The sequence below is a fragment of the Mytilus edulis genome, chromosome 2 (assembly GCF_963676685.1).
Source record: "Mytilus edulis chromosome 2, xbMytEdul2.2, whole genome shotgun sequence".
In the NCBI taxonomy this organism is placed as follows: domain Eukaryota; kingdom Metazoa; phylum Mollusca; class Bivalvia; order Mytilida; family Mytilidae; genus Mytilus; species Mytilus edulis.
In genome coordinates, this window is record NC_092345.1 from 102,157,784 (window position 1) to 102,301,962 (window position 144,179).

The 144,179-nt window shown below is 32.1% G+C and overlaps 7 protein-coding genes across 31 annotated transcripts in view; 5 read left to right on the forward strand and 2 right to left on the reverse strand.

Annotated features, from left to right (window-relative positions):
* Positions 1 to 365: 365 nt before the first annotated feature.
* Positions 366 to 36,370, reverse strand: LOC139513699 (dnaJ homolog subfamily B member 6-like). 23 transcript variants are annotated; one of them, XM_071302417.1, is made up of 8 exons: positions 36,241 to 36,364; positions 21,540 to 21,657; positions 11,913 to 12,022; positions 10,989 to 11,162; positions 9,984 to 10,077; positions 7,753 to 7,932; positions 3,252 to 3,365; positions 366 to 2,823 (listed from the first exon to the last, which is right to left on the reverse strand). In XM_071302417.1, the coding sequence occupies exons 2-8, from the start codon at positions 21,602 to 21,604 to the stop codon at positions 2,727 to 2,729; spliced, it is 834 nt and encodes a 277-aa protein (XP_071158518.1). In that variant the 5' UTR covers positions 21,605 to 21,657; positions 36,241 to 36,364; the 3' UTR covers positions 366 to 2,726. The 23 variants fall into 23 exon arrangements, with proteins under 23 accessions (XP_071158518.1, XP_071158524.1, XP_071158525.1 ...); XM_071302423.1 differs by having other exon boundaries at positions 9,984 to 10,038; positions 36,241 to 36,360; XM_071302424.1 differs by lacking the exon at positions 36,241 to 36,364 and adding an exon at positions 30,720 to 30,857 and having other exon boundaries at positions 9,984 to 10,038.
* A 125-nt stretch (positions 36,371 to 36,495) lies between these two features.
* Positions 36,496 to 51,750, forward strand: LOC139513698 (polyribonucleotide 5'-hydroxyl-kinase Clp1-like). Of its 2 annotated transcripts, none has more exons than XM_071302415.1 (13): positions 36,496 to 36,643; positions 41,052 to 41,123; positions 42,030 to 42,143; positions 42,915 to 43,040; positions 43,434 to 43,547; positions 44,306 to 44,333; positions 45,337 to 45,507; positions 46,848 to 46,937; positions 47,509 to 47,609; positions 48,030 to 48,180; positions 48,800 to 48,880; positions 49,333 to 49,426; positions 50,499 to 51,750. In XM_071302415.1, exons 1-13 carry the CDS (start codon positions 36,623 to 36,625, stop codon positions 50,611 to 50,613), a joined length of 1,278 nt encoding a protein of 425 aa, XP_071158516.1. In that variant the 5' UTR covers positions 36,496 to 36,622; the 3' UTR covers positions 50,614 to 51,750. The 2 variants fall into 2 exon arrangements, with proteins under 2 accessions (XP_071158516.1, XP_071158517.1); XM_071302416.1 differs by having other exon boundaries at positions 36,512 to 36,643; positions 42,030 to 42,152; positions 42,919 to 43,040.
* A 10,795-nt stretch (positions 51,751 to 62,545) lies between these two features.
* On the reverse strand, positions 62,546 to 67,798 carry LOC139513700 (trace amine-associated receptor 1-like). Of its 2 annotated transcripts, none has more exons than XM_071302442.1 (4): positions 67,344 to 67,798; positions 63,746 to 64,669; positions 63,335 to 63,458; positions 62,546 to 62,867 (listed from the first exon to the last, which is right to left on the reverse strand). In XM_071302442.1, exons 2-4 carry the CDS (start codon positions 64,640 to 64,642, stop codon positions 62,764 to 62,766), a joined length of 1,125 nt encoding a protein of 374 aa, XP_071158543.1. In that variant the 5' UTR covers positions 64,643 to 64,669; positions 67,344 to 67,798; the 3' UTR covers positions 62,546 to 62,763. The 2 variants fall into 2 exon arrangements, with proteins under 2 accessions (XP_071158543.1, XP_071158544.1); XM_071302443.1 differs by lacking the exon at positions 67,344 to 67,798 and adding an exon at positions 67,173 to 67,300.
* A 37,772-nt stretch (positions 67,799 to 105,570) lies between these two features.
* On the forward strand, positions 105,571 to 108,372 carry LOC139513701 (uncharacterized). Its single transcript, XM_071302444.1, has 3 exons — positions 105,571 to 106,018; positions 106,819 to 106,980; positions 107,959 to 108,372. Exons 1-3 carry the CDS (start codon positions 105,835 to 105,837, stop codon positions 108,096 to 108,098), a joined length of 486 nt encoding a protein of 161 aa, XP_071158545.1. The 5' UTR covers positions 105,571 to 105,834; the 3' UTR covers positions 108,099 to 108,372.
* An 8,857-nt stretch (positions 108,373 to 117,229) lies between these two features.
* LOC139510726 (uncharacterized) lies at positions 117,230 to 119,721 on the forward strand. Its single transcript, XM_071297252.1, has 3 exons — positions 117,230 to 117,489; positions 118,608 to 118,766; positions 119,395 to 119,721. Exons 1-3 carry the CDS (start codon positions 117,288 to 117,290, stop codon positions 119,532 to 119,534), a joined length of 501 nt encoding a protein of 166 aa, XP_071153353.1. The 5' UTR covers positions 117,230 to 117,287; the 3' UTR covers positions 119,535 to 119,721.
* A 13,217-nt stretch (positions 119,722 to 132,938) lies between these two features.
* On the forward strand, positions 132,939 to 135,606 carry LOC139513702 (uncharacterized). The gene is made up of 3 exons (XM_071302446.1): positions 132,939 to 133,224; positions 133,756 to 133,914; positions 135,348 to 135,606. Exons 1-3 carry the CDS (start codon positions 133,023 to 133,025, stop codon positions 135,485 to 135,487), a joined length of 501 nt encoding a protein of 166 aa, XP_071158547.1. The 5' UTR covers positions 132,939 to 133,022; the 3' UTR covers positions 135,488 to 135,606.
* Positions 135,607 to 142,236: 6,630 nt separating this feature from the next.
* LOC139513703 (monocarboxylate transporter 14-like) overlaps positions 142,237 to 144,179 on the forward strand; it is a 15,290-nt gene continuing 13,347 nt past the window's right edge. The window contains exon 1 of the mRNA XM_071302447.1: positions 142,237 to 142,327. The gene's annotated coding sequence lies outside the window, so the exon portion shown is untranslated. The remainder of the gene's footprint in view (positions 142,328 to 144,179) is intronic.

Consider the following 144,179-nt stretch of genomic DNA (forward strand, 5'->3'; position numbering starts at 1 on the left):
TACATAGTATGTCCTTATTATCTAATAGGTTTCATGAAATTCTGTTGTGTGGTTTGAGAGTAGTTGCGATGACAAGAAACAGGACTGACGGACAGACGGATGGACGGGTCAAAAACATTATACCCTCCCCAACTTCGTTGTGTGGGGTATAATAATGTTTTATTGTATGAAAGTTGAATCAAAAAAGAAGTTAGATGAAAAACAGCACTACATGTATATAAAATATTCTGTAAAAAATCAGTGATTCCCTCACGGTCTCTTTTACCTAGTGTGTGTGTGCTTTTTGGGGGGTATTTGGTATTCCTTTCCGTTTTTAAATGTAATACTATGCATTGTAGATTCTGTCAAAAAACAATATGAAAATATTTCTGAGAAAATTTTTATTACATGAAGTTTCCATAGAAACTCCAGCAATAAGATATAAGAATAATGCCAGCATTAGCGGCAAACATATAATGATCCAAAATATACATACAAACAAACAACATCTTCATACAAATAACATTTACAAAAATATCTTTTTTTCTCTCATTCATACACAATGCAAAATTAGTTTAAACCTTCTGGAATATTCAAATTCACCAAATTTTTTTACATAAATAAAATGCTAGTTTATAGACTGAACTTTGGTTTGTTTCTTGCTTCTCTATGGGACGAGAAGTAATAATAAAACAAAGCACACTTCTCACCATAGCACACTTCTCACCATAGCTCACATGATGGTTTTTAAAAGCGTATTCAGATGTCTCTTGTTCAAAGGGGGAACTATTCACTGAAAAACTGATTTTACTCCTGTTTTCTAGTGCTGAATCTGACAAAATGCCAAGAATCATAATTTTAATTTTAAGACTAAATAAAACTTTTAAAATGGTAGGTGCTTTGATGAACAAAAAATGCTTGGATGTATTCATACAAATAAATTAATAAGTAACAAAGGTTTCAATACAAAACAAAACCAAGTCTTCTTCACACATAAAGCAATTTAACAAACTTGGCATCATACATATATAATGCAAGACTTCAATATGGGATAAATGAAAAGACAGGATAAACAATAATTGAATCATCTTAGTAAGGGGGGACAACAAACAACTAAACAAAAATGTATTCAATAAAAGGCTTATAGTATATTTACTATATTTCTACATGAACTATTCATGTTCTATAATACCCATTAGAAATGATTCGGGTAAGAATATACACCAATGCCTGTCATAGTGTATTATATTTCCAGCAATTTTTAATGAAAAATATTATTTTACATCTGAATAAAATGAGATTTAGGGAAAAGTTCAATGAGACAGCAACCAAGCCAATATCACAAAGAGAACAAAGGACATCCACAGGTTAACTAACAATCTACAACAATACACAGTTGTCTATGCAAGATAAGTTCTAACAAATTGTCAAAATATCATTCTTCAATATTGTTTTTAGACAAGACATTTATAAAACTAAACACCACTCTCTCACTCTACAAATTCTGCAATGACTTAGAACATTTGTTTATGTTTGACCTTGCTTTACACATGTAGCAAGTGTTGTCATCTAATCTATGTATGATTATGCAGATTTTTATTGGACAACAGAGTGACATTTTTATTTACTGTACTTTCAAGAAAGTTCAGTTAAATTATGTCATGGTAAATAGAGATATAATAAACATAAAGTATTATTGATGGCCCATTGTTAAAGCAATAACAAGTTTCTAAGCAAAAACAGACTTTTTATTTCCATGGTTCTTTTACTAACACATATTTATGTGTCTTTTAAAATCTAATCTGATTACAAACTAATCCTTGCTGAGGACTAGACCTTTAAAACATTACTTCAGCAAATGAAATTGAGATCAGCTCAAAGAATTGTTTTTTTGAAATTTCACTCATAAAAGTCTACAAACAAATTTAAATGCCACTTTTATGTGTATTTGTGACTTTCCTAGAAAATGAAGTAATGTTTCAATAGAAAAGTCCCACGAAGTAATTTCTATACAAATATTTCCAAATATTTCAACACATTCCCTGAGTTTTGTATTTAGCGAATCTTTTTTTGTAAGATTAAATTTCTATAATTAAAAAAAAAAGAAACTTTGTTCATGTGAATTACCAACAAACACATGATTCTATAAAAATAATCTAAATAATTAGGTTCTTTAGTCAAGGCATGCTGCTTTTGTTTTTAGTTAATTTTCTAATGTAACCTTCCTGATATGTTACAATCTACAGAACAAAATCACTGTTAGATTTATCATTCTTGTCTGACTCAGTAAAATTACATCAAAATCTATCCTATATCCCAGTGGATTACAATACCTTCCACTTATTATATAGCTGATTTACTCTTCATTATTTCTGTATTCTTTATAAAAACTTAATTAAACAGTTGTTACTTGACCTTTATTTTTTTGTGGGTTGCCTTCTTTTCAAAATCTATTGCATATAAAAACTCTCTAACCATAATTAACTTTCCTTCTAATGGAATGATCTCACTGGTGAAATAAACTCGTTAATTGGCCAATGAAAACTATTTTTCATACTGTAGTCAGTTTCTGTGAAATGTAGTTAATTTACCCAGCATGCTACAGAAACGTTATAGAATCCAATTTTTCCAAGTGTGAAGATTCTGAGCCATCAACATAACAAATGAATCTTAGTCAATGATGTGTTTCAAAATACATGAGTTATATACAAGTTAACACAGAATCGCTTTGAATAAGAGTGGTCCCATTATTTACATATTGCCGGAGACTTGCCATCCACAAGATGTGATTTAACTACACCGTCTTCTTCTACTGTTACTGTTTCTTTACCATTCTCTACAACTCTGAAATAATACAATAGAATTATATAATTCTTCTGTTAGACAAACTCTGAAATATTACAATGGAATTATACAATTCTTCTGTTAGCCAAACTCTAAAATAATACAATGGAATTATACAATTCTTTATGTTCCTGTTCCAAGCATAGAGCCTGTAATCCATTAATTTTATTTGCACATTAAAGCAATTAAACATTGGTTGTTTCTGTATATATGTCCTGTACCTCTGATATATTGATATTGATCAAATTATTAGCTGGTTAACATTATGTTTGTCACATGGTGAACTTCTTAGTATGTTTCCATGATGAAAAACAAGCAGTAAATTCTACTGTCATATTTAGAAGATCAATCTGTTCTTTTGTATACTGGTGATAAAATAAGAACAAGATCAAACATTAGTTTTCTGTAAATAAGTGGTATATTCTTACTTTTTTGTTACAATTCTTTTGCCGTTGACAATTTTCGTTGACGTAGAAGTTGAGCGGAAGTTTCCTCCTGCATTTGTGGGTCCACCAAATGATGTACTTGTAAACGATGACATTCTGGAAATAAATGGCACATATTTAACAATCATCTTATTCTTTATACAATTTTAAATCTTTTTCAAGTCTGGAGTCAGTTTCACAAAAAAAACTTCAATTGACATTGATTGTAAGTATACTGAATTGTTCATGACTTACAATCAATCTTAGTCATAAGTTTTTTTGTAAAACCATCTCCTGCATTTTCAAAAAAACAAATTCACCATAAGACGCTATCTATGCAAAAATTGTCCTCTACAGTAATCTTTTGAATGTCATTTGTGCAAGATAACCATTACAACATAAACATCAGTTTAATATGACCTTACCTGATCACAGATATTTATGCACTTTTTAATCATATGTATATCCTTAAAACTGAAATACGTAATGTCTTAAATGTAGTAATTACAATTTGTCTAATTAACATATATAACACATCGTTTTTATTCTTAAAACTATATATTAAACTACCATATTTAAAAAAAAATCCCATATATCCTAAAAGCATTGATTAAAATCTTCTTTTTTTCAGAAAGATTACCATGTCCTAGCAAGACTAAAAATTAGTTGATATTGAGTTTGAACGAGCTTCTGTATCTGTTAGTACTATGATATCAGTGATTTCTGTCTATTGTTTTTATATCATTTTTTAACCCTCAGAAACAGGTTTAAACTACCACATTCTTTATGTGCATGTCCAAAGCAAGGAGCTTGTGGGTCAGCACTTGTCATTGATTAGTGTCTGTTATATTTGTTTTTCCCCTCTTAAATTGATTTGTTGAAATCAGGCCCTTAGTTTTCTTGTCTAAATTAGTTAACCTTTTTCTTGTCAGGCTTTTTATAGCTGACTATATATAAGTTTTTTTCATTATTAAAGGCTGGACAGTGACCTACTATAAGTTTTTTTCATTATTAAAGGCTGGACAGTGACCTACAATTGCTAACTTCCATGTCATTTGAACACTAGTTGTCTCAAAAGAAGTCAAACTTTTTATATTAACCATACATGTATTTTTAACCCAAGTATGTAAAAAATAACTGCAAACAAAAAGTGAATCTGTCTGTACAATACAAAACAAGTAAAAATGCAAGCTACTGCTCACTGATGATACCCCCGCCACAAGTGGATAATATTAATAGTGTAAAAATATGCAAGTGTTCGGTAAACAGGAAGTTGTCGAGTGATGAATCTGAAAACGCATCACACAGTATAGCTGACTTATATAAATCCTGAAACCAAATTTCAGAAATCCTTGTATTGTAGTTCCTGAGAAAAATGTGATGAAAATTTTCAACTTGGCTATCATGTGTAAAATCATACAAGTGTTCGGTAAACAGGAAGTTGTCGAGTGATGAATCTGAAAACGCATCACACAGTATAGCTGACTTATATAAATCCTGAAACCAAATTTCAGAAATCCTTGTATTGTAGTTCCTGAGAAAAATGTGACGAAAATTTTCAACTTGGCTATCATGTGTAAAATCATACAAGTGTTCGGTAAACAGGAAGTTGTCGAGTGATGAATCTGAAAACGCATCACACGGTATAGCTGACTTATATAAATCCTGAAACCAAATTTCAGAAATCCTTGTATTGTAGTTCCTGAGAAAAATGTGATGAAAATTTTCAACTTGGCTATCATGTGTAAAATCAGACAAGTGTTCGGTAAACAGGAAGTTGTCAAGTGATGAATCTGAAAACGCATCACACGGTATGGCTGACATATATAAATGTTGATACCAAATTATAGAAAGGGTGGATGTGTAGTTCCTGAGAAAAATGTGACGAAAGTTTCATGGGACGGACTGACTGACGGACGGACTGATGGACGGACTGACGGACGGACTGACAGACAGAGGTAAAACAGTATACCCCCCCTTTTTTAAAGCGGGGGTATAAAAACAAAATACCGGTAGATATCTTTTTCAATTATTCTACAATTGTTATCTATAAAATAGCTTCTTACTATATGTAATAAAAAATAATGAAGGTTTGACAGTTACTGATGTTTAAAACATTTGACCGCAGACTATCAAAACTATATCTAAAACCTTAACTGCAAAAAAAAAGTACTTACATTTATCATAGAAATGAAATTTTCCACAATGAAGGAGATATTTATGACTTCCTTTTCTATCTTTAAGTATGAATTAATAATGGAACCACATTTGACGAAAGACTTAACGTAAACCAACTAATTTTTTCGCAACTTTTGCGAGTAGAAAAATATCGCAAATATAAATCGTCACGAATATGTAAAACTTTGATTTTTCCTTATTTAACTACATCAAGTAAATTTTAGCACTGCAAAATTAAATCCCCACAATATAGGATCGATATAGAAAGGATTAAACACAAAATAAAGAAACCACGAAAATAAGTTGGTTTCCAGTAACTTATGAAGATAATTTTTTCACACTGCAGTACATGGCAGGAAAGTTCACCAAACATGTATAGCATCATTCTTTTCCAAATTGTTGTTAAATCTAAAGGTGTTTTTGGGGGGTCAACCATATATATAAAGAACAATCTAGATATTATACATTTACTTCTGTGTTAGAGTGTTATAGATTAATATATACTTCTTTCCAGGATAATTAATATTAATTAGTAATTTTATTATACATGTATATCTATTTAATAAGACTTAGTCATCATTTGTACCATTTTCCATTATATTGTTGGTACGAATCATGGTATGTATTACAGCTAATTTAAAAATACTTTTGTGTAAAATACTGCTGATTCCTGTAGTTGAATTGAAAGGTAAATATTCTTAAAATTCTCCAACTATATGACCAAGCAAAACTTGCCATCATTTATTTAGAGAGTTTTGTAATTTTAAAAGAGGTTTTGGTTTAATGTTTGTCTATAAGGGTTAAATGTTATTAAAATTATGCTGCAAACCATTTTAGTCATTCTCAAATCATAAATAAAATAAATCTTTGATTATAATTTGTTGAAAACTCTTTTTTGAAATATTTTTTCAAATCTCAGAATATTATTCAATCTGTTTGCATTGATTATATCAAAGAACTTGTAAAATAATTTTCAGATTTAAGAATAAATCAACTAACAGCTTCGGCAAATAAAAAACATTGGATTAATTGCTTTGTTGGTGTTTAAGGCCACTCTCAGCACTATTGTGTTATTTGTGGCTGTCAGTTTTTATTCGGAGAAGTTGTTGGCATGCCCAGTGAGAACAAAACACTTGGTAGGAAAATTCCAAAAATTGGAATTGAGTGCACCTTCCATGTGCATGATTTGAACTCACATACCCATTAGTTAACAGGCTAGTGATACAGTAGTTTGACTACTCAGACTACTTGGCCACCGTGGCCATAAAAAACCGTGGATGGTATTACTCATACCACTTGGCCACCCTGGCCATCAAAAACCTTGGATGGTATTTAAATATTTCAGCAGAGCATATGAGTCTTTCATTGAATATGTTTAATATTATGTGAGTCTTCATTTGACAAATGGAAATGTGTAGGTCCTATGTTTATTTTTGAAAAATCAATACTTAAATGTATCCATCTACAAGTACTATTCTATGTATTGGATGACAAGCTGAATATTTTCTTGCAGTTCTGGAACAATAAACTAACTAATGCATTGTTTTATATTTCAATATAAAGTATCAATAACAATGTTGGTGTCTCTAAGACATTAAATGCCCTGTTTTATAATTAAGTTACATCAGTATTCATGTAGTACATTAGTAGTACATTTTTTTTACTTACAGTAAAAATAGCCATAGGGGAACTCGATATGGTTCAAGATTATAAATACAATTCATTCTTTGGCAACTTTGAGTAAGTTTAAATTTGAGAAAAAAAACCTATCAATTGATGAAAGGTATTAAGTGATGGTAAAAGCTCTCAGATAATCAAGATTTTTTTTTTTAATTTAAAATCTTTTTCAATGAAGTTCAAGAACTGTAAATTCAGAAACTATTTAGAGGTTTATATTGATGCAAATATAAATGTGATTGGGTGAGTATCACAGTTTATATTGATGCGAATATAAATGTGATTGGGCGAGTATCATAATTAAAAGAACTTGAATTCTAATATCTGAGACATATATATGTATCAAAATTTTCCTGAAATCACAAAATCAAATTAATATTGAATTTTGATTGGACATTTATAAATGAACTCAATAATTTCTGAATTTACAGTAGTTCTGTGAATGCTTTGATTGAAACTCATTTATCATGTTTTTTTTATATACTAGTAGATAATGATAAAACTGACTAATAACGTTAATTATACATTTTGGGAAACACTTCTATATACTTCCCATGCAATACACACTATATATAAATATGTATATACATAATGGATTACTAGAGACCCAGGTAATGCATGCTTTATAGAGCTGGCAGAAATGTATTACCCAGGTGACATCCCAATAGAAGGATGATGGTCAAATATAGATGATGAAAGTCCAAAGTGTACAGGAAATCCCAGCATCCCGACATGTTCTGCTGGGTGACCAAATGAATGAAATGCACCAATCCTGGGTCGTCTTGACTGTTGAGCTTCACCCCGCCTACTCCTACTACTTCTTCTTCGACTGAAAACAGCACTGGAGGTTGGTGATGATGTTGGTAATTAGACCCCCCAAAAAAACAAGCCATGCAGGCTAACATCCATAATAAGAGTATCACATGCAAAAAGTATCAAAACAATCTATGGCAAAATTAAAACAGGCAACATTGGGTAACTTAGTTCCAGTTAGAAATTTATTCCTGAAGTCAGCTTATTCATTACAATTTGATTAATTATGCAAAGTAACTTTTTAAGAACTTCATTTAAAGGGAAAATGATTAAGTATTTCCCAGGTGTATAATAATTTTCACTCATGAGAGGAAAAAAACCACATTAATATGTAATTGTCACTAAACTTTTATCTTATTCAATATCTTGTTTTAAGATAATAAACAAAAGTATAAATTCAAAAAATTGATAGAAGGAAACTAACACCATGAATGATAAAAATGCATGCATAGAACTAACACACATGAATATACCTTACAGACGAGATGTTTAGGTAGGCTGAATCCTGAACAGTTTTTGTTACAGAATATTTTTCACAAAACATTGGTGTTTACGGCAACTCTCATATTAGTCCCAAAAGTACACCTGAATTCCTCATTCATGACAGAAGGCGAAAACCCTATTGGCCAATACAGGTCTAGGGTCTATACAGAGTGTGATATCAAATGACAAGTTCATATTTTCGTCTATTGCTTAAAAGATAGTTGGCAATCCTTCCACATCTCTTTATTTATTTATGTTTATGAGTGAAAATGGTAAAAGGAATTGAAATTGAGGTTATATGTACATTGTATATGCATATATATGCGTGTTTAAAGTCATAAATAACTTGTTGAAACACAAAATTCCAAACAGTTCTCACCTCACCAAAAATACATGTACAAGCAACATATGATATTCAATTTCTTCATTACAAATATCCTATATGATTTTAATGATCTTCAATATTTAAAATTCCAAGCATCAATGTGAAATGTAGTTTCATTTTGAAGCTAGTTTTAAAGTGTATAGAAACTTATTTAACGCGCGTCTGCGTATATACTAAATTTAGTCCTGGTATCTATGATGAGTTTATTTATATAAGAAGAATTCTTTGTGCTTTATATTAATTACTAAATTGAGACTTTACAGGTTTAAATAATTTTCATATACATGTATCATAACGTGTTGAGAAATAAACTGTTGACATAGACATATTTACATGTAATACATTTAACAAAGTCAATCTTTTTCCCTTCAGATATTTTATTTTATTTTCACCATCTTATGCTGATACAAAATGTATATCATTTATAATCTTTGCCAACATTTCTGTTCCATCTGGTAATTTCGTAACATGTTTTGAATAAATAAGTGTAATATGTGCAAAGCTGATTAAAAAATCAAAACATACAATGGTAAAAATAAAACACATTCAATCAATATTCTCCAGACTATATATGTTACATCAAAGAAATCTAATGCTTTTTTTCAAAAATTATGAAAGTAAGATTTTTATCCCCTTCAAAGTATACCAATTTTAAACTAACATGTATGTATCTGCATATACCATATGACAGTGACTGAAATTTTTTTTACAAAATATTGAACTATTAACCCTTGTACAATAAAAAAATATAATGTATTTCAGTATTTCACTTCTGTTCATTATTTTTAAATTTTACATATATTCGTTAGAGAATATTCATTGATTATCAGAATGTATTAGTAATAACATCTTACCATGCTTTTAAATTTGCACAATATTAAATCTAAACGATAAAATTATAACTAAAACTAAAAGTACTCATTAAGAGCAAAATAATTTTGATAGTACTTACAGAAAAACAAATAAATCAACAGAGTTATCTCCCCTTTGCTGATAGTTTTGTGATGGATTTTGCCTGAAAAGTTCTTTAAAACAGGGGAAAAAAATATCATATAAAAGATTAAAATTATTGTGTGTGAGTGTATACTATCAAAATTATTTCAATTTTAAACTATAACTAAGGTATAATGTAACTAAAAACTAAACTAAAAATAGGGGGAAATAAGCAGCCAAATGTTTGGATTATGTCCCCTACTTACCCTGTTTCCCCTCCAAAAGCATTACCAAATAAACCTCCGCCCATTGACGGAAATCCTGGAAAAGAATTTGTGAAGAAGGAACCACTGTTTTCACCTAAAATCACAAAAACTTTCTGATTAAGTGCTCGTTAATACAGAATCTGTACACAAGTTAATACATGTGTTTTTGTCATCTGTGATAATTCTGCCTTACTGGTCAACACTAACTACTTAGTGGGTCATGTAGGCTCATATATTATTGTTGCTGTCCTTTACATAAAAATAACAGCATCAAACTTCTCCAAATCAACAAAATTAGTACTTATTCTTAAACAGGTTTGAACTGTTTTTCTTTCTTTAGAACAAGTTGGGTTGCTGTTTTATGGCAACACATACCGGTACTTCCTTAACAATTCAGATATTGTAGTTAATTTGCAAAACACATTCCCCTAACATGTAATATACAACTGTTATTTTGAAAAACATCTTGCCCTAAAAAAAAGTATAGTTCTTAAATCTGTTTCAAGAAAGTCCTTAAAGTATCTTGTTCATTGATTAAGTAAAACGTCCTGTTATAACTACTATGTGGCTGTCTCTTGTCCATTGATTAAGGAATGTAAAATGTCCTGTTATAACTACTATGTGGCTGTCTCTTGTCCATTGATTAAGGAATGCAAAATGTCCTGTTATAACTACTATGTGGCTGTCTGTTAAGGAATGTAAAATGTCCTCTTATAACTACTATGTGGCTGTCTCAATGATGTTTACCATTACTAGTAATATTTTTTTTCAATAATGTTTATGTAGGACGCTTGTATCATTTTAATTTGTTTCATGGTGTTTTCTATTTCTACAAAATTGACCACATTTAATTTGTAATTAAAAAAACACCTCTAGAAGCAGTATTTTTTATGAAGATTTCTTTATATTTAATGTATTAGTACTATCTCCTATTGATGAAGATTATTTACATATAATGTGTTAGTACAGTTCCTATTGATTTAAAATTTCCTGATCTGTAGCTACCTCCGAAAAAATCTTCAAAGGGATCTCTTCCACCAAAAAATTCTTTAAATACGTCTCTTGGATTGTGGAAATGGAAACCTCGGAAATGATCATAATTGTCTTGGAAATCGTAATCAGAACCACCATTTATTAATCCTTCCTTTCCATATTTGTCGTATAGTTCCCGCTTCTTTTCTGAAATATACAATCATCAAATTAGTCTGTACTATATTTTCAGGAACATTCAGACTAAACACAATATCTGATTTCCTATAAGCAGCTACTTGATTAAAATAAAGCTATTAATTACTAAAATTCTGAAAGTTTAGAGAATCATATACATCTGTCAAGTTTGTTAAAAAAATTGCGGTTTTCTGTACAAAGGGAAATAACTCCAATTGCTTTCTGATATGGCCCATCTGGAATTTTGTGTATAGATTTAGATTACTATAATTATCTGATAAATTACATCATATAAACATTCCAAAGACTGACAGGTGTGACTTATCATTCAGATGCAAGGATAAAAGCTTTTTAGAGTCTTACAAACCACTCTTTATGAAGAAGTGCATTCATTTAATTTCAATGATAAAATACTAATTGTCACAAGATAGCTCTTACCATAATGAGAAGATTAAAATATTGAGTTTGCCTATAAGTAATAAATAATGAAACCCCAGAAAGGTAAAGAGATACATTAGAAGAACAATGAAAAGTTTTGGAGCAGTAATATCATCAGATATTTGTAATTGACTAGTCATATATATTACACCTATATATATGCAATTGTCATTTCACACATAGACTATGTGACTATTTGAATTTGACCTCTTAACTGCAAGAATATCAATCTGTTTTAATAGTGTACCCAGATACTTATTTTAAACATCATTTGGTAAACAATAAACACTTAACTTACCATTATTTTGTAATATAAATACTTACTGTCTGATAGTACTTCATAAGCCTCAGATATTTCTTTGAATTTTTTTTCTGCCTCCTCTTTTTTGTCAGGGTTTTTGTCAGGGTGCCATTTAAGTGCTAGTTTTCTGTATCTGTAAAAACCAAATGTTTATGTAATTATTATATGATGTTTCCAACATGCTGTTTTTGTTGTCTATATCAGCATATCAATATATACAGTAAATTCATATCGGACACAGTCCTTGTAAAAGGTTCTTTTTTGTGACAGTCAAGACAGTGTCTTTGAACGTTGACTTGTCTTGAATATTCATGAACTTGAGAGAACTTACCCGGCCACCTCCACTTGTATTTTTGTCCATCTGATGAGTTAAGCCTTTTTCAACTGATTTTTATAGTTCGTTCTTATGTTGTACTGTTATACCACTGTCCCAGGTTAGGGGAGGGTTGGGATCCCGCTAACATGTTTAACCCCACCACATTATTTATGTATGTGCCTGTCCCAAGTCAGGAGCCTGTAATTCAGTGGTTGTCGTTTGTTTATGTGTTACATATTTGTTTTTCGTTCATTTATTTATATAAATAAGGCTGTTAGTTTTCTCGTTTGAATTGTTTTACATTGTCTTATCAGGGCCTTTTATAGCTGACTATGCGGTATGGGCTTTGCTCATTGTTGAAGGCCATACGGTGACCTATAGATGTTAATGTCTGTGTCATTTTTGTCTCTTGTGGACAGTTGTCTCTTTGGCAATCATACCAAATCTTCCTTTTTTTATATTGAAAATATCTAAAATATATTTAAACATTGATAACATCTTCTCACAGAAAATACTATCAGAAGAGAAAATTAACTTGAATGAAAATATATAAACATGTGTACTTATGCAAATATCTTTAGCATTGTTTACATGACAGGAGATTTCACTAATGTTAAAAGCATGGTTGTTGCCTTGAGAAACAACTGTTTAAAATTTCTCAACCATGTGACATACAAATGCTTTTATAAATCTTAGGCAACTAATCTGTGTATTGTGTATGAAATATTTTAACATTACTACAACTGTTGCTAAAGTGTGCTTCTTTGGAAGTGTAGCAGTTTTTCAGGATTTAATAAAAATTAATAAACAGCTGCGCCATGAGCGCATGATACGCCCGAAGTCTTGTGTGGAAGTTTTATGCAATAATCATAAATATTTTCTGAGAAAATTTTAAGCAATAACCGTATATTGTTTTTGAGACATGGCAGGACATGTTAAACCCCCAACCCTGTTTTTTTTTAACAATAAACTAAATATCACTCAAATAAAATTTTGAATCAAAACCAAAAAGTATACAGATCTTTAGATTAATATAACAAAGAAGTGTGTAAAGTTTTAAGCAATAATCATAAATTATTTTTGAGATACGGCGCGACATGATGTAAAAAAAACCCTCCCCTGTTTAACAAAATACTCAATAACTCCGAAATAAAGTTTTGAATCATCACCAAAAAGTATACAGATCTTTAGATTAATATAACAAAGAAGTGTGTAAAGTTTTAAGCAATAGTCATAAATTGTTTTTGAGATACAGCACAACATGTCAAAACAAGAGTGCACACGCTGAAATGTCTCGCCTTCTTTACTAATTATTGATATTATGTTGATAGTCCTAAGTATAAAGCTTTATTAAAAACTCACATAAACTTAGCATTAACCAAGATAACTAAACAAAGACCAATGAACCATGAAAATGAGGTCAAGGTCAGATGAACCATGCCAGGCAGACATGTACAGCTAACAATGATTCCATACAACAAATATAGTTGACCTATTACTTATAGTTTAAGAAAAATAGACCAAAACACAAAAACTTAACACTGATCAATGAACCGTGAAAATGAGGTCGAGGTTAAATAAAACCTGCGGGACTGACATATAGATCATAAAATATTTCCATACACCAAATATAGATGACCTATGGCATATAGTATTAGATAAAAAGACCAAAACTCAAAAACTTAACTTTGACCACTCAACCATGAAAATGAGGTCAAGGTCAGACGACATCTGCCCGCTAGACATGTACATCTTACAATCATTCCATACAACAAATATAGTAGATCTATTGCATAAAGTATGAGAAAAACAGACCAAAACACAAAAACTTAACTATAACCACTGAACCATGAAAATGAGGTCAAGGTCAGATGACACCTGCCAGTTGGACATGTACACCTTACAGTCCTTCCATACACCGAATATACTAGACCTATTGCTTATAGTATCTGGGATATGGACTTGACCACCAAAACTTAACCTTGTTCACTGATCCATGAAATGAGGTCGAGGTCAAGTGAAAACTGTCTGACGGGCATGAGGACCTTGCAAGGTACGCACATACCAAATATAATTATCCTATTACTAATAATAAAAGAGAATTCAACATTACAAAAAATCTGAACTTTTTTTTCAAGTGGTCACTGAACCATGAAAATGAGGTCAAGGACATTTGACATGTGACTGACGGAAACTTCGTAACATGAGGCATCTATATACAAAGTATGAAGCATCCAGGTCTTCCACCCTCTAAAATATAAAGCTTTTAAAAAGTTAGCTAACGCCGCCGCCGTAGCCGCCGCCACCGCCGGATCACTATCCCTATGTCGAGCTTTCTGCAACAAAAGTGGCAGGCTCGACAAAAACCTCCCCCTTTTTTTACAAAATACTCAATAACTCAAAAATGAAATTTTGAATCATCACCAAAAAGTATACAGATCTTTAGATTGATATAACAAAGACATGTGTAAAGTTTTAAGCAATAATCATAAATCGTTTTTGAGATATGGTGCGACATGTAAAAAAACCCTCCCCCTTTTTTACAAAATACTCAATAACTAAAAAATAAAATTTTGAATCATCACTAAAAAGTATACAGATATTAAGATTAATATATCTAAGAAGTGTTTAAAGTTTTAAGCCATAATCAAGAATCGTTTTTGAGATACGATGCGACATGTGAAAAAAACACACCCCTGTTTTAGTTACAAAGTGCCGTAACTCAAAAAGTTTTAATCTTATTTTCACCAAAAAGTATACAGATCATTTGACCATGATAAGAAACAACTATATTAAGTTTCATGAAATTTGGATAAGTCGTTCTCAAGTTACGGCGCGACATGTTTACGCCGGACAGACAGACGGACGGACGGACAGACAGACAGACAGACGGACGGACGGACACCGGACATTTGTATACCATAATACGTCCCGTCAAAATTTTGACGGGCGTATAAAAACTGTGTTTCCACAACTCTTGGTTAAATGACATTGTTAAACTAAGGTGGGTGTTTGAATATTCAGTCATGTCACAGTCTGTTTTGGGACAACTGAATACAGTTGTTGGCATGACACGGGTTATGTTCTTCTCATATATTTTATGATAGTATGATACTAAACCCCTAATGGGAGGGATTGTACCTGATATTCATATGATGAAGACATAATCTTTCAATCAGTTTAATTGAGGTCTGGAGCTGGCATGTCAGTTAACTGCTAGTAGTCTGTTGTTATTTATGTATTATTGTCATTTTATTTATTTTCTTTTGTTACATCTTTTGACATCGGACTCGGACTTCTCTTGAACTGAATTTTAATGTGCGTATTGTTATTCTTTTACTTTTCTACATTGGCTAGAGGTATAGGGGGAGGGTTGAGATCTCATAAACATGTTTAACCCCGCCGCAATTTTGCGCCTGTCCCAAGTCAGGAGCCTCTGGCCTTTGTTAGTCTTGTATGATTTTAAATTTTAGTTTCATGTGTATAATTCGGAGTTTAGTATGACGTCCATTATCACTGTACTATTATGCATATTTTAGGGGCCAGCTGAAGGACACCTACGGGTGCGGGAATTCTCGCTACATTGAAGACCCATTGGTTGCCTTCGGCTGTTGTTTGCTCTATTGTCGGGTGGTTGTCGCTTTGACATATTCACCATTTCCTTTCTCAATGTTATAGATAAAGGCAGATGTGGTGTGAGTGCCAATGAGACAACTCTCCATCCAAATAACAATTTAAAAAAGTAAACCATTATAGGTTAAAGTACGGCCTTCAACACGGAGCCTTGGCTCACACCGAACAACAAGCTATAAAGGGCCCCAAAATTACTAGTATAAAACCATTCAAACGGGAAAACCAACGGTCTAATCTATATAAACAAAACGAGAAACGAGAAACACGTATATATTACATAAACAAACGACAACTACTGTACATCAGATTCCTGACTTAGGACAGGTGCAAACATTTGCAGCGGGATTAAACGTTTTAATGGATCCAAACCTTCTCCCTTTTTCTGAAACAATAGCATAACATCACAACATAGAAAAACATACGATAAAATATCAATTGGCAGACTTAACTTAACTTAACAGCTTATTTGTTTGGAACTTGACATTAGTTCAAGCATATGAGATTATGGGTGCCCCATAATACATGTACCAGGTTAAATCAACTGCTTCATTTTAAGATTGACTGTACCCTTATATATCAAAGTTACAAGAAAGGGAAATATGTATATTATAATCCAAAGTTAAATTAATTTATATCAAGTCAAGGGCAATACACATATACGTTGCAGTTCATATTACGATGATCTGAATTGTAAATCGATAAATGTCGTCTACGGATTAGAGTGCAACCTTTGCGGATTGGTATACGTCGGTGAAACGAAAGGAAGGCTAAACAAACGGATGTGCGGTCATAGATCAGACATTAACCTCAATGCTAACGACATTCTATACCAGCATTTCAATCAGCCCGATCATTCCATCGTTTCTATGACAGTTCGCATTATCGAAAAGATATACCATAGCTCTAACAATCCTAATCTTTCAACGACTCTCCGTAGACAAAAAGAAGACTACTGGATTAGACAATTGGGAACTGCAACACCGTATGGCTGCAATGACAAAATTGATGGTATAGGTATTCTATCTAGTCCTTCGTGTAACTCGGTGAATGTGATGAATATTTTCAACTCGACTCCTCGACGTAGACGCAGTCATGGTCATCGTCATTATACATCACCCTCTCTGCATGATGTCTCTATTAATGACTTGCTGCCATTCATACAAAAACCGTTAGGTATTCATCACATTCGCACGAAACTTTATTCATTACCCCTTTCAAAACTTCATTCTCTGTTCAATTTATGTTTAGAATCCACTGTTACAAACCCTCATTCAAACCAATACAAACTTCAAGCTATAATTTCGGATATTGCAAGTCACAGACTTTTCAAGCCAGTTCGCATTGGAAAAGATGAAAAAGAGAAAAGATATTTTCTAAATCTTTCCTTTGCCAACAAAGGTCTCGATGGCGTCAACCTTGGCAATATCCTTCATCATAAATTAGTTCAATCGAAAATACCTCCTTATTTTAAAGACCAGTCTGTACCAATAATTTCTTATACCTATACCAAACCTATTGCAACTAAAATTTTCAATTACAAACGCGTTTTGCAGGATCTCGATATTGACGACTTCAAGTCTAAACCTCCTGATTGCACTTGTGCTAGTTCCCAATTCACATATAATCCCGCTGGCCACGTTATTACCGGCGACCTTAACATTGTTAATAACACTTCTCTACGAAACGTGTTATCGAAAGGTCCGAAATATCGTGAGCCTAAATCCATCAATTGGAAATACAACTTTAAAATTTTGATGGATTCAGTCGAGGATTATGCCAGGCAATGGGCTAAGCGCGAGAAGGAAGACGTAGACACACTATCCGAATGGATAAAGGCAGTGAGGTCCTTAATACAAATCAGAATTAAGAAACTGAATGGGTCCATCAATGCCCATGCTACGTCAATTTTTAAAGACCCAAATGTTGCTAAACACCTATCCGACCTCCATGATAAATATGTTGTTGTCCCCGCAGACAAAGCCCCAAATAACATCGTTTTTGTCTGTAAAAGTCATTACATTAATTGCTTGATAAACGAATTAGGTATAGACAATTCACTTGGAAACTCAACATATACCCTCACGACACTTACCAAAGAGGAAATCCTGGATAATCATAGGTCTGTTCTTTGTTCCTTTGGTATTTCAACCAAAGATGAAGAACTGGATCTTCCATCACTGTATTGGATACCTAAACTACATAAGTGTCCTTACAAACAGCGGTATATTGCTGGGTCTTCCAAGTGCTCCACAAAACCTCTTTCTAAATTATTAACATCCATTTTATCAGCAATCAAAGACGGGCTTCAAAGTTATTGTGAAACTGCCTATTCTAGAGGTGGCGTGAATCAGATGTGGATACTTAAAAATTCCAAAGATCTTTTAGAGTACATACAATCTAACTCTCTTTCATCTTGTAACAGTATTAAAACATTTGACTTCTCTACTCTTTACACAAGTATTCCACATTCCAAACTTAAAGACAAATTAAAAGAGTTGGTATTACTTTGCTTCATAAAAAAGAATGGCCAACGTAGATACAAGTATCTTGTCTTAGGGAGGGATAAATCCTACTTTGTAAAGAATCACTCTGATTCAAACAAAAAATTCTCTGAAACCGATATTATCAAGATGCTTGATTTCTTGATTGACAACATATTTGTTACGTTCGGAGGACGTGTTTTTCAACAGACTGTCGGCATACCAATGGGAACAAACTGTGCCCCTCTACTTGCTGACTTGTTTCTTTATTATTATGAGGCTGACTTCATGCAGGAACTTCTTAGGAAGAAAGATAAAAAGTTAGCAATATCCTTTAACTCTACTTTCCGCTATATAGATGACGTTCTTTCACTAAACAATTCAAAATTTGGTGACTATGTGGAACGCATCTATCCCATCGAATTGGAGATAAAGGATACTACAGATACAGTTAAGTCAGCTTCATATCTTGACTTACATCTAGAAATTGACAATGAGGGTCGGTTGAAGACAAAACTTTACGACAAAAGAGATGATTTCAGCTTTCCAATTGTGAACTTTCCATTTCTAAGTAGCAACATTCCAGCAGCACCTGCATACGGGGTATATATCTCTCAATTGATACGATATTCCCGTGCTTGCATTTCCTATCATGATTTTCTTGATAGAGGGTTACTGCTCACAAGGAAGCTATTAAATCAAGAGTTCCAAATGGTGAAGTTGAAATCATCCCTTCGTAAATTTTACGGACGCCATCACGAGTTGGTTGACCGTTATGGAATAACCATTTCACAAATGATATCGGATATGTTCCTCACGTCGTAACTACAATCCCCTTCCCTTTCATGAATTTGACCTACCGAATTAGACTATTTACCGGATTTGTAATCACATAAGCAACACGACGGGTGCCGCATGTGGAGCAGGATCTGCTTACCCTTCCGGAGCACCTGAGATCACCCCTAGTTTTTGGTGGGGTTCGTGTTGTTTATTCTTTAGTTTTCTATGTTGTGTCATGTGTACTATTGTTTTTCTGTTTGTCTTTTTCATTTTTAGCCATGGCGTTGTCAGTTTGTTTTAGATTTATGAGTTTGACTGTCCCTTTGGTATCTTTCGTCCCTCTTTTCATAGTCATCCCAATAATACCAGCAAGTTAAATATGCATTTCTTAGTTTATATTACAAAACAAACTGGGTATACTTTACCCTAAAAACTTAAAGATACCAACATTGCAACTTAAGGATGTTTGCTCCTCCATTTTTTGATTTTTTGCCAGATTTTCGGAATCCTCTGGTTTTATCCATGTATTGTCATTAAAAAATTTTGCCCACTAACCCCTACTTTTCTTTTCATAATTTTATTACATAAAGTTTAAGAAGCCATTTTTCAAAATTTTATAAAATTCTTGTTATTTTTTCATAGTTTTTGAAACAAATAAGGTGCCAATGTTAAATATATGAAAAATCTAGAGAGAATTATTTCCCGCCAAATTTTCAATGGCTTATATCTCGAAAATGAGCACACGGACCCTCCATTTTTTTCTACTTTTTGAGTTTCTTTATTAATATACTATCAATTCATAATAGTCTTTTGAAAAGCTTGTTATTTTTTAACAGAGTTGGCTTCTATCAGCAACAAACCAACAAATAGTATAATGTAGATTCCTGTAAAACCAGTACACACACAGGAAATCAGCCAAATGTTATGTAATACTATTTGTCTGCTCATCATTACTTGTCACATCACCTCACAGCAACAATCATAATTACAAGCTTTGAGGTGACATTGATTTATACATCTTGGTCAGTACAATCTTATTTGATTGGTTTCAGGCCATTATAATTTTCTGCATACATGCACATGAATGTAACTCTATGTCAAGTATCCTACTTTGATTGTTTTTGTTTATTGTTTCATTAGGAGGCTCCATTGACCTTAACCTCTAGAAGTAAATTTAAAGAGTTTTATTATTATCATGCTAGTTGATTCACAGTGTTTTCCATCCAGCCACATTTTATACCAAGAAAAGATTAAAGAAGAGTCCTTTGAAATATCCAAATAAGGCTAAATGAAGAAAAAAATTAATTCTGTTAATATTGTTGTTAATCTTTTACCAAATTAAACCTCAAGCAAAGGAGTAGGTCCGGTAAGGACTCATTTTGGCCTCAAATTTCAGTTTCATCTGAAGAAAGATTTTGACCATTTTTAAACACTTAACTGTCTATTTCACTTGATTCAATTAGTTTATGTGAAAGATTTTAACTGATTAAGTCATTAAAAACGATCCGATTGAAGCTCAAATATGAAAAATCTCTCAAATATGCCAAAAAACGTCACTTTTCAGATTGTTTTTGTCAAAAATGAAAGTGTCCGCATCCGTGTTCATCCACAACCTTTATATATGTTATGTATTATCATAAAAAACTTACATTGCAATATTAAGGATGAACACAAATGCGGCCACTTTCGTTTTACACGGAAACCGTCTAAAATTTAACTAAAATGATAGAATTTTGAAGATTTCAGTAATTTAGCATGACTTAATGGTGCTACAACCCGATATATGTGCATTGTATTGTCAAAAACAGCCCATATTTATGTAGCAGAAGCATTCAACTGTCCAATAAATAACTAAAAGTTTACATTTTAACAATTTTGTAAAACTGTTATATTTTTGGGCCAAAAAGGGGCCTTACAGGACCTACTCCTTTCTGTAAATTCATTGATGTACCATAGCAAATATGACAGGAATACTAAGATGAGAATATGTTAATGTAATAAGAATATGCATCAGTCTTTGTACAAGACAAACTGGGTAGAGATGGAATTTACTGTAACTTGCTAGTTTACATGATGAAAGTTGACAAGAAGACATGTTTCCCTACCCAATCTCTGCACCATGTTCTTAGTACAGAAAAACATATACCATTTTTCAAGTATTTGAATTGACTCTATTGAACTAAGAAGATGAGTAGGCTAATACCAGACCGTCCAATACTTTTAATGATATGGATGCATTTATAACCACATTAACTTTTGGCAACATGGCACTTTCTTGCATACTAATATTGTCTTTAAACATCCAACAATAAATAAGTAATAATGAACAGACATGTTTACATAAAAAGCACTAATTAACTCTATTTTCTAATTAGCTGTTATTTACAACAATAGTACACTATAATAATCTTGTATTGTAGGTGGTAACTAAGAATACTTACGCCTTTTTAACATCGGTTTCTGAAGAATTTTTAGAAATTCCTAACACTTTGTAGTAATCCACCATTTTGATATATCTGTACACTATTTACAAAGGGGGGTTATAGGGTAGGTCAAAGCCTGCAAATGGAAATAATAACTGTCTTTGTAATGATTATAACAAACAATTCTCATATAAATATTGTAATGTTCTTTCCATCGAAAGGACTCAAAAAAAGAAAAATATAACTTGTTTTCTGTTGAAGTGACTAACTAATCATCAATTATACATTTCTATAGTCCTATGTCTATCTCACATGAAATTTGTTAATAAAAAGCATCTGTTTGTACATTTGTACATTTGTGTATTTCAATGTCTATTTGACTTGACCTTCTTTTACAACACTACATTTCCAAATAAATGTCCAGATTCCACCAGTATGTCTGGTAATAAAGTTACCCTGGTAATCTGACATAGGGAAAGTGTGATGATGAGTTTTACCATTGATGACTGGATATAATTGTAAATCATGCTTTTCTGCACTGTTTGTGATATTGCCAAGGAGTATTTATAGTGGCAATATCAGAGTTAACATGCATTGATTTCTGAAAACCTTGTGAAAATTTATAGTAATTATGAACAGTATAAAATAAAGAAGATGCAGTTTAATAAATTGCCAATGAAAAAACTATCCACCATAGAACAATAGCATATTGTTGATTCAAATCTTATCATACAGTTAACATGTCTAATATAAAACCATAATGTGCTTAAAGATCTTAGACACACACTGAACACCTCTCTTACAGTCCTCAACAAGAGACATGTATACAGACTATATTTTTAAATGCTCCAATTGTCTTCAACAAAAGACATGTGTACAGACTGTTTTAAAAAAAACTCTCAAGTGTCTTCAATAGGAGACAGGTGTATAGACCATAGGTCAAGCTCTAAAGTCTAAAGGATAAATTACACAGACATTACTTTTTTGAATTCACAGGAAAAAGGAGCAGAAAGCTGACCATTGATAATATAATTTCTTAACTCTCCTGCTATTTTCTAAAGTTTATCGACAAGGTAAACAGTTGTGTTGATATACATTCTAAGGTAAAAGCTGTCTGCTGGTACATGTATATATATACGTGTACTTCAATTACTACAATATCTATTTTTTTTTTAGATCCATTGAAAGTTAGATATCTCCGTAAATGTAAATGACACAGATTTAGGACAGATCAACTTCAAGTAAACACCTGTCATAGTAATATCAAATATGCCAACTAACCTGTCAATCTGTAAAAATATGGACAACTCTACTTTCAAAATAAACAATTAAAATGAATTCCAACTTCAAACTACTACTTTAAGCTTCAAAAACCATCCTTTACGTTTCACTATATGACACAGAAATAATCAATGAATTGCGACATACATAAACTGTTTTATAATAAAATATTATTCATAACACTACAAAAACATCATGAATCAAAATACAATAAAATCCCACATTAAATAACTTACAAGCGGGAAATGAAAGTTGTAAATGGAGGGATCAAATCTACTGTACACCGTATAATGTCCTTCCTGGTCAAGTGTAATAATGTACATTTAACACAAACTGAAACCAAATTCACAGAATTTTTATAGGTCTTTACATAGATTTTTTTAGTTATTTATAGAACCTACACAATGAATGTGGAAATTAGCTCAAGCTGGGACTATTAGTATAATAGTCCCAGGCTAAAGAAGTCTATTATATCTGAATAAATGAGGCATACAAACATTATATTACCTTTAAATCATAATAATAAAATTATCTCTTACAATCTTCAGGAACAGATCTTAACCTGTTATGTATTATTGTAAGGCAAGAAATACAGAACTGTTATGAGAAAAATGCTGGGGTGGGGGTCTGGGATGCAGCTGGAAATTTGTAAAATAAGGTCTGGTAACTCTATTGTAATCTATTCAATGATACTGTAATGCCAGTGTAAAACCTAATATTGGTCAAAGGTCAGATTCAGAAACTTAAAAGCTAATCATGATCAAGGAGAAGATTTGGCAACATAAAGCTCATTAAAGTCAGGGGACAGATTCAGCAACTAAGACAAGGAGAAGATTTGGCAACATACGCTCATTAAAGTCAGGGGACAGATTCAGCAACTAAGACAAGGAGAAGATTTGGCAACATACGCTCATTTAAGTCAGGGGACAGATTCACCAACTAAGACAAGGAGAAGATTTGGCAACATACGCTCATTAAAGTCAGGGGACAGATTCACCAACTAAGACAAGGAGAAGATTTGGCAACAGAAGCTCATTTAAGTCAGGGGACAGATTCACCAACTAAGACAAGGAGAAGATTTGGCAACATAAGCTCATTGAAGTCAGGGGACAGATTCACCAACTAAGACAAGGAGAAGATTTGGCAACAGAAGCTCATTTAAGTCAGGGGACAGATTCACCAACTAAGACAAGGAGAAGATTTGGCAACATAAGCTCATTTAAGTCAGGGGACAGATTCAGCAACTAAGACAAGGAGAAGATTTGGCAACATAAGCTCATTTAAGTCAGGGGACAGATTAAGCAAATTAGACAAGGAGAAGATTTGGTAACATAAGCTCATTAAAGTCAGGGGACAGATTCAGCAACTAAGACAAGGAGAAGATTTGGCAACAGAAGCTCATTTAAGTCAGGGGACAGATTCACCAACTAAGACAAGGAGAAGATTTGGCAACATAAGCTCATTAAAGTCAGGGGACAGATTCAGCAACTAAGACAAGGAGAAGATTTGGCAACATAAGCTCATTTAAGTCAGGGGACAGATTAAGCAAATTAGACAAGGAGAAGATTTGGCAACAGAAGCTCATTTAAGTCAGGGGACAGATTCACCAACTAAGACAAGGAGAAGATTTGGCAACATAAGCTCATTTAAGTCAGGGGACAGATTCAGCAACTTAGAAGCTAATCATGGTCAGGTGCCAAATTCTGCAACTTGACAACTGGACCTCAAGAAAAGAGCTCCTTGAATAAGTTGTTAATTTACACAAACATTTAGAAGAAAACAAATAACTACACATAACCTTTCTCACTCTGCATCTCTTATGTTTAAATAATTTATGACACATCCATCATTCCATAATAACAATGAATTAGTGCCAAACATCTGACAAACAAGAAGACAGGGATTGAAGGAAGAAGTGACATACAACATTCTATAGGACAAACATGTCATCACTATGGGTTTATAAACAGGAAATGTTCTATTATTACTACTGTTTATGTAAGAACTGGAGAAGTAAAAATACATGTAGCAGATATTGGACAATTTATCAACAATATTTTTTAAGAAATTAACCAAAATGCAACAATTCACAAAGCTTCTAATTCAATGGAAATAAAACCTTTATGGAGTCAATTGACAATTTCACTCCTTTCACTGATTTGTTGATATAATCTTGACAATTATTTCTATAGTTTACACTTTGCAAATTATGGCTGTACTATAATCCTCGTCTCATGGGTTTTCGTACTATTAAGAATGCAATGTGAGGGCACAATTTCCATTGAATAAGCATGCAGAGTACAAATTCATATGATATACAAAATCATGATCTGACAATAAATCAGGTTTGGGAATTTTGTCAGAATTTTGTTCTGACTCCTTGGTTTTTCATACAAGTTCAAAATCAAACTTGATATGTGTTTTGATGTAATAGGCATTGTGTATAAGTGTTTTAACATTTGGTTGAGTCAAACTTAAGTTATAGGACAGAAACATAAAATTCAGCAATTTTTCAAGTTGTAAAGGGGCACAACTCTAGAATGGTAAAAGTGACACCACTAACATTCAAACTTGATCTGTGTTTTGTGGTAATAAGCATTGTTTACAAGTTTATAACATTTGGTTGAGAAAACTAAAGTTAGAGAACAGATACCTTTTTTGGGACGTATGGAGGTATGGACATGCAAGTGTAAAACTAAATGCCCGCTCTGCTATAAAGGGCCTCTGCTTTAACAAGGCCATAAAAAGAAAAAAATGGTAAAAGTTGAAGCTCATTAAACTTAAAGGTGGATTGAGATTTTTAGGTCATGTTGACTTATTAAAAGATCTTGGTGTGCTGATAGTTGTTTTCACAGGAGGGAAGAGCTACAGTCTGGATAGCTATATACATTCTACACCATTTGTTTCCAGATCCCCAATTCAAAATGAAGTCATATATTGGTACTGTAGTAACATGAATCCATCCCATAATAGGTAGTATCATAATACAAGAGGGAACTAGTCAAACATTTGCTCTTATGATTCACTGATGAAACTAATCATCTTTAAAAACTATATACAATGTATAGATATATGATTAATCTTATTAACTTTTCTTTTAATGTCTAAAATCAATCAAAATTCTCTAAACATTAATCAGGAGCATTACCTCAGAGGGGCCTAGTACAGGAAAAACCAATCGGGGGGGGGGGGGGGATTACCTTAGAGTGGCTTGTTACAGTAGAAAACATTTACACACAAGTTTCAATATACTTCATTGGAGAATTAACATTCTATAACATAATTATATATATGTTACTTTGTTTCCAATATTCAACAACTTTATAATCCTTTCAGCTTAGGTTAAAAGCTTATTGGGTGATTCAGGAAGCTGGGGTTATGAATAATCTTCAATTACAAATCTTTAGACAGATGTTAAGAAAATTGAAATGTTTTAACTTTATGAGCAATTATGTCCACAGCTGGTTCTAACTAAAATCTTTTGTTGAAGAGATAATCAAAGAAAAATCAAACATTAATGTTAATACTTGGCTACAGTAAAGTCAGTTCATAGAGAGAGATGCATTTCTTACAACTATTTCCTACATTTTGATCTGTTCATGGTACCCCTCAAGTGATGTTGTCAGTTTCATTAAACATCTCAATTAATGCCAGTATCCTACTCAAATGTAATCATACAACATCAGAATTGATCTTTTTATACAAGAAATCTTTCAGGTCATTATGCTTGATTAACTTTTTTCTGAATAAATGAAATTCTTAAAAGCTGGAAATTTTAACAATTATAATAGAATCAATTTAATCCATCTATTTAAAATTCACATTTTTTAAATGTCTATTTGGCAAATTCAAGTGATTTTTTATAAATTCCGATTATTCAATGTTTACAACTAATATAGATTTATCAATGTACATCTAGAAAGAATTTTTTTTAAAGGGCATACTTTACAGTACATTAAATAATTTTTGTGAGCGTTTGAGATTGATGGAAGTTATAAAAGAATTTTACTGAAGAATGCTCTTTTAATACTCGATCTGTCATTTCATGGGAAGGCTGACATGAAAGTAAAGGTATCATACAAAATATAATTAAATCTGATATACAGGCAATAATAATTAAGGTTAATTACCCATGTATATCGATTCTCTTTGATGTTTTTATCTACCTGGGTAAGCAATTAGATCAAACAAATTCTTACCTGTAACTGTGTCACCTTGCTTGATAGAATACACACTGATGAAGATTACATCAGACAGTTGGGGGAGTATGTAACTGTATGTTTAATGGTGTTGACAACAAGGACAATTTAAATTTAAATATGTCTATTAGGCCAATAAAATGTCTTTATTTTGATCATAACATTGACTAGTCACTTTTTATCAGATGTAGGTGTTTAATATTAAATGTCAAAATAATACACCACTAAAAGCCTTTCTTATATACATTATATATAGACTGACACCTGTCTGTTGTTTGTCCATTGTTGAAGGCTACATATTGACCTCTCAATATTGCTGGTTACTTGTGTTGCTGTCTCATTGACATATTCCCACCTCTTCTTTTAATTATTGCATGGACATTTGCTCAATGGCTTAAGATGGTGTAATGGAAGCTTTCAATGCCCAGCATATTAAGGACAATAAGCGGTTAATGTTTTGTGGATATACTATTTTCAAGGTTATTCCTAACACCTTAGCATGTTTACCCCTTATCATAATTTGATGTATCAGCAGCTACTGAACTTTTATATGTGAATAAACTAAAAGTCAAAGACTATCTATGATAAAACAAATACCATTGGTGGATTTAAGTCGGGATATATACCTCCCTCCCTTTTAATAGAGGAAATAAAAAATATTTGCATAAAATCCTCCAAAAAAATTTAGCCTCACTACCTTATTGTGTCTTACTAAATTTTGTATGGCCTCATATAAAGTTGTACTTAAAATTAAATCTCTTGTCACTAAAACTTGGCACAGTGTTCCCCTATATTTAATCATGACACTAAGAAAACGTGTCCGAATAAAGTGAATCTTGCCAGGAAATAAACACCTTCAAATGTGTTACGTCACTGTAATAAATTATCCCTTCTCCATATATACATCTTCTTTTCACACCTAATTATTATAAACATACATTAATACTGCGTATTTAAAAAGACTATTTTTCTAATAGATCAACTTTACTGCAAAATACTATCTACTTAATTTACACCATTGTCTGTGGTTTAGATAATAGATTGCTTAAGGTTTAAAACAAAAATAAATCCTTTTTATTAAGATAATTATGACATACTCTAACTTCTTTAAAAACCAACAAAAAAACTGTAAACCACAAATTACATCAATATAGATGTAAATGTATGCCCTAAAAACCATTAAAAACTAAAAATAAATGGATAATTTGTAGTATATATGTGAATTTAGATATATACTATATAAATATAGCATCAATGAAACATGGAACTGTATTGTTTAATTTTAGAACTAGCATTCTAGATGAGGCTTTTGTCAACCCATTAAGTGTCTTCATAGACATATAACATTTTGAACGGACCAACTAATCACTAAGGATTTTTGCCTTCTTTCAAGTTTCAACAGACCAAGTAACTATATAACTAAACATACATTTGACAGTCATGACAGTAATATAAGACTGACTACTTACATTTAGAAGTCAAATGGATGTACTATGCATCAATCCTATAAACACTTAGATTGGACTTTATAACAATTGAGATGAGATGAAGTATGTTATACAATGCTGACATTTACTATTAGGAAAACTGACAGCAATTCTTACATTTATATTTTATTTATTTACTGTTTCTACATATATATTCATATGACTTTTACTTTAATGTTTTCGATTTATATAACTATGAAATTATAGGGAAACTCTTAACAAAAGCATTTTTTTTTTTAATTTTGACGTTAGAAACTTAAGCAATATGATGAACTATGGTTAGACTTTGTTTACAGCAAGTTGACTGTTTCTATCCTGTATTTATTTGTTGTCAGATAATATCATCTACATTGTCAAAATGTTTGTAGCTGTTAATATTTGTTTCAGGACTAAAGACAATTATTATTGAGTAACTTTCTAGAGAATAACTCAAAAGTAAATCATACTAATATGCGAAATTAAAAAATACCATTATTTTTTATTTTTCAAAACCAAAATGTCCTAACTAGTAAAAGGGTCTCAATAGGCTTCATATTATGATTATCAATATCTCTTGTCTTACAAATACATGTACATTAATACTAAATATATTGTACCTTATGTATTTCAGTGGCCCAAGTTCATGTTGCTTGTGATTAGTTAAAATTCTTGTCAAATTGTGATAAACATTTTATGATTAATCACTGATTGAATATGAAAAGCACAGCTATATCCTACACCTTGAACTTATCGTAAAACCTTTGAGTGTAGAGGATTGTCACTATTGAAAACAGATTCACTTCAATAATGCAGTTGACACAGATACAGTGCAGGAAATGTAAATGTTAATTATATGTATCTACAGGTGTCATCCATACAACATCAATTGTACAATAAAATTTACACCTCAAATAGAAAAGTTTAAGCATGATTACTGAAGTGGAAAAAATATTTTTAACTTTGAAAAATATGAAATATTTGCAAGTTGAACACTTTTTTACTACTTTCATTCAGTTTTAACACTACATCAAAATCAATGTCGATCTCTGATTTAGCAAATAACTTTCTTGCATTTTTTTTTATATCAGCTGTTTATAGTAAGTATAACTTTGACCACCTATGTTATAACCTAAAATCAATAGGGATCTTCCTTGCATTATAAATTACACAGTTGCAATCCCATATAAAGTATCAGATAAAGATAACAAAATGACTGATGGGAAAGACTGACAAACAGATGGGTCAAAACATAACAACTTTATAGTGAAGATCTTACTATTTTTTGAAGGCTATATATAATCAATGGCCTATGATTTTCATTTGGTCTTTAATGCATAGTCCTTAAAGAACATGTAAACAAAAACATATAGAAAGATTATATCATAGGGAACATGTGTATTAAATTTCAAGTTGATTGAACTTCAATTTCATCAAAAACTACCTTGACCAAAAATTTTAACCTGAAGGGGGACAGACAAACGAACTGACAAACAAACAAATTACAGAATGAAACCATAAATGGGGCATAAAAATCCATGAAAATTGGTGTCCCACAAATAATATTGAATCAGCTGTAGTTGTCTCACTGGATACCCAATCTTTTTAATTCTATGCATGAACTATTTTTGAAATCTGGACTAGTACTATTTAGAGAAAGTGAAAGATTAACTTTAAGTCATACATGTATTGTCCTCAACAGTTATTGTTTGTTTTTGTCTATATCAATAAGTAACATACTGCTAGTGAGTTGGTGACAGTGCAAACATATTAAACCCATCTGAACAGTAATTTGCATTTGAGTGTTCTAACTAAACTAAAGATGTCAACACATTAACATATATTCAAAGTATTGTATTGTTCAGACCAATATAATTGTCATTTGTTTTTGGGTTTTTCTTCCAAAACCTTTACACTAAGATGAACATGATAACACACACAGAAGGATATTGTTATCTCACCACACGGTTTCCTAAAGCTATATATATATTATGTACACACAAAACATAGGTTGTATGATTGGGAAAACCAAAGAACATCCAAAGGTGATTGGAAAAAAACACATAATACAATTTGTAGTCAATTATTAAAAGGTACATCCTTATTATTAAATCAAAACAATAAATAATGAAAAAATTTACATTTGAGAGATGATAATCCAACTTGTTTTAAAACAAAAACAAACATGAAGTGATCCCTTAATCCTTTTAATTTATGTTTCTTATTAAAAAAAATATAATTAAAAAAATACTTACATTTTGTTTTAAAAATATCACCTGTACTGAGGTTAAAGACAGAAAAACAAACTCCTAATTTAGCAAGCTCTGACTCACATCACAAACTTGCTACAGGCACAGAGGTAAAGGTGGGGGAGGTTACCATGGTAACAGATTAACCTGCATAGTTTCTATTTCACAAAATTGCATTTATCTAGTTATAAGATTGATAGGATCATAAATTTGTTTTATTGATAGTTATGTTGTTTTCCTGATGCTGTTTTTAGATGTTTGTTTCTGTTACATCATGTACATTTCATACAGGTAGAGGAATAACAAAAACAGATAGTTGTCATTATCATCTAAAAATAAAATTCCATTTTCAAAGATAGGCAAGTTGCCTGGAATTTTCTATTCATAACTTAAATGTGTTAAAAAAATAACATCTTTAATTTGAAATTCCTTTTGATTTTATCATGGCATTATGTTTATGAACACAATGAGGTGTTGGTATACATCACTGGCATGACTGGGACCAGAACCGTACTGTCTTCTTACAATAGGTATTCAACAGATTTTGATTGGTTGGTGGTTACATTAATAGGGGCACAATGAATCAGAATTAAAACAATGATAAGATTTCATTAAATTCATGAACCTTATTTTGTAAAACCATATCAAAACAAATACATGTACCTATCGTTCTGTTTTACTTTCAATTACTTTGCCACTTAACAATTTTTGCAATATTTGTGACTAGATTAAAAAAAAAATCCTATGTCAGGAAATTGAGAAAAAAAAATCCTCAAACAATTCCATAATAGCAGATGCACAACTTCAACATATGTGCAATCTTGCAGTGAAATTTAATTTCAGAGAGCTGGCTTGAAAACTGTGCGAGACAGACATAGAGATTATTATTGGTCCTCTCACTGTCTGTATCATTCTGCTCAGCTTCTTATAAAATTGCATATTGCAGCTTTGTAACCTAAAATATGTTGAACCGGTCTTAATAACTTTGACTGAACTTATCACTGCAGTCTATTAATTTAACCGAAATTGATGAGTTAGACCTGAACTAAGCAAGTCATCTACCAGTTTGTTGGTGAAACAAATTAAATAACTTTATTAAATAGGAAATTTAAGGAATGAAATCAGAATGAGATGCTTAATAAAATGATTTATAGTTGAAGCATAAAATAAAGGTCATAAAGGTCAGGGTGGTACATTTTGTACTTTTCCTAGATTACAAAAAAATTAAAACTTTCATGAATGTAGCATACTTGTTTTATTGTAGGGTCACATAGCACAAGGTGATTTGTTTTAAAAAATGTATGTTGATCAGTCTATGCAAAAAAAAAATATCAGCTACTTGCTAAATCTGTATTTTTAAGATTTTTCCTACATACAAATTTTATCAAATTTTTACTAGACTTGGGCATAGGGGTTTTGGCTAAAGGTCCAGACCATAACAGTTGGTGATAGTTCTTTTTTTAACAATTCTTCAGACTTGTTTATACACTCAAAACATTATTTATAAAGAGGCCTTATTAGTAAAATTAAACATCCAGATCTATTTCATAAATTTTTATTTCAGTGAGAAAAAGCTTATTTTAAATAGCTACTGATATGTTGTTTGTCCTCTGTCACATATAATCTTCACAGAATTACTGTATTTAAATTGGATCAAAATTTGAAACCGAAAATTCTGCAACACACATAATTCAGGAATTAACTATATCAATATATTTTTGGGCAGCACTTCAGAAATCAAAGAGCTGAATAGCTCTGAGGGGAAAGATGGCCCTTGTCTCTTCTTTTTTTTTTTGGGGGGGGGTATCTTTTGATAGTCTTCATATATAAAGAATGAAAAAAGAGAACAGCTAGAACATGTAGAAAGGTTGACAATATTGAAGTCAATTGTTGTTTAATTTAATTTTGTTTCCTTAGTATGATTCAATTTGGACCAAGAGATCTGCATCTTCTAAATCTAAACATTCGATTAAAGTTGATAGTTAATTATGTAAAATTCAACTGATTTCTGTCATTTAACAACAACTACAATGTTTTCTGAAATCTTAATTGTGTACCACTGAACTGAATTTTCCATTTTTTGTGACAGTACTCTAAGATTTTTAATTTTTTTCTTAAGAAAGTTAGGACTGAAAAATCTATTTAATTTCAAATTTCCATTGATAAAGTTCCCAGTTACAACTCTCATCACAGGGGTACAGGTACTAATAAAAAATAATATGATTGATGTAAAATGTGTGAAGCTTGTTTCCAGATCCTACATTTTGAAATATTTGTAAATTTCATGAATAAATTATTATAGGTTTAAACTATAAAATGCAACTTTTTAAAAGAAACATTTTTTACCATTACAATGATTTATTTGTTGGTACACACAATTTAGTTTTAATGGAAGACTACTAATCATATACTAAATGTCACATTTTCAAGTTTTATTTTAGTGGATAATTACTCATCAATTGAGGTGCTCCTGATTTGGAGGAAGATTCACAGAACAGAATTTTACAGAAAAAATGAAAAAAATTGTTTCTCTCCCCGATCTCATGTACATGTATCTCCACGACCCTTGTTTACTCTGAAAGTTGTTGACCTACAAATTAAAGTATTGCATGTTGATGTTTGAATCATCTACAGCAAACATAATTATGTTTAAATTTAACAAATAATTTACAATTAGTGCACGAACTCTGAGAATGATTTAAATAACCAGTGAAGAATATCCCTGCTTCTTCATAGTGTGGCATTCCAACAATGACGTCATTATAAAATATAATGTAGGTTGGATATATTTAGAATATCTCGTCACTGATTTTTCCGGATTGTAAAAGAAACGTAAATAGTGTAAAAGAGAGCTCAAAATACGATAATTTCGCTAGAAACAGAAGGGAAATATGTAGAAAAGTATTTAAAGTCAATCTTTTCATTTGTGTGTTTCCTTCTCATCAAGCTCAGTAAGATTTTTTGGGGGTAATCACACTATAAAAACAAAATGAATGATGTGAGGGAATGTCACTCTGGTCAACCCCATATGGGATTGACGGCTTGAAGCCGTCTTTCCCCCAAAAACAAGCATATTGTGAGTATTGCATGGTATTAAATAGTCCCAATCTGGTTAAAAAATTTATAAGGGTTCCGCGGAACCCATTGTCCTGTCTACTTTTGCTGTTAATCACACACTCAACAAAAATGAAGAAAAAAATCAACAAAATTATTCCTCTCGATACTATCTTTTGATTGTCAGAAGCTTCTGTTCAAGTTCGGTAAAATTCCAGGCTAGTTTAAGAAACTTAAAAATGTTTTAACAACTTTAACTGCAGACTGTATGTAATGTTAACTAGAAGAAAAACAAGCTTCTGGCCAAGTTTCGTACAATTCCAGGATAGTTTAAGAAAGTTATTAAAATTTTAAAAACTTTAACCACAGATTGCATGTACATGTAATGGTTCCGAGCAGAAAAACTAAGTCCATTTATAAGTAAAAAAATGTAAAATATGGAAAAAATGGAATTTTATTTTTACAAAATTTACTCCTGGATACTATCTTATGAACATAAACAAGCTTCTGTCCAAGTTTGGTAGAAATCTACAATGTAGGATATTTCAAGAAAGTTATTAAAATTTCAAAAACTTTAACCACAGAGTGAATATTTGTGGACGCCGTCGATGACACCGATGGAATGTAGGATCGCTGTCTCGCTTTTTCTTCTAAAGTCGAAGGCTCGACAAAAATCATTGTAACGGAACAAATTCTAACTTGATCTTGTCATTGTGTGAACGATTACTCACATTACGAATTTACGATCAGGTTAATTTGCTCTTTCTGCTACATTGTAGCTCTCCATTGTAAATACAAATTAATGTACCTCATAAAAGAGACAACTAAAAAAAGCGATCTATAATAACAGGGTCAATTATGGGAATTAGTTAGACATGGAAAATAAGCTACACATGGGTCAACGTAATTTCAAATTATATGGGGACAAAGTCCCCAATAACAGTAGAAAATTCAATAAAAAAAAAAAACGGAAAAATTTTCCCGATATTTTCATTGTACTAATGAACTCAAAATAGTTCAATTTTTTTTATGTCATGTTTTGAATTCCTGCATCTGCGCAGAAATCTACAATGTTCTTCCTTTTTCCGGTCTTGTTTGCATGAAATTTTGAGTAAAATATATATATTTATCAGTTTAGTATAAAATAGGAAGGAACGCAATATCAATTTCATTTTTTTAATAATTCCTTGATATGAAAAAACGTTACCTAATGATAGCGTTTCTTTGTTAAAATTGCATATGACGTCATAACTTAAATAACGGCACAACTAAAATCCCTAACAAGAGAACCAAAATCGGAAACATTACGGTATTTCCGTTTCGAAATTAAGATATGTTTGAATTAAAATAAAATCATAGACTTCGTTCCCTTTCACAGGTAATGCCTGCCTCATATTATACATTTTACAGACTTAAGAGGTATTGAGTGAAATTAAAGTATACGGTGCAGTCCGGTGTATCCGCTCACCTAAGACTTATGACTTCACTTCATTCAACTGATAAAACCAATAAATGAATAATATTATGTGAACACATTCATAACATACTTTTATTTCATAAAATCTTCTGTTTGTATGGTTTCACCCTCAAGATTTTGTGTAATATGTGTCCAAAATTAGGGAAACCCTGTTCTGAGAGTTCCTCCAATGTCCGGTGATTTCGCGCATGCCTTCCAAAAATAGCTTATTTTAAAAAAAGAAAAGATTTTATACTACGAAATATAGCTGAGTTTGAACCAAAAACACTGCCAAGGATGCAGAGCAAAAATCATTTCAATCTGATATAAGTTTGACTTAAATAAAACAAATTTTATCTGATGATGTATTTTTTTTTAACGGAAATTGGCCAAATATGGCAAATTACGGGATTGCAGTTATTAATTAACTCTTGAACTTATCAATTTTATTCTTTTTTATCCCTTCAGATGGCTAAAACAATAACAAGAACGATTGTGTTTGTGATACTGTGTTGATATGACAAAATAAGCTAATGCGCGATATCACGGGCCGCGCAGACACCGGGGACTACTCCACTGTATATTCATCATTAAACACCATTTCAAAATGTTCAATGCATTTCAATAATTATATAAGTTGGTACAAGTTTACAATGGTATGAATTTACAGTGGTACAAGTTAGCAGTGGTACAAGTTTGCATTAGTACAAGTTTTTTTTAGTGGTATGAGTTGACATTGGTACAAGTTTATAATGGTACAGGTAACTATAATTTTGTCTCATATACATGTACATCATAAAGAATACATTGTACAATATTCAATATTTATCAGGTAAAAATACTATAGCCACTATATACAAATAAGATTCTTTAGTCTGTCTATAATCATTTATAATTTCTGAAATTCTGTGCAAAAAAACATCTTTTCTATTTCATTTTTTTTCGTTCATAGCTTTCGATAAATATACATGCTTGCCTTTTTCTCTAGTTAATTCTACTCAATACTAATCAACTTACCAATCTTTGTTTTGTTCTTTTGGAACAGAATAGAAAAGAATAGAACAGAAAGTAGGCCAATATTATTTCCAAACAAGAAGCTTATCCGTCTCTGTAAAGTGTATTCCGTATAAAACGCATGAATGATTTTGACTATATTTAGAGAGTATATATGAATTGAAAGGTTAAACATTGATAATTAATGATAGAAATTATGTATCAATTAAATTTTATTTAATATTAAGTATAATTCAAATACAAAGAACTTAAATCAGAAATGCTGAACATAAAAAAATCAAATGTTTAAAGAGTAATTTTTAAAATGGCAGCCCCCATGAGAAACAAATTTTGTTGAAACATAATTTAGCAGAAGTTTTGCTGCTCATCGGCACAGGAATAAAACATGTCCGAAGAAAAGAAAGAGGTATTTAATATACACATATTTGTTTTAACGTTTTATGGCTTAAGATCACAAAGCTGATTTTGAATCCTTTGAACAAGGATTTGTATTTTTGGCAGGCCCTCCTACCGCTTCTATTGGAGTTATCAATACCAAAATTGAACCATCGATAGACCTCAACATGAACTTTTACCAGATGAACTTTTGTAGGATTTCACCCTCCCCTTGAGGAGTAATCTCCCATTTATTGATTTTTTTCAACATGGTCCCCCCAAAATTAGTTAAAAGGTATCATAACTTTAATTGGTCAATAGGTAGATCTCATCATGATGTATTACCATATGAGGCTGCATAAGATTTCATCATCCCCTTTGAGAGTTATATCCCCTTGAAACAATTTCTTTTATTTGCATTTTTCTCAAAAAGTATTAGAGATAGAATTGAATTGAAAATGACAGCATGTATAAGAACAGATGGAAATGTTTATAAACATAAACAATTAATTTGTTGCCATCCCTTATAAGGAGTTATTTCCCTTTAAAATTTAAAAATAATTTTTCAAAAATTCTATTTTGAGAACCGAAAGTCATAGAGACTTGGAACCTTCACCAATAATCTTAAATTCATATGACCTTTAATATGCATCCAAGGTCAAAGGTCACCGAGTGCAAAAAAAAAATTACGCTGCAATCTCAAGCTTACATATTAGAAAAACGATAAGACTTTACTGCATACATATAGCGTATAAAATGTTCTTCACAACGAGTTCTACATTTTATACAATAAGCCCAAAAATGTCCGACCGTCTGTTCAAAAGTTACAACGGGATGAGTCTTACAAGTATAGTATTGTGTGTATATCTTTTTAAAGGTAACAGATATCAACCTACTATCAACAGCAAAGATGATCAGTAATTCAAGGCCTTCAATTTGAGGTCAATGTCAGGTCATGATGAAATTTCACCTTGACCTTCATATTATACTATGACCTTGACCTTGTGATATTTGAAAGGTCAAGTGGTCTTGAGTTGAATGGTGATAGTCCCATGTCTCTACGACTTCCGGTTCTCAAGTTTGGTTTTGCATCATATATTTGATGATTAATTGTGACCTTGTTGAACTTTCAAATTGTTTCAATTCTTTTCCTATAATGTTGTCCTTCAACTGTAGATCATTTATCATTTAACAGATTTGAGATATCTATTGTCGTTTTTGAGATAATGCAGTTTGAAGTTTTGCGAGCGGAGGCATGTATTTCTGAATCAACCAGAGCTTAGCACTTAAAATGTTTTAGAAATTGAAGAGGTTGACATAGTTATATGTTTGACCAAATACGAAAAATATTCCATGGAAAAAAAACACCAAAAAATCAATTTGAAAATTTCAAGCTTTGCATTGACTTTGTAAGTTTCATAACTTCTATTTATATAGTTGATATTACATCATTATTTGCACTTTGTCATATGGGGTCATCTGATATATCATATTGAAGGTCTTAATAAACTCTACTTAAAAATGAAAATTTTAAACCCCTTTTTCATCCCAGGGGGACGGGTGGGGTCATTTAGTGCAAACATTCAAATTTCTCAGATGGTAAGGTTGTCGCATATCAAATGAAAGAATATAAAGCGTACATTTCAAATTTCAAATTGACGTCTCCCAAAAATGGGTTGGATGGGGTCATTGAGTGCAAAAAATAAATCTTCTTTTACGGTAAGGTTGTTGTATATCAAATGAAAGGTCATGATGTGTACATTTGAAATATCAAATTCCCAACCTCCAAAAATTAGTTGGGTAGGGTTATTAAGTGTAAAAATCAAACTTTTTAGAACATGGCGTTGTCGCATATCAAACGAAATCTCATCTACCCTGTGTTACATATATCATACTTCCGATCTCAAAAATGTAGGCTGATGAGGTCATTAAGTGTAAAAAGCGAAAAGTTTCAGAAGGTATGCTTGTCGTATATCAAACGAAAGGTCGTACAAAGAACATTAAGAAAACATTACTTTTACAGGAAAGACCTTTCAATTGTTTTACAAACAATTGAGATACTAGTTTATTTAGTTTCTCTGTAGTGCCACATCATAAATACAAATGTACTAATGATTTTAATACAATAGAGCCATAAAATTACCAGAGTGATCGAAATTACAGATAGAGATTATAGTGTCAAGTTGACACTTCTAAAGACTAAAGACTTAGTATGTACAGCCTCAACAGGAACATTTTTTCTCTGTTCGTTTAATTTTCTGTAGCCTAGAATTTTTGACAAAAATGTTACCTGACAAAGAGAACGAGTCTGTATATGTATGATCCTCAAATCTCAATCTTATGGCCTTATGGCACAACTCTTCTCATTGGTGCATATTACGCCCTATGTGTATCTTCCTCCATGTATTTTCCTCCATGTACTTTAATTTTGTTTTTGCTGTTACGATTGAGGTTGCGGATGTTCGGGTAAGTCGAAACGTCCTGTTTTTGAAAATAACAGTATGAGAAGCTGTTTTTATGTAACAATTAAATGATCGACATATATATGTTATATTTTGGGTATAAATTAGTTGAATTGTTTCTTCTGATTAAGTGTAGGACTCATTTTGAGTATATTCACACTGACACATACATGCCATACAGTCACCTCTATATAATGATATACAGTTAAAAAAACCAAGTATTTACAGTTAATAATCCAATAACTACAATTTATGAAAATGGTGAAGATAGCCAGTGCCTGTTTAAACCCATCAAGGGTTGGCAAACTGACTAGTGGCAGTCACAGTGAGGCTGGTGATCCTGATCCTACGGTCAATATTTAGCTTTGACACATCTGGTCTCTTTGTGCTTACTTGTAGTTTCTCTGGGTAATGTCACATTGTTTAATTTAGTTAAATTGTTTAGGCACTGTATCGGAATTCTTCAAGGCTTAGTGTTTCCTGGAATCCCCCTGAAATCTTTAAATATTCTCCTATCATATTCATTGTTATCTCGTATGTCTCTTTCTTTGTTGGTGCTAAAAGTTTGTGACTGGAGACCTATTGGGATGTTATGTACATACATGTACAAAATGTATCTCCGGCTGTCTTCTTCTCATTGAATTTCTCAGGACTTCTATGTGCAAATAGAATTTTTAATTGACTGTCCTTTTCAGATGTGACCATCATGTCTTTACTCATCATTTTAGTGTAATTTCATGGACAATGAAAATTTCCCTTGTCTATTATCTTCAGAACAGTTCTCATTTACAAGCCCAAAAAAACAGCGTTTTTGCATATGGGGTATATATCTCCCATCTCCCAATTGATACGATATTCCTGTGCTTGCATTTCCTATCATGATTTTCTTGATAGAGAGTTGCTGCTCACACGTATGCTATTAAACCAAGAGTTCCAAATGGTGAAGTTTAAATCATTCCTTCAATAATTTTATGGACGTGATGACGAGTTGGTTGACTGTTATTGAATAACCGTTTCACAAATGATATCGGATAATTATGTTCCTTACAAAGTAACTACAATCATCTTCCCTTTCATGAATGTGACCTACCGAATTAGACTATTTACCGGATTTGTTATCACATAAGCAACACGACGGGTGCCACATGTGGAGCAGGATCTGCTTACCCTTCCAGAGCACCTGAGATCATGCTTAGTTTTTGGTGGGGTTCGTGTTGCTTATTCTTTAGTTTTCTATGTTGTGTCATGTGCAGTATTGTTTGTCTGTTTGTCTTTTTCATTTTAAGCCATGGCGTTGTCAGTTTATTTTCGATTTATGAATTTGACTGTCCCTTTGGTATCTTTGTTCCCTCTTTTAAGATCTTGGCGCAATTAGTTTCTCTGTGAAATCAATCAGAAGAAACATCAAACTCCAATGAAAAATTTTGAGCTAACCTGATCAAAATTGTAGAAGACATATATTCTTACATGAGAAAAATTTGGGATTGTAAAAAAAACCAACTTATACAAGTAATGATAAGGGGAGACATATCGCGCGATTATTCAAACATTATAAGAAAAAATGAACAAAACAAAATTTACTTTAATATATATTTATATTATTATTTACTTCTTCAAGTAAACAAAGATTACTTTTACAAGTAGTACTGTACTCCTGACTGATGAAGCATGTCCAAACCAAAGATATATTTTGATCTCGTTGTTTCCTAATTCATTTATCAAATTAGCAATCTATTATCAGTACATATATTGATGGGTTTGTGAAGGTACACCCTCTTGGAGTTCCTAGGCATGCATGTTTTTCTCTATATTGTTTATAATACGGTAGACACAAATAGTGTAGTTTATGTTACATCTGTAATTAATCAGTTCTGATCTTTTTTTATTGTTACGTTTTTAAGGTCAATCATCGTTTTTAAGGTCAGTCATTATTTTTAAGGTCAATCATTGTATTGATGATAATTTGATTTATTACAGGAGGAATATAGGCTAGAGAAAGATCAGGAGCTAAGATTTGAAGTAGAAGCCAGAGCTACAGCTACTTTAGAGGTATTTTAACAGTTATAAAATATCCTGCAATAACTACAATATTTAGCTCTGCAATAACTACAATATTTAGCTCTATCTATATATGAAGATTTAGGGAAAGGAATATTAAAAGAAAAAAAAAGAAAAAAAAACTTGAAAGATTGACATACTGAAATAACAACAGTTTACATGTAGCTTCAGTTTAAAGTATTTTTATTGCATAAAACAAAGGTTTATAGGTGATTCATTGCAACAAAATCCATAGGCTTTAGATGTACATTTATGGCTCGCTTATAACACAGAGAATTAAAATTCTTTGGAAAAGCAATAGCTATTAATGTAATTTTTGTTTTACATCAAAATGCTCGCTTGAATTATACCAAGTTACTTGGTTTCATGACTGATGTTGAAAATTAATGAATGAAATTCGCAGTCTTCACGATGAATTGTTAAATCTACAGGCCTGAAGCTCAAGTTTTGAAATTTTTAAGTTAGACTCTGTTGACCTGTAGATATGATTTTTACAGGCCCAAGAGCAATTTTACTAGCCTAGGCTGCCACTCAGCGTGAAGACTGAATTCGAAAATGTGTCCTGGGTAGAACATAGTAATAGGCTTTAGAGCTCTAGAGGTAAATGTGTCCTGGGTAGAACATAGTAATAGGCTTTAGAGCTCTAGAGGTAAATTTATAGTATTAAGAGTGGATAGATTTTATGGTAAATGTATTATGACAACAAAGACATCAAACTAAAAACTTCAGAATATTGTTATAACAACATCAGAGAGCTTTAGTGATAAATTTACATTGTTATAACAACAGCAGAGAGCTTAAGTGTTCAATGCAAAAATACCATTAATACAGGAGTTAATCTGAAAACTATTTAATTAGGATACAGTAGTTAATGTTGATTTCACTTTTATTTTCTAGCTTCTTGATGGAATGGCAGAAATATTCGGTACAGAGCTGACAAAAGGAAAGAAATATTTATTTGAATCTTGTTCCAAAGTAGCTGTTTATACATGGCATGGGTGTGTTGTTAAAATATCCTTTGTGTAAAACTGTACATGAAATATATACTTGTGTATTATATGTATAAAAATATAATACCAGAACATAATTTGTAAAGAAAGTAAACCAACATTCAGCAATGACATGTAGGCAGAATTTGTAAAAAATATCATACCAAAACTTTTTGAAACTATGTAAACAGAACCATGAAAGGTAGGCAATATTCAGACCTATACAGAGTTATTTTTGTTGAGCCTTCCACTTTTATCAAAAAAGCAAGACAGCAATCCTGCATGTTGTTGTCGTTTCAAATTTTAATAATTTTCTTAAACTATTGTGGATTTCTACCAAACATAGACAGTGCTTGTTTATGATCATAAGATAATATCCAGAAGTTAATTTTAAAAAAAAAATCTGGTTTTCCGAATTTGACTTATAAATGGACTTAGTTTTTCTGCCAGGAAACATTACATTCACTCTGTGGTTAAAGTTTTTAAAATTTTAATAACTTTCTTAAACTATCCTGGATTTCTACCAAACATGGACAGAAGCTTCTTTATGATCATAAGATAGTATCCAGATGGAAATTTTGTTAAAATTTTGTACCTGTTTTTTTCATATTTTACTTATTCTGGTATTTGCCCTCCTCTGAAGTGAACCTGGAAAAATTAACCCTAAGTATGAATTATAATTTATAGATAAAATTTTCTGAGCATAGATTAGCTTACTTAGAAAATCTTCAAAGAATCCCAACTAAAACTTCAAACTGGTATAAAACATAATTTTACCTTAACAGCTGTGTATTTAGAAGGTAGAACAGAAGTGGCGTACATTGCTGATGGCACACCTATGACAGTTTATGTCAATGTCCATGCAGCGCTTGAACAAATGAGACAGAAAGCAGACGAAGAAAGATCAAGAGGACCAAGAGTAGGTATTTTATATCATATAAAACCCAAGCTAGAATAGAGATAAAAAAAAATATAACTTTCAGTATTCTCCATTGAAATTTTTATAATTTATATTTTGAATTGTAATTTCATATAACCAAAAACTATTTGATAACAAACATTGAGAAAAACATCAAAAGAAGGCACGCACATGACAAAATAATATGCAAAATATAAAAAAAAAAAACACACAGAAATTATAAACAGGGAACAAATATAACTCAGGTGGTTTAAAAGTGATGGCATGTCCTACTTCAATTTTTAATGATAACTTTTTTCTCTGATGATTGTTAAAAAAAATAGACCATGCAAAATCATCACCAATCAGGTCACATCATATTTTAATTTAATCAATGATTTGGTTGATTTGTAGGTAATGGTTGTAGGACCTACTGATGTTGGGAAAAGTACTTTATGCCGCCTGTTGTTGAATTATGCAGCACGACTTGATAGGGCATCTGTTTATGTTGATTTAGATGTTGGACAGGTAGGCATTATCATAAATTTTTAGCTTAAGCCACTGTTTGGAAAGAACTAGGTTATCATGCTCACAATTATTTCATCACTATTTAATTATAAAAAAGAAGATGTGGTATGATTGCCAATGGGACAACTCTCCACAAGAGACCAAATGACACAGAAATTAACAACTATAGGTCACTGTATAGCCTTCAACAACGGTTGAAAAGCCCATACCTAAAGTCAGCTGAGAACAGACTCACAGTTACTGACAGCTAGTTCAAAGCCACCTACAACTAACAAAAAGGCTTATTTGATAGAACATATTTAATTGCATAAAATCAACTATAACATATTTATATAGAACACTAAAATAACATAACTACTGGTAGAAATTATATAAATTTTAAAAAGTTATGATAGAAAACTAAGCAAGGATTTGATCTCCTCTCCAATGTTTTAACTACTTTTAGTCACCATTTTCCTTTTTCTTTGCTCTTTAACTTCTGACTAATTAGTGTATCTGTTTAAAAGTTTATCATAGAAATGAGGCATTCTTTGAATAATAACAAAACTTTAAAAACATCTGTATTTATTGACTGTATTAATAGTGCATTTGATTGACATTTTCAAACCAAATACAGTTACATTGGTCAAGTTATAGTTGAAACCATTGATTGACATGAAAGTGCATTCAATAAAGAAAGAAATGATTTTCCATACAGAAATTTATAAAGGATCATTTTGTCACAAATTAAATATTTCTCTTATGTGTTTGTTTTGTAGGGAGAAGTATCCATTCCAGGAACTATAGGTATGTCAATGACAATAAAACAGTGGACACAAAAAAGAAATGATTTGTTTGTTATACAAGAGAAAGACATATTGCCTAAAGTTTATTTTAGAAACAAATTGGGTTTCATGTGTATAATTCGGAGTTTAGTATGATGTCCATTATCACTGTACTAGTATACATATTTTTAGGGGCCAGCTGAAGGACACCTACGGGTGTGGGAATTCTCGCTACATTGAAGACCCATTGGTGGCCTTCGGCTGTTGTCTGCTCTATGGTTGCGTTATTGTCGCTTTGACACATTCCCCATTTCCTTTCTCAATTTTATGTGTTAACATATTTCATGTGATATATTATGTCTCTACTCCTAACATTTAAGTTTAGGTTATTATATATAATGCTCAGCAAGCTAATTGTTATTATTTTATAAATTTAACATAAGGGTTATTTAGAACATAATTGCATAAAATATATTGAGATAATTTAATTGTGTAAAAAAACAGTGTTGTGAGGAGAAATATTGTATCTAAAATATGCAGTGGTAGAATCTATGTTTATTTGTTTTTATCAATCATCAGTTTAGTTTTTCTGACTGATTACTGGCCACAAACCATACTGCATAGTCAGCTATAAAAGGCCCCAAAAATGACAATAGTAAAACAATACAAACGAGAAAACTAACAGCATAATGTATGCAAAAAATAATGATCAAAAAGCAAACATGTTACACAGCAACAAACGACAACAACTGAATTACAGACTCCTGACTTGGGGCAGGCCCATATAAAAAAATAATAATCTTTATTGTCATTTAAACAGATTAAACATGTTTGCGTCAAACTAAAACAAACCAAGAGTGCACACGCTGAAATATAAAATGTGGCAGGGTTAAACTCCCTTGAAGGCAGTGACATCGGTGTAACAGTACAACATAAGAACTACATGTAGGCTTTTTTGGGGTGTAAATCCTTATTATCTGTGTTATGGATAGTATCAATTCTGAATTTGTTTTCTGTAATTACAGGTGCAGCAGTGGTAGAAAGACCTGCAGAGATAGAAGAAGGTTATAGTCTGAATGCTCCATTAGTATTCCATTATGGTCACACAAGTCCATCATCCAATTATCCCTTGTTTAAAATGCTGGTATCAAGAATGGCTGAATGTGTGAATAAAAAAACAGAAAAATCTAAAAAGTGTAAGTGTTTCTGTAAACTCAGAAATTATTGTGTGCATTTATAAGGAATTTTATTTCATACCTCATGGAAGATTTATATTTATACCATTTTTTACCTCATGGAAGATTTATATTTATACCATTTTGTACCTCATGAAAGATTTATTTATACCATTTTGTATCTCATGGAAGATTTATTTATACCATTTTGTTTCTCATGGAAGATTTATATTTATACCATTTTGTACCTCATGGAAGATTTATATTTATACCATTTTGTACCGCATGGAAGATTTATATTTATACCATTTTGTACCTCATGAAAGATTTATTTATACCATTTTGTTTCTCATGGAAGATTTATATTTATACCATTTTGTTTCTCATGGAAGATTTATATTTATACCATTTTGTACCTCATGGAAGATTTATATTTATACCATTTTTTACCTCATGGAAGATCATTCATTATATCCTATCGGCCAATGTCATGCAATTTATTGATGCTGTATAATATACTATGCTAAGATATTTAAGGTGGTACCTAACACTACAGGGAGATAACTCTGTAAAGTCAGCTAAACGTTTTAATTACGTTGTGTTGTAAAAGCAATATTAAGCTTCTCAATGATCAAAATTGGCGGTTATCAAATTGCTATATAACCAGTGTAATTTTTCTGACAAAACGGTTGGTTCAAATTTTTTAAAATTTTTACATTTTTGTTAGAGTGTCAAAGTAAATACTTTGACAAAATTTTATGAAAATTAAACGAGCCAAATTAATTTTAGTGAAAGTGTTGGGTACCACCTTAAGTTACAATACAATGTGCATTTGAATTGCCATAACTTATTTTATTAAATGCATTGCTTATGAATCTGTTACAAAAATATAGGACTACAAATGTACATTCATAAACAAAGGAAGATAACTCTAAACGCATTTTTACAATTTGCCTTTGCTAAATACAATAAAATGTTTTATTTTAGATTCACAAAATTGCAAATTGAAAGCAATCTTTAGTCAAATGTGCTAAATAAAGGCAACAGTAGTATACCACTGTTTGAAACTCATAAATCAATTGGGAAAAAAACAAATCTGGGTTACAAACTAAAACTGAGGGAAACACATCAAATAAAAGAGGAGAACAACGACACAACAGAAAAACAACATTGAAATGTAACACACACAGAAACACTTTGGTAAATAATTATGAAAAGCCTCTTTAGTTATAAATTACTTTAATTTAAATTATATTGTTAAATTGTGACTATACACTATGTAAGATAAAAAAATATGACATATATTGATAATTATTTTTACACATTACTGACCGAATTAAACAGAAGGTTATTTTGTTTAGGTAATGTTAGTGGTTGTATAATTAACACTGGAGGTTGGATAAAAGGAGCAGGATATGATTCTTTGAAACACATCGCTGGATCATTTGAAGGTAGGTAAATACACATAAATTATATAAACACATTGCTGGATCATTTATAGGTAGGTGATTACACAATAAATGAGGTAGATACAATGTCAGATAATTTGAAGGTAGTTAAATACACATAAATAGCTTAAACACATGTCTGCATTATTTGAAGACGACAAGCTTATCAGAATAACTTTAGCATATTGTTAAATGATTAGAAACTTTACAAACAATAAACAAAATTAATTATCTAGAAAAAGAGTTTAGTGTTTATACTCAAAAATCCTATTCATGGTCTGAACCAAAGACTTCGGTATTTGGTCACATGTAATGAGAGAAAGATCTATATAAGTTGATAATGTTGTGATCCCTTAAAACTAAAATTTAAAATAATAAGCTGAAATTGGGGAAGACAACTTGTAAGTAAATTTAGACCCTAAGATTAGTTTTGTTTTGTATTATAACAATGTGGTACATGTATAAAGTAAAAGATGACATTTTTCTAACTTTCCTCAGTATTAACAACACACATCTGTTTCTTTTAAAGACATTTTTTAACAAGTCATCTAATTGTTAACTGTTCTCTTTCCAGTGGATGTCATTCTGGTGTTGGGTCAAGAGAGATTATACAGTGAACTCAAAAGAGATATGCCAGACTTTGTTAATGTTATTCTATTACCCAAATCTGGTGGTGTAAGTTACTAAAAAATATAAAAATGTTGTAAATATTCTATTATGTGGAATAATCTAATACCAAAATCTAATAGTTTTTTTCATGTTCAGTTTTGTACTAGTTGAATATTTAAGAAGAAAGTTTGCAGCATTTTCTTTCTTTTTCACAAGAATACTATAGAATGCAATGTAAATTTTATAGGACAAACAGTAATAAATATTAAATTTATAGTTTAAATCTTTTGCATAAAAATGTGAAAAGTGTGAAGCAAAATAAACAGAATATAGATAGTGAAGTAGAGATGTCATTGACATTACAAAGAAAATGTGTGATTTAATTTAATGAGGCATTTTTTAAAATAGTTAATTTTGCTAATAGATGAAGAACTTGAATACATGGTTTTGTGTTAAATATCATCATCATTTAAACACGTTCTACAGGTTGTGGAAAGAAATCAACACCAAAGAAGTGATTTCAGAGATCAAAGAGTACGGGAATATTTTTATGGTCCAAAAAAAAATGGAGATGATTCATTCTTCCCTCATCCAACAGAAGTCAGCTATAATGATATTAAATTATATAAAATAGGAGGTAATATTTAGTTTTTTCTGCAAGATAAAATCCTTTTACCATTCAATACAATTACTGCTAATTGAATGTAATTATTTCCTTCTAAAATTTGACCAACTTGTAATTTTTTTCATTAATACAAACTTTACAACTGGTCAGACGTTTTTACTTAATTTCTCTATTAGAACACCAGTCTTGCAATCAATGGTATAACTGCAGGTACTAAAAGCAGATTAAGCTTTAATTTCTACAGGAGTATTTTAGTTGAACCTTGTGCCAGTGGCAAAGAAAGTATTATTTCTACAGGAGTATTTTTGTTGTAAATTTGTGCCATGGACAAAGAAAGTATTAATTCAATTTTAATTATTCATAAAATACACAATGGAAATTGTAAAGGTTTTATTGAACAATATATTAAAACACATAGAAATCATAAATACAATAGTGGTTTAAATCTTTAGTCAACAAAGATGTCTTTTAATTTCTAAGAATACCTGGTATATTTTTCTTAAATTAAAAGAAAAAAAATAGTAGATATCTTATTTTTTGTTCTTTAGGGAGTTAACATTCCATTCCTTCAAACAGTGAATGTATAATGATTTTAAAAGAGAAGTTTAAATGTTTTGTGACAATATTTTAGCCCCTGCCTTGCCAGACTCCATGTTACCTCTCGGAATGAAGAAAGAAGATAATAAAACAAAACTAGTGCCTTTGCAACCTGGTAAATATTCTTATAATATCTCATTCTTAGTGGACCTCATAAGTATAAAATGAAAAAGATGTAATATGACTGCAAACGAGACAATTATTCACCAGAGACCAAACAAGTTTGCTTTTAATTAATTGATAAAGAAAAATTGTCAGTCATTTAAGAAGTGTTTTGTCAGAGTCTATGATTTTATCAGTATTATGTATACAGATCAGGAGACAAGTACTTGTTCCTTTTAGTTGCTATGTTATGATTTATCAATGGGTAAGAAATTGTTTCACATATACAGGTTTATGTAAATTGGGTTTAAAGTTACATTGCATATGAATTAAGTGAGTTGTTGCTTAGTGATATGAAGCTCTTTCATTTTACCAACATGGTAGCTGCATGCTGTGCCAGTCTTATCTATGTGTTAAACAATGTATTATCAGATTCCTAACTAAAGCTTTTTTACTTATTTTCAGGAACTAATATTTTACACCATGTATTTAGTGTCAGTACTGCTAAATCAATAGAAGATGCAGTGTTAGAATGTAATGTCTACGGCCATGTAGTTATGTAAGTATTACAGTGTTAAGGATGTGATGTCCATAACCATGTAGCTATGTTACTAAACAGTATTAGACTGATGTCTATGGCCATGTTGTCATGTAAGCTCATACAGCCAAGTAGCTACAGGGTTAGGCTGTGATGTGTATGGCCATGTTCTTGTATATTTTCAAACATTTTAGATCTATCCTCTTTTCCACATTTTCTACTATTTTTTCAAAATCAGGGCCACTGGGCATACTAGGTGAACAAGAAACTAATAATCAGAAAACCCTGAAATTTGGTATCAACATACATGTGACAATGCTATAACTTTGTTAATTGTTTGCCTGGCTTAAAAGAAGGAAGAAAGATACCAGAGGGACAGTCAAACTCATAAATCTAAAAATAAACTGACAATGCCATGGGGCTAAAAATTAAAAAAACAAACAGACAAACAATAGTACACATGACACAACATAGAAAACTAAAGAATAAGCAACACAAACCCCACCAAAAACTTAGGGTGATCGATCTCAGGTGCTCCGGAGGGTAAGCAGATCCTGCTCCACATGTGGCACCTGTCAAGTTGCTCATGTAATAATCCGGTAAGTATTCTAATTCAGTAGATCACATTCATGAAAGGTAAGGGGATTGTAGTTACGCTGTAAGGAACACATCCCATATCATTTGTGAAACGGTTATTCGATAACGGTCAACCAACTCGTGATGGCGTCCGTAAAATTTACGAAGGATGATTTCAACTTCACCATTTGGAACTCTTGGTTTCATAGCTTCCTTGTGAGCAGCAACCCTCTATCAAGAAAATCATTAAGTGAAAATGCTAAATTGTGTGATGTTTTTTGTTACCCCTCACTGATCAACATCATTTTAACTTATATTCAAATGTAACTTTTTGGATATATGTAAAAATAAAGAAATATGTAAACTGCAAAAGTTTTGTGTTTTAAAAAACATTATCAAGGAGTTAATTTTTAACAGATCAGGTAAAGTTATAATTTAGAAACATGATATAACCATGAGTTTATTTTGTTAACAGATCAGAAACATGTTATAATTATGATTTTATTTTTGTTAACAGATCAGGGATAGATCCAGATAAACTAACAGCAACAGTGTTATCCCCATCACCAGAGAAACTTCCATCATCTATTTTACTTCTCATGGACATGCAGTTTATGGATATAGATATCTAATATCAATTTATAATAAAGACATGAATAAATGTTCATGGACAGGAATATCTGATATTACTCTGTTCTAACAGTAACCACCTATAGCTAGTGGGAGAGATTCTGTTAAGATATCTGGTTTGTGATTATGACATGAACAAGGATATGTTGTTAGTGGACTGACCTTTGTTTATTGTCCTCCTCCGTGGATTATGATCTGTCCACTGAACCAATTGGCGTAGACAGCTAGCTTATGTAGTCACTGAGCCCAGAAAATTAGGACTTGGTAAGAGAGATAAGAGTGGGACTAAATTAATAATGTTATTGTTAGTTGTTTTAATATTTTCATAATTGTCATCCATTCATTTTGTATAAATGTATTATTATTGTGTAATATCATATATTTGTCTGATGTACATAAGTGGCAACAAAGTTGTTACGGTCTGAGTGGTATCTGAGTACCGGTAAATAAGACATTTTCATGATTATTGCTATTCTGGGATAAGTTGTACACGGAAAGAGGGTTTAATTCAAACCTCAATCCTACTACCTATGCAAAGTTAGTTTGAGGTCTAAAAAATCCTTAATTTATTTTTTTATTGTGGACATACATTTATGTAGAAATACTGGGCATTTATTCTTACATGCATCAGTTTGTAAGTGTGATCAATTGCTTTTTAATGAATTTTGATGAAATTCATGTCAAATGTTGATATCTTTGAGTATTACAAAATTCAATGCTGATAAAAATATTTTCAAGGGAGTTATGCTCTTGGCTATAATTATTTTTTGGAAAATTGTCTTGTATCCTCTCAATCCTGTTTCTACTATTTTTACTGGAGTTATGTCCCTTTGAAATATGAATGTATTGGCAAATTTTATATTGGTTATGACTAAGACAAGTTGGTAAATCAGTGCAGATCAACCTTTTTTATAAGAGATATGACCGTTCCTTGGAACTGTAAATGATAAAAAAAGCATTGTGTTATCTATTTTAAAACAAGGATGACTTTGATATCTGCCTGTATGTATAACTTTGATTGTGTGATTCTGTAGTATTCTGTAATTTAAATTTTATTTTCTACATGGTTATACTGTTCTATATTCTTAAAGTTAGTTACAGTATCAATATACATGCCATTTAAAAAAAAACAATAAAAACCAGACATTCACAGCAATCTCAAACTAAAATTTACAACATTTTTTTAACTGGAGTTATAAGTTTTTTACTATTTTATTGTAAAGTAAATAACAAATGGCAGCAAGAGGATGTAATGTTTTATTTTCATACTGGTAGACAGAAAGCAATATTGTTTTCCAGTATTGAAATTTTATCAAAATAAAAAAAAAACTATATCAAGACAATTAGCTTTATCATCATTGCCTTTTATGATACTATTTTTATGTTTTTTCTTGGGCTTTGAACAATACGTTGGGTTTATTTGTGTTTTTAGTAATATTTGCTACCAAGTGATGATCTTAGTTAATCCTTTTCAGCTGATTTTTAAATATAAACATTAAATAAGAGGTAAACCATCTCATAGGATTGCCACTGAGATTATTATCCATTAAACGGATATATTGGTATTTACGTTTTACAGAAGGGGCACCTGCACCTTTGACTTTATTTAATCCAACAAAGAGGCACACAAAAAGTATAATCACAAAAATACTGGACTCCAAGCAAAATTCAAAAAGAAAAGTCACTTATCAAATGACAAAATCAAAAGCTCAAACACGTCAAAGGAATGGATAACAACTGTCATATTCCTGACTTGGTACAGGCATCTTATCTAGAAAATGGATGATTAAACCTGATTTTATAGCTAGCTAAACCTCTCACGTATAAAAGTTGCATTAAATTTCTATTATATTGACAACGATGTGTGAACAAAATCAACAGACATAATAAGTAGAAATGTAAAAAAATATGGGTACAACAGTCATTATTGTGTGTTCTATTAATCACTAAAAAAACAAACAAATATATAAACAAACATTTACCATGGTACAATAACACAATGATAAGTATAAGTACAGAGCCACGTCATATGTAACAAAGAAACACAAAAAGGTATATACTCCAAGCATATTTGCAAAAATGAAGGAGAAGAGTACAAAAATTATCATAGAACAATGATGGAATGTATTAAAGAGTGGCAAAAGATACCAGAGGGACAGTCAAACTCAGACAAAAATAAATTGAAAATGCCATTGCTAAAAATCGAAAAGACAAACAGACAAATAATAGTACACAGAAGACACAACCGGAACACAAGAACAGAGCCACATCATTGTAACAAAGAAACAACAAATGGCAAATAGGCAAAGCATATCAGCAAAAATGAAAGACAAGAATACAAAAGTTGTAGAACAATAACACAATGACTAGGTGTATAAGTACAGGGCATCTTCAAATGAATTCCAGAAAAAACAGACTAAACAGTAAAAGTAATGTTCACAAAGACAAATAAAACAATACTATAGTATGTAGAACACATTATAAATATGTTGACCAATGTCAATACCTAGATTCTATACTTCAAGACCATCGTGTATTATTGGTACAATTGATACAAACTATTTATCGTTAAGGTCTTGGTACCTTCCAATGATTATTTTTAGAAAAAGGACGAGACGTTCTTTGACATACCCGTGGTTCATCAACCCTTTGCTCAGTCACTGGTGACGTTTTACAAAGTCTGAGTAGTTGCTGCATACTCTTGAATACCGAATAAGTGGAAAAAGGTGTAGACCATATACAGGTGAAGTTGTTATATTGCTGCTAAGGTTGGGGAAATTGATAATTTCAAAATTAAATCGTCTGGTCTGTAATAGATTCTGGAACTTAGATGACAGATGTATGTCAAATTCTAGGTATAAGTTCAAAAATGAGATAGAGGAAGGCAAGTCTGATGTTTCTTTAATTTCTAGTTCTGGGGGATATATTAATGGAACCGTACAATAAAAGTTTTGATTGTTAATGGAAAGATGATCATCAGTATATCTTAATGTGAAATTAAATGACCTGGCTTCTTTGATTTTCTTGTTTTGACAAGTGTCCGAAAAACATTAAAAATCAATAAATCAAATCTTACAATCCAAAGTTTGTTTTTCCTCTGTGGTTATAATATTGTACGAGCTTAAGTTCATGGCAAATATTGCCTCATATTTTTCTCAGGTCACTTTTATAATGCATAATCATGATAATATACAAAGGTATATAAATTATTCTTTATACAATGCAGATAATTATAATTAAGTTAATTTTAACAATTATTACAATTAATAATTCTTAAGAGCAGTTTGAAATTTCTGCTGCAAACTAATTAGTTTATGTTTTTGTTTTATTTCTATAGTAAAATTTTGAAGAAGAAAAAAAAAATTGGGAAAGGAAATTAAAAAAAACAAAAATTGTCAAAAAAAAAATAAATAAATAAAATAAATTTTTTAGGGGAAAAAAGAAGAATTGGTCATCCACGGTTTGCTTTATAAAACTGTAATTATATGTTATTTGATTCATGACAGATGGAAAGTAAAGAGCCAAATTTATAGGTTTCATTAGCAAATTTAAAAAACAAAAGTCTCATGTATGTTTGTGATTGTTCACAGTATAAACACAGAAAGTGCCAGCTATTCCATTCTCTCTCAAACTGTTCTTGTCTTTGTTTACAAATAGCTACAGTTTTTCAATACAGTACAGATTATTCAACTTTTATTTGGGTGCCTGAAGTGATGGAACTATTTTCAAACATCGACTTGAATGAATATAATATTTAATACAGAGCAATACCTTATTTTGTACAATACAGTTTCATACATCAAAAATACCAAATACAAAAGTCTTACAATTATAGTTAAGTGTTATGTGTGCTGTAGATGAAGTCCATGTATCCAAATTTTCTTGCAAAATTTGTACTTCTTCACATTCCCACAATAAGTGTATAATGGTTTCTGGTTGTTTATTACAAAAAGTACGAAGAGTAATTTTCTTTTTATTTGTTCGTTTGTTGTTGGTTCAGTAAGATTTTTCTCAATATGAAGTACATATCTTTAGAACCTTTTATTATTTTTGAACAACAAACTTCATATTATTAAGGAATGCTTGGGTAACAATTCGTTATTGGAGATGCAGCATTTTAACAAAATTTGTGAATACTGTTTAACACAATTTATTAAGTCATAATATTTCAGAAAGTTTGTACGTATGTGATACACCTCCTGGAATTTGGTCAGGGAAAAAATTCTCCAGCTTCATCTAATAAATCATTTAAAACGTGTACACCTTTGTAATACCAGTCTGTGTAATTTTCTATTTCAATTTTTCTCATTAAACCATAAAGGCATATTAAAAAAAAATTCTATGTATATTCAATATTTAGAGCAACACTTTCTTTCCAGGCACTCAAAACATCTTTCCAAAATAGATTTGTGCATACATTCATATTTTTTTCAATATTTTCGACACCTGTATTTTCTAGTAAATCAAAATCAATCCCATAGAAAGCAAGAATTTCCTGCATTTTTTTTATTATTGATCAACCTTCTAACCCATGTATATTTCAGTGATTTTATGAAAGGTTTCAAACTAATAATTTTTTGACCCCCTTCAAAATAATCTTTCACTAATGTTTCTCTCTTAACTTTACCGACTTGTATTTGCAAAATAAAACTTAAAAACAAGTGATAAAGTTTTTGAATAAATCTGGTGTCCGGATTTTGCAATGATGAAAACAGGTGAATAAGCTTGGGTAATGCCAATGTTTAAACCACTGTAATACGCCTAATAGGAGTTAGGTTTCTCTTGCTCCATTGCTTTAAAAGAGATTCAATTTCCAATATTTTTTTATCATAATTTAATCGTATCATCTTTTATAAATCTACATCAAAGTCTATTCCAAGGTACGAAAAATTATGTTTACCCCATGAAAAGTTCATTCTGACTGTAGTTCATACTGCCAATCCATACAACCTGGGTTTAATTTTTAAACTTGAGATTTTCCGAAAATAATTAAGGTTTGTCTTGCTTTCCCTTATAGATTTTCAGATCCACTTAAAAAAATTAGCAGAATCAACAGCAAATTGAGACAATACATTTTCAATACTAACAGATTTTAAGCCTCTTATTTTCTTATTGTTGCACACAATATAAACAAATAAGGAGAAAGTCGTATTGCACACAGTATAAACAAATAAGGAAAAAACCCGTGTTGCACACAATATACACAAATAAACAGAAAGCCGATCACATTGTCTACAATTCCGGTCAATGTTAAAACAATCTGACAAATTACCCCCTTGGTTCATAGCTGAATTAATATTAGAGTAGAAAATTGCCGACCAATTTCGAATAGATTGTCCAAAATTGAAATTTTTAATACTTGTAGAAAATCCCATGATGATGAATCGTAAGATTTTTCGAAGTCGACAAATAGGAGAAGTCCTGGTAGAATTTGTCTTCTGTATTTTGCATCAAGTCATATAACAATCTTGTGTTTTCTCCTATAAATTGACCTAGAACAAAACCAGTTTGATCAGGATCAATCAAATTTCCCAATATTTGTTTAAATCGATTAACAATAACCCCTGATGCAATTTTGCTAGAAGTACTTAGAAGAGTGATTGGCCTCCAGTTTATAAGAAACTGTCGTGGTTTGTCTCCTTTAGCTAGACATGTAAAAGAGGGATGAATGATACCAGAGGGACAGTCAAACTCATAGATAGAAAATAAAAAGGCAAATAGACAAATAATAGTACAGGAGAAACAACATAGAAAATTAAAGACTAAGCAACACGAACCCACCCAAAACTGGGGGTCCGGAAGGGTGATTAGATCGTGCTCCACATGTGGCACCCGTCGTATTGCTTTACCTTGTCTCTGTGTTACAGATAATTGACCTTTTTCAAAACCATAATTCATGGATCTTACAACAGATGGACCTTTAAAAAAATCAGCTGTAAAACCTGATGATCCTGGACCTTTATCATTTTTCATAGTTTTAAAACATTTGATGGTTCATGTAGACAGATTGGACCTTCTAGATTATCTGACTCCTCATTTGTTGATTTTTTAACATTGCATTTATCAAAAACAGTATCAAAATTATTAATCTTATCTGTAACAATACTTTTTTTTAGTACAACTCTTGATATTTTTTTTGAGAATATCTTTTTGATTATTAATCATTTCTCCATCATCCTTTTCTACTTTAGGGATAATTTTATTCGTAAAGTTTCTAGATTCTAAATTACAAAAATATTAACTAGGTTTTTCACCTTCTGCGATCCATATTGCCTTGGATCTTAGTAAACTCCCTCTTATTTTCCCCTCTAATGTCTTTAAGTTCTTGTTTTTTTCCTTTTAACATTATTGACCCTTGTAGTGTTTTTCTAATCTTCCGCTACGTAATCATTAGTATTTGATATACTAGTATTTCAACATAAAATAGATATTTTCCCCCTATCATGAGCCCAATTTGTGCATCTGCTAAACCTGACAGTGATTTTGAAGTAGAAGAACATGTAAAAACATAAAGATGGAAACTGAAATATTTTTACAAAGGTTAATAATACAAATCAAATGATTAAGAAAAGCATTTTGGACGAACACAATGTTGTTTTAATTTTTTGCAACACAAGTAATTAATACGATAACAAAACTTTACGACAAAAGATATTATTTCAGCTTCCAAATTTTGAACTTTCCATTTCTATGTAGTAAAATTCTAGCAGCACCTGTATGTGGAATATATCTCCCAGTTGATACGATATTTCAGAGGTTACATTTTCTATCATGATTTCCTTGATATATGATTGCTGCTCACAAGAAAGCTTTAAACTAAGAGTTCTAATTTCCAATCGTCGTAACCAAAATCCCGGCCTCCTCTTTTCTCTGATTTATGACCTATCGATTTTGACTTATGACCGGCTTTTTACTTACATGAGTAATAAAACAATGTGATGCAATATCTGCTCACCTTTCCGAAGCATCTGATATTAAACCCAGTATTCGTAGGGTTTTTGTAGATTTGTCTATAGTTGTCTGTGTTGTGTTTTATTTATTTTATTTTATTTATTTTATTTTAGGCATTTTCCTTTTTTGCCATGGTCTTTTTTTTTTTTTTTTTTTTTTCGATTTATGAGTTTAAATAAACATTTAGTATCTTTCGCCTTTATTTCAACACCTGGTCTTTCTATAGGTTTATATTAAGCAGCAGATATCACGGTCAGATAGAGCAAATTGTCATATAAACAACATACCAATTGATGAACCATTTTAATTGACCAGATTTGTCTATAGTTGTCTGTGTTGTGTTTTATTTATTTTAGTTGGTTTTTTTAGGTTTTTTTTAGGCATTTTCCTTTTTTGCCATGGTCTTTTTTTTTCTTTTGTTTTTCTATTTATGAGTTTAAATAAACATTTAGTATCTTTCACCTATATTTCAACTCCTGGTCTTTCTATAGGTTTATATTAAGCAGCAGATATCACGGTCAGATAGAGAAAATTATCATATAAACAACATACCAATTGATGAACCATTCTAATTGACCAGATTTGTCTATAGTTGTCTGTGTTGTGTTTTATTTAGTTTTGGTTTTTTTTAGGTTTTTTTTAGGCATTTTCCTTTTTTGCCATGGTCTTTTTTTTTTCGATTTATGAGTTTAAATAAACATTTAGTATCTTTCGCCTATATTTCAACACCCGGTCTTTCTATAGGTTTATATTAAGCGACAGATATCAGAGTATAACAGGACTCTCGATGATAGAACACGTGTTGAAAAAGAAGAGAAGACTACGGGAAGATCATGGTTTGTCGTCATAGTATGTCATTATGCCCCACCTACGATAGTAGAGGGGCATTATGTTTTCTGGTCTGTGCCTCCGTTCGTCCGTTCGTCCGTTCGTTCGTTCGTTCGTTCGTTCGTTCGTCCGACTTCAGGTTAAAGTTTTTGGTTAAGGTAGTTTTTGATGAAGTTGAAGTCCAATCCACTTGAAACTTAGTACACATGTTCCCCATGATATGACCTTTCTAATTTTAATGCCAAATTATAGTTTTGACCCAATTTCATGGTCAACTGAACATAGAAAATGAAAGTGCGAAGTTCAGGTTAAAGTTTTTGGTCAAGGTAGTTTTTGATGAAGTTAGAGTCACAACTACTTGAAACTTAGTACACATGTTCCCTATGATATGATCTTTCTAATTTTAATTCCAAATTAAAGTTTTGACCCCAATTTCACGGTCCACTGAACATGGAAAATTATAGTGCGAGTGGGGCATCCGTGTACTATGGACACATTCTTGTTTATAATATGATATACCGGTACGTAATATTGCATATATGCATGCAAACGTTAACTTGCATATTTACAGCAATGATGAACAATTCCTTCTGTAAAGCCTCGTTCAAACAATACATGTCAAAAATGTTTTGTTTTCACAAGTTTGATTGATAAATTTTTTCATGGAAATAAAAACTAAGCAATTGTTAATATTGATGTTAGGTTGTAACGTAGGTTACATAATTTGCCATCTTAACATATATGGCGTGCATTTTGATAATAAATCTGGTTTTTCCCAAACAGTGTTACAACTCAGAAACCTGATTTAATGTATTTTATTACATGAAAAATTGAATTGAAACAGCATAATAATTATACATGTATAACCAGATGGTACTAACAAACGTAAAGATATTGGAGTGTTTCTATCTGTTGTTATTTTATCATAGGAGTTGAATGTTAGAAAGACCAGTATTTTTTGAAAAAAGATCAGCATTTCATCTCCCATATCGATTATCTATTGGTTGGGTACTTGCTATGCGACGAATAATCTTATTATGACTATCAAACACAGAAAAAGAAGTAATGCAGTGTCATAGATACTTATATTAAGATTTTGTATTTGCGCCAGACGCGTATTTCGTTTATAAAAGACTCATCAATGAATCTGAAAAACTTAAAAATGTCAAAAAAGTACCAAGTTGAAGAGCATTGAGGACTAAACATTCTTAAAGGTTTTGCCAAATACAAATTTAAAGTTATCTGCTCCTGTGATAGAAAAGCCTTATTTCAAAAATTCAAAGTTGTGTAAACAGTTGATTTATATTATAAAAACTCAACCAGCAGTGGTTGTAAATAAACTCATTTTCTATTTACTTCATTCATTGAATTTTACACAAAGGTTACAAAGTGTTACACCTCATTATTACGTATGGTTTTCAATTGGTCTCTCCAATAAACATTTTGTCTTTGAGTCATATTGATATTCACATCCAGGAATACGTTACATGACTTCCAGGAATTCGTTATATGAGCGCGGAATATTTTTTATACGTTTATAAAGCATTGCATTGTTATGACTTGTCTTATTTTCATGACCTATTTACATTGAATATTGTCTGCATTTAATTAACGATTTTTGTTTTTCTTATGTGTGAGCTTAAAATCGGCAGCATGTAATTCACATGTAATTGAGGAATTTAATTAATAATTCATGAATAATACTTTAATTAGATGTAGACCTGGCGAAACAAAATATATTGCCCACTCGCATGATTTATTGTCAGTCTATCACTGTATAAACTCCCTTAATCTGAATTTCCATAATTTAATAATAAGTATAATAACTATTTCGAAGATTACCGTTCTAGCCGTGAACACCAAATTTCTCGAAGTTAAAAATGGTGTGCAAGCTGATTAAAAAAATATTATAATGACGAGTTTTTTTTGTTTTTTTTTTATCTTTCGCGAATGGTCGGGAAATGTTTATTGCAAACGTTTGGAATGAATAACTAGGGTAATTTTTAAAGTATTTTTATTCGGTAGTAGATATATCTTATCTTTTACGTGTTTCACCATATTGCTACATACGATTCAGTCTAATTGCACTGTTGCATAACATAATATTCTATAATTATTTGATATAACATGTGCATTTGTTACATTAAACAATTCTGTTTGATAATCTTAATTGAAAGCTTTTGAAATTGATATTTCTGATATGTTATGTATTTGTTTAAGTATGTATTATGTAATATCAATAATGTGGTCATTTTTATAAATTTCCTGTTATCAAAACTTAGAATTTTTCAAAAAACTAAGAATTTTCTTATCCCAGACATAGATTACCGTAGCCGTATTTGGCACACGTTTTTGGAATTTTGGATCCTCATACGGGGCGCCGAATGGGACTCTTGTGGTTTTGTACAAAAGTTAATTCTGTCATAACAAAATCTTTTTTCTTACAAAACTATGTGATACAGACTTGTGTTACGAGGACTTCAATTTTGTGATGACAAAATACCTATTTGACAAAATTCAATTTTGTCAAATAGGTATGCAAATATAAACTTATTTGCATACAAAATTAAACTTTACTGACACAAAATTGACTTTTGTGACAAAAATGAATTTTGTGACACAAAATTGACTTTTGTGTTAAATATTCACTTCTGTTTAACAAAACTCAATTTTGTCTACACAAAAATAAACACAAAATTGAACTTTGTCATGACAAAAATGAATCTAATAGATAGTTATTAAAGATACCAGGATCATAATTTGATACGCCAGACGCGCGTTTCGTCTACATAAGACTCATCAGTGACGCTCGTATCAAAATAGTTAAAAAGCCAAAAGTAGTACAAAGGTAAAGAGCATTGAGGACACAGAAATATACTCTTTTGTAATTTAAGTGATATAGTTCCATCTTTTGTTAATATGCCTGAACAAGATAAATTTAGTTTCATTTTAAAAAAGTAATGATACTGGCATTAGTACTGTATGTGTAGCTGGAATAAGCAATTAGTATGATTCGATAATTTATTTAAAGCAAACATAATGTTGTTAAGAACTGTTGTAGTTTTTAAGCTTATTGTATTAGCTTGAACTTATAATATAGTATGAATAACACCTCCACGCAATACAGATATAAAAATATGTGACTCTTATCATTGAGAAAATATGTCTCTGTATATTTGAGTTTTTTTTTAGTATTTGCATTTTGTAAATGTTATTTGTTTTAGTATTTGCATTTTGTAAAAGTTATTCAATCCTGTATTGAAATTTACACCAATAAAAGTATTTGATTTGATTTGATTTATAGTTTTGTGACTTTAATTTTTTTAATCACAAAGTATCTTACAGTGGATCTTTAGGATTATCCGAGCGAGCTAATCTCACATATATTTTACAATAAACGTTAAAGGCAATGTCTGCAAAGTGAGTTCATCGGGATGAGGATTGTGGAATTTCGAAGTTATTGAAATGGTGCATTCACATCTCCCAACTCAATCGGTATTCAAGATCTACCATCTGCTGCTTAGAATTTAGAAAACTTCACCAGCAAAAACTTGATGAACTAGGGTAATGTCAAAGAACTAGTCGTCCTTTTTCTAAAAACATCGTCGGAAAATACCAAGACCGTGTTGAAAAATATTTTTTATCAACTTCACAAATAATACATATGATGTTCTTTAAGTATCGATTCTAGGTACTGACGTTGTTAATCGTCTCAATTACATAATATAGTATTCTTTTTATTGACATTATTATCCTTTACTGTGTTGTTCACCTTTAGTAATATACTTTTGACGTGATGGCTCAGTATTAATACATCCGGACATTGTGATATTGTGCTAAGATCATTTTTGCATCTTTTTCTTTCATTTTTGCTTATAAACCTTTTTTATAGGATGTCTTTAAACCATTTTTTTTTTCTTTGTTGAAAAAGGTTATTTGCATTTATAGTGATTAAGATTATATCACAATGTTGACTGCTGATCTCAATTTTTGACAATTGTACCAAATAGGTCAGTTTGTTTTATTCACACATTGTTTTCAATATAATGGAATTTACAGTGAGAGGTTTAGCTAGCTAATTTTGCCGTTTCCTTGGAGTTTGGTGTTGTTTTTTTCCTTTTTCCTTTACAAAGTATCGAACAAATAAAGAACGCCTTTCCGTATGGACATTTTTATATATCAAAGCGTAAAAGCGTAAAACACAACTAAAGACTCCTCCTGTAAAGAATCTATATCCCGAGATACCATCTAGGAGGCAAATATAACCAATGTAGTAGAATATTATTGTTACACAATTACAACAAAGTATTTATTTGTCATGTTACTTTATCAAGGATCACACTAACCAATGACATAATTCCCTAAGGTCTCCATTATTGTATATTATCCTTTGATATATTTGTTTTGTCTGCGTTATTTTCTATTAGGTCAATTCTCTCTTTGAGATTGGCATCTGTCTTCTGTACGCATTCAAATGCTAAAAATGAAGAGAAAAAGATTAATTACTTCTATATAAATAAGGGTATTTAAATATCTCTATAGAACAAGATACAGTTTAATTTAGATCTGTCATCAGATAAGAGTATCATTGTTATAAACTAAAACACCAAATACTTCGTTCATTGTGTGTACTTAATGTATATATTACATTAAATAGGTCAACACCACCTGACATTATACATTTTAAAACAATTTAAAGGCAAGTAGCTCTTGTCACAAAACATTTATATCATGACTTACTGAGTTAAGTATACTTTTGTGGAAAAGTATAGAAACTGTGGATTATTTTATCCATACATTAGTTGGTATTTTTGTAATTTATATTATATAAGTAGCTTGTCCTATTTCTTATTGTTGTCTGTTGCAAATCCTTCTGTTTCGATAGTTTACTTTATAAAGAAAATATCTTTTATCGTTGATTCTAATCTTGGCTGTAAAACTTACCTCTACTCCGACTAGAGCAGGTAAACTTTTGCAGAATTTCTAAGTAGCCTCTTTTAAAATCAGGAAACCGAAATGCATAAATAACGGGATTGCAGGCGCTGTTTGTAAATCCAAAATAATAAGCCTGAAACAAGAAATGCAAGAATATAAAAATCGTTCAACTTGTTACTAACCAATCAAAGGCAATTGAATACACAACGTTTCCTTTATTTATGACTTATCTGTAATATTTATTATTTTTTTTAACGTTTCTCTGTGGAATAAATTACGAACTTACTTACTTACTTACGACACATTTCTATGAATGATTATATTCTAGATAAAGTGTTGTTCTTAATTGACACCCTGATAATACTTCTATCAACATCTACCGTGAAATTGAATAGAAGAAGTTATTTTGATTTAACTTACCAATGGATTTAGGAAGGCTGGAATAGAATCCCTATCCGGAGTGAAGAATACATAGTTGGTGTAGAACAAGTATGGGAGCCAACATATTATGAAACACGCTAAGACAATAACAAGGGTATTTATTGCAGCTTTCTCACCATCCGTCCTTTTTAAGCTAGAATCACGACGGGAAGACTGACGTCTAAAGTCTGCAGTACCTCTTATTATATAGAATATCTTCAAGTACATAACGAGCATAACTATAAATGGAAGCACTATGTTTAATAATAAATTGCCCAAAGACAGGACTACAGATTTAGTTTCAAAAATCGGATATTTCGGACCACATTGTGTTGTTTTAACTTTATATTCAGCTTCAGTTAAAACAAATGTTGTGAGGAGGGCAAAAAACACTCCCCATATCCATGATCCTGCAATCATACCATAGCAAACACTTCGGTTGACAGGTCTTTTATCACATTCTGATAACCGTTTTACAGATAAATATTTATGAATACTCATATACATCAAACTATGAATAGAAGTAAACAAAAATATCACGTTAAGAATAAGATTCAAGTTACAAAATAAAGTTCCAAAATGCCATCCCTCGTGAATAAGAGTATAAAGCGAAACAGGAGCAACACATATTGCTGTCATCACATCAGATAATGCAAGATTGAAAAGAAATAAGTTGGTGCCGTTATCCTTCCGCTGCACGTCTTTATCCCGTATGATCGCTATCATGACCATCATATTTCCTATGACGGCAAATATAATAATCAGTATTAACCACACACTAAACACAGCGGTAATTTTTACACCATAATAATCCAATCTAGTTGTTCCATACGTTATATTACTGCTGTTTTTCATGATACTTGTGCTGATATTCAAGTCTATACCACCAAGCTCCATAGTCAGTTTCAACTTGCTTTAAATAACCTGCAATGAGAAAATTTTCTTTAATCTCGTGTCAAAAATTCTTTCAATATTATCAGCTTTATGATTGGCATGAAGATGCATGAATTATTTGCAACTTGATGTTCTGCAAATTAGTTCTATATTTATAGTCGGTTTTATCTCAATGTTCTTTTGATTTTAATTCAATAACGCAGAAGGGAATGACGAACGATATTAACCGAATTGAAGTGTTAAAAAGAAAAAAAAAATTAAATGTTAAAATATGTTTTTGATTCTTGTTACCAAAACAAAATTTAAGAAAAACGGCGGGCTAAACTGGTGAGGCAAGAACGAATTTTTCGTATTAATCATCAGCTTTCGTCCCTATTTTCATAGGACTCGCTATGCTCAGCTTTTGTATTCAGTCTCTATGGATTGTTATTTTAGTCATTTCGCCCTGATATATGCAACTGTCGTATTTTTTAAATTAACTTTGTTTTGTTCTATCAATGTATAGAAAAGGTTCAATAACCGAAGATCAGTCAGCATTTTGTAAGTATCTTTATCACTTCTAAATAAACAACTATGTCAACAAAGAATAATTAAATGGCATATAGAAAATCTTTAGACAAAGCATATCAGCAAAAATGAATGACCAGAATACAGAACATGACCACAGCACAATAATATAATGACGGGAGGTTAAAATATCGAGCCACGTCGTGTTGCTTATGTAAGTAAGCTTTGTTTAGGGATTGGCGGAATAGTAGGAGGAATAGAGATAGGCCTTAAACAAAATAGAAGAAAGAAAGTCAGTGAGCTAAGTAAATAAAATTATTACTCTAAACATTGACAATAATAATGAATCATTTGAATAATGTCTGGATGGAAACGTTGGTGAAGAGATTGTTAACCTTGCTAAGCGCACATCATCACAGCTTTATGTTTGTATACTCTGAGGATCTGATAATGTCATATTATAAACACTTGCTTTAATCATAACTTGTTATCAATGTATTTAAAATGTTTTTTTAACAGACTGCCAACCTTCAAGTTTTTATTTCACACAAATACATTTTGTTTCCTGCATGTCTTCAAGAGATTTTTTATCATAAACACAGAAAAAAATGAAGACTAAATTTCTCTCTCTGATTTGATTCGCATAACATTTTGTTTAGTTTGAAAAAATGAGTTTGGTCATTAACTGTGAAATCTACATTTATATTAACTAGTAGAAAATAAACAATTTCAATCATCTTAGTACACAGTCAGTAAGTATATCTAGAGTATCATTCTTTCTCATGAGAGAAGATGACTTAAATGAGTTGCAGCAGATATATTTGCATTCAGAAAGACCAAACGAACATTAAATTAAATAGTTAAACTTTTGTTTGATTAGATTATATGAATGTGTATTGTAAAGAGAGTTGAAAAGTCAAAACTAAAAAACATCAAAATCCCGTAATGTATCTAAAACATTCAAAGAATTATTTACACTCCAAAAATAATTAATTCCACTATTTTCATATATCTTATTAAAAAATTATTTTGAAAGTAGTTAATGAACTAGTTTAAAGCACTGAAAGATTAATTGTATAGCAAATACTGACTTTTGCCAAGTTGAAGAAAAACCATTGTATTTCGAAGAATTAGTTGTCGTTTGAAAGGAAATGTGTTGTCAAAGTCGTGTTTACCGATTTAACATAAAGTCTCATTTTTTATTTATAACAAACTAAAACGTTTATCCAAATTACAATAAATCTGAAATAAACAATTCAAAATGCATAGAGTCGATAATATATATCAGCATTTCGTGTGCACTTTACTCTATTTGCCATCTTGTTAACCATCGAGATGACCTTTGAAGACTACCGACAGTCTCATTACCCGATATAAACATTAACATAAATATGAATTGATTCCGTCACGTGTAATTGGATTTTCTAGGTCTGTTTGATTTTATGTTGTAGGTTGAAGAAATAATTTAAACTTCGTTTTTACCTGCATGAGAATGTTTTTTGTGGATCAAATCAGTCAACGAAATGGTTCACCTTTGTTTCACTTTCGATTCTTTTCCTTTTGATGACTGAACACGTAAAAAATCTCCAGCTAAGGGGTTAAATTGAGGGTCACATAAATACGGATTCAATGATGTCAAAATTATTCACTTGCAAGTTAACAATTCATCATCGAAGTTTCTTACCTTATTTTGACAAACTTAAACCAAATTAACTCCCTGCTTAAAACGAATTGTCATTTCATTATCTCATTACCATTAAAGATAAACATATTTTATTTTACTTTTTTTATATCGCGTAGGTAATGCCCCTTTCACAAAGAAACAAAGGATTAATGGCTACGGGAAAGTTTTGAAAACCCTTACGCCTACTTCTCCTTAGGCATTCATTATATACAAGCAGAGTTCGATACATAAGTTATAGAATTAATTTTTTTTCACTGACGTTTTATCCTTCGACTTTTGTTTTATTTTTATAAAATAGTAGATTAATCTACATAAATGTGCATAGAGAAAGATAATACTTACGTGATATGTGTGTGCTTAAAGTCTTGTAATCTAAAAATAAACGACATAATAATGACATTTAGATGTCATCCGACTTTAAACGTTTTGTTTGTTTTTATATTTACTTTATCACACACCTGTGTTTTAAACAAAAAATGATTTACAAACTAAAGAGATGAAAAGATTACTTACTTATCATATGTAATAACAAGAAACTGCACTTAGGAAAATCCAGTCTAAATATATAATTCAAACTATAATTATCAAGTGTGTGATTCACTTATCGTTCCAATCAATGAACTGTTTAACATGGTGGATTATTTAAACACTTATTTGTTCCTACATCACTACATGTTTTGAGTATGTATCAACTAAATGAAATCCAATACTGCAGTCACATGACAAACATCGATCGAACGTGTGTAAGAAATATAAAAAAAAACTCTTTTATAGATTCGAGAGTTAATTCTACTATTTTGTTGTAATCGATTCCCACACTTTAAAGGTCAAATGTGGAAACGAAACTGTACACTTAACTTATGTTTCGGTCATATGGGAGTCCGTCAACCAGGGCGCCTGCACTTGGTTTAATTTCAATTTGTCGGTTTATTTTCGATCTATGAGTTAAAATGTCCCTCTGGTATTTTTCGCCCCTCTTTTAGTTGCAACATTAAAGATTTGATTGTCAAACATCTTATCATATTGTGTATCAACATCTGGTACCTTCATTATGTTAAATGTATATACGTAAATATCATACAAAGGAATTTCTGAATTACCAGATATGTGGAGGCCCTCGATGTGGAACATGTTACCGGTATTGCATCGTTGATGGAGAAGTCCGGTGATATTTTATTAATTAAATGTGAACTCAAAAATCAGTTGTAAATATTGAGGCATGCTTTATTGTCCTACTTTTCCCATCTTTGAAAACAAGTTAATAATTTCCAATCTCAATTTTATAACACATATAAGAGATATATTCGCACAAAATAGGCCTTACATTTAACCGTTGCGGAAAGGGGTCTTTCTAAAATTTTCATTTTGTCCAACTCTCTATTGACAATAAATGCTTTTCGATTTGCAAAAAAAGAACATTGTATACAAATGAATTAACAAAATTCGATGCGAAAACTACAATTTACAGCTGATATAAACTATGACTTCACAAATTACTCTATAAAAATCTAAATGGTTGTGGAAAAGATTATATTTGGCATTGAATGTCACTTCGAAAAAAAATGAATGAGCATCACCGACGACAAATTCGCGAATTGATTTGTAAACAGATACCACTGAGTAACAGGAAAACAATTAAATTTAAAGTATTTCTACTCTAACAATGTGTTTCCCATAGAAACAAAGCAAATAAACAATGCTATATTCATAAATTATGAACGAATTTAAACAGACATTTGTTTTTCTTTTCTCTCTAAATAACGGAAATCTTTAGAGATTCTTACGTCCTTATAAGGGATGCGTTTTGTTAACAGTTACTTTCTTTGGTTGCATAGAGTGTTTGTAACGTTACTTAAGACAACGTTTACATAATTATGTTGTACAATGGCTTATCATAATGAATATCTTCCATGAAGAGTGAAGAGGAATAAAGTAAAGGAGTGTTAATATAACTATATGTATATGCCTTTTCATCAGTTATTTCATATTAATGGGCATTGACCCCTTCCAATATAATATTGATCAACATGTAGGGAAAAGAACATCTTGTCAATTGTCGGATAGTAAGTAGCAGTAACTAAAAATTGTATTTTCCGTGCCCGAAACCATGTTTAAATCTGGGAAAAACACAGAATAGAAAAAAATCAAATAATTAAGTAAAGCAATACACAACGTTAACTTTAGAAGAAATCAGCGTGAACACCAACATAATAATCGAACGTGTGAACATGTGGTCTGCCAGATTATGGATATTCAGAAGGCAAAATGAATTGAGCGTTTCCACTTTGACATTCTTGTTGACATGCAAAGTCACCTTTTTCCAGTTTTGTGAAAAAAACTATTTAAACCGTGTTCGTAATTTTCGATTTTTCTTTGTCAAAAAAAGTTATTGGATGTTTCACTCGGTAACTGCATGATGTGTAACATACCTTTCTTGCATTGTCCAATTGTAAATAAGGAGATTACTACAAAACAATAAAAATAGAAAACAAAGCGTTATTCATTGCATCCGTGCGAATCACATCGGTTATTATTTTCAGGTCCGGATTTGGTCATATAGCTCTTCGAATTAAAGTTAATCACAAAAAATACTGAACTCCGATGAAAATTCAAAACGGAAAGTCCAGAATCAAGAGGCAAAATCAAAAGCTCAAACACATCAAACGAATGGATAGCAACTGTCATATTCCTACGACTTCGTACAGGCATTTTCTTATGTAGAAAATGGTGGATTGAACCTGGTTCTATTGCTAGCTTAACCTCTCAATTGTATGACAGTGAAATCAAATTCAATTGTATTGCCTGAACCAAACAAGTAAACATAATGTCCAAAGAATAGGGGTTCATCATGTTTCGGTATTTCTTGTCCTTCAAATCTTAATTACGAGCGTTCATAATGAAGGCAAATACATAAAAAAAATCCGCTTATAAAAGAGTTTGTTTCAGTTTTTTGAAGAATTGCGGTACCTTGTTACCTTATATGATCAGAATGGTTTTCTACAGATAAAACAAATTCCCCTTATATACTTTCATTGTTAACAAATCTTTGAAGAATCTATGATTCGCAACATTTCTCCAGCTTATGGTCACAGTTTTGATGAGTATACTATATCAAATTGTGTATACTATATCAAATGGTTTATTCAATCAAATTGTGTATACTCCATCAAATTATGTATACTATATTATGGATATAAGGTATGGTTAAATTTGCAAAGTCATATGACGTTAGCTTCAAAAGCATTTTCGGACCTGATATCAAAAATGTATTGGCTAATTACAATTGTCAACCGGCAATGAAAACATGTTGAGATCATCGTAACCGGACCACAGAAGAAATATACTATGTCAAAGTTTCGTCTGAGGTACAAAAGACAATCACAATCAAAACCAAGGAGTAAACAAAGACTCACAAAACCAAAGGACATTCACATCAACAGTTATAAATATAATTAAGAAACAACACGAACTCCACTAAAAATCGTGAGTGAAATCAGTTGCTCCGGAAGGGTAAGCATTTCCTGCACCGTATACGGCACCCATCGTGTTATTTCTTTGTTCAGTTCGGTAATGATGGAAGGTTATTATGACTGAAGAAGAATATCAGATATGATTTCTGACACACTTTTGTCATAATGGCCAATCAGCTCATGATGGCGACCGTAAGCTTTCTTGTGTGATGACCTTAATTTGATTGATTCATAGCCCTGTCTTAGCAACTTTTGAGAAAGCAGTATTCCTCGTTCAACAAAATCAACGTACTTTGAGCTAGCTCTAGAGTAACGTATCAATTGAGACACATATACTCCATATGCTGGTGCCGCTGGGATGTTGCTACACAGAAATTGAAAGTTGACTATAGGAAAATTAAAATCATCGCGTTTGTCATTTTTGCTATTCAACCTACCATCAGTAGTCATGAAGCAGATTTATGTGTGTCGGTAGTATCTTTAATTTCAAGTTCACTTAGATATATCAGATGTAATTGATCACTGAATTTATTATCATTGAGAGACAGTACATCATCAATATACCGAAAGGTGAAATTAAAAGAATGGGCTAATTTCTTTTCTCTTTTCAGTACAAGCCCTTTGATAAATTCTGCTTCATAGGAATATAAAAAACAAATCTGAGGAGCGCAATTGGTACCAATTAGAATTCCAATAGTCTGTTGGTAGACCACACCTCCTAATTTAACAAATATGTTGTCAATTACAAAGTCCAGCATGGCAGTGATATCCTCGTCGGTATATTTCTTCCTTGACTCTCTATGATTTTTCACAAAGTAAGCTGAATTCCAGCCCAAAACTAGATATTTAAAACGTGTAGTGCCTTTTTTTGTTAAAAAACCATAAGCTGACGAAAGAGCTGACAAAACATAAGCTGACAAAAGAGCGATAAGAGATGTAAAGACAACTTGTTAATAAAACCTTTAGTTGTTTGCATTTTTGTAAATTTTGAAGATTTCAAGTCCTGGTTTTACCCGCATAGATAACTTCACTCCTATTATAAATTCTAGAAATACTAAAATGGCTCAACTGGATTATACGGATATGTCGTTCTCGTAAATTAATATGTATTCATACGCTATTGCAATTAATTATCATAACACTTTGCTATGGCAATGAGTTTACAGGTAAACAAGTTGATATGCAAGTAAATAATTCGACCTCATTGAATCCGTATTCAATTTAACCCCTTAGTTAGAGGTGGATAACGCACGAATCGTGTGTGTTTAGCTATTTAAAAAGAATGTTAACAACGAAAGTGAAAAAAACGTTAAATTATTTGATTGACTGATTCGATCCACTAAACATCATTCTCATAAGGTAAAAACGATGATTGACATATATTTTAATCTATAATAATTTCATCATACGAAATTATACAGACCTTGAAAAATGTCCCTATCTCTCTGCTTATATCTATTTTTATTTTTACATCGCTTAAATGACCATCAGATGTTTTCGGACGTCAACTTTATAATTAATTAGATGACGTCTAGATTACAATACACACGAACCGAAGTTACATATTTTTGGGTCCATGTCCTATAAATTTATAAGTTTACAATTTTTTTAAATTTCAATAAATATTTTACACTGTTATATATCAAATATGAGAATTAAGGCAATTCGGTGTTCATGAGTTTGACAGCTAGTGCCCCTTTTACTTATAAATCAGAATTAATAATTATACATTTGTGGTATCCAGTTACTGTCAATACAATTAGTACTCTTCGTTGACTGAAAAAGGTGTATCTTATATAATCTCAATCGCCAAAAATTACCAAAAGTTCTGTTTATTAACCTTCATTTGGATGAATTTTATTATGCACTCAAGCAAAACCTATAATTTGAAACACACATAGCATTTCCATTCTCAATTTTATGCAAGAGATGGATCTTATGAGTTGTACCATGCGATTGTACTATACTTTCTTTAGTGAAAATACGATAAACAACATTTTGCAGAAGTCGAAATATGAATTTATTTTAAGTTCTGCGTGATCAATTGCCTGATTAAATTGAAGAAAGGTAATACTTTATATTTTCGTATCCTGCCAATAAGTGTTTGACGACATGTGAAACATTTGGCGTCTATAAAGTGCAAGATATTGCACTGTTTGATACTACATATTAAGTCATTATACAAGGAACACTTTGCATTTTTGAAGTACTAAATAAAGGTAACAGTAGTATACCGATGTTCGAAATTCATAAATCGATTGAGAAAAAAAAACAAATCCGGGTTACATTAAATTATTGTGTTACTAAAATTTAACATTGCCATAAAAGCGGGAGGTTCGGCATGCCACAAAACCAGGTTCAACCCACCATTATTTTCTTAAAATGTCCTGTACCAAGTCAGGAAAATGGCCATTGTCATATTATAGTTCGTTTCTGTGTGTGTTACATCTTAATGTTGTGTTTCTGTTGTGTCGTTGTTCTTCTCTTATATTTGATGCGTTTCCCACAGTTTTAGTTCGTAACCCGGAATTGTTTTTTTTCTCTATCGATTTATGAGTTTCGAACAGCGGTATACTACCGTTGTCTTTATTTACAAACTAAAACTGAGGCAAACACATCAAATATAGGAGAAGAACTACGACACAACAAAAACACAACATTGAAATGTAACACACACGAGAACTAACTATAATATAACATTTAGTTACTTAATTAATAATACAATGAAGAACTAACGCTTTCCAACCTCACATTTATGAATTTGTGGTCAATGGTCTTCAACTTCGTACTTTATCTGGCATTTAAATTTTTTTTATTCGAGCGTCACTGATGAGTCTTTTGTAGACGAAAGGCGCGTCTGGCGCTAATATTTTTTGGTAACTATGATGAGTCTATTTGCAATCCTTTGCAAAATTTAAAAGACCAAGACATTGATAATAAAGGTGCTGATCATAATCTTTTATTAAAATTATGCCAGATAAAAAGTTATTTGAAAGATTAAATTTCATTAGGAAAGTTAATTTACAAATAGTTTTGCCATGAAAGAAAGCTATGCAATTGTTTTTGTATGAGACTGGGTAACTGGGAAAGGGAGAGGTTTACCGAGTATCTTTTAGTCGTATCAGTCGTAAAATGAATTTATTTTTTACAAAAATCTAATATTGTTTATAACGCAGCTAACATGGCACGATTAAAATGATAACATATAATAAATAAAGGCAACAGTAGTATACCGCTGTTCAAACTCATAAATCCATGGTCAAAAACAAAATCGGGGTAACAAACTAAAACTGAGGGAAACATATTAAATATAAGAGGAGAACAACGACACAACACTACAATGTAACACACACAGAAACGGACCAAGCATCAGACAAAATCCCACGAGAATAACAAATATAAAACGTATCTATCATGTCTAAAAACAAGGACAAAATGTATTACTAAGAAATGTCATCCAACCCTCATAAACAATTGTTGTTCACGTTCAGATATAACAGATATAGGAAACCAATTATATGTTAAACAATGTCCAGTCCACAAGTTTTTATTATCATAGTGAGTATACCTTTATAGAATGGATGTACTGTTTAAACATGTTAAACGAGTAAGCTTATTTGTTTAAACGACTTAGCTAAGTTGTTTAAACGAGTTAGCTAAGTCGTTAAAACAAGTTAAATATACAAAAGAAGATGTGGAATGATTGCCAATGAGACACGTCTCCACAAGAGACCAAAATGACACAGAAAGTAACAACTATTGCTAAGCCGTTAAAACGACTTAAAATAAAACCCAACCCTGGCATTAACCGGATTCTGTGCACTTGTAATACATAATACTTCAAAGATTTAAAAGATCAAGATTATTATGTTTTTAGTTTTTTGTCCATAGATTTACGAGTTTTGAACAGCGGTATACTACTGATGCCTTTATTTATGATAATAAAGGCTCTAATTACAATTGTTAATGAAAACTATAACCAATATTAAGACACTAGTATTCTAAAGATTAAAATTCATAAGGGAAGTAAATTTACAGTATTTTTTCAATGTAAGCAAACTATAATTTTGCAGTCTTTAGTCATATACAAAACTATTGTTTTATAGATCAACTAACACAGCATGATTGGAATTGTTACATAAGATAAAACTGATTTCCCTAAACGAACTAATGATTGTAGAACAGAGATGTTATATGGAATTGATATTTTATAAAGGACCAACTTGTTGCTATAAATAGGGATATCAGAGAACGGGAAGTTTTCTACATGCAGTAGAAATTTATTCTATATGTTTGTAGTGATATTCTAAAAAACAATGACACAATTAATTATTACCCCAACTTCATAAACAACTATTGTTTCAAGTTCAGATAAAACACACACAGGAAACCAATGAACTGTGAAACAATGGCTAGTCAGTATCATAACAAGTGTTTATCATTAAAAGTAACTATACCTTTATAGAACGGTTATACTATATAGGACAGTTGGTATAAACTATAAAGTGCGATAAATAAAATTGAGAATGGAAATGGGGAATGTGTCAAAGAGACAACAACCCGACCAAATAAAAAACAACAGCAGAGGGTCACCAACAGGTCTTCAATGTAGCGAGAAATTCCCGCACCCGGAGGCGTCCTTCAGCTGGCCCCTAACAAATATATACTAGTCCAGTGATAATGAACGCCATACTAATTTCCAAATTGTACACAAGAAACTAAAATTAAAATAATGCAAGACTAACAAAGGCCAGAGGCTCCTGACTTGGGACACGCGCAAAAATACGGCGGGGTTAAACATGTTTGTGAGATCTCAACCCTCCCCCTATACCTCTAACCAATGTAGAAAAGTAAACGCATAACAATACGCACATTAAAATTCAGTTCAAGAGAAGTCCGAGTCTGATGTCAGAAGATGTAACCAAAGAAAATAAACAAAATGACAAAAATACATAAATAACAATAGACTACTAGCAGTTAACTGACATGCCAGCTCCAGACTTCAATTAAACTGACTGAAAGATTATGATTTCATCATATGAACATCAGGCACAATCCTTCACGTTAGGGGTTTAGTATCATACCATCACAACATATATGAGAAGAACATAACCCGTGTCATGCCAACAACTGTTTTTAGAATAAATGTGTTTAGTTCCGATGCAAAGACCTTATCAGTGACTCAATATTAACGCCACAATATGCAATCTTTAATGACTTGACAACAGTATCGTAATTATATCCCTTCTTAATAAGTCTATTCAAAGGTTTTGTAAGTTTCTGAGGTGAATACTGACACCTTTGTGCTTTATAAAGAATATTACCCTAAAAAATTGGATGTGAAATTCCTGAACGTATTAGAAGTCTGCATGTTGAGCTATATTTACGAATGATGTCTTTATACCGATGATAAAATTTAGTAAATGTTTTGACTAGTTTGTGATATCGAAAACCCTGGTGTAATAATTTTTCAGTAATACATAAATTTCTCTCGTTAAAATCGAAAACATTGTTACATACACGAGCGAATCGTACAAGTTGAGATATATAAACACCGTAAGATGGTGACAAGGGAACGTCACCATCTAAAAACTGATAATTAACGAAAGGAAATGAAAAATCATCCCTTTTATCATAAATTTTAGTATTCAGCTTTCCATTAGTGATATAGATATCAAGATCGAGAAAAGGGCAGTGGTCATTGTTAGTATTAGCTTTATTTAAAGTAAGTTCAACAGGACAAATTACATTAATATACATACTGAAGTCGTCATTATTGAGAGCCAAAATATCATCCAAATATCTAAAAGTATTATTAAATTTGTTTATCAGATGTTGTTGCTATAGGTCATCGTACGGCCTTCAACAATGAGCAAAGCCCATACCACATAGTCAGCTATAAAAGGCCCCGATAAGACATTGTAAAACAATTCAAACGAGAAAACTAACGGCCTTATTTATATAAAAAATGAACGAAAAACAAATATGTAACACATAAACAGACGACAACCACTGAATTACGGGCTCCTGACTTAGGACAGGCACATACATAAATAATGTGGCGGGGTTAAACATGTTAGCGGGATCCCAACCCTCCTCTAACCTGGGACAGTGGTATAACAGTACAACATAATAACGAACTATAAAAATCATGATTGTTAGAGTAATGAATATCAATTATATGGTCATTTTTATAAATTACCTGTTGACAAAACTTTGAATTTTTCGAAAAAAACTAAGGATTTTCTTTTCCCAGAAATAGATTACCTTAGATAAACGCGCGTCTGGCGTATTAAATTATCATCCTGGTACCTTTGATAACTTCTAAATAGTGAATGGTGAATATAGCAGATTATTTACGTCTTGTAATTACGACGAAGCACACGTTATGCTAGAGCAACACTAATATGTATTTCTGACACTTTTGTAATTTGGGGTTTTACCACTCAGCATAGATGTTCAACGATGTTTACAACTTTTGACAAAACGTATTTCGTTTTCAATGATCGTCAAATTCATTTATAACTTTTCATTGGTTTTCAGTGTTGTTCAAAATTTGTCAATGTTTCAGGGTCAGATAAGAGTCGATAACAAATGCAGTATGCGATTTTATAGTTTATATTTTTTTCACGTAGTATGGTATCTTTTGATTATAAATACTTTTTTTTCTTCAAAACTAATGTAGTTTTTTTATAGATAGGGATATGCGCTGGTAATGTATATCAATACATACACTTAATGTTCTGTTCTTGTCTGTCTGATCGCTACAATACCCCCAGTCCCTGGACTCACCAGAAACATGTAAACTCCGTCTTATATCTAACTAAGTAGTGTTATTATAGTCTTCGTCAAAAATTGAGATTTTGGATACTTAATTTATCTAACAAGTATAAGACTGAAATTATCTCTCCAAAATATATACCAGTATCATTATGACCAGTCTGCTATTTCGACTGTTATGAAGCATGTATGTCACACATTACCTTTGATAAGATCTGTTTCCTGTAATTTTATGCATGCCAATATGGAATTCAACTTTTCAAAGCATTTGGGCTTTCTTTGAGCACCAAGACGAGCGATACAAGTAAATAATAAAAGTAGCAATAAAACTAGGTTCAACCCACCATTTTGTTCTTCTTAAAATGTCATGTAATAATTCAGGAATATGGCAGATGTTATCTAATATTTCGTTTCTATGTGTGATGCATTGGCGTTTGTTTTTGTTGCACTTCAGTGTTTCTGTTGTTTCGTTGTTTTTCTCTTAGCTGTTGTGTTTCCTTCGGTTTTTGTTCTTTTATTTTGATTTGGATTTCTCACAATCGATTTATGACTTTTGAACAGCGGTATACTACTGTTGGCTTTATTCAGAATTACTTACCATTTTGTATTGCATAAGGTTATTTAAAAAGGGTATTGTCACTTTAGTTTTCTGTTTATATCTTGTTACATATTATTATTTCAATGCGCGTGTCGTTTTTCTCGGTAAAGACCTTGTTCCCTCTATGGCCCCCGAAAAGATGCATATATATTTAATACTTTGATTGAACATTATGGTGTGAATGAGGAAACATTTTCAAAGCTTTTGATTTTGCTATTTGGTAAGGGACTTTTCGTTTTAAATTTTCTAAGGAGTCTGGCATTTTTGTTATTTTTCAGAGTAAATTTTATATAATTCGACATTTTTTCTTAGGGTTATATCGCATGAAAGGTATTGTATTCCTAAAAGAAGACGCTTACTAGTTATAAAAATTGAAGATGTGGTATGATTGTCAATGGGACGTCTCTAACAGGCTAAAAACCATAACTGTCAAAATATAAGGAAATATACTACAGGCACAAAGACACATTCTACTGCATCCTTTAGCAGTCTTAACAATTGTTGTAAATATTATTCGGATTTTGACAAATAACATAAAAAAAATTTGCTGAATGATATTATCAGATCAGTTGACAATTCTCTGAGTGTGATACAGTTAATTTTAAAACAGAATAAAAAAAAACATGTGGCGTGATTGTCAATGATGAAACTATAAAGTTCGAATGAAGTTCGTGAAGGCAACCATAAGGCATTTAACCATGAGAAAACCTTCCCTAACCGGGGACAGTTGTGTAACGGCTTAACAAAAGAAAAAAAACAGCAGGGAAAGGACGGTTGGGACCTTCAATCATGTTTTACCCCGCTACATATTGTTTCTTACACCCGGACTATACAGTTGGGATTTTTCTCATAGTTGAAGGCCATTCGTTTGCCTATAATTGGTTACATTAACTTCACATGGATGTTGATGAAGAGTAAAAATTATTTTACTCGCGTAGTGGTATTAACCGGATGCAAAAGTCTTTATCAATCTAAACAATAAGGGTGCGTGATCTTTACTTTTAAGTTTGGAGAGGTTAATCTAAGATGATAATACTGAAGCGTATCTAGCCTCTTTTACAAATAAAGCAAACTATGATATTGTTGGCGAGGGAAGGGCTCAAGGACTCCAGAAAAACTGGAAAAAATTATACAAAATCTTTCACACCCTTTCTTAATCTAAAGCGCAAGTTTTAATTTATCTATTTTATTATGTTCTGGTCTCGGAGCAAAATATATAGATACAGTGTAAGACTTTTAGTATTTACATGTATGAACAATATCAAAAGACATATGTAGGATGATGAAAAAAATAATGTAATCCACAAAGTCAAGTGTGTGGCTATTGTTAGTTTAAACATATTTATTAATAGTGGATTGGAAATTTTCTCACCGGAACGGTGATCGAACCAGGAACTTATGTTTTTGTATAGTCCGATGCACTAACCTATGTTACTTTTGTATAATGAGGATCAATGGTCTAGTTCCTCGTTGAAGACACTCCAGCTCCTTTCAAGATGAAGAACAGGCATAAAAGCCCTGTTCATTAATAATTTGTATTTTTTCTATATATTGTGTGCGATTTTGTCCCGTGTACATTTACTCCACATCTCTTTATTTGGACCTGGACACGGCTCAATGTTAGTTTAGACCTCCAATGTTAAAGATCATATTTTTTTTTTTAAATTATTTGATGCTGTGGGATTGGGACTTTTAGCTTTAATGTAAACCATGTCAGGTTTTTAACTTGTATTTACAGCAAAGATAGCCAGTTTTGTGTTCTGTAATATACTGTAACAGTTAAATTTTACTTGTCCGGTCGCATCGGAACTTCTCAAAACATCTTCCGAACAATATCTGGACGTCGGTTTCGTGGGCATGTACAATTGCTAAACCACACATGAACGTTCTTTCGTCTTCGTAGATCTATTCCAACATGAAGTCTTTTTGGGTCTACGACAAGCAGAATATGATATGTTATACCATTTAATATTAAAGCCATAGTCATGAAGATCGATTACTTGATTGATGTTCCGTTAACGTAGCCGCAGAACAAAAACGTGAGAGCTACTTTTGAATATTTCTACAATTTAAAGTAGTTTTCCACTCACAAACACAATAATATTTTCAACATTTATTAAAAAAAAATTTTTTTTACACTTTTTAACGTTTATGTTGTTTTAAAATATCAATTTGACTTGAATTTGGGATCCCGCTAACATGTTTAACCCCGCCACATTTCAAATGTATGTGCCTGTCCCAAGTCAGGAGCCTGTAATTCAGTGGTTGTCGTTTGTTTATGTGTTACATTTTTCATACCTGCCAACTTTTCAAAATGCCCATGGGGGTTTTGCGTTCAAGATGGCTGACATAGTCCTAAAAAACCTTCAAGGGGGCCTGCAAATACATTTTAATGTTGTTTTTTGGCTTGTTCATACTTTTATAAACCTAAAGTCATTGTAAAATTAATTGTTTTGTTTAAATTGTGGACAAAATTGCTCTTTCAAAATTTCAATTTGGGAGCCTCCATGGGGGAAATTCCCCCCAAATAGTGACAGTTGGCAGGTATGCATTTTTGTTTTTCGTTCAATTTTTGTGCATAAATAAGTTAGTTTTCTTGTTTGAATTGTTTTACATTGCCATTTCGGGGCCTTTTATATCTGACTTTGCGGTATGGTCTTTGCTCATTGTTGAAGGCCGTATGATGACCTATAGTTGATAACTTCTGTGTTATGTTGGTCTCTTGTGGAGAGTTGTCTCATTGACAATCATACCACATCTTCTTTTTTATATTTATACGAGTATATTAAATAAACATGTATATACCAAGCTAAGTCAGTTTAAATCTTGTTTTTCGTCTGACTATACAAAAGGCGAGGAGAGGTACTTCATAGATCAGGTTGACTGATAAGCTGTCTATATAAAGTAATGGGACAATGCATGGCATGGAGACATCACCAAATCACCGTATGCAATACTCAAAAAGACATCCAGAGCTTACCATATAGTCATCAACTACCCACCAACCGGCCGTGAGCTTTGGTTGGCTCTTAACTCAAATCCAAGAGCACAGCAAAATGTCAAAATATTCTATTAAAACTGGGTGACCTGGGAGAAAAACATTGAAATTTTCCAAAGTAACACACACACCCCTCGACTTTTAATAAGGAGATTTGGTATTAATGCAAATGAGCCAACTATCCAACAAAGTTCAAATGTAGTGGATGTAAGCAATTATATATAGGCAACCATATAATCTTCAACAATGAGAAAAAACATACGGTATTGTCGGCTACAATAGTCCATGCATTGAAAAATATGAAACAGTTCAATTGAGAAAAATAACAGCCTATTTTAAAACAACATGAATTACGAAAAACAAATATAAAAAACATCAACAAACGAAAACCATTGAACTACATGCTCCTGAGTTGGAGCAGGCACATGCAATATATTGTGGCGTTTAACATGCTTGTAAACAGCCGGGACAGTTTTGTTACAGCACAGCATAAGAACAAACTATACAAATCAGTGGACAAGGGCTTAACTTAGAGATCGATACAAAACAGAAGGAAATAAAAGGTCTAACAAAAACACATACCGAATGTGGCAGGGTATTTTTACCTCGTTTTCAAACAATCAAAGTACTGAAGTACTGAACATCGAATGACTGCAAGTTCTTTTGGATTGTCACAAGCACTTGTCTCAGAAAAAAAATCACATCTCTATACTTGAAAGTGAAGTTAATGTACAGATATATTTTTTTTTAAACTCATATTCTATATCATAGGATCTTTTTAATTTCAATGCCAAATATAGAGTTCTGACCCTCAATTCCACGGTCCCCTAGACATGGAAAATGATAGTGCGAGTGGGGCATTTATGTGGTATGGACACATTCTTATTCAAATCCTTTATTAAAGAATTCAGTAAATTTACTACAGATAACACTTCATTTGTAAATTAGACGAACTAATCTAATCAAAATGTATATCTCTGATTTCGTAATACTTATGTGAATGAGAAAATTAATATTTATATTAATTTTAATAAGATTGTTGAACGAACGCGTTCAATCTTAGAATTTTATTCTTGTCAATTTTTCCGACCGAGCAGAGCGAGTCGAAAACAATTAAATAGACGTCTTTCAAGCCAAATTTAATATGTTTGCTATACACACATATGATTTTATTAAACTTGGTTATCAATTGTTAATCAAAAATACAGTCCTAGATAATAAAAAATCATGAAATATTTGGTCTAGTAATAAAAAAATCACACAAAAAACAGTAGTTGTCGTTTATTGATGTCGTTCTCGCTTCTCGTTTTTTAGCTCACCTGGCCCGAAGTGTCAAGTGAGCTTTTCTTATATCTTCGCGTCCGTCGTCCGTCGTCGTAACTTTTACAAAAATCTTCTCCTCTGCAACTACTGAGCCAAATTCAACCAAACTTAGCCACCATCATCATTGGGATATCTAGTATAACAAATGTGTCCGGTGACCTTGCCAACTAACCAAGATGGTCGCCATGGATAAAAATAGAACATAGGAGTAAAATGAAGATTTTGGCTTATATCTCAGAAATCAAAGCATTAAAAGCAAACCTGACATGGGTAAAATTGTTTATTAGGTCATTATCTATCTGCCCTGAAATTTTCAGATGAATCAGACAACCTGTTGTTATGTTGCTGCCCCTGAATTGGTAATTTTAAGAAAATTTTGCAGCTTTTGGTTATTTTCTTGAATATTATTATAGATAGAGATAAACTGTAAACATCAATAATGTACAGCAAAGTAAGACCTACAAATAAGTCAACATGACGAACATAGTCAATTGACCCCTTAAGGACTAATTGCCCTTTATAGTCAATTTTTAACAATTTTCATAAATTTGTACATTTTTACAAAATATTTTCCACTGAAACTACTAGGCTAAGTTCATTATAGATAGAGATAATTGTAAGCATCAACAATGTTTTGTAGAGTAAGATCTACGAACACATCACCACCACCAAAAACACATAGACCAAGGTGAGCGACACAGGCTCTTCAGAGCCTCTAGTTATATATAGAGTTTAGACCTTTGGTTTTCCCGTTTGAATGGTTTTACACTAGTCATTTTGGAGGATCCTTATAACTTGTTATTCGGTGTGAGCCAAGGATTCGTGTTGAAGAGGGTACTTTAACCTATAATAGTTTTCTTCTACACACTGTGACTTGGATGGAGAGTTGTCTCATTGGCACTCATACCATGCACATCTTCTTATATCTATATATTCTTTCGATATTTTTGATTGGGGTCTGGAGCTGGCATGTCAGTTACTGCTAGTAGTTCTTTGTTAATTTATGAATCATATTCGTTTTGTGAAGTTTCTTTTGTTTATTATTTTGTCATCGGACTCGGATTTCTTTTAAACTGAGTTTCTCTGTGCATATTGTTGTGTTTTTGTTTATTCTACATGAGCTAGATATAATTGTATAGCGGGAGGGTTGAGATCTAACAAAGTATGTTTGGCCCTGTCGTGTTTTTGCGCCTGTCCCAAGACAGTAGACTCTGATCTTTGTTAGTTTTTGTATGTTTTTTTTTGTCAAAGTTAAGTGTGATGTCCATTTTCACATTACTAGTATATATTTTTATTTTGAGACCAGCTGAAGCCCGGATTTTCTCGTTGTGTTGAAGACTCATTGGTGGCCTTCGGCTGTGCTCTTTGGATAGGCTGACTGATGTTTCTTTGACATATTTTTTATTTCCATTCTCAATTTTATTGATTGATAAATTGATTGATTATTTGATTGATTGATTCATTCATTGATCATTTTACTACAAGCAAAAGTCATGATCATTTGAGAATCATTTATTTGTATTGTAGTGTTAATTTCACCAATGAAACTCGACATCAATGTTTGTCTTAATATTAAATTTCTTTGTAAACTCTAAAATTACCGTCTGATTATAATAAGACACGCAAGAATAAAAAAAAATATTTGGCCTTCAATGTCTCAACCTTTTTAAACCCTATGGGAAAGCACATTAACTAAATTTTCCAAACGTTTATTGGAACCTAATGATTTGGCAAGGTGTTGCAACCTGTCATGTAAAAAAGTTACAGCCGATTGCACTGAGTGTGTAGGCAAAGGTAGCCTATCCTTGGTTAGCTTGCTTGTATTATTAGGTTAGGTAAACTACCCTCCTTTAAGAGTAGACTAGTTCGACAAATAACCAATCAATCTGTCTGTAGGACTAGGCTCCTTCTACAGGAGGGTGGTATTCCTTACCTAGTTACTTCATAGTTCAGCTAACAAACAAGCGATCCAAAGATATTACCTTTGTCTACACACTCAATGTAATCGGCTGTAATGAAAATGCGGAGTTTGTGAGACCAGGCTCAAGCAACCAGTGGGTAGCAGTCAGTTTTCAAATATATAAAAACAAATATTGCATAAAACTCAAACGTACTTAAAATGTTTTTATTAATATATAACCACTATATCATCAGTTTTTAAAATATAATTAAGCAGTCAAAGACACTTTTCAATGAATTTTAAAATTTCATTTCTGGTTTATTTAAGAATTGAATGCTTTTTTTTGTTACTTCATTGATGTGTAAAGCGATGACCGAAATACATTTTGTATGAAAAGCGGAAGCGCTTCATTCTGAAAATGTACGCACGGTCAACGCTTTTACAACCCTATGAAGTTACAAAAAGAAGCATTCAATATTTATAATTACATGTTTTAGCTAGGATCATGAAAACACGATTTTTATCAAGTTTTTATTAAATTCACATTTGCACTTTATTGTGGGACCTCGTGTCATCATAAATAATGATTTTCGTTGTGTAATGTAACATGAGATGTGCAGTTAGCCAATCAGAATAACGAATTATAATGAAACATACATCTTATGTTATTATTAGTTATATAAAGCCAAAATCAATCGCTTTCGATATATTACACAGCGTACTGCCCGCTTTACATTTTAAATAGTCAACACTTGGAGTGTTTATAGGTGTCAGACCACCAATTAAAAATCCCTATCTGTTCAACCAAATTTTGCAATTTTCACAGCTTTCTTAATTTTTTACCTTAAGTTTAACTTCAAGGAAACCAGGTATATCCTGAATTGTACATGTATCACCTTCCTACATGCCAATTTTCAACCAATGTTTAAAGTCTTGTAACAAATTTCTGATTTTGAAAAGACAGGTACTACCAAAATAACTCCCGGTTTTCTGGAAATCTTAAATTAGTGTACTATGTAGCGCATTAATCCTGAATTTTAATGCAAACTCATAGACAAGTGAATTTTGGCTCAAAATGGTCTAAATATATTTCCCTTTCACCAAAAGTTTCATTTCTGCAAATTTGTTGGTTAGTTTAAGAAAACAATGACATCAAAAGCACTATTTTGTGTCAAAGTACGTTCTAAATTGGAGGGAGTAATTGGTGGTCTGACACCTATAGAATCGTAAATAATTATGATTTTTTTTAATGATGGCAAAATTGCACTATTGGGTGAAATAGCTTTCCTTATTATCGGTATCCTGTCAAATAGTTCATGAAAAGTAATAATAATTCTGCATTAAAAGAAAAGAAAGTTGCACTCGTGCTTTAACTTTTTTTTGCCACACAAAACTGTTTTTTACAAAACATTCTACCTTTGAACTAGTGGATTTCGCTTAAATATGACCGGACAAAAGGTTTATTTTTTGTATTCAAAGTATGGTGGGCAAGTAAATTATTTATTAGCTTAAAAAAGATTGATCCGTGCTATAAATTAACTTGTAATTTTGATCAAGTAGGCCCTAGATCTCTAGCTTACGTTCTCAGCTAGAGCAGATAAAAGTATTGCCGCAGAATTTTTTTATTAACTGTCTGGTAATGGTTTTTGTAGGGTATACGACCTCAACTTTAGACCTACTTTAGAAGAAAAAAACTAAGCATAACAACACCCTGGATTTTTCTACTGTAGACCCCAGCTACCCAGCTTCCCTCTGCACCTAGTGAGTACAATTTTTATTACATTTTCGGTAAGGATGGGGTTCAGTGTTCGACCCCAACTTTGGACCTATCTTTGAAAAAAAATAAGCTAAACAGCAATCTTGATTTTTTTCTCCAGCAGACATCAGCTACCAAGCTCCCCTTTACACATTGTTCGGACAGAAGTATTTCCGTAGACATTTGTTTATTAACTTTTATGTAATGATGGGGTAGGGTGGGTAACTGCGGTCTACTTGAAAAAAATTTACAGGGACTCCAATGTGGTGTGGTCTATGCAGAACAATTACCGGAAATCTATGGTAGTTTGCAAAATAATAGTCTTTTTTTATAATGTGATTTGTAAAATGTTGGTAAATAATGAAAGCATGCTTCTGAATTAATAGACAAAGAAATAAAGAGAAACCATATGATAACCAATAGCAATCTCCCAGAGACAAACTAACGTTCATTAAGGCAACTAGTATGATGGTCTGGATTCGGGTTTCTTAATTTCTGTATTCTGTGATATTTTATGCCATATTTCTCTATTCTTTATACTTTTTGACAATTATTCTCTTATCATTACATTTATATAACACCATTATTCTAGCTATTTTATTTATTAATTGGTCCATTGTCTCTATTATTTATATTTTTTGTCTACTATTCTCAATTCCATAATCCCCCATCAACGACCTCTAGTTAATGTCACCTTATAGTCTTCACAAATAAGCAAGATTAATACCTTATAGGCTCCTAATGACAAACCAATTTAATATCCCAGTTTGAATCGTGAAATTGCGGAAATTTTGAAATTAAATCAAGCAAAATACATTATCGTCCTCGTAGTTCGTAAAATACTGGCAGATGGATCTTGGTCATCAATTCTAATAATCTTGGATCGACCTTTCTAAACTTAAAAGTAATAAAGTTCACGCATCCATATTGTTCCGATTGCTAAAGACTTTTGCATCCGTCGACATTATCTTCGATTAAAGTAGTATTGATCTGACAACCGATGTGCATGTATACTTTAACGACCTTTAAATGAATGACAAATGACAACATTGTCATTTTTTGAATGACAATTAAACTGTGTTGGAAAGATAACATAAATACACTTTCGTTTTTCGTTTTTTGTTTTGAAGAATCAAAATTGAAAAATGAAAATACTTTTGTTTTTCGTTTTTTGTTTGTGAAATCAAAAACGAAAAACGAAAACACTTTTGTTTTTCATTTTAATTTTTAAAAAATCGAAAACACTTTCGGTTTTCGTTTTGGTTTTTAAGAAATCAAAAACGAAAAATGTTCTCGGTCCGTGTATATTTGCGTCCATTCGTTTTTCGTTTTGAAATATCAAAAACAAAAAACAAAAAACGAAAGTGTTTTCATTTTTCGTTTTTGATTTCTTAAAAACCAAAACGAAAAACGAAAGTGTTTTCAATTTTCGTTTTTGATTTCTTAAAAACCAAAATGAAAAACAAAAGTGTTTTCGTTTTTCGTTTTTTGATTTCACAAACAAAAAACGAAAAACAAAAGTATTTTCATTTTTCAATTTTGATTTCTCAAAAACTAAAATCGAAAAATGAAAGTGTTTTCATTTTTCATTTTTGATTTCACAAAAACAAAAAACGAAAAACGAAAGTGTATTTATGTTATCTTTCCAACACAGTTTAATTGTCATTCAAAAAATGACAATGTTGTCATTTGTCATTCATTTAAAGGTCGTTAAAGTATACATGCACAGCGATTGTCAGATCAATACTACTTTAATCGAAGATAATGTCGACGGATGCAAAAGTCTTTAGCAATCGGAACAATATGGATGCGTGAACTTTATTACTTTTAAGTTTAGAAAGGTCGATCCAAAATTATTAGAATTGATGACCAAGATCCATCTGCCAGTATTTTACGAACTACGAGGACGATAATGTATTTTGCTTGATTTAATTTTCAAAATTTCCGCAATTTCACGATTCAAACTGGGATATTAAATTGGTTTGTCATTAGGAGCCTATAAGGTATTAATTTTGCTTATTTGTGAAGACTATAAGGTGACATTAACTAGAGGTCGTCGATGGGGGATCATGGAATTGGGAATAGTGGACAAAAAATATGAATAATAGAGACAATGGACCAAGAAATAAAAAAAATAGCTAGAATAATGGTGTTAAAATGTAATGATAAGAGAATAATTGTCAAAAAGTAAAAAGAATAGAGAAATATGGCATAAAATATCACAGAATACAGAAATTAAGAACCCCGAATCCAGACCATCATACTAGTTGCCTTAATGAACGTTAGTTTGTCTCTGGGAGATTGCTATTGGTTATCATATGGTTCTCTTTATTTCTTTGTCTATTAATTTAGAAGCATGCTTTCATTATTTACCAACATTTTACATATCACATTATAAAAAAAGACTATTATTTTGCAAACTACCATAGATTTCCGGTAATTGTTCTGCATAGACCACACCACATTGGAGTCCCTGTAAATTTTTTCAAGTGGACCGCAGTTACCCACCCTACCCCACATTTACATAAAAGTTAATAAACAAATGTCTACGGAAATACTTCTGTCCGAACAATGTGTAAAGGGGAGCTTGGTAGCTGATGTCTGCTGAAGAAAAAAATCAAGGTTGCTGTTTAGCTTATTTTTTTTCAAAGATAGGTCCAAAGTTGGGGTAGAACACCGAACCCCATCCTTACCGAAAATGTAATAAAATGTAGAAAAATCCAGGGTGTTGTTCTGCTTAGTTTTTTTTTCTAAAGTAGGTCTAAAGTTGAGGTCGTATACCCTACAAAAACCCTTACCAGACAGTTAATAAAAACAATCTGCGGCAATACTTTTATCTGCTCTAGCTGAGAACGTAAGCTAGAGATCTAGGGCCTACTTGATCAAAATTACAAGTTAATTTACAGCACGGATCAATCTTTTTTAAGCTAATAAATAATTTACTTGCCCACCATACTTTGAATACAAAAAATAAACCTTTTGTCCAGTCATATGTAAGCGAAATCCACTAGTTCAAAGGTAGAATGTTTTGTAAAAAACAGTTTTGTGTGGCAAAAAAAAGTTAAAGCACGAGTGCAACTTTCTTTTCTTTTAATGCAGAATTATTATTACTTTTCATGAACTATTTGACAGGATGCCGATAATAAGGAAAGCTATTTCACCCAATAGTGCAATTTTGCCATCATTAAAAAAAATCATAATTATTTACGATTCTATAAACACTCCAAGTGTTGACTATTTAAAATGTAAAGCGGGCAGTACGCTGTGTAATATATCGAAAGCGATTGATTTTGGCTTTATATAACTAATAATAACATAAGATGTATGTTTCATTACAATAAAGTGCAAAGGTGAATTTGATAAAAACTTGATAAAAATCGTGTTTTCATGATCCTAGCTAAAACATGTAATTATAAATATTGAATGCTTCTTTTTGTAACTTCATAGGGTTGTAAAAGCGTTGACCGTGCGTACATTTTCAGAATGAAGCGCTTCCGCTTTTCATACAAAATGTATTACGGTCATCGCTTTACACCTCAATGAAGTAACAAAAAAAAGCATTCAATTCTTAAATAAACCAGAAATGAAATTTTAAAATTCATTGAAAAGTGTCTTTGACTGCTTAATTATATTTTAAAAACTGATGATATAGTGGTTATATATTAATATAAACATTTTAAGTACGTTTGAGTCTTATGCAATATTTTGTTTTTATATATTTGAAAACTGACTGCTACCCACTGGTTGCTTGAGCCAAATCATTAGGTTCCAATAAACGTTTGGAAAATTTAGGTAATGTTCTTTCCCATAGGGTTTTATGCAGAATAATTACCGGAAATCTATTATGGAAACTTGCAAAAACAATATCAAAATCGAAATCTAAGTGAACAATGCAGTTACTCACATTAAAAAAGGTTGAGACATTGAAGGCCAAATATTTTTTTTTATTCTTGCGTGTCTTATTATAATCAGACGGTACATTTAGAGTTTACAAAGAAATTTAATATTAAGACAAACATTAACGTCGAGTTTCATTGGTGAAATTAACACTACAATACAAATAAAGGATTCTCAAATGATCATGACTTTTGCTTGTAGTAAAATGATCAATGAATGAATGAATGAATGAATCAATCAATCAATCAATCAATCAATCAATTGATCAATCAATAAAATTGAGAATGGAAATAAAAAATGTGTCAAAGAAACAACAGTCAGCCTAACCAAAGAGCACAGCCGAAGGCCACCAATGAGTCTTCAACACAACGAGAAAAATCCGGGCTTCAGCTGGTCTCGAAATAAAAATATATACTAGTAATGTGAAAGTGGACGTCACATTTAACTTAGACAAAAAAAAACATAAAAAAACTAAAAAAGATCAGAGTCTACTGTCTTGGGACAGGCGCAAAAATACGGCGGGGCTAAACATGCTTTGTTAGATCTCAACCCTCCCGCTATACAATTATATCTACGTCACATTTAACTTAGACAAAAAAAAAAAAAACTAACAAAGATCAGAGTCTACTGTCTTGGGACAGGCGCAAAAATACGGCGGGGCTAAACATGCTTTGTTAGATCTCAACCCTCCCGCTATACAATTATATCTAGCTAATGTAGAATAAACAAACACACAACAATATGCACAGAGAAACTCAGTTTAAAAGAAATCCGAGTCCGATGACAAAATAGTAAACAAAAGAAACTATACAAAACGAATATGATTCATAAATTAACAAAGAACTACTAGCAGTAACTGACATGCCAGCTCCAGACCCCAATCAAAAATATCGAAAGAATATATAGATATAAGAAGATGTGCATGGTATAAGTGCCAATGAGACAACTCTCCATCCAATTCACAGTGTGTACAAGGAAACTATTATAGGTTAAAATACCCTCTTCCACACAAATCCTTGGCTCACACCGAATAGCAAGTTATAAGGATCCTCCAAAATGACTAGCGTAAAACCGAAGGTCTAAACTCTCTATATATAACTAGAGGCTCTGAAGAGCCTGTGTCGCTCACCTTGGTCTATGTGTTTTTGGTGATGGTGATGTGTTCGTAGATCTTACTCTACAAAACATTGTTGATGCTTACAATTATCTCTATCTATAATGAACTTAGCCTAGTAGTTTCAGTGGAAAATATTTTGTAAAAATGTACAAATTTATGAAAATTGTTAAAAATTGACTATAAAGGGCAATTACTCCTTAAGGGGTCAATTGACCATTTTCGTCATGTTGACTTATTTGTAGGTCTTACTTTGCTGTACATTATTGATGTTTACAGTTTATCTCTATCTATAATAATATTCAAGAAAATAACCAAAAGCTGCAAAATTTTCTTTAAATTACCAATTCAGGGGCAGCAACATAACAACAGGTTGTCTGATGCATCTGAAAATTTCAGGGCAGATAGATAATGACCTAATAAACAATTTTACCCATGTCAGATTTGCTCTTAATGCTTTGATTTCTGAGATATAAGCCAAAATCTTCATTTTACTCCTATGTTCTGTTTTTATCCATGGCGACCATCTTGGTTAGTTGGCAAGGTCACCGGACACATTTGTTATACTAGATATCCCAATGATGATGATGGCTAAGTTTGGTTGAATTTGGCTCAGTAGTTTCAAGGAGAAGATTTTTGTAAAAGTTACGACGACGGACGATGGACGCCAAGATATAAGAAAAACTCACTTGACACTTCAGGCCAGGTGAGCTAAAAAAACGAGAAGCGAGAACGACATCAATAAACGACAACTACTGTTTTTTGTGTGATTTTTTATTACTAGACCAAATATTTCATGATTTTTTATTATCTAGGACTGTATTTTTGATTAACAATTGATAACCAAGTTTAATAAAATCATATGTGTGTATAGCAAACATATTAACTTTGGCTTGAAAGACGTCTATTTAATTGTTTTCGACTCGCTCTGCTCGGTCGGAAAAATTGACAAAAATAAAATCCTAAGATTGAACGCGTTCGTTCAACAATCTTATTAAAATTAATATATATATTCATTTTCTCATACACATAAGTATTACGAAATTAGAGATATACATTTTGATTAGATTAGTTCGTCTAATTTATAAATGTAGTGTTATCTGTAGTAAATTTACTGACTTCTTTAATAAAGGATTTGAATAAGAATGTGTTCATACCGCATAAATGCCCCACTCGCACTATCATTTTCCATGTCTAGTGGACCGTGGAATTGAAGGTCAGAACTCTATATTTGGCATTGAAATTAAAAAGATCATATGATATAGAATATGTGTACTGAGTTTCAAAAAAAATATATCTGTAGTACAGTAACTTCACTTTCAAGTATAGAGATGTGATTTTTTTTCTGAGACAAGTGCTTGTGACAATCCAAAAGAACTTGCAGTCATTCGATGTTCAGTACTTCAGTACTTTGATTGTTTGAAAACGAGGTAAAAATACCCTGCCACATTCGGTATGTGTTTTTGTTAGACCTTTTTTTCCCTTCTGTTTTGTATCGATCTCATACGTTAAGCCTTTTTCCACTGATTTGTATAGTTTGTTCTTATGCTGTGCTGTAACAAAACTGTCCCGGCTGTTTACAAGCATGTTAAACGTCAAAATATATTGCATGTGCCTGCTCCAACTCAGGAGCATGTAGTTCAATGGATTTTGTTTGTTGATGTCTTTTATATGTGTTTTTCGTAATTCATGTTGTTTTAAAATAGGCTGTTATTTTTTTCAATTGAACTGTTTCATATTTTTCAATTCATGGACTATTGTAGCCGACAATACCGTATGTTTTTTCTCATTGTTGAAGATTATATGGTTGCCTATATATAATTGCTTACATCCACTACATTTGAACTTTGTTGGATAGTTGACTCCTTTGCATTAATACCAAATCTCCTTATTAAAAGTTGAGGGGTGTGTGTGTTTCTTTGGAAAATTTCAATGTTTTTCTCCCAGGTCACCCAGTTTGAATAGAATATTTTGACATTTTGCTGTGCTCTTGAATTTGAGTTAAGAGCCAACCAAAGTTCACGGCCGGTTGGTGGGTAGTTGATGACTATATGGTAAGCTCTGGATGTCTTTTTGAGTATTGCATACGGTGATTTGGTGATGTCTTCATGCCATGCATTGTCCCATTACTTTATATAGACAGCTTATCAGTCAACCTGATCTATCAAGTAGCTCTCCTCGCCTTTTGTATAGTCAGACGAAAAACAAGATATAAACTGACTTAGCTTGGTATATGCATGTTTATTTAATATACTCATATAAATATAAAAAAGAAGATGTGGTATGATTGTCAATGAGACAACTCTCCACAAGAGACCAACATAACACAGAAATTATCAACTATAGGTCATCGTACGGCCTTCAACAATGAGCAAAGCCCATACCGCATAGTCAGATATAAAAGGCCCCGAAATGACAATGTAAAACAATTCAAACAAGAAAATTAACTTATTTATGCACAAAAATTGAACGAAAAACAAAAATGTAACACATAAACAAACGACAACCACTGAATTACAGGCTCCTGACTTGGGACAGGCACATACACTTTGAATGTGGTGGGGTTAAACATGTTAGCGGAATCCCAAATTCAAGTCAAATTGATATTTTAAAACAACATAAAAGTTAAAAAGTGTAAAACAAAATATTTTAATAAATGTTGAAAATATTATTGTGTCTGTGAGTGGAAAACTACTTAAAATTGTAGAAATATTCAAAAGTAGCTCTCGCGTTTTAATTTGTTCTGCGGCTACGTTAACGGAACATCAATCAAGTAATCGATCTTCATGACTATGGCTTCAATATTTAATGGTATAAAATATCATATTCTGCTTGTCGTAGACTCAAAAAGACTTCAAGTTGGAATAGATCTACGAAGACGAAAGAACATTCATGTGTGGTTTAGCAATTGTACATGCCCACGAAACCGACGTCCAGATATTGCTCGGAAGATGTTTTGAGAAGTTTCGATGCGACCGGACAAGTGAAATTAAACTGTTACAGTATATTACAGAACACAAAACTGGCTATCTTTGCTGTAAATACAAGTTAAAAACCTGACATGGTTTACATTAAAGCTAAAAATCCCTATCCCACGGCATCAAATAATTAAAAAAAACATATGACCTTTAACATTGGAGGTCTAAACTAGCATTGAGCCGTGTCCAGGTCCGAAAATGAAAAGAAAGAGATGTGGAGTAAATGTACACGGGACAAAATCGCACACAATAAATAGAAAAAATACAAATTATTAATGAACAGGGCTTTTATGCCTGTTCTTCATCTTGAAAGGAGCTGGAGTGTCTTCAACGAGGAACTAGACCATTGATCCTCATTATACAAAAGTAACATAGGTTAGTGCATCGGACTATACAAAAACATAAGTTCCTGGTTCGATCCCCGTTCCGGAGAGAAAATTTCCAATCCACTATTAATAAATATGTTTAAACTAACAATAGCCACACACTTGACTTTGTGGATTACATTATTTTTTTCATCATGCTACATATGTCTTTTGATATTGTTCATACATGTAAATACTAAAGGTCTTACACTGTATCTATATATTTTGCTCTGAGACCAGAACATAATAAAATAGATAAATTAAAACTTGCGCTTTAGATTAAGAAAGGGTGTGAAAGATTTTGTATAATTTTTTCCAGGTCTTCTGGAGTCCTTGAGCCCTTCCCTCGCCAACAATATATAGTTTGCTTTATTTGTAAAAGAGGCTAGTTACGCTACAATATTATCATCTTAGATTTACCTCTCCAAACTTAAAAGTAAAGATCACGACCCTTATTGTTTAGATTGATAAAGACTTTTGCATCCGTCGACATTATCTTCGATTAAAGTAGTATTGATCTGACAACCGCTGTGCATGTATACTTTAACGATCTTTAAATGAATGACAAATGACAACATTGTCATTTTTTGAATGACAATTAAACTGTGTTGGAAAGATAACATAAATACACTTTCGTTTTTTGTTTTTGTGAAATCAAAAATGAAAAATGAAAACACTTTCATTTTTCGATTTTAGTTTTTGAGAAATCAAAATTGAAAAATGAAAATACTTTTGTTTTTCGTTTTTTGTTTGTGAAATCAAAAACGAAAAACGATAACACTTTTGTTTTTCATTTTAATTTTTAAGAAATCAAAAACGAAAAATGAAAACACTTTCGTTTTTCGTTTTGGTTTTTAAGAAATCAAAAACGAAAAATGAAAACACTTTCGTTTTTCATTTTGGTTTTTATGAAATCAAAAACGAAAAATGAAAACAATTTCGTTTTTTGATTTTTGTTTTTGATATTTCAAAACGAAAAACGAATGGACGCAGATATACACGGACCGTTCTCCATGTATGTGCAAGAGCTGAAGTATAGTATGCGTTTACGAAAATCCGGCTAAATTATTTAGCTGGTATTTATAATATTGTTTCAAGTACGGTCTTATATGCTTTTTGTTTTATTAAGTCATTTTTCCATGGTTAAAATCTTTGCATGCGTGGGTTATTATTGTATGACGTCTTTAAGAATGAAACTACACATATGTATTTTACTAAAAAAGACAGAAAGAATGAATTTTTGTTTGCAACTTAAACGTACTTCGTTTTGTCTTATGAATTTGTTCATATCGCTGTTTCATTGACATTTATACCACTTTATCTATGTTTTTCCTTGAATGCTAGTATCAAAAAATCATTCTAAATTGATAAAAGTAAAACGTTCTTTATATTTGAAATCTTTGCGAATCACAATAAAACATATATCAGTTGTTTGGTCTTAGCTGATATCTATTTAGTTCAAATGTAAAACTTGTAATAATGCCTTTAATAACGAAAATATTTCCCCGAGAAGAATCATTCTTTATGTTTTGGCACATTCCTTCTCTCCAGAAACCAGATGTAAACACTGAAGTCCCTTAGTCCATGGCTGGATTTGAATTATTCATATTCCCCAATAGTAGTAGTAAGTAAAGATATCCGATAATTGTCAGAAAACGTTTCAAGAGGATAAATCTCTAGTTGACATTTTTGAAAATATTCCATCAGTCCACTATTCATAACAGATTTTCCTCCAGTTTAAAAAACAAAACATAAAGCAATTTTAAACCATGTGTATAAATAGATAAAATGTTAACCTTGCTTTTGTCATATAAACCACTTGTTCAATGTTTGTTCGGTGTGAGTTAATGCTCCGTGTTAAAGGTCGTACTTACACCTGTAATTGTTAACTTTTCATTGTTTACTTGATGACGTTTTGTTATATGTTTTACGTCAATGAAAGGAATTAGATTTGAGCCAAAAATGGCCATAGATTTGAGTAAATAAAGGACATAGATACGAGACAATACAGGACATAGATTTGGAACGTCTATGACGCAATATTAAAAAGGACATAGATTTGCGGAAAGGACATAGATTTGAGGCCGGACATAGATTTGAGGCTTACATATATATATAATATACATTTAGCATATCTAACAATTTTGAATTTTAGAGTGTAATTGACAAATTTAATATTATGAAATTGAGAAAGGAGGTTGGGAATGTGGCAAAACGACAACAACCCGACCATAGAGCAGACAACAGCCGAAGGCAATGAATGGGTCATGAATTATCTATGTATTTATGTATGACAATGCTTGGTGTTTTTTCAGATAAAATACAAAAAAATTACAAAAAAAAATAGTAATTGAAGAGAAACATTAAGATATATTAAATACACCTCTACAAATGTTAAACGCTAATATTTTATCTCATGATTGAAATGGAGTAAACGCCAGACGATTTAGGTTTGCAAAACAATCGTTTGCGTAATGGTTGAAAGGTCTGCATAAACTTTCTTTGATTTCTCTAAATTGATATCTACCAAATACAACCTTATGAACTATCTCATAAATAGATATAGGAAGATGTGGTATGAGTGCCAAATTGGACAACTCTCCATTCAAATAACAATTTATTGAAGCAAACCACTATAGGTTAATGTACGGCCTTCAACACGGAGCCTTGGTTTCTTTAAAATATAAACAGGTAAATGAAGAAAAGAAAAAATGATACACACCCACTCATCCACTCATCAACAACTCTCATTGTATGGCATTGCTTACCTGTATTCTTATCAGTCTAATCATTCAATTCTTTCTAAGCAGGATCGTATCTTTGGAAAAAATATACCACAGCATTAACAACCCTCATCTTGCACCACTTGTAGACAAAATGAAGACTGCTTGATTCAGGAAAAGGAAACTGCGATATTTATGGTCGCAATGATGAAATTGACGGCATTTAGGTATTATCTCTAGTCTTTCCTGTAGCTTGGTGAATTTTATGAATATTTCAGATGTAGACGCAGTTAAAGTTATCATTATAAATCACCTTCTTTATGAAAAATTTAGAAGTAAACGCAGTCGTAGTCATCGCCATAAATCACATTCTTTTGATGATGGGTCTTATGTAGACGAAACGCGCGTCTGGCGTATTAAATCATTGTACCTTTGATTACTATTAACAGTAGTCAGCACTTCGGTGTTGACATGAAGATCAATTATATGGTCATTTTAATAAATTTCCTGTTGTCAAAACTATAACTTTTTCCAAAAACATATTTTTTTTTATCCCAGGAATAGATTACCTTAGTTGTATTTGGCACAACATTTTGGATTTTTTGGACCTTAATGCTCTTCAACTTTGTACTTGTTTGTCTTCACTGATGAGTCTTATGTAGACAAAACGTGCGTCCGGCGTATTAAAATATAATCCCGTTACCTTTGATAACTATTAATGATCTGAAGCTATTGCCATTTAAAAAAAAAAACAGTCCCAGTAACTGAACTAATCAGATACATGGAATATTCGTCTTATATTTCACTAGTCTACTTGTGAACTGTGACTTGTGTCTATCATTATTTAAAAAAAAAACATAAAAAAATCAACTTATCAAACTACATTAGTTTGAAAGAGAGACGAACGATACCAGAGGGACAGTCAAACTCATAAATCGAAAATAAACTGACGACGCCATTGTTAAAAATGAAAATGACAAACAGACAAACAATAGTACACATGAAATATAGAAAAATAAAGAATAAACAACACAAACCCCACCAAAAACTAGGGGTGATCTCGGGTGCTCCGGAAGGGTAAGCAGATCCTGCTCCACATGTGGCACCCGTCGTGCTGCTTATGAGTTAACAAATCCGGTAAATAGTCGTACTCGATAGGTCACATTTATGAAAGGGAAGGGGATTGTAGTTTTAAAGTTATGTTGTTACTTAAATGTTTTCCTTTACATCGTGTTACATATCATTTTTCAGTTTATGCGTTGTTACGCTCGATAACAACCGTTGTCCATTATGTGTCCCCTAACACGATGCAGACTTTGGTGTTATATTATGGCTTATCTGAGGATACATTTCAATTAACAAAAGGATTACAAAATATTTCGAGTAAAGCGGGCAAAAATATGCGCTAGAAATACCATTAAAAAACAAAAGAATGCAGAGAATGTGTATATAATCCGAATAATGATTCAATGAAACAGATATAGTTTCTATTGTATAAAATCTTACAAAGATTATGCCAGTATTTTCTTTTTTAAATTATTGACAACACAAATTCATGAAAAAGATATTCAATTTTAATGCCAACATATTATGTCAATTGCTCACCTGAACTTTAAGAATCAATACTTTGAAGGAGATAGCTGTTACTAGGTATTGCAACGTGTTGCTCTGTGTTTTATAATATATATACTCATTGCAAAAGGTGTTTTTTTTTGGAAATTTTGGATGTACATAGGGTCACAGGTTGCGGATTTACTATATTGAAATATTTTAAAATAATCATGAGTTTGATGCCTAGCAAAATATAAATTTATTATCGGATAAAATTGCAAAAACCTATTTAATTGTAGAGCCTTTTAATGATATTGCAATGTCCTTTGTTGTTGTTGCTTAATATGTTTTCTCTTGGAATAAAGACATGAAAATCTACTTTTATTCTTACATTTATTTGTAGGCTACATTCGAGGGAGTTGGGTAAGTTCTGATCATACTCTGATTAAATTTGTTTATCAATACCTTTTCAGTCTTAGACTACATAGTATTGTACTAGATTGCTTATCTATGGATCCAATGTGTGCATAGATTGATGACTTTATAATACAAGTTGCATATGTGAAAGAATTAGGGAATAACATTTTGCTAAATACTATTTTCTCTTGAAATCTAGCTAAAAATACTTCAAATTTGTATAGTTGCAAGGCCCGCATATCAACATTTCCAAATGCTAACCAATTTTTTTTATAATAGTTATTCACGAAAATACAATGCTAGCTAATACATGGCTGTTTATATTTGAATTTCTAATTTAAATTTCTAAATGAAAAGTGTTAAATATGATGTGAATTTGTTAAATTCAGAAATCCTATTCATTCAGGTTTCCATAGCAAGCCTTCATTTTTATATTTTGATCGCTCAATCTTTTTCAATTCTATCGTGGCAAATGTCTAATATCAGTGACGAAAAATAAAATTGAGAAAGGAAACGAAAAATGACTTCTTTACAATTTTTATTTTCCGAATAACTTTGAAATGACTTAGAAAAATCTTTCACAATTCAAATACAAATTGAATGCTGATTTGGGATATGGTTGATAAATATTGTTAACATTCAAGATGAAATGTACAGATTGTCATCAGGATGTGATAATTTGTAGATGTTGTGTTATGCTGATAATGATAAACGATTTCCAAGTTCAAAGTTCAAGGGTATCAATCCTAAAATGTGTCCTTCAAAAAGATTTCAAATCTTTCATCGAATCTTGGACACATTTTGGAGATGATATAATGTTAACCAAAGGTTTATTATATAATAGATGCACTATATATGATAAAGAAAAGTACTCATAACGATTAAATTATTAACAAGACGTGAAGGAAAAGAGCAAAACCTTCACTACATCAAAATAATATTATTTACAAAAATAATAAACTAAAAAAAGTTAACTTAACATTCTTATATAAATAAAGCCAAAATGTAGTATTCTGTAAGTCCAAAAATAAATTAATAAATCATATCTGGAAAAAAGATTTTCAGCGACAAAGCAATAACTGTATTCCATAGTCACTGATAGTTGTAATATATTTTTTACAGTTATTTTGTATTTCACAGGTAATGATATATTCAAAAATAGATTAACACAAATATTTAATTCCAAGGAAAATTCAAAATGGAAAGTCCAAAAAATGGCAAAAGCAAAAGCTCACACACATCAAATGAATTGAAGAGGGACGAAATATACCAGAGTCAAACTCATAAATCGAAAATAAACTGACAACGTCATGGCTAAAAATGAAAAAAGACAAACAAACAAACAATAGTTTATATGACACAACATATAAAACTAAAAAATAAGCAACACAAACCCAACCAAAAACTGGGGGTGATCTTAGGTGTTCCGGAAGGATAAGCAGATCCTGCTCCACGTGTGGAACCCGCCGTGTTGTTCATGTTATAACAAGTCTAGTAAATAGTCTTAATTCGGTAGATCACATTCATGAAAGGGAAGGGGATTGTAGTTACGACGTAATGAACATATCCGATATCATCTGTCAAACGGTAATCCCAAACGTGTGATGGTGTCCGTTAAATTTAAGAAGGAATGAATTCAACTTTACCATTTGGAACTCTTGGTTTAATAGCTTTCTTGTGAGCAGCAACCCTCTATCAAGAAAATCATGATAGGAAATACGGGCATGGGAATATCGTTTCAATTGGGAGATATACACCCCGTATACAGGTGCTGCTGGAATGTTGCTATTTAGAAATGAAAAGTTCACAATTGGGAAGCTGGAATCAACTCTTTAGTCGTTAAGATTTGTTTTTTACCGACCCTCATTCTCAATTTCTAGATGTGAGTCGAGATATGAGGCCGACTTAACTGTATCCTTTATCTCTAGTTCAATGAGATATATGCGTTCAACATAGTCACCAAATTTTGAGTTATTTAGTGAGAGAACATCATCTATATAGCGCAAAGTAAAGTTAAAAGATATTGCTGACTTCTTATCTTTCTTCCTAAGAAATTCCTGTATGAAGTCAGCCTCATTAGAATAAAGGAAGAAGTCGGCAAAAGAGGGGCATAATTGGTTCCCATTGGAATGCCGACATTTTGTTAAAAAACACGTCTTCCGAAAGTAACAATCAGGAAATCAAGCATCTTCATAGTGTCAGATTCAAAGATTTTTTTCAGAATGATCCTTTACAAAGTAAGATTAATCCCTCCCTAAAACAAGATACTTGTATTTACGTTGGTCATTCTTTTTTATGAAACAAAGCAATATCAACTCTTACGATTTGTCTTTTAGTATGGAATGTGGAATACTTGTGTAAAGTGTAGAAAAGTCAACTGTTTTAATACTATTGCAAGACGAAAAAGAGATAGATTGTATGTACTCTTAAAGATCTTTGGATATTTTTAGTATCCACATCTGATTCAAGCTACCTCTAGAATATGCAGTTTCACAATAACTTTGAGGCTTGGCTTTGATTGCTGATAAATTAGGTGTTAATAATTTAGAAAGAGGTTTCGTCGAGCACTTGTTAGACCCAGCAATATACCGTTGTTTGAAAGGACACTAATGTAGTTTAAGTATCGAATACAGTGATAGAAGATCAAGTTCTTCATCTTTGGTTAAAATTCCAAAGGAACATAGCACAGACCTATGATTATTCAGCATTTCCTCTTTGGTAAGTGTGTGAGAGTATATGTTGAGTTTCCAAGTGAATTGCCAATCCCTAATTGAAAATAACTGTAATTGATATCCACAACATTATGAAACTTACGGTCAATCAGAATATCATTTTAAATTTAAATGGATTATACTATTTGATTATATCCTCTGTATACGGGTAAAGAAAAGAAAATTCTCGAATTGAAGTTTTTGTTGTCAGTTTCATATGATGCATTTGTGCCACATGTGCAGCAGGATCTGCTTACCCTTACGGAGCACCTGAGATCACCCCCAGTGTTTGGTGGCGTTCGTGTTGCTCATTCTTAAGTTTTTTATATTGTTTCTTGTTGACATGAATATCAATAATGTGGCCATTTTTATAAATTTCCTGTTTACAAAACTTTGAATTTTTCGAAAAACTAAGGATTTTCTTATCCCAGGCATAAATTATCTTAGTCGTATTTGGCACAACTTTTTGGAATTTTGGATCCTCAATGCTCTTCAACTTTGTACTAGTTTGGCTTTATAAATATTTCGATATGAGCGCCAATGCTGAGTCTTATGTAGACGAAACGCGTGTCTGGCGTACTAAATTATATTCCTGGTACCTTTGATAACTATTTACTATTATTTGTCTGTTTATCTTTTTCATTTTTAGCCACGGCGACAGTCTATTTTCGATTATGAGTTTGAATGTTCCTCTGGTGTCTTTCGCCCCTCTTGTTCACATTTAATGACAATTTATTTTTCTTTTATCAGATATCATTTTGTTATTTGCAAGCACTGAAAATGAACTGAGCTGCAAAAGCTTGTACAATAGCAATGGTTTTGATTAACTGACGATAGTATGTCTAATTACTTATGTAAGAATAATAATTTTCATTTTAGACAGACCACATTGGCCTAATTATTTGTCAAGTGTTGTAATGGATTTATGAGTTTTTAACAGCGGTATACTACTGTTGCCTTTATTTGTAAAGATATGAATATTGATTTTATCTATAAGTAAACTGTCCTGTCTCTTGTCTCCAATAAGTGAACTGAGGTAAGTATTTCTGCAGTTGCTTACTCAGCAAATTGGCATTTAGTCTTCGTTGAATTAAAGCATCCCACCTCTAAGAAAAGTTTTTCAATTTTACTTACAGATATGCTGTTAATATACAACACTCAATAAACCCAAATTTAATATGGTCAAACATATCAGATATCCTAGTTAACGTGCGATAAGGAATAAGTCAAAAGGAGAAGGACTGTTTCATATCTTAATTTTCAGGGATACAAATATAGATGGCTGACTTCAAACTATAATCACTGAGAAACGTGATAATATCAACTTTCCCATTTTTAACTTCCCATTTAGCAACAGGAGCATCATATGACGTGTACATGTCTCAGTTCTGATTCACAAAAGATATGCGAAAAATGCCAGATAGACATCCAAACTCTAAAGTTAAAAATAAACTGACAACGCCTTGGCAATGGTGTGCTCCCTATATAAATATTGTTGTAACATAGCTATTAGGGAGAAGAACTGAAATCGACATAATTTGTTTACACTCATCATCACTTAAAAGTTGACCGATACGGTACTTAGGTCTTTAAACTCACATGCGATATGTTTGCGCTGTAAGATCTTTAGTCGTCTGATCTTATTAGCATGACCAATAATGTATATGAAATACTTTCCAATACGTCACACCTGGTCTCGATCCTGTTGGAGCGTATGTGACTCCCTTAATTTTTCTTTCTTACCTTAATTTGTCTTTAATCGATGTCCAAGTACTGATCATTGATAATTATAGGTTAGACAATACTTGGTCATTTTTTATGAAGATTTAAGCCCAAGGCGAAGCCGAGGGCTTACATCTTCATAAAACATGACCAAGTATTGTCTGACCAATTTAGAACATATTCACACTTTCGAGTGACCTTGCGAAATTGGCCTTTCCCATTGTAATATTCAAACCTTAATAAGAGTTCACTTTTTATAATGAACCAACTTTAAAACAAAGGTATTCATCATTTCAATGGATGAAATGAAATAGCACTGACATAATTTGTGAGAACCAAATGGATAGATTGTTTTTCTTCTGCTTCAGGTAAAATTTAATACTTTTATACCTTGAGATTTTTCTATTTTAAAAAGCAACACAATGTTATATAAATTCCCTTTTTGAAATTTGATTTCTTTTATATAAATATAAAACTCTCTGTATAAGCATTTACATATAATATAGACCATCAAACATTAAATGCATACTTTTTATTGATAGTTTTATATGTATTGTGTTTCTCTAAACAAACAATCCTTTTCTTTACATGTATATATCAGCAGTCTGGCATTGTTTTCTTGAAAGAAAAAAAAATCCCTCAAACGCAAGGTATATAATAAATAAATATTATTTTACCTACATCCTTACCCCCATTGTTTTATTTATTTTATATATGTGTACCATTAGAAAATGTATGAAAATTTGCAAAATTAATTTTTTTTTGTTTTTTTGTTTAAATCTTTGCTCTTTCATCTTTAATCAGTAGGCTCTTTTCTAGGAAAAATGCCTAAGGGGATTGTACACTTCATTAGTGCAGTTATTAAGAGTTCACTTTCACAATCAACTGACAATGAAAAGTCATTCATGTATAACATTTCATAGTGCATGGAAAACCATGTACTATGAAAATTAGAACATATGTACTGTTTGTCTGTTTGTCTTTTTCATTTTTAGCCATGACGTTGTTTGTTTATTTTCGATTTATGAGTTTGACTGTCCCTCTGGTATCTTTCGTTCCTATATTATATAACATTGAAAGCAAAATCATGATCTCACTGTATATTTTTATGATTTATATCTATGTGTTTAGGTTATATCGCTCTAGTGCCGTAGGTATGGTGTTCAATTCATGGACGGTCAAACCAAAGGCATAAAAGTATATTGATGGAGTTTTTCTATTAACAATCCAAACTTTTCTGATTGGGTCTCATCAATGTAACCTCCACTTACGGGTCAATATATTCTTGTATCGATCTCATAAAATGGCTATAATTGTATATTATTTATGGTACATTTTGGTGATATGTCTCATGGTGTGACTCGGTATTTATGCATATTTTGGCGTTTTTGTTGGATTAACTATTTGTATGTTGGTTTGAAGTCAGTTGCGTGCTATGTCTGTGCTTTATGTTTACACAGTTTTTTTTATCACATTCACCTACCATTCTCCTTAATTTTGTATATACCGATATATTTTTTTTCAAGCTCACAATTAACATGCAAATCTTTTCATACGGATTTAAAAAAAAATTGTAACGTTTTCCCCAATGGATAAATCTAAGTTAAACAATGCGAGGGAAGTTTTATTACAATCATAAAAACAAGAATTCAATCAACAAAATGTCATAAATATTATTCAGAGGCCATCGCGGAATAATAAAATCTATTTATAATTTAACTAATCGTCCTTTCAAAAGCAATGTACTTGATTGATTTTGTTATTTACATGAAGGGTCAAGTTGAATGTTGTTGATCACTAGACTTGGAAAAAATCGGGCGGTATAAAAACAGTTTAGAGATTGTAATATTTACGAGAAAGACCTATGAGTCGATTTTATGATGGATCTCAAAACCCTTCATTTTAATGTCATTTTCTTAAATAAAAATAACATATAGTATGTTTGTCCGGTGCGCAATACTGTCATTACTTCAGCAAAAAAGCTCACAACCAGGAATTTGAACTGCAATTATCTTTAAATACAAACAGTGACCTTGAAAGAATAAACGCACCTAAATGTGAGTTTTAGATTGACACGATTCAATTTATTTAGAGGCTAAATTCAAAAACATGACAAGATGACGAATCAATCTCACGTACAAGAAAATGGCTGGATTTATACAATTCCACATAACACACCACTGAATCCCTCTGAACTACCAGGATTTTTGAGATTTTCAAACACAAGATACCCAAAACCTATTATAATATTCTTACACACCAATGTATGGTAGTATCTGTACCATAACTTTTCACCATAACACATTATATACCATTGAACCATACTATGCCTCGTTTTACAGGATGGCTATTAAAAAAACCTTTTATTTACCTACCTCCATTAACCCTTACAAGAAAACTCAAACGTTCAATAAAATGCATAACAACTATGATTGAATTAATGCAAATATGATTTGTATTTGTTTATGTGTAATTTTTGGTTTACTTTAGTATATTGTATTGGTAGGCGTATGTCTCTGATGAGATTTGCCGAATCAAATACTCTGTATATTTAAAGGTGTTTCTATCATCACCCAAAGTCTAAATTTTCTCTTATTATCCGTTCATAACGAATGATTTATTATTGTAGCAACTAATATGGTATAAATTTAGGTCTACTAACAAATATCTACATTGTGGCAAAGACATCACAGGGCTTAAGATGGGGATATTCGGGGATGCAAAACCTATAACTGTAGCTGGCTTTCTAAGTGCTATTGTTTCTTTTGTGTTACAATTAATTGGCTTCGCGACCCCTTTTTGGACATATGTCAAAATAGAAGGTGTAACAGTTCATAGCGGTTTATGGCAAGCATGTATTTCGACGACATGTACAAGTGGCTGTGGTATGTTCATTGCTATTGTTAATTATACAATAAATTCATTAAATGCACGTAAGTAACCATACTACCGACATGTTTATATTTTACTTTTAAAATATTTGTGAATCAATATATAGTGACGAGAATGCAAACTATACTAAAATAATGTCAAACTCATTATTCGAATAAAATGACTTAGCCATGAAAAAAATAATAAAATGAAAACTAAAGACTTTAAAACAATATGAATCCATTCTATAATCAGAATGATCTCGGATGATTTAGAAAGGACAGAAGATTCTGATGCACATGTTTCACCCGTCTTGACAACAGATTGAATAGCGTATCTGATATATGAGTTATTTGATACAAGAACCACTGGGTATAATGTTATATGTTCACTGTATTCAAATTTGAGACGATTTTGAGCTTTACATTTAGTTGAGACACTTGTCTATTATTATAGTTATCAGGGTGACACTCATTGTTTTCCTTTTTCATTTTGTTTGATACTTGTGTCATTGACATATGTCTTCTTTTAATAGTTATGTTATGTTGTGATACAACTAATTTCATGCGTCATGTGAAGTGTTTAAAATCTTTTTAAAAAAAATTGTCCAAATTTTTACATGGAAAAGTTTTGGTGCCAGCTGGAAAGATTCAGAGATAACATTTGTGTCAAATAAACAACATTGTACTTGTTGAATCTTTTGTACAAGAAATAGAGGAGGGGGAATTTATTATATGTGTACTCCAGATAAAATTATGTTTGTGCTCAGTAAATAATTAATAATAGTTATACTAATTATTATTTATAAACGTAGGAGTATCTGGTTGTCCCAATGCATTGACAGGAACCCAGGCATTAGAAACATTAGCGTTTATCATCTTGTTGGCTGCTGTTATCCTTGTAGCAGTTCAGTTATTTGTGATGAAGGATAAAGATATCATGAAGAAAGCAGGAGCAGTTTGTTGTATTGTAGCAGGTATTGTTTAGAACAAGTATACTTTTCAAACTATACACCTAATCGCTATTTGTCCGCCATTACTGGATATCACACAGGTTCCCGTAAAAAATTTAAAAGAGTTTGTTGTAGTTTAATTTTTATCGGATAGAAAATTTCATTGAGTACATATGTTTGCGTTAACCAACAAATATATTCATGCGCCAGGCATATACAGTGACATAAATATACAATTTACGTGTAATAGAGGTAACGAGTGTGAAAAAATATATTCCCTATCTCCAATTTAAAAGAATTATAAGGATTAAACGCCTTATAAAAGGAATTCATAGGTTTATATACTGGACCAAGTCACTCACAAACAAATCATAAAAGTCCTTGTGAGTGAATTGGTCCAGTGTATACACCAATAAATTCCCGTAAAAAGGCGTTTAATCCTATAATAAATACTGTTAACGTTTTGTGTATATCTAAATATTTTTACCTATGTCGAAAGACGTGCATAGTATCAAATCATAAAAATACAAATTGTTTAGTCTCTAGGAAATCTTGTAAATCTCCAAATTATACACAAGAAACTAAAATTAAAAATAATACAAGACTAACAAAGGCAAGAGGCTCCTGACTTGGGCCAGGCGCAAAAATGCGATGAAGTTAAACATGTTTAGGAGATCTCAACCTTCCCCTTCCCCTCTCTCTCTATATATATGCATGTATTACATAACTTGTAAACACCAAAATATTGTAAAACACGACAGTAACACAAAAGAATGTTGTCATGGTTTTATTCATGAACCTCGCATTAAAAAATGAAAGATGAACATTGCATTGAAACAGAAGAATAGTAATGCAAATCTTTCATTATGTTGCATTTTGTTAAGAAAGGATTTTGTCGACTCAACACTTTGTCCTATTTGTAAAATGAAAAGATAAGGAAGTATATATACATTTACATAATTCCTTTTTTATGTTGAACAAATGTTTGTTTTATATTTGCAGGTGCTTTTGCCATCATTGGAGTCATAGTATATGCTACTCAAAAAGGTGTAAAAATAAGTACACTTCATTTTTCGTTTGCGTTTTGTGTCATTGCTGCAGTTGGTGGAATAGTTGCCGGTGTTCTATTAATAATTGGATAATACTGGCAATTTTATACTGTATTAATATCATATAAGTACAAAGAAATTGGTGATAAGGTCAAGAACTTTACTGGACTAATCAGCATATTTTGTTAATTTGAAACTTGACATCGGAACAAATCGTTCATTTAAGTGTCAATCTTATTATAAAAAAGTATTAATGAAATACCGAACTAGATCACTATTTAATATCTATGAGCAACATCCAAACATTACTACTAAATACTTAAGTCAGGGATTTTGTTACCACAAATTAATAAAAAAAAAAAAACAACACCTTTACTTATTTCTTCCATAGATACAGTTTATTTTGCTGTACAATTTTTGTAACATTTTGGATTTTTTTTATCAGGAGATTGAAACCATACAAGATATTGTTATTATATACATACGTAATATAACGGTACTACATTCTGTCGATATGAATATTTTTGCATTGTTCAAAAACATATTTTTCACAGACTGTAGATTTCGTCTGTACATCCAATCCATTGGATGTTGGATGTATCTTGATTGATATATTTCTTCCTCGTAAATTGTTTTGGTATAATTTAGGCTCTTGGTTTCTCAATTGAGCTGTTTCATATTTATTCATGTCTTGAAGGTCAAACGGTTAACTATAATCACTGACATCCACCTCATTTGAACAGTGGAAAGTTGTCTCATTGGCAATAATACCACATTATCTTTATATTATAGGTATATTCAAAAAGGAAAAGTCCATAAAACTGACAAAATAATCAAGTCTACTTTATCAACAAACGGAACAAATAGAAATCGTAATTTGTTTACCTATTTACTACTTACTGTTGATCTTAAACTTTATGTCTTGTAAAACAAATATGTAACAGATAAACAAACGACAACCACTGATTTACTGGCTACTGACTTGGCACAGGTTAAATATACCATTTTCTACACCAGAAAATGCCTGTACCAACTCAAGAATAAGACAGTTGTAATCCATTCGTTTGATATGTTTGAGTTTTTGATTTTGCCATTTGATTAGTGTCGGTCCTTTTAATTTTTTTGTGATTTTACTTCCTACACTATACATTTGTCCGGGGTTAAACACATTGCTACGATCAACCCTCCCTATCCCTGTACAGTGGTTTAACATAAAGAACAAACTGTGAGAATAAGTTTGAAAAGGTTTGACTTATCAGATAGACACGAAACACAACGACAAGAAAAAAAACAAAAATGATGTCGATCGTCTAACTGAAGGCCATTCAAATATATAACAAAAGAAGATATGGTATGATTGCCAATAAGACAACTCTTTACAAGAGACCAAAATCACACAGAAATTAATAACTATAGGTCACCGTACGGCCTTCAACAATGAGCAAAGTCCATACCGCATATTCAGATATAAAAGACCCCGAATTGACAATGTAAAGCAATTCAAACGAGAAAAACTAACGGGCTTATTTTAATAAGATATTACAAGATATAGTCTGAAACGACAATCAAAGAGATTACATACTGATTACGGGGAGTTTTCGTGACAATCATAAATGAAGCAAATTCTAAGATTAAAATTGTATTATGATCAGAAGAAGCTGTGGAATATAAATGTAACTGTAGTGTCACGCTATTCAAAAGTCATAAAAAGAGAGAGAAAACAAATCTGGGTTACAAACTAAAACCAAGGGAAAAAAACGGAACCAAAAATAATTGAAAAGCAACAAAAACAAACGCTTACATACATAGAAATGGAATAGTTGATACGGTATACTACTGTTGCTTTTATGATACAACAGTCATATTCCTGACTCGGTACAGTAACGATTAAGAAAAGGTGGTCAAGTGAATTTGTTTTATTTCTAGCCATCCTTCCACTTATGGCAATGTTTAAAAAATCTCAACACCACGTGACAGGAATAAAGTACTAAACACAAGAACAACAGGCATGATTGCCAATGAGTAAAATCTTTACAAGAGACCAAATGAAATAGAAGTTTTCCACTATATACCATCGTACTGCCCCGATATGATCAATGTAAAACAATGGACGCAAGAAAACTAAAAACTTGATACATGAACAAAACAATGAAAAAAACTGTACACCAACAAACGACGATAACAGGCTCCTGATTTGGGACATATACATGCAAAGCGTGCAGTGTTAAACAAACTTGTGGCGCCATACCTCTCCCCGAACCTTGGACATTGGTGTAACAGTACAAGGTAATAACAAACTATAAAAGTTCAGATGGAAATGCCTGGTACAACAGCATCTCACAAACACACACATTAGACTTGGCAGATTGTTTTTGCATCCCCACAAAAAATACACTAAGAACAGATATTAAAATTGTAAAAGCTTGTACATACTACTGCGTTGTTTCCCATTTACTTGAGTGCAAAATCAAGATCAATTTTAAAAATTTACTGTCTATGGAGTTTCAAGCCAACAAGCGCACCAATTTGGACATTGATTGTCAGTGATTGTTTTACTTCATGTGATTCTATTAATTATATCTGTTTATTAAGACAGACGATTTTCCTCCTTCTTTTAGTGTGGATAACAAAGGAAAGGAAATTATGAGGGATTTTCTAAAATATCTTCTTTGGTGATATATATATAGGGGAATATGTTGTATTCCAAGTTTTGTTGTGATGTTCGAGTGTGTTAGGTAGGCATAACTGAATTTTAATGTGCGTATTGTTATGCGTTTACTTTTCTACATTGGCTAGAGGTATAGGGGGAGGGTTGAGATCTCACAAACATGTTTAAACCCGCCGCATTTTTGCGCCTGTCCCAAGTCAGGAGCCTCTGGCCTTTGTTAGTCTTGTATTATTTTAATTTTAGTTTCTTGTGTACAATTTGGAAATTAGTATGGCGTTCATTATCACTGAACTAGTATATATTTGTTTAGGGGCCAGTTGAAGGACGCCTCTGGGTGCGGGAATTTCTCGCTACATTGAAGACCTGTTGGCGACCTTCTGCTGTTGTTTTTTTCTATGGTCGGGTTGTTGTCTCTGTGGCACATTCCCCATTTCCATTCTCAATTTTATAATGTTTTTTGCATACAAAAACAATATTGCGATAGGCTCCAGAAACTACAACATATTTGGCATGAAGAGAGGATACGGTATCCACAGCCTCAGTTTATTTGAAAGGGTAAGAAACTCGTATGTTCATTGCACGTAGATTTTACGTGACATTCTGAGTACGTGACCGAATAGCTTTTATTTCTTTCAGAGAAATGTCAAATATAGCTTCATCTAGTTCGCACTTAACCATTTTTCCTCAATTCCCCGTAGTCCTCAAATGCATCCATTATGAACCTTGACGTCTGCCAAGTGATAATTTGCGAAATTCGATATTTCAGCTTTTTCAACAATAACTCGTCAAGTTTGTAATTATCTAGGAAGTCAAGTCCTCCACAATAACATCTTGAGCCTTTAGTTGAATGTGATGATTAAAAAGAGCAATCGAGAATTTTCGATTTTATATCCTGTTGGCAAAAGCCTTTCATACCCTTCTGTGGTTATAAAAAGTCGTTGCAATTGGTTTGATGAAAGTGTATGAATTATATAGGTGTTTCAGGGTCATAAATCGGTTGGGAAAAAACACAATGCAATTTCCCATAGGAACTCCGTTTGGGGCTAAACACTTACTCTGAAGTTTCGTGAAACAGTATATCATAGAATGGAAAGATATGCGCTACTATGTTATTCAAAGGTCAAAACATAGGCAAATTTTCAATATGGATATGCCCTGAACTTCATTTTTCATCGCAAAAGTATGTTTTTTTTTTATACTATTACCAGTCCAAAGTTATGTCTCTACGAGATGAAACATGTGATTATGTCGGTGAACCAGTATGTCAACAAATCAAATTATCTATGAATATTATATATCTCCTCAAATGAGGCGTGGTATGAGCGACAGCTGTATTACCAAAGTGCAACCTATAAGAGAAAAGCAAGAGAACAACAGGAACACTGAAGTGCAACATAAACAAACGCCAACATACATAGAAACGAACTATTTGTTAACAACTACCATATTCCAGACTTTGTTCAGGACATTTTAAGAAAAATGGTGAGTTGGACCTGGTTTAACGGTTAACCAAATCTTCCATTTTATAATTCTTTTTGCAAAAATGACAACATACAGCACATACACACGCAAGAAATTAATCACAAACAAATAAAATCAAAGTTGACACAAATTAGAAAAAACTTTAAAGTTTTGGAAAGTGACATTCCAACTGTCTGAAAAATTTAATAGGCGGTTGATAAAATGGTTCTCGCGACACTTAAAGGAGGGACGAAAGATACCAGAGGGACAGTCAAACTCATAAATCGAAAATAAACTGACAACAAATGGCTAAAAATGAAAAGGACAAACAGACAAACAATAGTACACACGACACAACATAGAAAACTAAATAATAAACAACACGAACCCCACCAAAAACTAGGGGTGATCTCAGGTGCTCCGGAAGGGTAAGCAGGTCCTGCTCCACATGTGGCACCCGTCTAGTAGTTGCTTATTTTATAACAAATCCGGTAAATAGTCTTAATTTGGTAGGTCACATTCATGAAAGGGAAGGGGATTGTAGTTACGACATACGGAACATATCCGATATCATTTGTGAAACGGTTATTCCATAACGGTCAACCAACTCGTGATGGCGTCCGTAAAATTTACGAAGAGATGATTTCAACTTCACAATTTGGAACTCTTGATTTAATAGCTTCCTCAAGTTGTGAGCAACAACCCTCTATCAAATAAATCATGATAGGAAATGCAAGCACGGGAATATCGTATCAATTGGGAGATATATACACCGTATGCAGGTGCTGCTGGAATGTTGCTACTTAGAAATGGAAAGTTCACAATTGGAAAGCTGAAATCATCTCTTGTGTCGTAAGGTTTTGTTTTCGATCGACCCTCATTGTCAATTTCTAGATGTAAGTCAAGATATTAGGCCGACTTATATGTATCTGTTGTATCCTTTATCTCTAGTCTAATGGGATATATGCTTTGTTTGTAGCTATGTTATTTTCTTAGACACTTTCGACAGTTTCGACTTAGAGAGATATGACAACACTTTATCAGGAACCAAGTCATCAAAGTATTGTGTTTCCATCATATACAAATAGATGGAAGACTACAAAGTAACCAATGTTTCATACATTACAGTTTATATTCAGCAGAGTAAATCAACATATCCTTCATGCAGATCATCTCAAAGTTTCCCCCCTTGCCCTATAGCCTTTGTCATATCTTAACACTGTTTCACTGTCGTGTGAACCGTTAATATATCACTTTTTTCTATTGTTTTTTACAGAGCACAACCACAAAAAAATCTGAGGCCAGAATGAGAACTATATACGAACAAAAAAGAAGTATAAGTAATCACATTCCCGTCCTATAAAAATGTATTTCATTTTCATGACATTCCCGTGAAATTCCATCAACAATTAAGGTAAAAAATAAATTGCTGCGATATTCTATGGTATGCAGGTTAACCTTTCTTAAATTTCCATTGGATCAGCCGGTTTACGAAAAATTCTTTCAAAATTGTAACATGCTTGACCACGTCAACAAATGGAATGCAACATTTGGCTAATAAACTAGTAGAAAATAGTAATACACAGCGATGTAACAGACAAAGTGTTAGAGGATTATTTTTAATTTTTTGCATTTAGAAATCGTTGAACTGTATCTGGATAATATTTCTATTTTGCATTTTTTTACAGAAATACAAAAATGCCTGCAAAAGACCCACCAATTAACATTGTAAAGGTGAGGCGAATACCAAAATCTAGAAATCTCGTTAAATTGTTAGGTTACTCTTGTACGACCATTACAAAATTAAAACATAGATAATATTCTGTCATTCGTGTGTTACTCGAGTATATAAAACCGTTTATACAGCTTCTTCGAGATCAGTTTCAGTACTAAAATGCTTTGTCTGGTTGACACAAAAAGTTAGTTAATACTCGTGTATTAGTAACAACGGTAGCAATAGATATCAAATCAGATTCTTTGCTTTCATTCAAAAGTATGGATGCATTTGTATTTAACAAGATGAAAATTCATCTTTGTCATTCCTATAAAAGTCTTTAACTTGAACTGAATTCCAACAAAACACTATGATCACTTCAATCCATCAACCAATCAAATTTTGTTATAATGTAAACGGACTGCCTACCTATTGTCTTCCTGTGTCAATCGTAGTAACAATGTTTGAACTAACGTCAGTTTGCATGTCATTCAATGAGAGTTGTGTTCACTTAAAAAATAATCTACGGCTGCCATGAATTATTTCGATTCTAATAGGAAAAATTCGGTAATTTTGTTAACCGTGAAAGCCCTATACATACGATACTGTTTTGGCTGTTCCGTTTTACCCAATTTTGATAATATAAGTAATATTATATAATTCAATATTTTTTTATTTAATCGTAATTTTCACTTATATGTTTTCTTTCAATGGAATTTTATTCGTTCTGAGGCGTACAAGAAGCTTTAAAACGCCCGGTATTTACATTTGTTTTTTTGTTTACGGAAACATACTTGTGACGTCACCTTGTTTCGTTGCCATGCCTAGACAATAACATCATTTCGCGGAATTTTCGTTTTATGAATTTTAAACCATGAAAAAATAAATTGGACTGATTTGTTTATTTAGCTGTAGAAAGAGATACATATATACTTACGGCTTATTTATGTAATAAACAAGCATGTGTCCCAAGTACATGGATGCCCATCCGTACTATCATTTTCAATGTTCAATGGACCGTGAAAATGGGATAAAATCTCTAATTTAGCATCAAAATTAGAAAGATCATATCATAGGAAACATGTTTACTAAGTTGATTGGACTTCAACTTATCAAAAACTACCTCAACAAAAAACTTTAACCTGAATCGGGACAGACGGACGGACGAACAGACCAGAAAACATAATGCCCATAGATTGGGCATACAAATGAACGAAGACCAAATATGTAACACATCAACAAACGACAACCACTGAATTATAAAATCTTGACTTAGGACAGGCACATACATACAGAATGTGGCGGGTTAAACATGTAAGCGGGATCCCAACCCTCCTCTAAGCTGGAACAATGGTGTAACAATGCATCATAAGAACGAACTATAAAAATGAGTTGAAAAAGGCTTTACGCATCAGATGGATACAAATAGAAATACATCTAATAAAATCACAGAGTGGACGTGGCCGGGTCCTGGAAAAAAAAAACCTACGTATTGATCTGAGTGTTCTCGCAGCTACTGGCAGCTAGTTAAAAGTTACTAACTAATACAAAAAAATCATGCATCTAAGACTTGAAACCTGTAAGGAGTGTTGTTTCGGGTAATTTCTTCTTCATCACAAATTTCCAACAAACAATTCTATCACACTAGCTACGTAGTCAGGTTTCCGGAAGAAACGATCACCTTCCTCTTTTTATAAACTGCATAAGTTTTTATATAAATATCAATCAGTTAGTAATCATTCTCCTGGTAACTGAAGGTTTTTGTTGTGTGCATTTGTTTTACGACATACTTTCTTGATAAACAAAACGGATGTGATATTTTTGTTGCTACACAGTGACTTCCTTGTATATAAAACATCCCAAAGATGTCATGTTATATTCTTTTTAAACATAAAAGATTGTCCAATTCTCTTTTTACAGTTTTATTTTTCATAAATAAAGGCAACAGTACTATACCGCTTATCGAAACTCATAAATCGAATGAGAAAGAAACAAATCCGAGTTACAAACTAAAACTGAGGGGAAACGCATCAAATATAAGAGGAAAACAACGACACAATAGAAACAAAACATTAAAATGTAACACATACAGAAACATAATCATAATATAACAAACACATTTTTTTAAGTAAACGGACAGAAAGTCATATGACAAAAAGTCACCGGCTACAAAGTCACCATCCAAAAAGTACCAAGCCACTTTAATTGACATCTTGTTTTCTTAACAATTCAGTATTTGATCATTTTTGATATTTATTAAATACAATTTTATTAAAAAGTTGCTTTATCTATATAGTTAAAACAAATCTTTTCTAATAAGGATTTTCTTACTCTAAGATAAAATAATGTCAAAACTGACTTTTTTTGTCAGGTGACTTTCTGTCCAACGTTTTTGTTTTTTGGTCATCGATATATGTTATTTATATTTAAGGTGATGCCTTAGCTCCTTACTGCCCTTCTACCCCATTAGCGTGAAGGGCAGTAACGAAGATTTTAAGGTGATGTAGTCCTAGCCAAAAGTGTTTCACCTATCGGAAATTCTCTATATTTTCAGTTTGAAGTGTATTTCTGCTCAGAGACTAGTGACGTTTAACAAAGTTTGAGTAGCAGCTACATGATTTAAAATTTACAATTGTCTCGTTTGAAATTGATTCTTGTACTGAGATGAGCGCCTATGTCATATTCGGGGTATTAATAAAACAAACGAGGCAGATGAAGCCGTGTCTGTTGTTTCTTTATTTTCTAGTTCTGAAGTTTATATTGATAGTGACAACTATACCACCGTATCATTATTTCATACAAAGGTATTGCAGTTTTGTACCTACCCCAATACCATACCAAGATATATTTTTGGATTACAAGGGTATGTCACTAATTGTACTGTACTATACCAATATTAGATACCCCATACCATACCATTGGATCATTCCTACACATATTGGTACGACAGTATTTGTGACATACAGCCATAATATACCACACACCTTCTCATTATAACAAATTACATATGATGCAATCGTACGAGACCATATTTGCCTCAAAAACAGCATTGTATATCTCTTTGGTTATAAAGTTTATTTCCATATCTTTAATAGCTATAACAGAATCAAATCAAAGGTTCAGGAAAATGTTTAACAAAAAAAAAACAATTATAGACTTAATTGAGATTTAGGGTGGATGCGTTGTCGATTTGAGTGTACGTGTTAGTTGTGGTTTGCTTTGGTATATTGCTTTGATAGGCGTATGCTACTGATAAGATTTGTCGAATGAAATCATTTGTACATTGAAAGGTGTTTTCACTATCGATCAAAACTAAGTTTTACTCCTATTATCAAGTTTCCTCGTGTTAAATGACATGACTGTAGTAACAAACGCAGTATAGATTTGTATCTACTTATCAATATTGTGACATTGTGGCAGAGAAATCACAGAGATTAAGATGGGGATATTATGGGATGCAAAACCTATTACTATAGCTGGCTTCGTAGTTGCTATTGTTTCGTTTGTGTTACAATTAATTGGTTTTGCGACCTCTTATTGGTTGTACCGTAAAATGAGAGATGCAGAGTATCATGCTGGTTTATGGCAAATATGTCTTCCAACAAGATCCGGAACAACGGAATGTGAACAAATGGAATGTGGTATGTAAGTTGATGTTGTTTGAAAAAAAAACAGTTTTCAAAGACTGACATGTTTTAAATTTTTAACTTTTTACGATATCTGTGCATCATTATACTACAAAGAGAATATTATGATGTAACAGATGAGTTATTTGTGACCAAAATCAAAAACTTGCATTCTACATGTCTTCTGTTATATTTGTTCATTGAGTTTTTACTCACCGAGTGTTGCATCTTGTTTAGACTTTTCAACATTTTCAACTTGTTGCCTTTTGTTGGCTGTTGTTCGTGTGTTTCTTTGTCAATTGTATTCTCCAATTTATTTATATTGTAGTCCTGTAGTGTTGAGTTGTCATCTTAATGTTATATTTCACATGGCTATAAAAGGGGAGGTTTGGCATGCCACAAAACCAGGTTCAACCCGCCATTTTTTTTCTTTAAAAATGTTCTGTACCAAGTCAGGAATATGGCCATTGCTTTATTATAGTTCGTTTCTGTATGTGTTACATTTTAAAGTTGCGTTGTTTGTTTTCTCTTATTTTTGAGTGTAAATTCACATTGCGATAAGACATGTCACGGTACTTGTCTATCCCAAATTCATGTATTTGATTTTGCTGTTATATTTGTTATTCTCGTGGGATTTTGTCTGTTGCTTGGTCCGTTTCTGTGTGTGTTACATTGTAGTGTTGTGTCGTTGTTCTCCTCTTATATTTAATGCGTTTCCCTCAGTTTTAGTTTGTTACCCCGATTTTGTTTTTTGTCCATGGATTTATGAGTTTGAACATCGGTATACTACTGTTGCCTTTATTAGACACCTGTAAAATGTTGAAGACATTTTGTGTCTTTTGTTTTGAGATCTTGGTTTTGTTTTGTATGACTATTTCCTTCTTTACAATTACTGTAAATCTCCTTAAAATCAATATGATATGCTGTGATACAATAAATTTATTAAGTCGTATTTTATAAAATAATTTGAATTCAAGCACATAAGTTAAAGTAACATTTTAACTTACAATTTAAGTTACGAGCACTACCACAATATAAATTTGTCATATTTGTAGTCATGCGAGAATTTCTCTTTGAATACCAGTAAATTAAAATTTTAAATTAATAACACCAATTTATTTTCATTATCGTAGGAAAATTTAGTTGTATCAGTTTGAAAGGAACACAAGCGTTAGAAACATTGGCGTTCATCATCTTGTTGGCTGCTGTTGTCCTTGTAGCAGTTCAGTTATTTGTGATGAAAGATAAAGATATCCTGAAGAAGGCAGGAGCAGTATGTTGTATTGTAGCAGGTATTTAAAAAAAAGCATAATTGATAGAAATGAATTTAATTATTAAAGCTATTGAGTGATGTGTTTATGGCGAACAACTTCAAGTTATTATCATATTTTTTATTAAACGCAAAGTCGGTTCAATTATACAGCAAACATGTAACAACATTTATCTCACTGTCCAATATTTTTTGGGGATTTGTATTGAAGAGTTAACCTGTATCTTTTGACTAACTGGTGTTTACCCATCAGTTATTTTTTGGTCACTGACATCGTCACTAGGAACAAATAATATAAGTGAAGGTTAGAAAGAACTGCTTTAAATACCAAAAACAAACCTTAAATTGATAAAAAAAAAATAATCTTTCTGATTGTCCCTTTTTGCAGGGAGCAAGGGTTTGGAACAAAAGATATCGCTATGCACGATGAAACGGACCATTACAACACTAGCACAACAAATATATGATTTGAAACGAAAAGCATAAAAAATAGGTCAAAAATTATGATCGTAATGACATATGGTATATTTGATTAAGAGAGATTCCTGCCTTTCAAACAATTTCCTATTTCAAAATATATGTGAAAATAAAATGTTTAAATATTTTGTGCCTTTTTTTTACATTGAATCAAGGTTTGTTTTATTTTGTAGGTGCTTTCGCCCTTATTGGAGTTATAGTATTTGCTACTGAGAGTAGTATACAGACAAGTGATCTTCATTTTTCGTTTGCGTTCTGTATTATTTCTTCGGTTTGTGGCATTGTTGCCGGTGTTTTATTAGTAATTAGATAATGATAAAATATTACATTGAAGCCATATTTATCAATACACTGATAGTGTCATTAAGTTCAATGAACTCTATAACTTAAAATAAAAAAAACATCACTGATTACTTGCAACATTCGTGTTGAAATAACATCTTTACCTTAATTAGCATACAACAATTCGTTCGTTCGAAGGGGCGCACCGGTTCATTCCTCCTATTTCCCAAATTTCATGTGGGAGTAGGGGGAAACTTGTGCAAACAAAAGATTTAACTGTATAAACATTGTTTAATCATCTTTTAATTGACCAGTGTTTTTGGGGTTATTTTTCTATGTGTATGAACTCTGTGTTTGTAATTTAAATAAATATGAAAGAAATGAAAACAAATATAGTAAATCATTTGATTTTTTTTATAACCCAAATTAAACAGTAGAGTCAAGCCAGCATTATAATCATATGAAACAAACACTACAAGTTAACAGTACTACCCATTGAGCACACACATTAAAACTTTGAGGTATTAAAGTCTATAAAACTGTATTAATCTTTTCAACATGCATAGGGTGGGAAGCTGCATAACCTAATTGTACTGTTGTTACTTCCTGGTTGAGTATTTTTCCATAAGCTCTTCTAATCTCTTGTTGATTTCGACATACTTTCGTTTTTTGGACCATTCTCTTCCAATCAGCTGCATACTGGAACATGGTCAGGGCGTAGCTTCTCCGTATTTCAGTAGTTTTATGAGTTTTAAGATTATTGAATGTGGGTGCAGGAATGTTTCATTAGCTTGCTTTGCCCTCCCTTTGGAAGATGTGAAGTCCCCAGTGCCTGTGTTGTGTAATGATCCCATGTATTTTGTGACAAATTCTGTAAAGGGCTTGTAGTTGATGTTAGTATCAATTTGATCTATGTCGGATAGGGCATTACACCACACATCTTCATCATCAGCAGTAGTTACAAGTGGACGAACAGCGACAAGGCGTACTAGTTGATGAATGTTGTTGTCTTTCTTGTATGAAACATGAATCCATGTTCCTATTACTTTTCTCAAGATGCATTGTGTGTAGTGGAAAAAGACAGTGGTTTGCGTTGACTTCATAGTCTAGGAAGATACTGGTAGGCTGAAGTTGTAGTTGGTGTCGGTGACATATATCTTTAAGTAAAGTCAGGAACCTTGTGTATAAAAGAGGGACGAAAGATACCAAAGGGACAGTCAAACTCATAAATCTAAAACAAACTGACAACGCCATGGCTAAAAATAAAAAAGACAAACAGAAAAACAATAGTACACACGACACAACATAGAAAACTAAAGAATAAACAACACGAACCCCACCAAAAACTAGGGGTGATCTCAGGTGCTCCGGAAGGGTAAGCAGATCCTGCTCCACATGTGGCACCCGTCGTGTTGCTTAAGTGATTACAAATCCGGTAAATAGTCTAATTCGGTAGGTCATATTCATGAAAGGGAAGGGGATTGTAGTTACGACATACGGAACATATCCGATATCATTTGTGAAACGGTTATTCCATAACGGTCAACCAACTCGTGATGGCGTCCGTAAAATTTACGAAGGGATGATTTCAACTTCACCATTTGGAACTCTTGGTTTAATAGCTTCCTTGTGAGCAGCAAACCTCTATCAAGAAAATCATGATAGGAAATGCAAGCACGGGAATATCGTATCAATTGGGAGATATATACCCCGTATGCAGGTGCTGCTGGAATGTTGCTACTTAGAAATGGAAAGTTCACAATTGGAAAGCTGAAATCATCTCTTTTGTCGTAAAGTTTTGTTTTCAACCGACCCTCATTGTCAATTTCTAGATGTAAGTCAAGATATGAAGCCGACTTAACTGTATCTGTAGTATCCTTTATCTCTAGTTCGATTGGATACATGCGTTCCACATAGTCACCAAATTTTGAATTGTTTAGTGAAAAAACATCATCTATATAGCGGAAAGTAGAGTTAAAGGATATTGCTAACTTCTTATCTTTCTTCCTAAGAAGTTCCTGCATGAAGTCAGCCTCATAATAATAAAGAAACAAGTCGGCGAGTAGAGGGGCACAGTTTGTTCCCATTGGAATGCCGACAGTCTGTTGAAAAACACGTCCTCCGAACGTAACAAATATGTTGTCAATCAAGAAATCAAGCATCTTGATAATATCAGTTTCAGAGAATTTTTTGTTTGAATCAGAGTGATTCTTTACAAAGTAGGATTTATCCCTCCCTAAGACAAGATACTTGTATCTACGTTGGCCATTCTTTTTTATGAAGCAAAGTAATATCAACTCTTTCAATTTATCTTTTAGTTTGGAATGTTGAATACTTGTGTACAGGGTAGAAAAGTCAAATGTTTTAATACTGTTACAAGATGAAAGAGAGTTAGATTGTATGTACTATAAAAGATCTTTTGAATTTTTAAGTATCCACATCTGATTCACGCCACCTCTAGAATAGGCAGTTTCACAATAACTTTGAAGCCCGTCTTTGATTGCTGATAAAATAGATGTTAATAATTTAGAAAGAGGTTTCGTGGAGCACTTGGAAGACCCAGCAATATACCGTTGTTTGTAAGGACACTTATGTAGTTTAGGTATCCAATACAGTGATGGAAGATCCAGTTCTTCATCTTTGGTTGAAATTCCAAAGGAACATAGAACAGACCTATGATTATCCAGGATTTCCTCTTTGGTAAGTGTCGTGAGGGTATATGTTGAGTTACCAAGTGAATTGTCAATACCTAATTCGTTTATCAAGCAGTTGATGTAGTGACTTTTACACACAAAAACGATGTTATTTGGGGCTTTATCTGCAGGGACAACAACATATTTGTCATGGAGGTCGGATAGGTGTTTTGCAACATTTGGGTCTTTAAAGATTGACGTAGCATGGTTATTGATGGACCCATTCAGTTTCTTAATTCTGATTTGTATCAACGACCTCACTGCCTTAATCCATTCGGAAAGAGTGTCTATGTCTTCCTTCTCGCGCTTAGCCCATTGCCTGGCATAATCCTCGACTGAATCCATCAAAATTTTAAAGTTGTATTTCCAATTGATGGATTTAGGCTCACGATATTTGGGACCTTTCGATAACACATTTCGTAGAGAAGTGTTATTAACAATGTTAAGGTCACCGGTAATAACGTGGCCAGCAGGATTATATGTGAATTTGGAACTAGCACAAGTGCAATCAGGAGGTTTAGACTTGAAGTCGTCAATATCGAGATCCTGCAAAACGCGTTTACTAGTTCGATCTTGGATGGAGGTAAACTGTGTACCAGTGGATAAACTGCGCTGCCAACCATTGCGTGAAATGTGTAAAGTTTGCAAAATAGGCTTGGACAGGAGTAAAAGCTACCTTTACCATACTAGTTTATGATATCTGGTGCTGCTTATGTGTCAGATTCTATTGAGTACTGAAGATTAACAAAAATCCACCTGAGCAAGAAAGGGCCCCCTTTGGTAGAACGTCCCTCTATGTTAATTTCATTATCGTTTTTTGTGTTTGTTGTACATGGAAATCTTGCAAGGTTTGTTTTTATATTATCTAATCTTTCATCGGTTTATGTGTTCGGATGACATTTTTAAGGTTTACAAATTCAATGTTTTTTTTATCTTATATTTAAATTACCACTATTATTCTAACTTATTCTTTGTTTTAGAGCAATTCTTTAAAAAGAAAAGAAAAACATTTTACAAAAAAAACAGTGCATTTTTTTTATTACTTTTAAACTAATATGCTAAACAGGGTAAGAAATATGTTTATCTTTTAAAAATTACAAGTAAATGTTAGGTGATTTTTTTATTAACCTTGATTATTATAACAACAAATCATTTATCAAAACGTCTACCGTTATATGCATGTGGAAATAGAAGGCATGGTGATTTCTAAAATGTGGGAATAGGATGAAGACACCTATAAATTGACTGTCAGATTCTAATCCTTCGATGCTACCTCTTACATCTGTCGACATTTATATAAACATTAATTTAAGTGAAATAGATAGCGAGCTCCTGCAATTGGTTTTTTTCTTGGCTGTTTGATTTCATATCAAAAGTCTATGTTAATCATCGTTTTACCGGTATGAGATTTTTATTTTATCGAATCAGTCATTTAAATTGTTTATATCTTTGTTTCACATTGAATGCTGACATTTATTTTCCTTTTACTGCGCTTGTCAAACAGTTTACCAAATTGCGGTTTGAATTCTTCTCCCGCAAACTAGTCAACTGGTAAAATATTTTAACAAATTGCTTTCAAGTGAAAGGTAGTTGGTATGAAGTTAGTGCTCTGTGAATTACAAAGTAATCCTTACCATCAAGATCAAGTTAGTTGATGTTTTTGTCGTGAATTTCAAACGAAATAACGACTTACTATAATATGAGTCACAGATTAAGAAGGTATAACTTTGATAAGAACACTTCTAGCATTGATAGATTTTATGGATTAATAGTTAAAAACATTGTTTTGTATTAAAGTCTATAATTCATAGCTCTGTTTTCCAACAGCAAGTTAGTGCGTAATTTTGATATAATTATTTTGGCAAGTTTTTATATACTTATTGTATCTCATACAACCTTAACGACGCCAGCTCTGGATGTCTTTTCCAGACAGTAGATATCTCAGTGACCAATTCTTTAACACGGTCAGTTTGTACAGCTTGATAGTGTAAAAACGTGAACAAACCACGGATTAGTATTTAATTCAAAAGTGAACCAATGCAATGCTCTATATTTATTCCGCATTGTTAGACTTGTAACTGGGTTTGTTCTAACATAAGCGAGACGACGGTTGTCACATGTTGTGCAGGATCTGCTTATCCTTATGGAGCACCTGAGATCACCCCTAGTTTTTGGTTGGGTTTCTGTTACTTAGTCTTTTGTTTTTTCATGTTGTGTTTTGTGTACTATTGTTTTTTTCTGTTTGCCTTTTTCTTTATTAACCATGACTTTGCCAGTTTTTTGGTGGTTTTTTTATTTATGAGTTTGAATGTCCCTCTGATATGTTTCGCCCCTTTTTATAAAGGGATTTTTAGTGTACCAAGGGCGTGGAACTCTCACTACAGGATTCCGATTTATCGTAATATTCCGAACGTACGTGGCTGCGAATTCATAAATCACACAGTCATATTTATATACTTCAGTCAACCATTATGTTATCATGAATCATCGTACTTATTAAAGGGGCCTCGGTGACCGAGTAGTCTAAGTCTAGTTGTTAATGTCTGTGTCATTTTGATCTCTTGTGGACAGTTGTCTCATTGGCAATCATACCACATCTTCTTTTTTATAAGTAGTTACTACTGTAATCACTAGCCAGTCAACACTGAAGTTGTGAGTTCGAACCCCGCTCGTAAAGGTGCACTCGACTGCAATCTTAATTTACTAAGATTGTCAGTTTTACTATCGAGGGTCGGTGGTTTTCTCCGATCACTCCGATAAACACAGAGTGCACCCACTTCGAATGTATGAATCTATGAATATTAATCGATCCATTATACAAGATTGATTCAGGAGTTGCTTGCGTGCAATTCTAATAAAAATCTCATAACTCTTCGAACAATTATAGAATCAAAATTAAAAACCAATTGTTCAGAGAACAATTGAAGGTCTTTCCACCAGTAAATATCTATTTTGATATTAAAATATTAAACATCAGTCTAAAATGTCAGTTCCTATGGCTTTATGATGTATAGATATGAATTTTAACCAAAGGTCATAATCTAAAACGCCAAATTTACCTATGACCTTGACCTCAATTTCAAGGTCACAAACTGAGGATCTCAAATCAAAAGACCCTAGGTCTCTAATATGTATGGTTAATAAGTAATATCACTTTACGCATAATTTTAGATGTGGTAGGGGCTAAAACTCCCATTTATTGTCTACGCACCCTTTCAACCAAAATTATTATGTTACGACATGTCGCAACTAACAATTTAGTAAAAATAATTTGTCGATATCTGATAACGTTAGTGAAAATGAGTGAAAATAAGCCAAAATCAAAATTAGAATATGACCTTGACCTTTGACCTTGACCTAATTTTCATTTTTTTGGACCAAGGATCTCAAATCATAAGACCCTAGGTCTCTATCACTTATGGTTTTCCAGTTTAAAATACATTTCAAAATTTCAAATACAAAACGGGAAATAACTCTCATATGGAATCTCTATACGGCTTCGGTCAAAATAAAACAGCACATCCTGAAGATGTAATGAGGAATTTGCAAAAATAAATTTGTCGGTTTCTTATACGGTTGTGAAGATTACGCGATAACAAGAAAAACAGTGTTCGGGGAGATAACTCTTATATGGGAAAGATTTTGGTTACACGGTGTCAGTTACAAAAGCGTAATAACTGTTCGATATCATATACCATATGTCTAAGCGACATCTTGCGAAACAAAAAAATTGCGGAGGAACAAAAAGTTGGCGGAAGAAAAAAAATAATAATAATAATCAGAAGAAAACCAATAGGTCTTTCCACGGAAAAGTGGAAAGACCTAATAACGGCGAAGTAGATTTTCGAACATTTTGGTTTAGGACGTGTATTTATTACAGTTTAGAGGCATTTACGATAGCATTTTCACAAAACTCATACTGAAAAATTCACATCACAAAATTGCAATGGAAATGACATCTAACAATGATGTCAAATACTCCAACTTCTCACAAGTATGAAAGCTTTGGGCAAATGTTCGCAAAGAATAAGACGGGTGTAAGATGTATATAGACCAAAAATGATCAAGGTTCTATATAACTATATGAAAATAGCAATATAGTTTGTCGAATTTATATAGAACATTGCACGTGTTTAAGTATAAAATGCACTTTTTCGAAGTTTAGAAACAGGTAGAATTCGAAGGGTTGTTGAGCATTTATATCCTGTTTCGAGTACAAATTTTATATTTGAAACAATGTTTAATTTTACTACTTATACTGCAACACTTTCAAATGTTTTGGGAAAACCATAATTTTGTATTTCAAGCGAATGAAGTAAATTACAGCGTCACGGTTGAAAAAAGTCTTCAAAAGTAAAATAACAAACATGACATGTGTTAATTTACGTTTTTGTTTTATTGAGTTAAGCCTTCCAATTGATATTTTATCGTGCGTTTTTCTATGTTGTGATGTTATAATATTGTTTCAGAAAAAGAGAGCAGGTGTGGTACCATTAAAACGTTTAATCCCGCTGAAAATGTTTGCACCTGTCCTAAGTCAGGAATCTGATGTACTGTAATTGTCGCTTGTTTATATAATTTATACGTGTTTCTCGTATCTCGTTTTTTATATAGATTAGACCGTTGGTTCTCCCGTTTGAATGATTTTACACGTCTAGTAGTTTTGGGGTCCTTTATAGCTTGTTGTTCGGTGTGAGCCAAGGCTCCGTGTTTAAGGTCGTATATTGACCTATAATGATTTACTTTCCTGAATTGTTATTTGGATGGAGAGTTTTCTCATTACCACATTTTTCTATATCTACTAACTTCAAAGAAAAATTAAAATCCCTTATCAAATAACAAAATCAAGATCCGAAATACATCAAACGAATGGAAAACATCTGTCGTGGTCTAGACATTTCGTCATATAGAAAACTGTTGATTAAACCTGGTTTTAAAGCCAGTTAAACCTCTCACTTGTATGCAGTCGCATATAATTCCATTTTATTGACAGCAATATGTAAGCAAAATACACAGAAATAATAGGTAAGAATTTAAAAACAAAATAGGGGTATACCAGTAAAAATTGTATTAAAAGCTTAATCAGTACAAAAACAAACAAATATGTAAACAAAGAAAATCAAAAGGAATGACAAGAATACAACAAACAACAAAAACTGCACATAAACACATTGGCGGGATGCATAAGTACCCAGCTCTCCAAGAGGATATTACCAAAATTAATGGACTCAACAGTGAAGTTTAGAAATTTAAAAATACTAATTAAAGAACACTTTAAAACGTAATAAAGATGATAATTAACGTCATTACCTAGAATTTATACTTCAAGACCATCATGTTTTATATGTGAAATAGATACGGAATATTTATCAAGATGGTCTTGGTATTTTCTGTTCAACCTTTTTTTTTTAGAAAAAACAAGTCAAGACGTTTTTTGGCATTACCATGATTCATCAACTTTCTGCTGAGACATTGGTCACGTTTTATAAAATCGGGGTAGCATATGAAATCTCTCGGATAACGAATGAGTTGGTAAATGTATATCTCATATGCAGGTGAAGTTAGTATATTGCTACTAAGGTGGTGGAAATTGATAATTTCAAAATTGAAATTGTCTCGTTTATCATAGTTTTTGGTACTGAAAAAGGCCTCTTATGTCAAATTCGAGGTAAATGTTTCAAATGATTTGGTGGAAGCTATGTCTGTTTTCTATATTGTGTTTGTATCATATTGTTTGTCGTTAAAAACTTCATTGACACTCGCAAAATGATCTTTTAAAATATAACGGTTTCAAAGTCGGACCTAAATGCATCATTTGCATAGTAAAGTATTTGCTCCTCGCTTACTGTATCATTGATGTCATACTTCAAAGAAATTTTTTATCATATACTTCAATTTGGCAGCGGCAATAGCATCCCCTATAGTAACTAGAACTGCCATCACTTGGTCATGCTGTATCTGAATTGTGATTGGGCATATTTAAAATTTGAATCACTTGCTGTTCTATAGTTTGACAGAAGGCTAAACGTTGGAAGCAAAAATATCGGTATTTTCCAGGCTATTCAACATATGAAAAGGCATTATCAAGTAAAAACAGATTGTTTCAATAAAAGTATAGAGGAAAATCCAAAACGGAAAGTCCATAATCAAATGGCAGAAACAAAAGCTCAAACACATTAAACGAATGAATAACAACTGTCATATTCCTCACGTATATGTTGTTATGTTTTCTTGTATTCGATCTGAGAATTTTGATGACCGGTTTACCACTATTGCCTTTATTTGATACAGGCATTTTCTAATATAGAAAATGGTGGATTAAACATGGGTTTAAAGCTAGCTTAACCTATCACTTGTATGACATTCTCATTTAATTCCATTATAGTGACAACAATGTGTGAACAAATCAAATATAAAATTGAGAATGGAAATGGGGAATGTGTCAAAGAGACAACAACCCGACCATAGAAAAAAAAAACCACAACAGCAGAATGTCACCAATAGGTCTTCAATGTAGCGAAAAATTCCCGCACCCGGAGGTGTCCTTCAGCTGGCCCCTAAACAAATATATACTAGTTCAGTGATAATGGACGCCATACTAATTTCCAAATTGTACACAAGAAACTAAAATTAAAATAATACAAGACTAACAAAGGCCAGAGGCTCCTGACTTGGGACAGGCGCAAAATTGCGGCGGGGTTAAACATGTTTGTGAGATCTCAACCCTCTCCCTATACCTCTAGCCAGTGTAGAAAAGTAAACACATAACAATACGCACATTAAAATTCAGTTCAAGAGAAATCCGAGTCTGATGTCAGAAGATGTAACCATAGAAAATAAACAAAATGACATTAATACATAAATAACAACGGACTACTAGCAGTTAACTGACATGCCAGCTCCAGACTTCAATTATACTGACTGAAAGATTATGATTTCATCATATGAACATCAGGCACAAACTTTCCCGTTAGGGGTTTAGTATCATACCATCATAACATATATGAGAAGAACATAACCCGTGTCATGCCAACAACTGATTTTTGAATAAATGTGTTTAGTTCCGATGCAAAGACCCTATAAGGGAATCAATATTAACGCCAAAATATGCAATCTTTAATGACCTGACAACAGTTTCGTAACTATATCCCTTCTTAATAAGTCTATTCAAAGTTTTTTTTTAGTTTCTGAGGTGAATACTGACACCTTTGTGCTTTATAAAGAATATTTCCATAAAAAAATGGATGTGAAATACCTGAACGTATAAGAAGTCTGCATGTTGAGCTATATTTAAGAAAGATATCCTTATACCGATGATAAAATTTAGTAAATGTTTTGACTAGTTTGTGATATCGAAAACCCTGGTGCAATAATTTTTTAGTAATACATAAATTTCTCTCGTTAAAATCTAAAACATTGTTACATACACGAGCGAATCTTACAAGTTGAGATATATAAACACCGTAAGATGGTGACAAGGGAACGTCACCATCTAAAAATGGATAATTAACGATAGGAAATGAAAAATCATCTCTTTTATCATAAAGTTTAGTATTCAGCTTTCCGTTAGTGATATAGGTATCAAGATCGAGGAAAGGGCAGTGGTCATTGTTAGTATTAGCTTTATTTAAAGTAAGTTCAACAGGATAAATTTCTTTAATATACATACTGAAATCGTCATTATTGAGAGCCAAAATATCATCCAAATATCTAAAAGTATTATTAAATTTGTACATACATTATAGGCAAAAATGTCATAATAAGGGTAAAGCCGTGAACATTGTATAAATCTATCACTATAAAAACAAACATAAAGGCATATGGTATATATTCAAAGCACATACGCAAAAAAGAAACACAAGAATACAAAACAGGACCACAGCACAACATGTTCCCTGATATATATGATGAGTATTATTAAACACGCAAAGTTTATGTTCTCTAACTGTGATTCAGATGCGTTTCAATGTGAGCTTAATTAATTAAGCACATCAGTCTTAGGAATTCAGGGGTACCTTAATTGCAAAAATGTGACAACAAATCCTTAAACGACCAGACGAATACAGGCAACAGTAGTATACCGCTGTAAAAAAGTCATAAATCAATGGAGAGAAAACAAATCCAGGTAACAAACATAAACCGAGGAAAACACATCAACATGAGAGGAAAACAACATAAACAACAGACATGCTGAAATGCAACAAAGAACGAAAATCCTTCGTGTGTTATTCTAGTATATTAAACTCGTTTAAACAGCTTCTTTTTAGAGATCAGTTTTAGTACCAAAATACGTAAGTTATCTGGTAGACACAAACAGTTGTGTAATACTCGTATATTAGAAAAAGTAAGTAAATATATCAAACTCAGATTTTTTGCTTTCATTAAAAATTGATGCATTTGTTTTTAACAAGATGATAGTTCATCTTTTTCATTCCTATAAAAAGTCACTGAAAACCAATAAAAAACTGTGATCACTTTAAATAATCGATCAACCAATCAAATCTTCTTATAATGTAAACGGACTGTCTACCTATTGTCTTCCTGTGTCAATCTTTGTAACAATGTTTGAGCAAACATCCAAACAATTTTTGCATGTAATTCAATGAAAATTTGTGTTTCCTGAATATTTTATAATAGCTCTAAGGGATCGGTACATCCAATACATATGCCTACGGTCTAGAGCCTACGGTACCACATTAATAAAATTTTCACAACTCACCCAAAATCTATGGATCGTGTTTATAGTAGCCAACATGTTGGGTTTTTGTTTGCAGTTTTTAATATCCTACTGAATCATTTTTGCAAATACTTACTGAAGTGTGAAAGACATCATCAATATATAAAATGAACGAATCTAAGAAGATGTTTTTCTTTTTTGTCTTTCATTGTATGTCTTGTGTGAATTTCACTATGATGAGTAAGAAAATGGTGAATTAAAACTGATTAATAGCTAACTAACCTTCTCCCTTGCATCATAGTCGCATAAAATTCCATTACATTGACAACGATGTGTGAACAAAACAATAGAAATAATAGCTGGTAAAACGTTATCAAAGGTACCAGGATTATAATATAATACGCCAGACGCGCGTTTCGTCTACATAAGACTCATCAGTGACACGCAGACCAAAATAGTTATAAAGCCAAACAAGTACAAAAAGAGCATTGAGTACCCAAAATTCCAGAAAGTTGTGACAAGTACGGCTAAAACAAAATGTCAAAATTATGTATACAGCAGTCAACATTGTGTTCAAATCTTAATCACTATAAAAACATACAAATATGTCAACAAAGAAAAGCAAAAAGTCATGTACATAAAAAAAACATTAGCAAAAACGAAAGACAAGAATACAAAAATTTTCCATAGAAAATAACACAATGAGGGGATGTACAAATACCCAGCCACGTCCAATGGACATTACCAAAAATAGACTAAACGGTAAAAGTATTAATTCACAAATACAAATGAAAGAATACTATAACACGTTATCTAAACTTCAAAACCATCGTCTATCATGGGTGAAGTTGATATAGAATATTTATCCGATGAAATTATGTAGAAAAGGAACGATCCGTTCTTTGACATACCCTGGTTCATCAATATTCTGCTCAGACACTGGTGACGTTTAACAAAGTTTGAGTAGAAGCCTACGCTCAAGAATACCTAATGATTTGAGAAATGTATATTCCATATTCAGACGAAGTTGGTATATTACTACTAATGTGGGGAAAATTTTAAAAATAAAATCGTCAGGCAGAGGAAGCCGTGTCTGGTGTTTCTTTAATTTCTAGTTCTGGTGGATATATAAATGGTGGCAACTATACCACCGTATCATTCTTATAAACCTGGTAATGCAGTGTTTATATCATACACTACAACATTCCACATACCATACCACAGTATCATTCTTAGATACCTGGTATGGCAGTGTTTGTACCATACACTACAAAATTAAACATACCATAGCACCGTTTCATTCTTTTATACCAAGGTATAGAAGCATGTGTATCAAACACTACAATATTCCACATACCATACCACCGTATCATTCTTAGATACCTGGTATGACAGTATTTGTACCATACACTACAAAATTAAACATACCATAGCACCGTTTCATTCTTTTATACCAAGGTATAGAAGCATGTGTACCAAACACTACAATATTCCACATACCATACCACCGTATCATTCTTAGATACCTTATGACAGTATTTGTACCATACACTACAAAATTAAACATACCATAGCACCGGTTCATTCTTTTATACCAAGGTATAGAAGCATGTGTACCAAACACTACAATATTCCACATACCATACCACCGTATCATTCATATATACCTGGAATGTGTGGCAGTATTTGTCCCTACCCCCAATACCATACCACTGCATTGTTCTGGGTAGTATTTGTACTGTACTATACCTACATAAGATACCCAATTCAATGCCACCGTATCATTCCTACACATATTGGTATGACAGTATTTGTAACATACAGCCATAACATACCACATACCTTCTCATCATAAAATACTACATACGATACAATCATACGGGATCATGTATACCTTATAAACAACAATGTGTATTGATGGTTTGATTTGGTATATTGCATAGAGAGGCGTATGCTAATGATAAGATTTGTCGAATCAAATACTTTATACATTTAAAGGTGTTTTCATTATCATCCAAAACTAGATTTTACTTCTGTTATCAAGTTCCTTCATGTTAAATGACTGTTTATTGTAGCAACAAACGCAGTATAAATTTGTGCCTGCTTATTGATATTGTTACATTGTGACAAAGAAAAAACAGAAATCAAGATGGGGATATTCGGGGATGCTAAACCTACTACTATAGCTGGCTTCATAGTTGCCATTGTTTCGTTTGTGTTGCAACTTACCAGTTTTGCCACCCCGTATTGGATGCATATCAAAATGGGAAATGTAGAGTCTCATTTTGGTTTATGGCAAATGTGTCTTCCAACAACATCCGGAACAACGGAATGTGCACAAATTAAATGTGGTATGTAAATTGATGTTGATAAAATTTAATGAATGCATTTAAATAACCAATTTGCAGCTGCTGACTTGCTTCATTTTTTGTTTATTTACTTTTTAAAATATCTGTGAATCAAAATACAAAAAAAAGAATATACTCAGATGGATTACTTTGACCAAAATCAAATCTTGCATTCTCCATATCCGCAGTGACATTTCATTTGTTCATTGCTTTTCTATTTTTTGTGTTTTGTATCTTATGTTGAAGACCTTATGTGTTATTTTGTTTTTGTTTAGTACGACTATTTTTTTTCTGTACAATTATTGTAAATCTCCATTTAATCAACATGATATGCTGTAAAACAATAAATTTATTAGGTTGTTTAAATTATTTGAAATCAAGCATAGAAGTTGAAAGTAAGATTTTAACTTGCACTTAAAACTACAAGAAATACTATAGGGTGTATTTAACATGTTTTGTAGTCATGTGAGAATTTCTCATTGTACTAAGTTAATATTTTACATCAATAATACCAATTTATATTAATTATCGTAGAAAAATTTGGTTGTCCCAGTTTTAAAGGAACCCAGGCGTTAGAAACATTAGCGTTCATCATCTTGTTGGCTGCTGTTATCCTTGTAGCAGTTCAGTTATTTGTGATGAAGGATAAGGATATTCTGAAGAAGGCAGGAGCAGTTTGTTGTATTGTTGCAGGTATTATTTAGAAAAAATCTATTAGAAATAAAATTAATTATCATACTATTGATTGGTGTGTTTATGGTGATTAAACTTAAAGTAATTTTCATAATTTGTATTTAGTCAGCTTAAATATGCAGCAAACATGTAACTGCAAATTAACTCAATTATCTCCCTGTTAAAATTTTGGCAGTTATATTTCTAACGTCTGAGTTGGCTAAAATTATAATTTTGCCTTACTGGTGTTTTACCCAACAGCTATTTTATTTTCTCTCACCTCGTCAATAAGAACAAATTATAAAAGTGATGGTAAGAAGAAAACTGTTTTTTCATACATATAAAACATAATATCTGTCTAATTTTCACTTTCTTCATGGAGTAAACAAACACTTTGAAACAAAAGATAGCGGTAAGCGTGATGCAATGGAAAATAATAACAATAACACAACTTATTTATTTTTGGAAATTTCGTATAAATAATACATAAATAATAACTGTAGTAATGACATCTTGTTTTTCATGAAGATATATGCGATTAAGAAAGTTTCCTGTCTTACATTTTTTTTTATATCTCAAATATTGAAAACAACACGTTATTAATTTCTTGCGTCCGAAGCGCTTTTCTGGATTTACCTTCATCAGGAACGCTCAAAGCCAAATATTTGAAATCCGAAGATGTATAAGTACCGAAACCGTTGAAGAGCTGTATGTCAAAAATACCTAAAATAAATAGCCAAATTCACCTAAAGCCAACTATATATGTAAAATTAGTAGATATAGGAGGATGTGGTGTAAGCGCCAATGAGACAACTCTCCATCCAAATAACAATTTATAAAAGTAAAACATTATAGGTCAATGTACGGCCTTCACCACGGACCCTTGGCTCACACCGAATAACAAGCTATAAAGGAACACAAAATTACTAGTGTAAAACCATTCCAACGGGAAAACCAACAGTCTAATTTATATAAAAACGAGAAACGAGAAACACGTGTAAATTACATAAACAAACGACAACTACTGTACATCAGATTCATGACTTAGGACAGGTGCAAACATTTGCAGCGGGGTTAAATAAAGGCAACAGTAGTATACCGCTGTTCAAACTCATAAATCCATGGACAAAAAACAAAATCGGGGTAAAAAAACTAGAACTGAGGGAAACGCACCAAACATAAGAGGTGAACAACGACACAACACTACAATGTAACACACACAGAAACGGACCAAGCATCAGACAAAATCCCACGAGAATAACAAATATAACATCAAAACCAAATACATGAAAATGGGATAGACAAGTACCGTGACACGTCTTATCTTAAACGTTTTAATGGTACCAAACCTTCTCCCTTTTCTGAAACAATAGCATAACATCAACATAGAAAAACACACGATAAATTACTACGAGGCTATTTTATATTAAATAAAGGTTTGTTTTATTTTGTAGGCGCTTTTGCCCTTATTGGAGTTATAGTGTACGCTACTCAAAAGGGTGTCCAGACCAGTAATCTTCATTTTTCGTTCGCGTTCTGTATTATTGCTGCAGTTGGTGGCATTGTTGCCGGTGTTTTATTAATAATTGGATGATAACAAGATATTGCATTAAAGCAGTATATATAGACTGAAAGTGTTATTAGGGCCAATGAGCAGTAATTGGGTACAAGTTTGAACTCTATAACTGATAATAAAATAATAATAATAATGCATTTCACTGATTACTTGCTAAATTGGCCTTTATGAACATCTTTAAAATACCCCAGCAATATTATTTACTTAAGCTTAATTAGCATATGACAGTTTATTCTTTTTAAGGGACATCAGGTGTCAAATTCATATTCACTGATTTGACTCGAATTCTCATATTTGATTTATAACATACTAAAACGTATTTCCAAATTACAAAAAGACCGAATTACATAATTTACAACGCATGTGCTCGATAATATGTATCAGCATTTCGTGCGTGTTTTAATCCACCATTTTCTACATTTGAAAATGCCTGTACCAAGTCAGGAATATGAATGTTCTTGTCCATTCGTTTTTGATGCGTTTTGTTATTTGATTTTGCCATGTGATTATGGACTTTCCCAATTGATCTTCCTCTAAGTTCAGTATTTTTGTGATTTTACTTTTTAGTATAGACGCCATCTAATTAATCATTGAGATGACCTCCGAAGACTTCCAATGGTCATACAACCCGGTATAAATATAGATATAGATAACGAACTCGTACAGTTGGATTTGTTTGGGCAACTGTTCGATTTTATATCTTAATTTAAAAATATATGTTATTCGTCGTTTTTACCGGTACATGAAATTTGTTTTATTATCGAATCAGTCATTCAAATGGTTTTACCCTTCCCTTGTTTCACTTTCAATGTTGACATTCTATTTTAATAAATGAACCCGCTTAATCCATGCGTAATCCAGCTCCAGCTAAGGGGTTGAATTGGAGGTTACACGAATCCGAATTCCATGTGGTCGAATTACTCTCTTGCAAATGAATAATTCATCAGCGATTTTTCTCATTATATTTTGACAAAATTTAACCAAACTGGCTGCTTTTTGTTTTATGTCTATCGGTTAATTCGTGTATTTGAATTACTGTCTCATTGACATTATGCCTCATATCTTCTTTAGACTTTTGATTATCAACCATGCTGATTCAAAGACTATTTCATTATTGCTTTATCGATAAAAAATATTAAACAGCGTTATCTACCTCACATCCCGCACAGTCAAACGGATGCCCCATCTTGGCGATGATTTTTCCTCCGCAACCGGAAAGTCGAGTGATGGCAATGTTTCTATATCCTAGTGTACTATTATGATCTATTATGTTATTATGAATCATCATATAGATTTTATTAGAGCTGACAGTATTTTACCCATATCAAAAATTTGTCAGTTAAGCAGATATAAATCATGGTTCCGAAATTCGGGAATCGCATGAACTCCAAAACATTGATGAGAGATCGGGTGTGTCTCCTGTTATGCATGCATCTCCAACATGCGAATCTATTACCATTAATCTAGCCGTCCCATCAGGTTTATTCAGTAGTTGCTTGCATGCTATTCTAATAAAAATATAAATATAAAAATATCATCACTCTTCCAATAATAATAGAATCAAATGGATAGTGAGGTAAATTTACGAACATTTGATAGAGGAATTGGTGACTTCGGTGTACATAAGCATCCCACAATGGACAGAATAGCTCAAGGTCATCCTACTGAAATGTTTACATCACAACGTTTATGTGGAATGGAAAACCATAAATTTTTAATTTGAATGGGACGACATAAAATTCAGCGTAACGGTAAAAATATGGTATAAAAAGTATGATAACAAAGGAAATTTCAAATAGAGTATCGAATGCCTAAATGAAGAGTTCAAACATATCAAACGAATAGAATACAACTGTCGTATTTCTGCCTTGGAACTTACATTTCCTCATATAGAAAATGGTACATTATACCTGGTTTGGCTAGCTAAACCTCTCGCTTGTATGACAGTCGCATAACATTCCAGTATATTGACAGCAATGTGAGACCAACAAAAAGAAACTGACATAGTAGGCAAAAATGTCAAAAAGGGTAACAGCAATCAACAATGTGTTATATTCTTAATCATTATAAAACAAACAAACATGTCAACAAAGAAACAAAATGGCACATAATCAAAACTGGATAACAAGAATAAAAAATTACCATAGTACAACACATTGGTGAAATGCATAATTCCCAGCGACGCCAAAAGGATATTACCAAAAATGGACTAAACAGTAAAGTTTGATAGTTAACAAAGGTACCAGGCTTATAATTTAATACGCCTGACGCGCGTTTCGTCCACAGAAGACTCATCAGTGACGCTCAGATCAAAATAGTTAGAAACCCAAACAAGTTTAAAGTTGAAGAGCATTGAGGACCAAAATTCCAAAAAAAATTAATAATTTACAAATACAAATAAAAGAACACTTTAACACGTAATTAAGATGATGAACAATGTCAGTACTTAAAATCTGTACTTCAAGACCATTATTTATTATCTGTAAAGTTGATACGGCAAATTTACCAACAAAATCATGGTATGTTCCGAAGAACATTTTTTTAGAAAAAGGGCGAGACGTTCTTTGACATACCCTCTGCGTGGCATCTTCAAGCTCTTGGAAAGGTTTGGGATGTATATCTAATATACAGGTGAAGTTTGGATATTACTACTAAGGTGGAGGAAATGGATAATTTCAAAATTAAAATCGTCTCGTTGAACATAGATTTTGATACCGAGATGACTGCTCATGTCAAATTCGAGGTATAAGTCTACAAATGAGGTGTAGGGAAGCCTCTGCTGTTTCATTAATTTTTAGTTCTGTAGGATATATTAATAGAACTCAATCAGAAAAGTTTGGATTAGTAATGTCATTTTTCTGCAGTATTGGTCCATTAATCTATATTCTGTGCACCCCATTGCAGACCTGTATCAATTGATATTTTGTTTTATTTATGTACAATTGGATAAAGTATGTACTGTTTAAATTCTAATAAGAGTTTGTCGTGATAAGATCGGTCAGTCAGATAGTTTATACTATAGAAGGATTGTTTGTTCTATAATCAATCAAAGTCTATTTCTGAAAGACATCAACATAGAGACAGACCTTTGTTTGAATGGGTATTTATTGTAGCAACTAGTGCTGTAAAGACATATAGCTTAAGATCTCACAAAGCAGTTTAACCCCGACGCATTTTGCGCCTATCCCAAGTTAGGAGCCTCTGGACTTAGTTAGTCTTGTATGGTTTTTAGTTTTAGTTCATTTATATGTTTTGGAACTTACGTCCATTTTCATTGAAGTAGTGCACAATTTTATTTAGGGGGCAGTTGATGATCACATCCGGGTGCGGGATTTTCTTGCTGCATTGAATACCCATTGGTGACCATCGGCTAACTGTTGTCTGCTCTTTGGTCGGGTTGTTGTCTACTATTTGTTCGGGTTGTTGTCTACTATTTGGTCGGGTTGTTGTCTACTCTTTAGGCGGGTTGTTATCTCTTTGGCATATTCCCCATTTCCATTCTAAATTTTATTTAGAAACTGTAAGTATTCTGATGTAAAAATCACAGCCGACGGAAGACTACAATAACAGTCTTCAGTTAATATCAAGATGATCCAAATACATTGGAGCTTATTTAAAGCTTTCGATTAATATACAGAGGGAAATCAACCCGCTATAATTCAAGAAAATAGCATCATAGATCAAGCCAATTTTTTTTAAGAATGTTCATTTTTTTTCTGTTAAACAACTTTTATCTCTGATTCACTGGAATGGATTTAATTTACTCGGAAATGTTATATTAATTCGAACTGGGCACCACTTTAATTTTTTTAAATGCATTACATAAAACTAATATTAGTATACACTAGTATCAAGGAGGTTGTATACACTCTCCTTGCATGTATTGACTGACTTATTGACAAAGCTTGGACTTTTAATTAATCTTTTTCTACAACGATTGTTTAGTTTCTTTTTAAATTCTTGTATCGTAGTCCTTGAAATGTAAACAGTTAAAATGATGTATGCAAACTTGTCTGTGTGATTTCTGAACTCTTAACCGGTATAATCACTTATAGTATATATGATGTATCAAACAAGATAAAATAAACTGCTGTTAGGCTCAGACAATCATTTTATAATAATTCATTGTTTAATGATAAAAATTCTCCAAATAAGAATATAGGGACAGCATGTATATACAAACTAGTATTTAAAATTGTACTCATAACCGAATGAACACATTAATCATAACAAGATGAAATATAAAAGAAGTATTTGAAAAGAAAGTAAAAACTCATGCACAAAAAAATTACAAGTTGGTAATTCTGATGTCTGGGATTTGTATTTAACAAAGTAATCTATTCATAGCATAAAATAGGATAGACGGGTTTATAGATATAACAAGACGTGGTATTAGCCTTTGTGATAGTTTGAAGGCATTATGAGAAAAAATTGCCAATTTGACATGTTTTTATTTGCAATGTTGCATCGAATGCCGACTCTAACGAAAACGAATGCAGTATGACCAAAAGGAAATCTAGTACTTAGTACTTGAAAAAAGTTTTTATTTTGATATGTAATTAAATCTATTAAAATTGTTTTTATTGGAACTAATAATTATTTTGTTAATCAGTTAATTTTAATCAAACAAAACATCATTTGTATATACATATCGCGGCACATTCTGTGGACACCTGTATCTTGGCATTGCACAAGTCATGTTTTTCTCTGACTGTTAATGTCGTCTTCAAACTAAATCAAGTGAATGTTGGATGTGTACTGATTGATATTATAGTGTATATATAAACACCATACCACGTCCACTCTGTGATTTTGTTAGATATCTTTTTGCTTTGTATCAATATGATGAGTTTAACCCTTTTCGACTGAATTTCATAGTTTGTTCTTATTTTGTACAATTATACAACTATCCCCGGTTAGGGGGGATTTGGCGTCAACACACTAACTAGTTTAACCCCGCCACATTCTGTAAGTGCCTGTCATGATCTCGTGCAAATGACAATGTTAAACATTTTCTTTGATGAGAAACCAAAAAGATTAAATCAAAAAAATAAAATTTGATAAAGTGTTCTAGGGTTAATACATATAACCTTAGTATGAAACCGACATTTGTTTATGTTTCACTACGTTCATGATAACAAAGTGCAAGGGAACTATTCACAAATCAGTAGCAGATTAAAATGCCAATGTCAAATTGTATAATACTTGTTATCATTTACAAGTTTGAAGAAAATAGCCAAAATTGCAAAATATCAGAAATGACTGTTAATCTAAAAAGTATCATGTAAATGGCAAATTGTTTGTGTTTTGAGTTGTTGTTATGTTAACCTTATTCCTCTTCTGTCACATATTCCTCTTTTGATAGGATTATCTTTCTTTTACTAAAACAAACTTAGTAAGATATTCTATAATCATATTTCAAATAAATATTAAATATGTGTCTCTTTGACAATGATTCTCCATTTCCATTCGCATCTTTATTTAGTATAGAATATAGACAAATTATCAGCTGACATTATATAGGTTTATGAAAATGACACCAATGAATCGATCTAATACTTCTGTCCGTTTTTCGAAGTATACTCATATACCGATCATGGCTAGTCTACAGAAAACTGATGAGACACAATATATATATATATAGAAAACTGTCAAATACACAATAAAATTGTACTTTATGGACCCCCTGTCGACCAGAACTGTGTACACACTGCACTAAGAACCTAGCTAGCCTACGGCACTGAATTTCAAGAGAAGTATAATAATATTTTTTAAAGAGCAAATATAAAAAAGAAGGTGTGGTATGATTGCCAATAAGACAACTCTTCACAAAAGACGAAAATGACACAGAAATTAACAACTATAGGTCACCGCACTGCCTTCAACAATGAGCAAAGCCCATATCGCATGGTCAGCTATAAAAGGCCCCGAAATGACCATTTAAAACAATTCAAACAAGGAAACTAGCGGCCTTATTTATATAAAAAAAATTGAACGAACGACAAATATGTAACACATAAACAAACGACAACCACTGAATTACAGGCTCCTGACTTGGGACAGGCACATACATACATAGTGTGGCGGGGTTAAACATGTTAGCGGGATCCTTACCCTCCCCTTACTTGAGACAGTTGTACATCATTTGAACAGTACAATATATAAAGAACGCAATATAAAAATCAGTTGAAAAAGGCTTAACTCATCAGATCCGACCGTGCAAGGGCTGTATAGCCAGTCAAGGTCGTTAAAAACTTCCATTTGTTTGTTTACTCATCAGCCGGATCCATGACAAAAATACAAGTGGACGTGGCCGGTTAGATTTCTACTTGTACATCAGAGACTGAGACAGATCTGAGAGTACTCGCAGTTAACTGAAAGCTAGTTCAAAGCTACTAACAACTAATAAAAAAAATCATGCATCTAAGACTAAATTATCAATCCTTACACATCCAACACCCAACATCCCATCCCCCCCACCCCACCTGGATCCGCCTATGGATTTAGTGTAAAGACCTCATAAACGGGCCCCTCATAAACAGTCAGAGAAAAACATGACCTTGTGCAATGCCAAGATAGGTATCGACAGATTGTAGATTCATGAATAACATACTAGTAATATTACCACTGAATATTAAGTTTGCTTTTTAATTTACTGATAACAAAATCAATATTTATACCAGTTTCTATTTTGAGTTTTGTTTGACTCGTTTCTTTCCCTCATCCTGGGACTGTTCTCATCAGCGTATGACCCGTTTCTTTCCCTCATACTTGGACTATCCTTTATCAGATTAGTTTCTATCGTAGTATTCAACGTGCATAATACATGACTTTTTTTTGTCATCATTATACTATAAGGTATGAGTCTCATTAATATGAGATTTGAGTGATGATACATGTGGGTTAAGACCGATGGCTACAGTGCTGAAGATCCCGAGTTCGATTCTGACTCTGGCCGTCTGGGCACTAAAAAATATAAGTACAAAGTGATTTTCCCAATCTTATGGCCTGTTGGCACTAATTTTTCCAACGTTCAGGTTTTCGTTTTTGTGCCTTTTGCTCAGCATATTTTCCTCTCTGTGCTTTATAAATGGTATGAGCTGGTTAAGATTGGGATTGAGGAACAGCCGTATCAAATCTGACAGTTCTGTCAATCATTTGTCAATGTAATGTGTCACTGTTTGTAGTTTTGCTTTGGTCTTATAGTCTGGTTAGCATAGTAGCTAAATTCAGGTTTCTGATCCAGACCTCTTTGGCTATTTGATGTAACATATCTTCTCGTTTGTTTTCTTAGCAAGGACACTCCAGGAGGAAATGGTGAGGTGTTTCAGGTGCTCCACATGTACAGTTGCATGACTCTATGGCGTTAATTTGGACTACTCGGTTCTTGTAGTAGTTGAGTTCTGCACATGTGTAGCCAGTTCTTAGTTGGGCAAATTTGCTGAAATGTCTAGTTAGAAAATAGTACACAATTGAGTGCTTCGTAGTTGGTATATTTGCATACAGGTTCCTGCCTCTTTCAGATAATTGTCATCTTCTCTGCCATTTTTCTTCAATATTTTTATAGGCTGCCTGTTTGACGTCCTGAAGTCTTACATGTACATGTATGACATTATTTTCAGGTGGTAGTTTTCTTTGCTTCCTGTGCTGCTGTTTTTGCAAAGATGTCCACCTCATAATTGCCAGTTATATTGGCATACACATGTCCTGGTGTCCATGATATAAATACATTAAGTCCTTTTTGCCTAAGATGTTGGATGTTTTCTTTTATTTCTCTTGTTACAGAAATGTAGCTTTTTTGGGCACAGTTCAGTTCAGGACGCCTCTGGATGCGGGAATGTCTCGCTACATTGAAAACCTGTTAGTGACCTTCTGCTGTTGTTTTTTCTATGGTCGGGTTGTTGTCTCTTTGACACATTCCTCATTTCCATTCTCAATTTTATTAGCATGGTTAGTAGTCCCACAGTACTTTGACCATGTTGACCAGTCAGGGGTACTACTTAAACAAGTGATTTTGGCTGTGAAATATTAAAAAAAAAATCTATTAATAGACGCAGACATTTTATAATCACTGAAACAAGTAATTTGAGAAGATCACTTCAATAAGTGTTTATAACTTTTTCTTGATATTTTTCACACAAGCTTGATTTTTTTATTGTTAAAAAGACAAGAATTCCATTCAAAAACAACTGTGTACATCTAGAATTTTTATCTGTAATTAATGCAGTATTCAAGGACCATGAGAATCGCTATGAGTTCTGCCAGGAGGATGGATCCTCTTTGTGACACAGGTCTATGCAGTCTTGCAGCAGGTTTAATGTGCTCAGCATAGATAATTGCTCCAGCTTTTGGGTTCCCTAAGCATGATCAATTCACAATTTTTACACATCCCTACACATCTCTGGTACCCACACTGAAGTTTATGACTAGATGGGTACTTTGGGGGCCTCGGTTGGTCAAAGTTGCCCCAGACTCTGACCAAGAGATCAATCTTCTTAAATCTTTTTGTTTGGTTTGTTGTTTCCCGCTGAACAGCGCAGTGGTTCTCTCCGAGCACCATAATAATAGACTGCACAGTGTCCTAGCACTCCCTAGTGTTGGAGTAAACGGAGGGATCTACGTACATACATACATACATACATACATACATACATACATACATACATACATACATACATACATACATACATACATACATACATACATACAT

Bases quoted from the DNA above. Each gene is read 5' to 3' on its own strand.
- LOC139513699 (XM_071302417.1), bottom strand. From the start codon at position 21,604: ATGGTGGATTACTACAAAGTGTTAGGAATTTCTAAAAATTCTTCAGAA. The intron at 12,023-21,539 runs GTAAGTATTCTT...TGGTTTTTACAG, and splicing joins GAAACCGATGTTAAAAAGGC to ATACAGAAAACTAGCACTTA. The intron at 3,366-7,752 runs GTAATACATTTC...ATTTATTTCCAG, and splicing joins TCTATTGGGATGTCACCTGG to AATGTCATCGTTTACAAGTA.
- LOC139513698 (XM_071302415.1), top strand. From the start codon at position 36,623: ATGTCCGAAGAAAAGAAAGAG. The intron at 41,124-42,029 runs GTATTTTAACAG...TTTATTTTCTAG, and splicing joins GAGCTACAGCTACTTTAGAG to CTTCTTGATGGAATGGCAGA. The intron at 43,041-43,433 runs GTAGGTATTTTA...GTTGATTTGTAG, and splicing joins AAAGATCAAGAGGACCAAGA to GTAATGGTTGTAGGACCTAC.
- LOC139513700 (XM_071302442.1), bottom strand. From the start codon at position 64,642: ATGGAGCTTGGTGGTATAGACTTGAATATCAGCACAAGTATCATGAAA. The intron at 63,459-63,745 runs GTAAGTTAAATC...TTCTTGTTTCAG, and splicing joins CAGCCTTCCTAAATCCATTG to GCTTATTATTTTGGATTTAC. The intron at 62,868-63,334 runs GTAAGTTTTACA...CTTCATTTTTAG, and splicing joins CTGCTCTAGTCGGAGTAGAG to CATTTGAATGCGTACAGAAG.
- LOC139513701 (XM_071302444.1), top strand. From the start codon at position 105,835: ATGGGGATATTCGGGGATGCAAAACCTATAACTGTAGCTGGCTTTCTA. The intron at 106,019-106,818 runs GTATGTTCATTG...TTATAAACGTAG, and splicing joins GACATGTACAAGTGGCTGTG to GAGTATCTGGTTGTCCCAAT. The intron at 106,981-107,958 runs GTATTGTTTAGA...TTATATTTGCAG, and splicing joins AGTTTGTTGTATTGTAGCAG to GTGCTTTTGCCATCATTGGA.
- LOC139510726 (XM_071297252.1), top strand. From the start codon at position 117,288: ATGGGGATATTATGGGATGCAAAACCTATTACTATAGCTGGCTTCGTA. The intron at 117,490-118,607 runs GTATGTAAGTTG...TCATTATCGTAG, and splicing joins ATGTGAACAAATGGAATGTG to GAAAATTTAGTTGTATCAGT. The intron at 118,767-119,394 runs GTATTTAAAAAA...TTTATTTTGTAG, and splicing joins AGTATGTTGTATTGTAGCAG to GTGCTTTCGCCCTTATTGGA.
- LOC139513702 (XM_071302446.1), top strand. From the start codon at position 133,023: ATGGGGATATTCGGGGATGCTAAACCTACTACTATAGCTGGCTTCATA. The intron at 133,225-133,755 runs GTATGTAAATTG...TAATTATCGTAG, and splicing joins ATGTGCACAAATTAAATGTG to AAAAATTTGGTTGTCCCAGT. The intron at 133,915-135,347 runs GTATTATTTAGA...TTTATTTTGTAG, and splicing joins AGTTTGTTGTATTGTTGCAG to GCGCTTTTGCCCTTATTGGA.